Source organism: Varanus komodoensis, unplaced genomic scaffold (assembly GCF_004798865.1).
Source record: "Varanus komodoensis strain SLA01 unplaced genomic scaffold, ASM479886v1 scaffold9, whole genome shotgun sequence".
NCBI classification, from domain to species: Eukaryota; Metazoa; Chordata; class Lepidosauria; order Squamata; family Varanidae; genus Varanus; species Varanus komodoensis.
Window position 1 is genome coordinate 33604107 of NW_025336598.1, and position 144179 is coordinate 33748285.

Below are 144179 nucleotides of genomic sequence, written 5' to 3' on the forward strand. Positions count from 1 at the left end.
TGTCATACTATTTAACTGAAACTGAAAAGCAGCAACAATAAAATCGCATTCAACATTGGTGATAATGAGCCCCCTCGTATAAATTTGGGTGCAGATTCATTTAAAAACAACAGTATGTTTTCCAAAGTTTGTTGGTGTTCTCTCAAATGAAGGGTTATGTCTCCTCTCAAACTGAAGGTTGAGAATACATTATGGTACAAATTTGGAAGGCAGCAGCGCTCTGAAATAAGCAACTGTGTGTTATTGCAATGGGGGAGGGTGTCTTGTGCACATTACCGTCTGCTCAGATGGATTCATGCAATTCTGAAGAGGAGGGAGAAGGTGAGCATGGCTGGGGGGCTGCCAATTTCGAGGTTATCTAGTGAAGTTTCTCCAGTAGACTGTGAGAACCACCCCACCTTGGAAAGGAAGGAAGGCTTTTAAGGGCTGGAGTAGGAGAGGACACAGAAAGCTCCTTCATCAGGTCAGGAGACAACAGGTCAAGGAGCAAACTAGTTACGAAGTATTCAGCATCCACACCATCTGGCCCACATCCAGTAGCTGCCATTCTCAGGGCGGAGTCCGAAGCTGTACTGAAAGGAAGTTTCAGCTTTTACATGGGTAGAAACCTGTCCCACAATTCAAAGCGAATGCTACTCAGATTTATGCTATGCTGTAACCAGTTAAGTTTTAATAAAAGAATTGTGTTTCTAAGGAGTATTTTGAGTCTGCTGAAAGAATAAGAAAGAGGGTTGTGCCATGTTTGTAACAGTCGCAAAACATCTTGTATTATGGCGTATATTCATTCACCCCATAAAAGAAAAACTGTGTGTGGTGGATTTTTAGGAGCACCATATCAGGGGACATAAAGTTTTCTAGTTTGTAGAGAAAACTTCATGCATCATATTTGTAATGTCTGCAGTGTAATTAATTACAATATATCTGGTTCCATAGTATTTGTCTTGAATAGCACGTCTATCGACAAGGAAGATAGGACAGAAAATGTACAGACTTTGCATGCGAAGAGAGTTCCCCTGCTAGAACTTTTTTTAGTTTTGTCACGCAGAAGCATAATGTCCAAGAAGGATAGCAGCTTAGGCCTCATTTTTACTGGCTTACATACATGTGTCAACTCTGTATTACTTGAAAGGGTAGGCGGAAACTTACAAGTTCTTTATTTTTTAAAATAGAAAGGTACCATGTCAAGGTACTTTGTGGGGACAATTGCACTGAGCATAATTCAACCTTCAAAAAGGCCAACAGAAATCCTATGGCTAAGGAATACTATGTTTTATAGGATTTTTTTTCTTTTTAAACTTACATCAGGTTACATCTTCACTAAATTAAAATTAAAGCTCCTTTTGCCAATACAAAACATTTAAAAACTGCCTGAATTTTTCATTATTAGTTCTTTCTGTATGCTTTGGTTCCTGCCAGTAATGTTAATGGAATAAATCTAGTATTTCTGGTGTGTTTTCTTAAAATTCTGAATGACATCTTCATGCCAAAAATTGTGCTCCTATTGAAATGGCACTTAGGAATATCTCCATTCTAATGAATTGAAAGAAACTCTGTTTCAGATTTCCTAACTATGTTCTTGTTCCATGGTGTAGCGAGAAATAAAGACTCTTTTCACCCATGCTCCTTGCCTTGTTTGAATGGCACTATAACCAGGAAGGAGATACTGTCTTTTGTGTACATACAGAGATCTAAGAACAGTATGAATGGCATACTCCTTTTGTTTTTAAATGGAACTTTCTGGTAGCCATTCCAAAATGTCAATAATGAAATTGATTTGAAGAAGATCTTGTGCTGAACATCATGAGGTTGTCTGCAGCATTATGAAAGTCAGTGCTGAGTCGAAAGCTCTGGAACAGTTTTATCAGAACTGCACCAGTGTCCCCAAACCCTAGTATTAGTGAAGATTTGCTCCTTTAATTTTTTCCTACTTGAGAACTCAATATGCTGTAAGCGTAGGGAATGTGATGTCAAAATGTTGAAAGAATTCAAAAGGGAAAATTGTCTGGTTTTTGTTGCAACAGCCTGTGAGTCTTGTGGCACCTTAAAGGCTGACAGACTGGTTGTGCCATGAGCTTTCGGCAGCTGTAGACCACTTCATCAAATGCATGAAATTTTACCTGCCATTGGCAAGTGCTGAAAGGGTTGCACAAGCACCTTTTCTCATCTCCCTCAACTACAGAAGCAATATACCATACTGGATCCTATGGTGTTGGCAAACAAGCATATACATGACACGTCCTTCTGTTGTTGTTTGAGATGTTTGCTAGTGTTGGTGCCCACCAATTCTACTGAAAATGTTTCAATACAACATTGACTTTTTCCTGTTCTTAACATTTTTATTTTGATCTCATAAGATTTGAATGTCCTAGTATTTTCACACTTGATTTCTTTTAAGTTAGCCAATTAAAAAACAACAACAACCCTCTATCTTGAAGTGATGCTGACACAGGAAGATTTGTTTGTTTCATTCCATTTTCACTCATTGTTTGGCATGTGGTTCACAGTAAAGTTATAGTCCCATTTACCTGGGAGTAACCCCTTTGACCCTATAGAACTCAGTAGTCATGTACAGGATTGTGCTGCAAAAGTGAAATCTATAGGATTAAAAAAAAAGACTAAAACAGTACCCACTGAGAATGTCTACCTTGCAATGACTTGTGAGATTGTAACACTCATGCCCTGCTTTGGCATACTAGAGTGCCTTCTGTAGAGATTATCAATCATCAGATCTACCTTTTCGTACCATAGCAGAAAAATATCAGTGGGTTAAAATGCCTCCCCCTTCCCCAAATTCTGGAAAGCTGAAGACTGTTGCTGCCTCAGTTAGCTGGGACTGCAAGCTGGAGGAACTGAATGGAAAATAAATGCATTATGTCCAGTTTGCCTGAAAAATGGGGCCTAATAGGACATGTGGAGGACCACTGGATTTAATAATGATATATGCCTTGGAGGCAAGTGTCCTTCAGCCCTACTTACTATCACCAAAGAGTCTTAATTTGACAAGTAGACTTTCCCGTCGTCATGTAAAAGACAAGGAGCCGCAGAATCAGAGATGGGCTTCCTCTGAGCCTAGTTGTCCACTTCTGCAGTAAATTAGCACAATCCCTGCCCCCCCCCCTTTCTTCTAATGTTCCCTTTGGCAGTTAAACGGAAAACCAAAGTTAATATTCCTGAGGAGAAAAGACGAACATAATTAAACTGCTGTGTTAACAAATGGGAAGATTCTTGATCGATGACAGGGATAGACATATTTAAGAAATATAAAACTCACTTTGAATTCAAGTTTGCACTGCTTAATAGTGCCTGATTAAACACGATTTCAGTAAAGTTCCGCAACTTGCGAGCCGTATGTGAAAGCTTTCCTACAAGTACCAGAAGTGTTTGTTCTGCAGAGCATCAGGAGAGCGTCCATGTTAATCTTTTTTGGACGGAGGAGGAAAACACTTTTACTAGTTTTAATAGAGGAATAGACAGACCAGCACCATATTCAGCATTCAGCATTGCATGCTTTGCTGCTGCTTTTTGTACTGCAATTTGCCATGAATCTTTAAAAGGGAATGCAATAATAATTCATCTAAATTAAGACAAGTGATGCAAAGATTTTGCAACCACTTTCTTTATCACTTTCCAGTTTTACAAAGAGGGAAGGAGAAATGCATGCCCTGGCTCACTCAGGTAGGCAATAGCTTCAGTGCTCCCATTATACTGTAGTCTGTTAAGCAAATCTGTAGTAATCCCTGTTAATCTTTTTTTTTTTTTAATTGTCCAAGGGGCATGGCTATCTAGCTGACTTTATAGTCGAATGTATTCTTTGCTTTTCTATATAACAAGTAGCATTTAAACAGCAAAAATCTGTTAAAACTAATAATGGTTTTTGAAATATTATCACAGTTTTTTTAAAAAAGAAGACCATACATGACAACATCCACTTTAATGAAAACTTGACTTTGTAAATTATCTGCGAGCTGGAGAAATCCATCAAAAATTTACGTATCAGCAGAAACTACAAGGGCCAGGAATTTGCAGAAAATTAAATTGCTTCTGTATCATCAAATGAAAAAGGCACAAGCAGTTTTCCAGTACAAATAATCTGATGCCTATAGTATGGAAATGGCACTAGATATCTGCATCCTGTCCTTTAAGGTTCATACATGAATATATAAATTCTGCTGCAAGTATAATATTCCCAATGTCAGATATTTACCGTTTTGTGCACCTATTGCACCTATCATAGATATTAGAGATAATACAAGACACCAGTCCAGACCAAACAAATGAAAGCATTTTAACATACAATACTTTGAAAGAGAAAGCGAGGCTTTTAATGATAGTGATTGTAATTGCAGAGTTGAGCTCTGCATTCTAAACAGTCCTGGAGTACAATTATTCCAGCTTCATGCTTCATGTAGTTTTAAAAAGGAAGACAACAACACATATGATTAAACAATTAACCTTTCAGCATCACTACAATGTTCATTCTAACCAAAATTACCTTTGAATATTTATTATCCTTGTGATCAATGAATAAAAATAATGGCCACGCTATGTTTGGGAGAGAGAAGCCAGCTAATCAGGGAACTAATGTAGTCCTTTTATTCCTGTAATTTTACAAGCATCGCATTTCATGATATACAGATATCTACTTCATTCTGTGTATTTGTGCTGAATGGGTCGAAGTAAGAACTGATGCTGTCACAGCTAAAGCTACACAGTCTGCATTTTAAAGGGAGGCACCTCTTTAGTGGTGTACATGAACGCTGTTCCCATAGGAATGGAGACAAGCCACAGGACTTAATCCCTTTTGCCAAAGGATCTTCCATATTGTCAGCAGCCAGCATCCCCGGTCACATGTTTCTGAATGGCTGTAAGCTGTGACCCTTTGCAGAGCAAGAGAAAGCAGATGTCTCCTCATGCTGCCAAGCTGATGGCGTTTTTTCTCCCCCTTGCGTGTTAGGAACAGTTCCACACACAGAGACTTTTGGTAATTAGTTTCAGATGACAGTTAGCAGTCTTACACCGTGTACAACCTCCAATCACTACTTTTTCTGTTCAAGTGAATGCTTGGAGCTGACTCTTCGGTTTCTTAATAAATGGGAACTGTAGCTTTATGCTTATTAGGTATTTAATTGCTCCTGTGGAAGAATAGTTCTATGCATATGGAAAAACACTACCTTAAATCAACCATGCTTTGTTATGCTTAAGGAAAAACAATCAGTTTAACACTGTGTTACCTTCTTCCTTTTTATAGCAAAAGTCCTGGACAGTAGCAAATGACATTTTCTGTTGCTAAGCACCTAAAAGTGCAGCAGCTTCTGCTTTTTTACTGGACAGGATGTGCTACAGATTGCTGAGGCAAAAACTATAAAATGTGAATAATTTTGCAACATGAGGATCCTTGCATTTCCTCACTTTGGAGAACAAGCACATGTACTTCATGTGTCTTTCCTAAATGGATTGTCCAAGCTGGGAGGATCCAAGGTGCATTGTCTCGGACTTAGTTTAAACTTATATTTCAGAATAGGAGAGTAGGCTCAAATGAGCATTCATGGAGTGCCTCTTTCTGTTAGCTGGATCCAGAGAAAAGTGTGTATATCCCCCAGATCCCTGAAAGGTTCCCTGAAGGGTGGCAGGGCCCCACTCAGTGAGGAGGGCTATTCCACAGGGAGCTGAAGCCAAGGAAGAATCCACTTTGGAAGGGGCAAGTTCTTTATGTGTAACCAGGTTTTTTCCCAGTCTTCCATGATAGAATAAGCTGGCATGTGTGAACATGGTGGACATGTGTGTGTTAGAGCGGCTTAAAAAAGAGACAGACAAGAGAAATACATATGCACTCACATGCATGCATAAACAGAGTAATTAAAAATATACTTAGAGCTTATGCATCAGTGGCTGTAATATTAAATAGATACCAGGAATGCCTAGAAAATAAAAAGGAGAAAATAGAGATCTGGCCAGTATAAAGCTTATGAATTGTCCTCTAGATTAAGATCATATAGACTAAATTTGTAGCCTTTTCCTTTCTCTCAAGTATGTTGGTGACCTTAATTTGTTCAGTAGGAAGCAAATGGAAATCTGAGAGACTATGTGCAGAAGATTTAAAATGTCTTGCAATGGGCTAGTATTTTAAGAATCACAGTTCTGTGGTTACAGAATCTTGCTGCATTGGAGTTCTACCTATGTATATGTTAGCTAGAGCTGCTTTGAGAGGAAAGAAGGCAGATGGAGGAAAGAATAGAAAAATACAAATGCAGTATTTATGAACATGGTTGTTCCAAAGATTTAGTTGGAGCATGCAGAGTCCCCTTCTGTCTGTAGCTGCCCCCACCAGCTTCAGGGACACTTTTATGAGGAAATTAATTATGGTAATCATGAGTAGATTTACCTTCTACTTCCACACCAAAAACTTTGAATCCAAATCAATGAACCTGACACACTCAGAGCCCAAGGCTAACTGGCTAGGTAAAGCTTTGGAGACATGGCAGCACTGTAGCAAGTTTCTCCTGTCAACTTTCATGTGAGTCCACCTAACTGATTATAATTGGGACAATTGATTTTTAGAGTGAGGGAAAGCAGCATGCCCTTCTATTTTTTATTTCTGATGGCATCATGCAACAAATATGTTCCCTTTTATTTAGGTTTTTTTTTTCTCCTTTGAATGTAATTGTAGGAATAATAATAGCTTACTTTGTCAGAAGAAGGAAGAGCCTCATGCTGTGAATACTAGTAGGACTGAATAGATGTAATCATACATTTTAGCCACAGCCATTGCCCGAGAGGAGTTTCATCGATCTTCCAGTAAAGTTTGAGAGACTGCTGTTTGACTACTTCAGAATTAAAGGTTTGCTGCTTGCAGTCTAGATGGCTTTGCTGCTAGCACCACTTTATTTGGAGGCTTCAGATGCAGAGTGAGTCTAATGGATGCTAATCTGTGTTCCAAATGTTCAATCATTTTTCTAAAAACTATTTTTAATTGTTTTCTAGCAACAGGAACAGGACCCAACTAATTTATATATTTCCAATTTGCCACTTTCAATGGATGAACAAGAGCTTGAGAATATGCTGAAACCCTTTGGACAAGTTATCTCTACAAGAATACTTCGTGATTCCAATGGCACAAGTCGTGGGGTTGGCTTTGCAAGGTACTGTGGGTTGCATCCAGTGCTAATCTAATTCACTGCAGTGGGTCTCTTCCAAGTAGGACCTACTATTCCAGCAGCTGTTTTCTACATAACTTCAAAAATGGTGTGCCTCATGAATATTACCCACATCACATAGATATTCTCCCAGACCTTCCCATGAAAAAGAGCACAAAATTAAGATGTTAGAATTGCTTGTTTCACCAAAACATATTTGTTCAATTAACTAGTCATATACTGTTTGTATATATTCAGTATATGTTCATTAGGACTGGACTGGACAATTAGGCTAGCCATGAGTACTGTTGTTGACTATTTATTATTAATATTTTTGTTATCAACAGTAACAAGGGAAATATATGCCAAATCTAAGATACAAAAGTATGTTTCTGAATGGTAGCTGTGATTTTAGACTATGTTTACTCTAAATGAAGTGAATGCCGGGCCTTGGCTGCAGACATGTAGGGCTTTCTCATCTTCCTTTGCTATATTAAGGTGCAGTTTAAATTTCCTTACTGCCTTGCAGTTGAAAGATACGCCACTATTTACACAAAGGCAGTCTTGGAATACCCAAAACAACATTAGATCACTGTTAAACATCAGTTGGCTTCCAAACCTTACTTACTACCTTATTCTTTCACATTTTGAGCAGAATGTTATAGTTAAGGGTTCCTTTTACAAATGAAAACTCAGATAATTGCCTGTTACTGCCATATGCATACAAAGGTAATATACAAACTGAATTAGTAATTTTACACACAAGAATCCTGTACCTTGTCAGCCATGAATTTCCTTTTTCAGTTGATTGCAGCTTGTGATGAGACCATTGTATATGGAAATGGATGTTTATTTTTAGTCCATAAATTGCTCATAATAATTGAAGACTGACCATTTGGGGGGGAGACTGATTGAATGGGAAAAAATAGGAAATACTGATCAAATCCCAAGCTTAACTTTTTCAAAGACTACCTGCTTCTGAAAAAAAAAAAATGGACTTGAGCCCATGCTAGTTGTCAGAAAACTGTAGTTTGACCAGTTTGCATCTAATAGCAAACTCTTGTAAAGACAACGAGCCAGGAGGAAATGGAAAAGGAGGAAGAATCATGCAGGCCTTTGGCTTGTTCGCATAGTGCCAGACTCTGCTTTAACTTTATGGCTGAACAGAGCCAACGTCCTTCTTCATGTTGTCATTGTGGACACAAAATGCAGGATCCAAAGCATGGGCAGGTTATTAAAATGCAATTATATCTTTTATGCAGGATGGAGTCAACAGAAAAATGTGAAGCAGTGATTGCCCATTTTAATGGAAAGTTTATCAAAACACCATCCGGCGTTTCTGGTAGGTTTCCTGTTTTCTTTTAGAACTCTGCAGTGAATGAATTCTTGTAATTTGGTTGTACAAATAAGATCGGCTAAATTGTGTTGCTGTTGTGTCTCTGCACCCCCCCCCCCCCGAGGAGTGCTTTGTTTAGTGCTCCCACTCACCTGGCTCCCCAGGCCAGTGGAGTGACAGGAATAGAAGAGAAGGACTCAGTGGCACCTTTCTTTCCTGTCTGTCTTGAAGCCTTTCCCTCCTGTGCTGAATATCAGTAGAGCAATTCTGGTCCCACGGCCGATATACAGAGTAGCCCTTGAACATGCAAGCCCTGTTTTCATGTGAGCATTTTTGTGGACTGGGTAACTGTCACTCTGGCTGCCGGTACTTCTCTGATTGCAGTAACCCTTTCCCCATCCACTGAGTTCACATTTTGGGTGATTCCATACATGAGAAGCACTGAGAATACTGCAGCTCTGACATTTCTGTTTTTCAGCCCAAGTTTCCACATAGACATGCGCAGGGAGATTAAAGGTGCCATTATCTCAGCGATCAACTAGTCAACAGGCACCATCCTATTTACTGTAAACCAAGTGAGACCAGATAAAAGATCTGCATATAGGCTTCTTTTACTCTGAGTACAATAACATTCCAGTGCCTTAAAAGGAGTAAGTAACACCAGGTTACTGTTAGGCTTTGGGCAAAGATCCTTGTAACTGTAGTGAATAGTCCTGGATGAGATGTGTGCAGAGGGGTGGGGCAAATATTTGCCCAGAGCCTAACAGTCATCTGGTGTTACCTGCTCCTTTTCAAGCATTAGAATGTTATAAGGTTTCTCGGTTGACATAGTTAGTCTTTTTTTCTCTCAGTTTGTTAGCTTGTTCTGGAGCATACAGTGGAATCTTCATTAGAAAACTTGAGTCCCAAAAAAGAAGCAGATGCAACTGAACAATTTGAGATCTCTTTTCCTCGTACCCAAATTAACTTGTGTGTTACCAGTACAGAACTAGCTAATAAAAGCTGGCAAGACCTGCTTCTAATGCAAGTTCATTTTTCCATTTGCTGCTGTGAGAGTCCCAGCCCATCCTATGATAGACAGCTGTCAGCTAATGATAATTGACCATGTTGCTTACTAAGAGGGGCATTTAGATGCCAAGAGTTAACACCCTCTCATTATCAGCTTCTGCCAGGTACAAGCAGTATGTGGTTCCACAGGATTAAATTCATCCAACCAGTGAGCCAGAAATGAAGTACAGTGAAATACTGTGCCAAAAAAGGGTTTCTCTTCCATGTTCTGAAGGTAGAAAAAATGTAAACTATAGGGAGGAGGAGAGTAAGTAGCATACATTGCAGTATTTAGGCAAAAAAGAATTGGATGTAAAGTTAGTTCATGAATAGCTTTACCAGCTTTTATGTTCAAATTCCTCATGATTCTCCAAGTGCAAAATAGACATTTTAATTTTCCACATTCCTACAATCCCCAGCTGCTTTGCTAACTGAAGTTCTCTCAGGAGTCCGCCACGTTTGATGGGTTTGACTCTGACCAGCAGGATGTCCTGCTTGAGACTGAACAATAAAATGAGTATTTGTTGTATCATAGACTTTTACCATTCTTCAGAAACCAGTGGTTCTTGAGTTATGAGTGTTTGCCATTAGATGGCCACCGGAGAGGCATGATTGAACTAAAAGTATGGGCTGTGCTTGAGGGATTCATTCTGGGGCCTCCATGATTTAAGAATTCAAATCGGCACCCCCAGAAAATGTTTATGTTGATAAAGGGTGAAGCTACATACAGTCCAAGAAGACAAACTAAAAGGATTACAGTCAGCATCGCTGTTTTAAGGGACAAAACTGATCCTTCAAGCGGGGAAACCTGGGAGGCAGGGCAGGGGCTTTTTCAGACTGAAGTAGTGTCTGTTACTTAAACACTTCCCCTGCCATTTTTTCCTAAGGGGGAAAAAAAGTAAAGTGTGGCACTTGTGAATACTAACGTGGGTACTTCATTCCCTTGCCACTATGGGACTTGGTCTCCACAAACAAGTCCATACAGAAGGAGTACTATTAATAATTTCCAGTCTGTAGTAAGCACAGATACACACAGGTTTAATGCAGACAGGGAAGTCTAGATTTAAGATTGACTCTTAGAAGTTAATCTGGTGTTCTGTTTTATAAGGTTCAGACTCATTAACTAGATATAAAACTTCATGCTACAGAACAGGATGGGCAATTTGTAGTCCTCCAGATATTTTGCTCTGCATCTCTCAGCATCCCTAGCCAGCATGGGAGGAATCATGGGACCTGTAGGCAAGAAGGAACTGAAAGAGGGAAATTTGTATGGGCTTGGTCAATTTCATGCCCTCCTTTGATGAACAGAAGAAGGCTGAGTCATGGACTTTTTAAGGATTTCCTTCTGTGAGCTAGACTATGATATGCACATATCTAATACCTTATAAAATTTACACAAATATGCACTGAAAAAACACACGGTTCTAGCATGCAAAAGTTGCCAATTTGTGCAAAGCATAATTTGTGCAAAGTAGCTGGTTCCACAAATTATGCTAGAGTCACGCAGTTTTCAGATGTTTCTCTGTGCAGAATTCTTGGCAAATGTGCAGATCAAGATCCATTTAGAGATGTAAGTCTGAGAGCTTGATTCACACCACAGCAATGCAGTACCAGTGCAGGACTTAAAAAGAAAGTGGGGTGATTCATGAAAATTGGATTTTCATTTCCCCATCAGATTCTTCACATATCCTTCACTGCACATGTTGCCCACTTTTGCTCTATAGAAAGATTTAAAGGCATAAATGAGACTTAGCAGATGCTATCAGACAGACCTTCACAGGGTTTGGATTGTTGGTTATTTGTGGTTGACTTTGCCCTTGCAGATGATTCTGTGGATAAAAAAACCCTATGCATTCCTCTGACCAATGCATACTGCCTTCTGTCCAACCCTAGCTTCTCCTCAGTCCAGGGCACCAAATCATTCTCTGCTGTCAGAAATGCACTCCTGTATTTAGCATTCAACATCAGGTAGTTAACAAGAAAGATGCCAGTTTACAATAGCTCCACGAGGATCACCATAAAATGTAGAATGTACAATAAATAAAGATATAGGTACTTGATGTTCTGCCTTCATTCTGTCTCCTCTGAAATGCTTCCTTAGCATGCCCTAAAGACCTTACTCTGTATCCCTGCTGTTTTTGTCTTTCTTCCTTGTATGAAAAGGTTAAAATACTTTATTTTCTGTAATTCCTACTTTCCACTAGCAGAATAGATAGTCACTTATTCTCATGAAGCATTGCTGCTTTTCATGAGCTTCTCACCAATGACACTGTATTCCTTGCTGATACCACATGCGTGCGTACAAGTATCTTTGTTCCTTCATGTTCCTCTGCTGAAGACAATTGTTTATGTGGCTGCAGATGCCTGTGTCCTTTGATCTTAATACTGTTTCTTGGCTTTGTGAAAAGGGCCAGCTTGCTTGCATCCAAGTTCAGGAGTGGTAAGTTCTAGGCCAACTGTATTCTCCATTAGCAAAGCTTTCCTGGGTGAAAGCAGGTTATACATACAGTTAACATGCAAAATCATTCTGCAGTGCTGGAACCAAGAGACACAGGAGCTTGGGTAAATCAGTAAATATGAGCTGGATGGGAAGAGCACTGTAAGACTGAGAAGCCAGAAGATGGCGGTGAATAGGTGTGGGAGGAAGCACATCTGTTTTGAGAAAAGCATGTTGTCATAGTACAGCTTAGCTGAAATAACAGAGTTTGGCATGGAATACCAAATGGCTAAATAGGTTTATGGGAAAGGGAGCTGCACCTCCTGGATAGCATGAAGCAGATCAGGAAATGCTTGTACAAACAGTCCTTAGAAGACTAAACCAGCTGGATTTAAAAAACAAGATCTCTCTTTTTTTAAAGAAATTCTAGCAAACATGTATGTAAAAGCATTGCCTTAATATTAGGGGGGCACAAACTGAAATATTCAGAAGATTTATCTGCTCTGCTCTGACTAGCTCCAGCTACAGAATCAAACAAATGAAAGGCAAAGTACTTAGAGATGTTCAAGAAGTAGCAGTCAGTGGTAGGATAATCTGCTTGTGTCCCTAGAGCAAACTGGGCAACTTAGGCCCTCCAAATGGTTTGGTCTACAAATTCCTACAGGCATAACCAGCAGAGGCAATGGAAAGGAATCATGGGAGTTGTAGGCCAAAATGTCTAGAAGGTAGCAAGTTGCTTACTGCTGGTTTACAAACCAAGGAGATGCAACAATAGTCATAAAAGTATGAAAAACATGTTGGAGAATATTCCTTGCCAAAGGAGCTAGTCATGTAAGGAGAGATAAAATCAGTGGAAGCTATTAAGAAATAAAGACTACAAAAACAAAAAACCCTTTTGGCTATAGCCTCTTGTTTTCCTGGGAAACAAGGAAAAATACGGAACAGAAATGCCATCCTAGGAGGACTACGGCCCTTCTCTGGCATGCAGAATCACAAAATAATACCTCAAAAAGAGCAGCATTTACTGACCCCAACTGGACTGCCCTCTTCTTGGGAAGAGGGTCTGAAGAGGAGGAGCCTACTATAACCACATAGGCTCTGCCTGTGATTTAGGACCAGGGTTCTCCACACGCCTTCCCCCTTATAGCCACAGGGTCACTGGAAATCCTAATAATGTGGAGGAGACTGCCTGAACAGGGCAAGGGTACCACCCCAGAGGATTGTTTCAACATCAAAAGTAAGGCATTTTTACAAAATCTTCCACCTATATTTAAGGTTGGGGAAAGGGAGATGTGTCAGATGTGTTTCTCCTTTCATTCTTATTTAAAAGCCTAAGAGCTGGAGTACTTTAAAGCTACTTCTTGCTGAACCTGTTCTGAATAAACTCTAGGAGGAGAAATGGAGCATTTTCTTTATATTGTAATAGTTTTGTTCAGTGAAGCAAACCAGTTGCAACTTACTTGGGCTCAGAGTTCATGAAACCTTCATTGAACATACAGGAAGGATTTTGACGGCTGTTAAGAGGGGTGACACATGCATCCCCCCCCCACCCTTCATACCTAATACCCAGCATATTTCCTGGGAATAAGCTCATGCAATCACATCTGTGCCCTTTTTTGTTTAAATTAGTGGTAGGCAACTTGAGGCCCTCCAACTGTTTTGCAACAGAGGAACACTGGATTCTGCACAAAATGAGTCAGAACTGATTCTCACTATGCTTGCCATGAACTATGCTGGCTAGGCTGATGGATGTTTCAAGCCAAAACATCTGGAGGCCCCAGAGTTGTCCACCCTGGCTTGAAATGGTATTTGTTCTTTTTCTGTTGATCCTCTCATTCAGTCTTCATTGCTTTTTTTAATCCTTACTGTACATTCCCGTCTGTCTGTGTTTTGCAAACCTACTCTATTTTATTTGGAAAGCTGTATTAGACTGTGTGCCTTTATTGCAAAATCTAGCTAGAAATAATCACACCGAAACATCTCTGATTGTGCAAACCACATTCTGCAGTTTGTCCTTGGTGAAATGGCTAGAATGTTCTTCATGCATCTTTTGAAGCAAGGACTGCCTATTGCAGAGCTGCAGAACCTGTTGACCTCCAGATATTGTGGACTAACTTGAGAACCATAGATTGCATCCCTTGGCATGATAGCACACAGCTGGTCTGTTGGAAACATCAAAGTTTTGAAATAGAAATTTCTTGAGTTCTGTTCTTCTGCACCAATGGAAGTTTCTGTTTTGAGCTCTTTGCCACAGCCTTGCTAGAGAGAGAAAAAATTCCAGTCAAAGCTGTATCACGTTTATTCTTCTCAGTATGACATAAATATGACTTCTTTTGAGGATAAGAGGTGTAAACAGGTTTGAAGAAATGGAGATGGGGAGCAAGGTGTTCTAATAATGGGGTCAAAGCTGGGATAGGATCCGCTGACGCTTTTTCGCTACAGCAGGGGAGCTTTACAAGGTCATATATCTAGGCCTCTAATTCAGACTTTCATTATCTGTCTAGGATCGTGAAAGTTATAATCCAGCCCATCTGGAAGGTGCCATGTTGTGGAAGACTGGTCTAATAGGTTGAGACATGTCTCCTATAAATAGTGGCTGAGAAGGCAGCTGGAGTGTAACCATCTCCAGTCCCTATTTTTGTTTTTTAAAACAAACAGATCTGTGTGTGAGTTTAAAGAATAAACCATTGCTAAAACTAATAGATATGTAAAAATACAGATGCCAAGGGATGTGTTTGAAAAATTATTAGCATTTTTCACTATAGAAATCTGTAATAGAGGAATAGTTTTCCTCCAAAACATTCCTACTCATTAAAATCATATTTATTCCAAAACACCAAATGGAATGTGACTTAGGTTGTGATCCTATGCACACTGGGAGTTGTAGACCATTTTTTTCTGCCTATACATGTGTAGGATTTCACTGTTCTTGTAGCTGATGCAGCCCCTCCCCACCAATCCTGTAACAGGAGCAGAAGTGGCAGTTTACACTAGAACCTGCACGTTTATGTTCTGACAGTTTGATTCTCTGTCACCCATAATAATTTGGGATTTCACTTATCTTTTTGTTTCCAAAATGAATTCCTTATTTGGGAAAATAGCAAGTTTCTATAGCTAGCATAGTCTTTCTGGGATATTATCCAGCTGTCAGTTTAGCAGGAAATAGTTAGCAGGATGTGTGAGAAACCAAATTTACTACAATTGCATATGGGATTTGACCCAGCTATTAGGGAGAGCAAGGAAAAGTGGAGAAGGGCTATGCTGCAGTCAGATGCAGAAATTGTGATGTTTTTGTGTAATAGGATAGGGCTAAAGCAGACTTGGCCACTTCTGGGACTGCACTGAGCTTTAAAAGAAGTTGAGAATAAGAAGCAGGAGAAAGATAAGAACAATGACCCAGATCTCTCAACCATATTTTCCATTCTATAAAATGCAAATGATGCTTACAGGGCTTGCAGACGCTTTAGAAATATATTTAATAGATTTATAAACAGCTTTTCAAGCCAAAATATTTTCTCCAGTTGGCAAACGGAATCTAAAATTCAATTTAAAATACTTGCCAATATAAAAATAGTAAACATCTACCATAATGAACAAAGAAAGCCATTTATTTCAGTTAGCCATTTCGCCATAAAAAGTGGAACAACTAAAGAATAAATACAAACGTCTAACCTCTTCATTAAAGAAAGTCTGCAATAAAAGCATTCTTAAGGCTTTCCTAAAAGACTTCAAAGAGAGAGGTAATCATGTATCCCTAGGGAAAGGTTTCCATAGGTACAGAGCCGTTGCCTGTACCCACCAAATTACTGTCTTTCCTGGCCACATATTGACAGGGCTTCCATAGCTGATCTTTTAATATTCAAGACAAAGTGCTTGTCAGTAGTTCTTTTAAAGTACTCTGTTTAATAAATGTTATATTTTCATGTGCAGTATCATGTATAACACTTGCATAGAGGCCAACATGGATTTCTCAAAAAGTCTAACCAGACTATGCTTACTTAGTTTTTGTTTGGGCAACTTCCTTAGTTTATCCTGGAAATGTGGCGAACATAATACATTTCAAATTCAGCAAAACATTGGATGAAGTGCACCATAATATTCTAATTATTAAGCTAGTGAAGTGCAGCACTGCTAGATGATCCTGGCCCCTCAGCCAGCTTGGCACAACCACACTTTTTGCATCAGGTTTTTATTGCCATAGATCAGGATACAAGCCACCGATTCCAAAGACTGGTGAGGCAGCAAACAGCATTAAACCATTGGCTTCTTCAGAGCTAGATGGTCCCAGCTTGTTTCAGGAAAACAATCTGATGATAGAATGTGATTAGTGTCCTAATTCCCTGTAAGATATAAGTAGATTTGGACATGAGAGTGTTATAAGCGTGAACTCATAGAACTACCAAGAGGATCCAAACCTAGTAAATATCACAGCATAACATGGAAGCGAGTTCTCATCTTAATTTATATACAAGGGTTATAGGTATATAGGTTTGATCCTGGGCCTGGCAGTTGTTAACATTTTTTAATGATCTGGAGGGAAAGAATGTGCAATGTTTATTACTTGCAAATAGCAAAAAATGGATGGAATAGCTAATGCCTTAGAAACCGCATTCAGAATGATCTTGATGGGTTAGGAGACTGGGCAGAAGGGAACAGAATGAAACATAACAGAAAAGTGCAATCTTCATCATTTTGGAAAAGAAATAAAGTACACAAGGATAAAGGTAAAGGTTTCCCCTTGATTTGAAGTCCAGTCATGCTTTACTCTAGGGGGCAGTGCTCATCTCCGTTTCCTAGCCGAGGGAGCCAGTGTTTGTTCGCAGACAGTCTCTGTGGTCATGTGGCCGGCATGACTAAACACTGAAGTGTACGGAATGCTTTTACCTGCCCACTGAAGTGGTACCTTTTCATCTACTTGCATTTGCATGCTTTTGAACTGCAAGGTTGGCAGGAGCTGGGACGGAGCAACGGGAACTCACTCCATTGTGCAGATTCGAATCGGGGACCTTTCGATCAACCAGCCCAGCAGCACAGTGGTTTAAACCACTGCGCCACCTGCAGTCCCTCACAAGGATACCTGGTTTTAAAATACAGTGTATGCAAATGATCTTAGCATTTAGTTGTTCCCAAGTTGAGCAGGATGATGTGGGTGCACAAAAGAGAAATGTGACTCTGGTTTGCATCAGTAGAAGTTAATGGTTTCTAAATTCTAAATCTCTGTGGTATACTAACCTCAGCTTGAATACCATGTCCAATCCAGTTTAACTGAAATATGTTCAGAGAAGGGCAATGGGTCTCGATCCTAACTCATGCAAGGAAAGGTGGAAGAAATCTGGTATATTTATAGCCCTGAGAAGAAAAGATCTGCGAGGAGGTGAGGGAGATAATAGCACTTTTCAAGTGACTTTTCAAGTCATACAGAAGAAGGCTACAACCTGTTCTCTATAATTCAAGAATAAAGGACATGAAGTAATGGGCATAAGTTACAGGAAGACAGATCTTGGTTCAGTGTCAAGTAAACCTTTCTAGTGGTCAGAGCATTGTGATAATAGACCCAGCTGCCTAGAAAAGCGGTGCACTCTCTGTTGTTGGAGGTGTGGACGCAAAGGTTGGACAACCATCAGCCAGGCATGTTTTACTGTGGTTTCTGGGGGCAGGGCTATATTTGTTTACCTAAATGGCTCCTTCCAACTCTGTTAGAACTAAAAGAAAGCACTGAATATCAAATTTCCTCCTTGCATGGTTTAAAGAATCAAAAAGCATACATCTATAAAGGTCTTAGAAGCATATTTATGTTTCTCCTAACCCATCTGTTATGTAAGTGTCAGATCAATATACTGTTAGGCAATCTTGGACTACCAGAATAGTATGTAGGTGGGAGGTAGTTGAATACAGCTGAACCTCTTAAAGGCTGTTTTCACTTATGGGAAAAACCAGTTTTGGAAACCCCGCTTAAATGAATACAGGTGACTTCTGCTCATAACTTGCCATTTTTAGTTTGACTCTTCCAAGATACTGTTGGCTAATGAAAATATGAAATACCTGCCAGAACATATATTTGGCATACTAGTAATTAATACTAACCATGTTTACATTTGAGCTGTGTAATCCAAGTAGAGCACCTGTATAATTAATGCCCAGTATATACCTGTATCCCATTAGTTTCTTTTCTATATTGCATAAAACAGCACAATAAATATGTCACTTTCTCGGGCAACATCTTAAGCCTGTTCTTACTGGTAGCTAACTTGGCTGCCATCCTAAATCTTCCCACACAGAATTAAATTTCATTTGAGTGACTGGCATCTCAGTCCTAATGCTGTTTTCTCAGAAGTAAGTACCATTGATTTCAATAAAACTGTTCAGATAAGGATTGCTGCTGCATCCATCACTTAAGAAACTAGCATGGATGAATAAGACAAGGCAGGATTACCTCCACTGACACAACTCATCTCAAATGGGATGAGGTGCACCAACTGCTAATTGGTGGTCATTTAGGGTTGACTCAGTCCATCGTGGACCTCTAGTCAGAAACATATGCATGAGGAAGATGGCATAATATCCTTTTCAAGTCTTCCCTAACCTGAGAGCCAGTGTGGTGTAGTGGTTAAGAGCGTGGGACTGGGACTCAGATGATCTGGGTTCTAGTCCCCACTCGGCCATGGAGCCAACTGGGTGACTTTGGGCCAGTCACAGACTCTCAGCCCAACCTACCTCACAGGGTTGTTGTTGTGGGGATAAGATGGAGGAGGAGAATGATGTAAGCTGCCTTGAGCCCTTTGTAGGAAAAGGCAGGATATAAATAGAAAATAAAATAAAATAGAAATAGTTTTAGACATCAGCTTCCATAGTTTCTGACCATTGGTCTTGTTGACTGGAGCTTGTGAAGCAATAGTCCAAAACCTATGGAGGGGAAATAGGCCCTTTCCATGAACATCATTTTTCCAGCTTGCTCAGAACCATGCCTTTACAAGTTCAACACTGCAGATATAGCCCCCAGTCCAGAACTCTTTATATGCTCCAGTGCCTATAGGGAACACCTAGGAAATCACGTTTCCCATATCACTCCAATGGGTGTGTCAACTGTGCATTTATGTTCTTGTACAATTGTATAGTCCTTGTAGATGTGAATGTACTGAAGTTCCTATGCATCCAAAATATGCTGGGTACTATCAAGTGCATCTCCCCTTCATGGATCACTGGCTTGTCGTGGCAAAGGGGCTTATGTAGCTCAATGAAGCTATGAGCTATGCCATGCGGTTTCCAAGCAAAATAATTTGGGAAAACTTGTAAGAAAGTACTTTTTTTTTTTTTGCAATATCTATACAGTCTAATACTTTTTTTTAGCTCCTGCAGAACCTTTGTTGTGTAAGTTTGCAGATGGAGGACAAAAAAAGAGACAGAATCAGAACAAATATATACAGAATGGCAGAGCATGGCACAGAGAAGGCGAGGTGAGACTTGTAAGTCCTCATTTCAAATTTTGAGAGAGTGTGTGTGTGAATGTTTATTATTTTCTTAATAATACACATTATTATTGGAACGCTTGTGCATTATTATATAGTGTAACTAAGATTTTACAACTCTTCACCAGTTGATACATTGTTTAAATATATATTTAAAGATGATAAGTATATTTGCTGCTGAAGCAAGCACTTAAATATATAGTCAAGGACAATGATTATTTTATACTTTCAGGAATGTGTGCATATGTTTTGGTTTCCATAGTTCATTTTATTTAAAAATTATTGCACTTTTCACAACAAAACCCAAAAGAAAGAATAAACAAAGGTAGCTATCAGCAAGGACAGGGTAGGGGAAGTGAAATGGCTATAGTCAAATAAAAAACTATAACTAAAAGACAGCAATAAACTGCATCATAATAGAAGAGAAGGTGGTTCTTGGTGGTCTCTGTGCATCATGCATAAGGGCTCTGTGCCTGCAGGGAGCCTGTTGTCAGGAAGATTCCACAGGGAAGTGTTAGTTTGGGTAGAAGCCCCTCCTCTTCCTGTTTCCTGCATCCGTGGTGGGGGCTCCCACCCATTCCTTCAGTTCCTTTTCAACCACCTCCATGCCTAGATGGGGATGTGCTTGTCTCTTCAACTGGAGTTTCTTTTCAGTGTTTATTACCTTTTACTCTCTGCCATGGCTCCCTACCATCTCTCCATGAACTTTTCCTCTACCTTTCACTTGTAAAATCCAAAAAGAAATGTCCTACCTACTTTCCCTCTGATCTTTTGCTTCCTTCTACCAGTTGTCTCTCCATTCTCTGCCTTCCCCATCTACTGCAATGGCATCAAAGGCCCCCTTTAAAAAGTGTGTCCATTGTGAGAGTAAATTCCACCCACCATGGACAGATATTTTTAAAAAAACACACCATAACTAAAAGGCAGAAATAATCTATAACATGATAGAAGAACAGGTTCCCTGACCACAAAATCTTCCTTTAAGGTTCCTGATGTTAACTCATCATCTGAAGGTACAATGGCCTCCAGAACATTTGTGCTCACACAGAAAAGGCCCTGCTTCTCATAGTTGCCCCTTAAATATACAAGGTATAATTTGATGTTCTGGTACAGTTCTCTGTATGCTGGACCTTTAATATGTTGAGTCAGTATAACTCAGAAATTCTTCTTATGTATCAGTAGTTCCTCCAATGAAGTAAAATAAAGCAGACCAGTTCTGAGCTCAAGTATATATAGCTGCAGAATGGTCGATATGGTGACATACTGAAGGGGGCAGCCTCTAGATTGGGACTACAGTCTCTAATAAATAAGGAACCACCGAAACAGATGAGGGTGCCTATCATTAATGCCAGCAAAATTTCATAAAGTTATGATGCTGGTATTTTAACAGCATTGACTGTTTTAGACAGAAGGGCTGATGCGAAGGCATTGGTTTGCAGTGGTAGCGCGTCTTTTCAATGCTAACATGTTTTTCTTCTTCCCTGAAGGCTGGGATGACACTTACTTATGATCCAACTACAGCTGCTTTACAAAATGGGTATGTTTAATACATATGAGAGATTCTGTGGTACCTTTAAAAAAGTATTAATACAATGGTTTATATTTTTCTAGATTCTATCCTTCACCATACAGTATTGCAACAAACAGAATGATCACTCAGACGTCTATTACGCCATATATCGCTTCTCCAGTTTCTACGTACCAGGTCAGCATTTCTAATTTATCAGGATAAATGACAAAGTACTTAACCATTTATTTCTTGCTTGGGCTGTTTTATGTGTGTAGAATGACGGAAATTGTAAGAAATCACATTCCACAGGGCTTTAGTGTAAATTCCACACACATTCCTAACAAGAAGCCTGCTTCTGAAGCGTTCTTCATTTCACATGGCAGTTGATATGGCAGCTATGATACTTGTTACTAAGGTAGAGGTAATCTTGGGAATCTTCAGATACTTAAGCGAGGCAGAGAGTGATGGGGGACAAGCTTCCCTGAAAAGCAGCTTGGGCAGTGCTGCCACAGAACTCTCCCAGGGAGTTCTGTGGCAGGGAAAAGAAAGCACAAGAGTTACACATACACACTGCCAAGAACATTCCCTGGAGTTTTCCTGAAGCATTACTTCTGTAGAGAGAGCATTATATGGGCATACGATCTCAGCCAGTCAAGACTTGAAGTTGGATACTAGACAAGTGATCCATTCTTTGATTCTTTTCTGTGTAGTGCAAGACCCCACATAGGATTTGGAGCTGAAGGGGAAAAGCTTGTGTTCACCCTCTTAGGCTCCTGGGATGGCACAAAAGGAGGGCCAAAAGGGAAAGGGATCAAACTCGCCTGTGGCACCCTTCAGAGGCAATAGCTGCAGCCCTTCCCCAACCCTATCTTAGCGGCAGCCCCCAACTGTATCTTTTCTAAGGCAAGTGCAATTCACACACTTGCACATCCAATGAAGGATCTGAGGCCACAAAACCTCAACTCCAGACTTTCTAACATAGCAGCTATTTGAAAAAGAAACCAACATTTAAACATTTAGCATCTATTAGAATAAAAGAGGCTAAAAAGCAGCAGTTGTATATTTTGGAACCGCTTCCTTTCAGGTTTTTCTCCCCAAATGTCCAGCTGTTCTTTATAAGGCCCGAGGAACTGTTCCCCCTGCCAGGTCCTTGCATCTCTAGTTTTTACAACTGACTGTTCTTTCAAGCCAGAGTTCCCTTCCCAAATAAAAGCAGAATCACTGTCAAGCATATTTATGTGAATCTTCTAATGTTAACCTGCCATCAAAGTTGGGCATTCTACCAAGGGCTCAAACAGGGCTCTGATAATGTAAATCGTAGTCTGAAAAAAGGAAACAGATGTTACCACTTAGCAGAACCACTCCCTCTTCTTGCTCTGAGAAAAGCATTCAGAGAAGATCACATCCTGTACTCTTGCTGTCTCTGTGATGTCAGATTAGGATTGTTGGTATTCAGCTTGCTGCATGCTGAGTTTAAAAAGAAAAAGAAGAGTATCAAACTGATCGGCCTTTTCATTCCAGTTCTTCCTAAGAGTGAACTTGAAGAACAGAGGCAAACCCTCTGAGTTTTTCTTTTATAATAAGCATGTGTTATCTGTTTAAATAGTGAGAAAGTGGTTATTTGAAGCAACACTGTTAATGAGCATTAAAGGGAGGGGAGCTGCAATCCAGCAGATGGATCCCATGAATGATCTGGGGCTTACCCAGAGGAGGTTCACTGCCAGTCTGGGTGCTGAGGCGGAAGGCAGGTCAGCAGAGGTGGGGCTGAGGTCTGGCCGGGGAGAGCAGTCTTCGAATTCCCAGTAGTCGGCAAGTGATGCGACAGAGGAAGAAAACTGAGGCACCCGACAGGCAGAGCCGAAGGGGGGATTGCACAGCCACACAGACCATTCTTTTGTTCCAGCAAGCTCCCCCATTCCACAAGCAGCTCCAAAATGATGAATAGAAGGGGAGACTCCACAAAGCCATTATAGCAATGATAATTATTGTAATTAAAATAAGATGTGATATTCTCAGAACCACACACAAAAGCAGCCTCTGAAAGCATCCCCAAATCCATGCCTTTGTATACCCATCACAAGGAATCCACCAGCACGGGCCTACTGAGAAGGACCGCAGCGGAGTTTTCCAGAGTATTTATTTATTTACAAAATTTATTTATTTACAAAATTTGTATGCTGTCCAATTACTTGCATCTCTGGATGGCGTACAACATAAATAAATTGACCATCCACACTGGCTGCAAAATAAAATACAACAATAAAATTCAATATTAAAACATATTAAAATATTGATTAAATAAAAAGGTCTCGACTGGCACCATAAAACATATTATATCGGCGCCAGGCGGACCTCTCTGGGGAGTGCATTCCATAGTTGGGGCGCCACCACAGAGAATGCATGTTTTGTAATAACGGATTGCTCAGAAGACTCCCTTTGCCTGTAACAAATAAGATGATGAGTTAATTCACACAACCCACACCCTGATCATCATTATCACCAGATTTATTTATTGTAGCACTTCAATCCAAAGTGGTGCATATAAAATACAATAAAACAACCATTTAAAACACCATATAATTTAACAAAACAGTTATATCAAAACATCATTAACCTAACTTCATAAATAAATATAGTAAAGGATTTATCTAATGTACAACATATTCAATCTTACATTAAACCCAACACAGACCATCAGCATATTTTACGTGAAATATAACATCATGTGAAACATAACAATATTTGAAACAAACATCAGATTCCGCTGTTCAAACAATAAAGGTTTAATATGCTTCCAAATCCTGTTACTATAGGGAGGGATTCCTCAACTGAAGAACAATGTCCTGGAATGCACAGTAAACCAGCACCATGATCTGTAAGAAAGAAGGGTTCAGGAGAGCCTGACCCATGGATTGGGTGCCCAATCCAAAACATGGGGAAAGATAAGCTTAATAATAGGGCTGTGAAGCCTTAAAGGCCAAGACCAAAATCATGTAATGGGCTCTGACCTTTAATGGAAACCAAGGCTCCACAATGGCAGGTAATACAGGCAAATCAAGGAAGGTTGAAAGCAGTCCTAACAGCATTATTCTGAACCAGATTCAAAGTGAAAAAGGGGGGAAACCACAAACCAGAATACTGAGAATGAACATGATCACAATTAAAATAAGACAGATTATTACCAGAGACACACAGAAAAGCTGACTTGGGAACAAACATGCATATGCACTAACTGCAGACAATAATACAGACTCAAGGCCTGGCCATACACTCACTCATAGAAGCCCCAGATCGTGTGCCCAATGCATGCACACACACAAGACCAGACCCACACACAGAACCCCCTTCCACATCTGGAGCTGCTCTAAGCTCACTCCTGTGAACAAATGTAGGCTGTGCTTGCAAGGGCTCCTGAGCACCTCAGCATTACCCCAAAGACCCCCGTCCTTGCCAAGGGAAGAGGTTCACTCTGATTGGAAAGCTCAAGCTGATAGTCTGAGCCATTTTTCCCCTAATGCTTCCCCTCTGATAAGAGATGCTGTCCAGACAGACTCCAAAGCCTTTCTGCTCCACGGGGAGGTCCTGGAGTGGCAGGAATGCTCTGAGCACATGTCAGAGTTTACACATGCTTGGCTGTGTGACTGAAGCTGTTTTGCTGTCAGGAGTTCCTGTGGTAGTACAACAACCAGCTGCCATGGAGAAGCCAAGAAGATTTGTTTTTATTTGTTTTAAGGTAAGGAAGTGGGTAGCACCCAAAGTGTCCTCTGATTGGAATTGTCCCAGGACTCACCCATGGTCATGCTACAAAAAGACTGACACCCTGGAATTCTCTACTATATTTGTAACAAAGGAAGCCAGTTGAAGGATGGATTTAAGGCTACCTTTCCCATATATGGGCAACTAGTTGTTGGACTGCAAATTTTATCACCTGGCTTGAAAGGGTAGACATCTTGGTCCAATATCTGGGAATCCAAGGCTGGTTTGACACTTACTTTGCATTTTTGTATGATTGCTTTTTAAAAGCACAATTTTTATTATTTAGGTGCAGAGTCCTTCATGGATGCCCCCTCAACCATATATCATGCAGCATCCTGTAAGTGTTCGTCCTTTGTACTATTTCAGCTTGGAGGTTCTTTGGCGCCGGTGTTCTTTCTTGTTTGTCATTTTTGATAGCTCAGTCATTCATATTGGCTGTCTTAATTAATAAACTATTTAGTATGGCTTTATAGAGCCCAGCAGTAGCTGTGTAAAGCAGGCGGCCTGATATATGGGAGTTGTCCGATCTGAATGGTAATGTTACTATAGGTGGCTGATGGATTGCAGTGAAAACAAACTAACAGCTGGCAGAGAAATGGGAAAAGTTCAGAACGGTACAAGAGCATCTTTTAATGTAGAGATACAGTTAACAGTGTGGTCAAAGAGCCAAAGCAATTTGAATTTCTTTTTGAAGCTTACACACACTTCTATACAGAGCAGGTAATGATCTATGCATGTCTTTTACAGAGCCCTGGCAGAATCACTGTTGGTGATTAAAAGCACGTTAATAGCTAAGTGCTAGTATTCCAGCTAATAATAGACCTCAGAATTACATCAGCGAGCTTAATTTCTAGCCCTACTATCCAAAATTATTTTAACTGGAAAGGTTGTCCAGCCTTTTATTATTATTTTTTAAATTGCCTTTCATCTGGGGTTTTGTAGCCTCAGCTGGGGAAATGCCCAGGGCTTGCTTGGTCTCTCCACTTTGGTTTTTCTGGATAGCTATCAGAAGGCAAGCTGTCTGGAAAGACCAAAGGTGAGAGTGATCCGTAGCAGAGAAAAGGTTCAGGAGGATTTAAACCCGCTTTACAACAAGTTGCTCAAAAACAATTTCCCTTCCTTCACTACCCACAGCCATCTCTATTTTGCATTTATTCCTGAGTCTCTAGGCACACAGGATAGCGCAAATATGATAGCTTCAACAGCTGCTCTCAAACTTTGGGTGGCTTCCTGAGCCGGAAAGGGAACTTCAAAAAAAGTGGCAAACCAGTGACGGCCACGCCAGAGTGCCACATGGGTATTGGAGCGTCTGGCAGTGGCACAGCCAAGATGGCGAAGAAGGGCAAGGAGTTTTTTTGTGACACATGCCAATCGTTGCTAGCCTTTCCTGAATGGAATCGGTGTGTGAGTGTAGATGACAGGCATGTCCATCAGGCATGTAGGACAACTGCCAGGAGAACTATTCAGAACTGAGCCCAGTCAGTGGCTTAGATATGAAAAGATACAGAACACTGTACAGCTCTGACAATAAAAACACTAGGTCTGTGCTTACTGGGGCACCTTGTTCACACTGTTTAGATAGCACCTTGTTCGCATTATTGTACTGTGAATTGGTTTTAGATAAGATTGCAATCCATGGGGAGGAATCGTTTTTCAGCCTTTGTAGAATATGTTCAGTTTCCTAGTTCAATATTTTCTGCGATCCTAATGCACTTCATGCTCAGAAATAGTCTTACAGGCAGAGCATCAGACAAACCCTGATCGATGAGACCAAAGTTCTGTCTAGTTCAGTCAACAGCAGCCAACTAAAGACTTCCAGGAAAGCAGGCAAGCAGGACATGGAGGTCACACTCATGCAGATCTACTCCAGCCAAAGAAAGTCTAAGCCTCTGACCTCACATCTTCTTTTTCCATTTGGAGGGGAATTGGTTGGTGCGAAAAAGAGCAATTCATACAAACAGGTTGCCTTCATGTTTACCATAGTTACAGCAGTTGTTGTTTGGGTAACATTTTGCCTGGAAATTAAGTGCTTACAGAAAAACAATTTTAAGACATAGATATAATTATCACACATATTCTTGTTTGCCTACAGTATGTCACTAATTTTGTAATTGCCAAAAATTAAGGGAAATAGTTGGTTTGAAGTGATGTCCACTTATGTAACAATGAGTACAACCCATACAATTGTGAATCATGTGCTTAATTTAAAATACCCTTTAGAGAATTTTAGTTCTGGCGGGGAGTTACAGATCAGAGCACAATTTGCACCTTACAGCTACACGGGATTTCTTAGAAAGAAGCCAAATCAAATATTTGGTATGTGTACTGTGGGTATAATCTTCAGGGCACATCCATAGCCTCTTCTGACTGCAAGTGGACCTTACTGACTCTATCTTCGCCACACCGTCATGTTTTGCCACCCAATAAGAGTTCCAGTTGCCTGCATCTTTGCAAAATATAAAAGTAAAACAAAACCTCTTTGAAGTGTGACCCAAGAGAAAGCGTGTAACATTTTTCTTCCACTCTTACAGGGTGCTGTATTAACTCCTTCCATGGACCATACCATGTCATTGCAGCCGGCATCTATGATCAGTCCGCTGACACAGCAGATGAGTCACCTTTCATTGGGCAGCACTGGAACAGTACGTGGTGGTCCTAATGAGAAGCGATTACAGAGACAGCTTTTATCTTAGAAAGTCTCTTATCCAAGCATGCCATCTGACGTGCTGTGGTTCCACAGCCCTAGCGATTTGTGTTTTCATTAGAAAACAGATTTCTGTGCAACATACCCTTCTAGTACCTCTGTTTTTGAAGGGGACATTGCTGTTACTGACAAGTTCCAGGAGCTACAGATGAAGGTTGGGTCCACACAACCCAATGAGCAAGGGGTTATTCTTGCCTTTTTTGGTTTACCATGCTGTCCAGACACTGTCATGTATGACAGCAGGGTTTGTCTGGTTTTGAGAAACTACAAGCAAGCAACAACAACAACAAATCTCAGTACCGCAGTTGCTCATTGTGTTGTCCAAACTGGCAAAAACACAGCTTGTCATGGTACCAAGGCCAGAACCATAGAGCTCTTTGGCAAGAGTTGTCCGTTGCCCTTCTTGCCAAGCAGCTACTCGGAGAGCACCAATGACAGCTGCTGTTGAGTGCAGCTGCCAGAAGTGGGGAATGCCCCTTCTCCCACCATAAACATCTTTGGTGCAGGAGAAGGCCATCAGCCAGTGGGTGATCAGCCTGTCACCTCTCGAGCAGCGGGCTGGCAGCAATGAGGGGGAGTGGTGGTGCTCCCCCCTTTCTTGCTCTGGCTTGCCACCGAGGTGCCTGCAGCCTCAATGAGAAGGCAAGCCAGAATGAGAAGGGAGGTGGGATGCGGGTCTGCGTGCTGGTGCACCGTCACAGCTGAGCAAGGCTGCCACACAAGCGGAGCTGCATGGAAGAGCTTTGCTCGGGTGCACAGCAGCCACCTGATCCACTGCCCTCACCCTGCTCTTCTCACTCTGCTGCCCAAGTGCAAGGGTGGCATGGGGCTGGGGAGGGGGGGGGGTACACTGCTGCGTACTGCTCCCAACCAAGCAGGGCTGGCACCCAGCTGCTTCTCGTCCTCTGCTAGTATGTGGAAGGGACTTCATTCAGGTGCTAGTGGAGGGAGACATTGCTCCTCTCTACAGTGCTGCCTGGCCAGTTCCATCCCTCCCCTTTGGATCAGGCACCCCCCTCCAGCTCGACAGCCATGGCAAGCCAGATTGGTCTTGTGATTGCAGCTGTCAAACAAAGAGCCTCGTTCCTCCTCGCAGAGCTTTTGGGGATACCACTCAGATGACAGAGAGGGAAGAAAATGGTGGTTGGAAAGAGATACCAGCATCTGGCAGCACTGCCTTGCAAAAAAACCTCATGCAGAGGAAATTGCATAGTGTTGCTTGTCGTGGCATGTGAATCTAGCTGCTTTTCCTCCTGTGTTCCCTGCAGAAGAGATGGGGGTTAGATGAATTCTCCATCCCTCCAAAATATGGGATCTGTACTGTCAGAGCTGAAGGCACTCTGATGGATGTGCAAATTGTGGCCTGTGATATGCTTATTGCTATTCGGAGAGCAAGAACAGACATTGCTAGATGGGCCCTTTGTCTTAAAAGGAAAAAAGTAGAGGACATACCAGCGATGTTTTTCCTTGATAAAGGAGGATGACTTCAACAATAATTCAAGAAGACTCAGTTCTTTTCTCCATACATGCAAAACAGTGCCTTCAATTTGCTAGCTGCATTTGTGCTTTGAGTCCTCAGGATGAGATCCAAAGACCTCTGTCTTTCACTGTCAGCATTTCTCACACCATGTCAAACTATACTTTACATGAGCAAACCATGGCGAACTTGGGTCAGGACATTCTCCCCCTCCCCCTATCTGCATAGAAAGAAGATTTTGTAGGCTTTCTCTTCTACCTCACTTAACTGTAGTTGGTCATTTTGTCTGAAATGACAAACAAGCGTTTAACATTAACCATGTTTTCAAACTGACTTGCTGGATACAAATTGTGGTATTACTTAACCGTGGTTTGTTCGAAACTTGAAGTTATGGTTAATGTTACCCAAGAATAAAAGAAACTTTCCATTGGTCAGGGTGGGAGAGAGGGGAGCATTGAAACCCAAGACTTGTGCAGTCTGTTTTAATTCTCCAGCCCTCAAAGGGCTGCTTTACATTGCTTGCTAGCGCATGACTGGATGACTTGTGGCTCTCCAGTTGTTTTGGCCTATAATTCCCATCAGTACTAGCCTAAATAGCCAGGAGCCAGCCACCTGGAGGGATGTAGGTTGCCTGCTCCTATGCTGGAGCATTGCAGAGAAAAGTAGATCTGAATAATCTGCATGTCTTGAGCTTGCACACACTCTTCTCAAGGCCTGATGAGTGCTCTGGAACTTGTCTAGCTTGGCATGGTGTAATGTTTGTGAAACAGTGCTGGTAGCTCTTTACCTTTACCTCCTATAATGTTGACTCCAACTCCGTGTCACTTGTATGAGTTCCACTGAGCTAAATGCATCATTTCCCTTTCTTTGTAGTACATGCCTGCCACAACAGCTATGCAAGGAGCCTATATACCCCAGTACACACATGTTCAAACAGCAGCTGTTCCGGTTGAGGTGCGTAAATCATTAATAAAGGAGAATATCCTAATAAAATGCGTTATTTGATGGTTATGAAGAAGGTACCGTAGATTACAGATTACAGTACGCACAAAATAGTTCAGAGTGTTAGGGAATTCTGCATGTGAGTGCAGGAATTGTAAGGATTGGGTATTCAGTCAGCCCTGGTTTCACATGTAGCTTCTTTCTTCAGTTCTCCAATGGTTCCTTTGCTTTCAGTTTGTGATTTTTAATTAGACTTTGCCCCCAAAGGTGTATGCATTTGCATAATCTAATTATTTTTTGCAAGCAGTGTTTTTCCTGCATAATGAATCTTATATCTTTATTAATATATGTATTTTAATCTGTTTTCTATTTGGAGAACTGTATTGAGAAATGCCAGTTCTAAAAAATAACTATTTCGTTCCACATAGTGATTTGGAAAGTATGTATTTGATAAGTTTTTCTCAAAATGTGAACTGAATGAAATTCCCTGCCACACCTAAGGAAGGGTGGGATAAACACCATGACAATAGATACAGATCCTTCTATACAAGCAGCATAGAAGCAGGAACTCAACTTCTGGCTGATAATTTGCCACTATCTGGCGAATACAAGAATGTGTATTGTTGCATTTCCTTGTTAACTATGCTGTTAATGATTGTCATTGAATATATACATGACCGTTAGACATTTTGGGCTGCTCTGAAAACAGTAACATTCTATCCAGAGTTGGAAGGAATAGCTGGACTCCCTTCTCCTACTTATTCTCTTTTCATTCCAGGAGGCCAGTGGTCAACAGCAAGTTACCGTAGAGACATCCAGTGATCATTCTCCGTATACTTATCAGCAGAACAAGTAATTGTGAGGTAAAGTCATTGTTATATTTCTTTGAAAATAAATTCCTGTAGGGCATGGAAGTGGACGTTTTTCAACCTGAGGGTAGAATTCCATTTGGGGAAATTTCTCAGGGAGGGACATGCCAGTGATGGGTGTGGCAGGCCAAAGGCAAAAACTATGTGGCCAAAGTACCAGCATTTTTTTTAGCGTGAAACTCCAGACTTCCAGAAACTAAGTCTCAGGAGAGGCATTTCAGCATCTGAGAATGGAGAAAACACTGCACACACTTCTCATTTGGTGGTTGAGTAAATTGGAGGAAAAGGAACATGATCGCATGGGGAGTACCCGAGGACTGGATTAGGAGCATGCTGCTGAATTTCCCCATCCCTGATAGAGTGTTATAACCAAATAAGGACCATTATTTATAATTTTCCTGAAGCAAATTTGACTTTTTAAGTCTTCAGTAGTGCTGTAGCCATCTGGAGAATATATGCATGATCCTTGGGCACCCTACTTAGTCAGTTAAATGTCTTCTAAGTTTCTGCAAGTTGTTGACTGCAGAATATCAGGTTGTCAGAAAACAGAGGCTTCTGTTGAGCATATAGCAGGAGAACCTATAGATGTCTATAGACTTAACGACGTTGGCTTGTCTGGAGAACTTGTTTGGGGCGTGGTCTATAATTTTCGAGGGTCCATTGATCCATTCCACGAAGCTCTGAGGCAGCTGTTTTTAGATAGAACCAGCTTGTCGCATTTGGATTTAGACAGCAACCTAAAGGTTTTAAAATTGCTTTATGTTGAAGCATTTCTGAGCATAAGTTATTTGTTTCTCACATTTTGTAAGATAGGCTTTCCTGCTACTTGAAAATGGCACTAGGAAATGGAAGCCCAGTGCTGTGGAGAAATACTAAGAAATAGTAACTTCAGTCTCTCAGTTTTAAAAACACAAAATGTGGCATCTCATACCGCAAAGCTACTTACACACTCTAGCCAGAGTGAGGAATCTGTTTCTCACACACACCCCCCCTCCCTTCCATCCCTCTTTCCCTCTGTTACCCCTCACAGCAACTGAATATAATTAATGTACATTTCTACCTTTTGAGTTGATTTACAGCTCAGTAAAAGCCTACCAGTGTCCAATTAAATAGGCAGAATATTTAAAAAATGAGGCAAGTAGACCATCAGATGTTAATGAAATAAATAATAATTTAAACATAATTTATAACTTTTCCTCTTTCAGATGTGCGGCGTTGACCTTGCCTAGAGAAGGATGCAAAGGCTGAAACAATCATGGATTTTACTGATCAATTGTGCTTTAGAAATTATTGACAGTTTTGCACAGGTTCTTGAAAACGTTATTTATAATGAAATCAACTGAAACTATTTTTGCTATAAGTTCTATAAGGTGCATAAAGAAAAAGAAAAATCCTTAAATTCATCCTAATAGCTGTTCCTCTCCCCCACCTTGGACAGGTTTATTTTAGTAAAAAAAAAAGTTTTTATCAAGTGTTATGACGCAAAAAATAAAAATAAATAAAAATAAAAGAAAGAAAGAAAAGGTCTGGCCATGCACAGATCGCAGTGGAGACATGTTCACGTGCATGACAAAATCCGTCTCTTGGTTTATTTTTATTTTTATGTTTTTTAATGATATAAGAATTGTTTTTGGAAGTTTAAACTAGTAAAACATCCATGCTGATGTTCTGTGCTTGCTGTGTGAGTGCCGCCGTCGTGCAGTGTTGCAGTCGTAGCGTCTGTTTTCATAGCTTTTTGTTTTCTTTTAAGGTAGTGTGAAGTGTCTTATCTTTTTTCTATCAATTCCAATTTGCCTTAACTCTTTTAATGCTGTAGCTGTTTCAGTACGTAGTCCAAACTAATGGTGTAGAATGCTTTCGACCAAATGAGCTGGTCTATTATGCCTTGTAAAACAGCAGGATAGGGCTTTAAAGAGGTAGTCAATTAAAATTGCTGAAAAATCTGGCTTTTTAAAAAAATGTGTAGTAGGTGTTTTTAATGATTTTTTTTCCTCACATAATAACGTAAGGTTGTGAAATGCAAGACTTGGGGTAGGGAAATGTTTTGTGTGAAACACATTTTTCTGACTGGGGAAATTTTAATAGGATAAATTGTTTGTAAGGCCTTATGCCAATTAGTTTTCCTCTGCTAGTTAGGAACTCTGCTGTATGATGCAATGTAAAAAACAAAACAAAAAACGAAAAAAAAAACTTTTTGCCTTTTTCCAGAAGCTAATTGATGTTCTAGTTTTAGGGTGGGGAAGTTTGGGGGTGGGAAATCGCAGAATGTTTCTGTCCTTCCTTTCTAGTAATGATAGTGCTTTAGAATGATGCTGTACTGAGACCTGGCAGATAGAAGCATTTGCTTTTACAGCAAAGGCAAAAGCTACAAGACTTTTTTTTCAAAACATAAGCTGAGATGTAAGTAGAAAACATAATAGATTGGGTACTAGCTCTCCATATTAGGTAAATAAAGACTTGGCACTTTTTAAAGGTAACTTTACCAAAGAACAAAGAGCCAGTAACCAATAATTCTGATTTGTCTCAGCAGTTACGTCTTCTGTACTCTTTATTTTTTTTGCCGGACCAGTTTGCGGTTAGAAGAATGTGCCTTTTTTTGTACATTTGCATTTAGGTTTTATAATTTTTAATTGATGTATGGACACAAACAAAAAAGCATGAAGGAAGACTTGGATCCAAGCAGTGCCACGCTTTACATCATCACTACAAGTGTTAAGTGTAAAGAAAAAAAAAACCATTTTGAAACTATGAAATTCCTGATTTCACAAATACACTGTTATTTGTACTTTTTACGTATTAGATAAACTCACTGCTATTAAAGCTCTTTTTATTATGATCGCATGTGTATTGAATCAAATGGTAAATTAAGTTGTCTTCCAAAACTGTGTACTTGTCTGGTCAGCTGTGTTTGATCAGTTATCTACCTCAAGGCTTATTTCCTTTTGTAATGGGACAGGTTGCTGGCCCTCCCTGTTACCACAGACCAAATCATCCTAGCTCAGGAGCTAGGCCTAAGCAATTCTTTCTTTTCACTTTTTTTTTAGTTTTTAAATTTTATGTGAGTCTTCAAGTACAGATGTCAGTGACATTTCATAGTTTCAAAAGTCAATGCTGCTCTAAGAAGTGTAGATTCTAGTAAATTACATAGTCATAAGAAATGTGTTTTTGTTTCTTCTTATTTTTCTTTTATTTTTAAAGGAAAAAAAGTTGTGGTATTATTGGTTCTATGCTCCCTGGAATTTACTGCTTTGTCAAAGTTCAGACTTCCTGCAACTCATTCCCTGTGGCTGGGACAGTTTCAGACCTGGAGAAAGAGGGGTTCTTTGCTACTTGATCTTTCCTTTCAATTAGCTAAACTTTGGTTGAGAAAGAGGGAATAGACGCTGCTTGAAAAGTCTGAACTAAGTGCCATACTCATTATCTGGGTAAGATTTGCAAAATGTAACCTCTGTACATAAAGAAATAATCAGTTACTTAAACATCACATAGTAGACAGCCATTAAATTATAAAAAAATAATTTATGAAGAAAGACCTTTTGTACAGATTGAAAAAAAAAGATTTTCATAGAGATATCTATATGATCAAGAGAGTTAATTTTTTATTTTTGTTTTACTAGTGCCACAAACTTGCCAGTGGTAACTTATTTGTCCGGTTCAAGATAACTCTGTCATTTTGTTTCCTAGGACTTGTTGTTAAATGCCAAAAGACATTTTTGAACTGTAAATTTGATTAGATTGTTAGCTTTTTTCTGTTTTATTTCTTTTGAAAACTTTTGAATAAAAAAGATCAAAACTGACTCTTTTTGCTGTTTTCTTTTTTTAGCAGTGGGAGGAATGCAGCAGAGAGATTAGCATTCTCGTATTCCTTTTGATTTGAATGTGTCTGCTTCACTGAAATGAATATTAACTCTCACAAAATGGTGATGTGTTCTTTTCAATGGAAAAAGCTTAAATGTAACAGAAAGAAATGACCAGCCGGCATAAATGGAGCGAGCAGTGTCCAGACCTTCCATGCCCACGGCTCTCGTGACAATGAGCCAGTGGCGATCTGTGCAGGGATCCTCTGTAATCACTGCCCACTGTCTTGCTTCATTTTATGCTGGTCAAATCTCATTGCTGCCTGTTGACCGCATCAGAGGGGGCGGATGCTCTTACTCTTGGCCGCTGCAACCTCTGCTGCCTTGACTTGTCTTAGGGAGAGGTGGCCATGCTGCTTTGTCCTAAATGGGTTTTGCACAAGGCCTCTGAGCATGCCTGGCTCAGGCAGGCAGGCAGCCACCCAGAGCAGGAACAGGCCAGAAGATGAGTCAAGCACACTGAGGATATGAATGTTTCTGCAAAGCCAATGGTAGCACACATTCCAATGTGTTCTCCATCCAGTTTTGAGCCATGATGTGGACAGGAAGGGGATATCCAAGTTACAGAACAAGAGGGTGCATTTATGTTGTGAGCGGAGCCGGCTGGAGCCAGAGGTCAGACTAGATGGCCTGGGACGCCCCTTCTGACTCGCTCTGTTTCTGTGTTTCTATTTATTTCTTTTCTCACTAGCCCTGTGGAGTGCAGGTATGAATGGAAATCTGTACTCTCCACTGACCCTTTCCTGCTACAAGCTACCAGTCTATCCATTTTTCGCAAAAGCCATTTTAGTCTGTATCTGACATACAACTCAGAATTGTCAGCAGCAGAACTTCAGGGAGGAAATGTTCCGAGCCCTAACTGTACAAACAGGGAATTTAATGCAAGGCTTTCTTAAGGATCAGGTGCTGTCCCCTTAGTGACAGACCTTTCCACATACTTGTGCCTAATGCACAGCAAGCCTGTAGAAGAACAGTGTCATATCCACATGTAACGTACAGCACTTATAAGATCAGTCAGCATGTTCAGTCCAGCTTGCTGACTGGAATTGGTGAAGGCAATTCTCTGTCTGGTTCCCACAGCCAGCCCTGTGAATTACCTCTGTAGTCCCTACAGGAAGTGGCTTCATGTGACGATGTTTCTCTGCCAGAAGATAAACTGCACAGATAATCATACTTCTGTTATGATTTTAGGAGACTTGGATTCCCCAGGTCCCTCCTGGCCACAATGGGGCTTGCCCAAAAAAAGTTAACGATGGTGATCAGGCGTAGCGGGGGAGCGTACTGTATGAGGCTGGGGTTGGTCATATTTAGATCTTCAATTGTTGCAGACAGTAAAATGGTTGCACATAACACAGCTGTATATGTTGTAAACAAAGCATTTAGCAGGTTTGGGAACACCTTCCTAGAAGGAAGACATTGACAACTTTACATTTTAATGTATTAGGAAGTACAGCAGTTCTCAGTCCATCACTGAACAATTAAGTCCTACCTGATCTCCCAGGACAAGCATGAAAAATATCAAGAGAAAAAAGCATGTCTGAGTTGCCTTCTTAGGTTGCGATCTTTCAATATGTGTTTGGTTGGTTTTCAGAGTTAAGTTATGACTTTGCAAATACAAGATATTCCTTAAGATGCAGCTGCTTAACCATATAGAAGTTGTCCTCAGGCATAGCTGTGTTAAACACACCTGCACTGGAGAAGTGCGTGGCCAGTCTTAGACCAGACTTCACCAGTTGACTTAGCTGAGCAGCTGCCAAGTGTAGCTGATGCGGTTCTGCTCATCTGCTGGCAGGGGAAGAGGGGGGAAAGCACGTGATCCGTTCCTGTGGGGCACTCCTGTTTGGTCCTGGGAGTTTGTCCCAGAGACAGGGCATCCCGCCAGAGTTAATACAGCAGCATCACCCACCTGGCTGCCTTTCAGATGTTTTGACAGAACCTGCCTCCGCTGTAGCTAGCACAGCCAATGGCCAGAAATGTTGGGTGTTGTACTCTGCAACATCTGGAAGGCACCAGCTTGGGGAAGGCTGAATAGTGCGTTACAATACTGCTGGCAGTGGGTTCAATGACCACTGCGTACTCATCTCCATCTGCCCCCTAGTGATGGCTGAGCATGAGAGCTCCCTTTTTATCTTCAGGTGCTGCCAACCCCTCCCCAAATTGGGCCAGCCAAAAAGTAAATAGAATTGCAATGGTATAGGCAATGTTTTTCATTGCGTTGGAAGCACCATCAGCTTCCAGGACTTTTCTGAGATGTGTCTTAATGCCTTCAGAGCAACCTATTTTGATTACTGTGCAAATTGTTATCTCTCGGTGTCCCAAAGTGATCTGACGTATTTCTCCCACTAACAAATGTGAATTATTTTCTTTCTGCAGTGGGCAAGAATACTTCTTGTTCTCTGTGTGTCTCCTGGGAGCTGCCCATCATATGCAAAGTAGAAGCATTTGCCTGTACACGTATAGTGGCATGTATCAGGGACCATTTGCCAAGCCTAGCTCTTTGGCAAATGTTTATGGGCCCCGATTATTTTCTACCTACACGTGCATCTACCCCACATTATGGTGTTGATGGGAAGGCATGCCTTCCCCCGGAAGTGTGAGTTGTCCTTCACTGGTGAAAGAAACTCATTTTGGATGTGCTCAAGGATCTCCGATCATCTTCCGTTGTTCTGATAGTAGAATGTGTTGACATTAAAAATTCAGTCACAGAGGATTCCTTCTTCAGGCAATATTAGAACAGAGGAATGCTTTGGTGGGAGGATATTGCTTTAGCTTAAACGGGTGTGGAGGAAGAAGCTTCTGATCATTTCCAGTCAATTCCCTTTCTGAAAATAGTTTACTGATGAAATAATATGCCAGTTATCTCTGGGAAAACGGTTCAGGACAAAAAAGAACACACTACCGCCAGTATTTCAACCCGTGAATGTGAATCTCATTGATTCCAGATGGCGGTCACATGACCAGCACTAGTATGTACAGAGAGAGATCCTTTATGAAAGCTGCTGTGAGTTCCCAAACATAAATAGGATTCAAGGGAAGAGGGCAAGTTTTTTTTAAATGCTTTTCTCATAAGGCCTCTTTGCCTTTAGGGCTGCTTATTCCAGGAGCATCTTCATTTTAGTAGCAGTGCAGAATTTTCTAGTTAGATATTTTAGGAAGAGATGGTGGAGAGTGGGCGGGAATGGAAGACAAGGAACAAATGCATTTGTGTCATTCCCAGAAAGGAAATGTGTTCTGGGAGGCTTTACTCCTATTAACCGCTAGAGGGCACTTTCATTTTATTAATATGCAGCAGCTCATCTGGAAAATATATTAGGAGGCCTGTTATTAAATGGGGAAAACTTAATGTAAAATTCCTAGAAAGTAGGCAGGCTATCTTCCACCCTTTTCAGAACTGTCTGGTTCTTTTTTAAAAATAGTTAACAGAAACCCTTCACTACTTGATGGAAATAGGTTTGTAAATATGCAGAAATTCACACTCAGATTTGTTAAAATACACAAAATTCTGCTAACCTATTAATGCAGTATCTTGAATCAAGGACTATTAATCCTGCTGCTCCCTGAGTCTATTAAAATATTTCCTCAAAGCCTCTCAAAGGTTTAATTCATAAGGATCCCAATTTATGAATGCGCAAGAACAATACGTTCTTGGAAAAGGTTGCATCTGTTAATCAAGGCCTTGATTACAAGTAATGATACAATAGATGCTTAAATAAATTATTTATTCTGCAAGATTCCTAATAATTTCTGCAGTATCATTCCAAGATATTCTCAGGCTACCCAGATTTAGAATCTGAAAATAAAATTCACCCTTTAAGACAAAAGTGAAAGATATGTTAAACATTTGAGGCCTTTGCCATTCTCTCATCCCTCAACAGATTATTCTTGAAGCAACTTCCAAAACATCAAAAGAGCACTGAAAGTACCATGCAGAGAATCAATATTTGTCCAGCTCGGACTGTTCAGACAGAAGAGGCAGCGTGACATTGTGTTAGCGTGTTGGACTGGGGCTCAGTTCCCGACTCAGCTGTGAAGCTCACAGAGTGCCTTCGGGCTGCTCGTGCCCTCAGCCTAACCTACCTTGCAAGTGGAGACAAGGAGAACCCTACATGGCACCTTGCAGGTCACCATACAACAGAAATCATAAATAAGAAGAGAGAGAGTCTGGACTGAGTATTATTTCCTGATCCTCATGAGCATGCAAAGCTGCTCGGGTTGTTCGGTTAACATACCAAGTGGCCTTGTGTTCTACTTTACGGGGCACAGTCCTTCGCCTGAAGGGCTGTCAAGGCCATTCCAGGTGAAAGACAAGGAGCCATCAGAAGGAAGGGCCGGGGCCTTGACGTTGCCTCCCAAGTGCTGGAGAGCAGACTGAGCAGATCCCAGGGCACCTGGCCACTGGCAGGAGATCTTGTGGTTCTGTTTAAAGTATAGGAATTATTCCTGCACTTCTAACTATACTAAGTTAACCAATGCACAGTCTATGCAAATCTGGCTCCTCATTCAGCAGATGCGCATTCAGCTAGCTACCCTGTCTACAAACATGTTAACTCCTCGCTTGCAATGAATCCTTTACTGCCGGGGTCTCAAACTCAACTTACCTGGGGGCCACTGGAAGTAGAGTCTGGGTGAGGCTGGGCCGCATCAAGCGGTGGTGGTGGGCCGCTCATCATGCGTCGTTCCCGGAGGCCGCCGGCGCTTTGAAGGCCACAGGGCCCCTCCCCCGTGCCCCACCCATCCCGGCAAGAGGCCCGCGGGCCGCGAGTTTGAGACCCCTGATTTACTGATCACTGTGAAACGACCATGAGCCAGAAATCCGGCTGCTCAGGTCCACACAGGCTTGCTCTTTCCTGTTTAAGTTGTGCACTCTTGCAGTACATTGTGTGATCACATGCTTTGACCAGGCAGCCTTTTGTGCATGAGGTTCTTTTCTCCCAGTCACTTCTTACAAAGAATCAGTGTGGTTGCTGGGCCCCGTCCAGATCTCAACCACTCTAGCTCACAGGTACATTAAGTGGTGGCAGATTTCTCAGCAGCTCTCAACCGTAGCTGGTGCTGGGCACTGCAAGTTCCACAACTGCTATTCTCCATAACTAGTTTATGGATGCATTCTGTAGAGCTGCCAGGTTGCTGTCGGGGGCCGGTTGTAGTTCTCATATAATGCCAGTCCTCTATCAGCTACACTGGCTCCCAGTTGAAGTCCAGGCCCAATTCAAGGTGCTGGTTTTGACCTATAAAGCCCTAAACGGCTTAGGTCCAAAATACCTGAAGGATCGCCTCCTTCCCTATATGCCCTCATGCCCCTTAAGATGGGTGAGGGAGGCCTTGCTCCAGGAACTCTTTCTGAAGGAAGTACAGAAGGGATCTATCTGGAGGAGAGCCTTCTTCGCAGTGGTGACCAGACTATGGAATGTGCTCCCCAGAGAGGTCCGCCTGGTGCCCACGTTATACTCCTTCCGGCGCCAGGTAAAGACCTTTTTATTTAACCATCATTTTAACAATTAAGGGTTTTAGACATTTTAAGATTTTTTTGTTTCTTTTTGTTTTCACAATTGTACTTTCTATTTTATTTTTCCTTTTTTTAGTTTATAATGTTCAATTTTAGATGTTTTAATAATTGTAGTTTTAATACTGTATTTCACAGTTTTATATTATGTAAGCCATCCTGAGTGCTTGCATGGAAGGACAGGGTATAAATGCTTGTAATAAATAAATAAATACGCTTCCAATTGTCCCTCCACTCAGTGGCAATTACAGTAAAATGCGAACCACTGAAATACAATGAAAAGCAAGACAAAGATGCATCCATGATCAAGCATACAATGTAAGAGCATAGATGGAAAAACCACCAGCTGCCACCACGCACTGGCCATGACACCCAGGGCTGAATGCTTCGAAAAAGGTGAGTCTTCTTCCCAGTGTTCCCCTGGCAAGCTTGCAAACAGTGAGCCCAGTGTGAACTGAGCCTGCATGAGCATCAGGATCCAATTGCTTAGGATGCCTAACTATAGGTCCTTTGCTCTGCCAATCCAGCTTGAGCTGAAGGGACAGTTTTCACACATGTGTAGGGCCAGCAACATTGTATGGTTATGATTTGATGTTCTTTTTAAAATTCCAATTTTCAGGAATACTTTTAACTCTTGTTGATACCTTGCAAAGCAACAGCAGTTACTAGCAAATACCTGCATTTCATCATTCGTTGTCTGTCATTTTTGTTTTGGTTTTTTTAAGCTAGTGTCTGTAGATACAGCTGGAAATACTGATGGTGGGGAGTTTCTAATTATTGACCAGAATTGTAGCAAGAAAATTCACATTAGGCGAATTTGAACATCCAACACTCCCCAGACACACACAGACAGCAATCATTCCAGCTTCAGCTCATGGTGAGCATAAAATTAAAACCAGCCAGGGTTCTTTCTGCACAACTAAAGTTTCACATATGCTCCTCAGTTTGGTAAAAACTAGACACCATAATGGCCCACTAGTGGGTGTGATAAATAGGCGTTTGCAGCCTCCTCATGATTCTTAATGCTGCTTGATTTAGTTTTCCAGATCTTGCCTTATATCACTGGACTTAGCGATCGACTTGTACTACTTTTTGTTCTTTCCTGTCTACACTGGAACTTCTGCCTTGGCCAGTTTTGGAACCTTCTTTTCTGGTTCCTTTCTCCAAGTGAATGGCATCAGGTTCTGGACAGACAAGAACACCCAGAGTTCCTTCCCTCAGTTTCTATAGTGGTGTACAATGTCAGGTCAATTACACTTTGATTTTCTCATGCTAAACTGAATTCACAGGGCAATAGAGAGCTAAAAAAAACCCCTCAGTGCAGCACAGTGGGTTGAGTGTCGGGCTGTGGCTTAAGAGATCTGTGTTTCAGTCCCAACTCCTCCATGAAGCTTGCTGGGAGACTTTGGGCCAGTCATGGACTCTCAGGCTAACCTACCTCACAGGCCTGAAATGGAGAGGAGAAAGAGGAAATTGTAAACCACTTGAATTCCTCACTTTAAAAAAAAAGCAAGAGAAAATAGCATCAAATAAAAACTGGTAAGAAAACTTTTTGGTAGTGTGCATGGAAAGATAAGGCTATTTTTATTTTAGATCAACTGGTGGATGCCAATGACATTGCTTTCTCTCTTGCCTGCCAAATATAATATGGCTGGATGACAATACTGTGCAAATGCAGCACATCCAGGTTCAGCCAGGGCACTTTAACGACACCAGAGTCTCCATCGGTACCAGAAACACTTATTGACAATCGATCATGGCCAAGTGGGGACCAGAACCTGGATTTCCCAAGTCCTCCAGCCAGCACTTTAACTGCTACCCCAAACTGTCTATCAGCGTGTGTCCCATATTTTAGTCTCGGTCTTAGTCAGCAAAAACTATGTTCTGTGTCTGCTGGCACCACAACACTTCTTCAAGGGATTATGCTGGCAATGCAATACAGCTAATGCTTTTAAAAATACATCCGGTAGAAGCTTCTTTTTTAGAAGAAGGTTATTCTGTGCATAAATTTTATACTGGAGAAGTCGTCAATATTTACTGATGTACATGCTTTTTAAAGCATTAATCTGGTTCATGGAAAATAATAAAGGGGCAGCATACACAGGTTATCTGTGCCCCCTCGGCAGCTAAAAGACGGATATGAAAACATTGGAAGGGTAAGTGCTCACTTCCTCTAAGGCAGTGGATTGATGACCTTATAACATTTTCTGCTCTTGACTGGGTGATGTACAAATGCCACCTTCACATGGATGCTTGCTTGGAAATCTGGTCCACTTTTGTTGAAGGCTATGTATAAGTTGTACTTTCATGTGTGTATTTGTGTGTGCATTTCATATGTATTCTATATTGCTGTGGATATATAGAAATGCATCCACATATATTTTTTTAAAAACACCCCCAAAATTTAAAATGCTGGTGTCAGAACTGGAGGAGAACACAGTTTCCTCCTTAGCAAATGCCCGGGAGTAACCGCAATTGCTTTTGCTAAGACACATGCTCACTAACAGCAAATTATTCATCCTCTTCAAATACAAATTTAGGAAACAAGTGTCTCTTGCGCCTTTTGACATATCCTGTATGCTGATATGAAATATATAGCAAAAGGAGCATTTCTTATATATGTATGCATAGACACAATGCTGAGCCTTTCAGTAGCAGCCCCAAATTAGCCCCCTTGTCTAAAGCCACGGGCAACCCCTGACTACAGGACGCAGGCCAGGCGTCTCCCAGTCCTTCCTATACTAGCCACTGCCAGGAAAAGAAGAGAAAGGCTGGCAGGCACATTCGCAGCCTCAGAGGCGCATCCATTGAGTGCAGTGCTTGGAACAGAAACGCGCTGCCACGCAGTGCAGTTGGGTCTCTCATTCCCCCCTCCTGTGTCCGATTCTTCTTGCGGGATCCTGGACTACCGTGATGAGCATATGATATGGGCATGGGCTCTCTTAAGGGCTCGTCCACAGCGCAAAGTTGCTAGAGCAGGGCAGCCTGACTTAGAGACAGCCTTCAGCTATAGCACCTTGCGAGCAGACCTCCAAAAGTGCTTCCCTCTCCCACGAAAGACTTCCTCAGAGGCCATTGAGGAAGGCCATTTGCTTCTTAGCCCCACAGGTCACTTGATGGAGTGTTGCAGTCTTCCCTGGGAGGCCCCAAAGTGCTGGGAGCCAAGCTGCGAGCATTCAAAAGCCACAGATCATTCTCCTTGCAAAGCCTACTTGATTGACCCCAAAGCACAGATCGCCTAGAATGAGTCTCTGAGCATGCCCCGAGCAGTTTGTTGACCCCAGCCTAGAACTCCTTTCTAGAAACTCTCCTTATGCCTGGGTCCCATCCCTTTGGGAGGGGCCTTCTACAGGTGAGCACATCTCCCCTCTACACACCAGTCCCCTAATTGGGCCACCCTCCTCTGGTGACGCCACATCATGGGGCTAAGTGCCAGGCTGCCTGGCCTTCATCTGAGACACTCCCACACGCAGGGTCCCATCCTGCCTGCTATATATCTTGAATATTCCCATGGGCTGCCTCCCCACCTGAGCAGCCTGGCCTTGAAATAAGGACCTCCGCTTCTTCCAGCATCGTGTCTTGGAACGGCCCACCCACTCTAGCCCCCTCCTGTGCTTTTGCACATTCCAGTTTGGGTTCCTCTGAAGTCAAGCCAGCAGTTCTTGAAAACAAATGCCCAATGCAACCATCCTTCTCATCCCCAACACAAGGGCTGGATGAGCTTCATGAATGGCCATAGCTCCTACTGAAAAGTACACTGCAGGAAAAGAAAGATACGGGCAGTTTGCATCTGCTCATGTTCAAGGTCAAAACCATGTGAAGAGGATGCTCTACAGATTGTCAGACGTGCAAGGGTACATACGCAAGAAGACACTTCCTCCGGTATGCCATTCCATGAAGGTTTCCATCTGTCTGTGGGGAAACAGTAAGGACCCAAGAGGATACACAGAATGCTTGTCTGTGTAGTTCTGCAGTATTTGTACTAGGATCTGGGCCACATGAGGGGGAGTGTTAAGCCTTCCATCCACAGCCATGATCCCAACTCCCACTCGGCCCAGTCTAGCCCAAGCTCCCATTTCCCATGGGAAGGAAGCTGCCATGAACAGCTTCCTCCACAGGGTAATCAACTAACAGCAGGCAGTGGGTTGGTGAGAAGACATTACAGGACTCTGGTGTGGGAGGACGTGTGTCTGTTTCCATATAAATGACACCACTTTTTAAATGAACCAAGCAATTTATTCTGAGTGGAATCTCACACGCATTTTGTGTTCTGGAGCAGTGTTTCCTGGGACTGCAGGGCCCCACTTGGGAACACCTGGCAGAAGCAAAAGTCCTGTTTTGTTTTAAGGGTTGATGCTAGCCTGGCATTTTGAGGTGGACTTGAAAGACGGCTGAGGTCCTGAGGGAATGGGCTCTGGGCAGTAGTGCAGTTTGCCAATGCCTTAAGGACCTCATCAGAACACAGGCCATGGCAACTGGCCGGCATTCAGAACACTGAATAATGTTATATGAGCATGGATTCGGCAACTGCAGGCACCAAGGAGATTGCTAAGTGGCCAGTCCTTCTCCAAGTTGTCTTCTTTTTCCCTGAAACCTTAGGTTGAAAAGGCTTTTTTTCTTGGACCATCACAATTTTGCCCGTCTGTAATCAGTTAAATGTCACTACACACTAATCTCATCTTGTAAATCATTTATTTATTTATTTATTTATTTATTTATTTATTTATTTATTTATTTAGTATATTTGTATGCTGTTCTTTGCAAAAGCCTCAGGACGGCTTACACAAATATCTAACATAACATAAATTAATTAACGCCTTTGCTGCCTTGGCTGTTGTCTTCTTTAAGTCTGATTTACACATGCAAGGCCATTGCTTTCTCTTTCCTCACTGGATGACACCCAAGCAGAATAACTGAAATGGTGCACTTGATGGACAAGGGAGTGTATGTGAAAGCCACTGCAGTGTGATGGTTGCAGCACTGCACTGGGGACCTGGGAGATCTGGGTTCTAGTCTCCACTCGGTCACAGAGCTCACCAGATAACTGGCCAGTCACTCACGCTCAGCCCTCAGAAGACCAAAACAGAATTCTGTAAGTCACCTTGGGTTCCTCCTAGAGGAAAAGATCTGTGATATATAAATGCCATGTAATGCCAATAATATTTCAAATCCCTGGTCAGTTTCACATGTATTCAATCATGAATTCTTTCCCTCCGATATCAACATCAGTCTATTTTTTTTTAACTAGCACAAACTGTTTCCCCTAATATGCACATTTTTATATTCCACTTTCCCTAACATGTTCATCTTTGCACACAGCTATAGAGCCAAGAACTACATCACTCAATTCAGAGAAGTTTGAAGGTCTGCTACATCCCATTGTGCGTATTAGTCCAGGAAGGGCCAATTAGATCTGTTCACTTTAACATCAGTACCAAATGACATTCTCATCCATCCTATTGGAGGTAACTTGAAAGCTCAGCCGGCAAGGCTAGTTCTGCAATGGTTCAAGCCATCCTTTGGCGCTGCAGTCATCCAGTGGTTCAAAAAAACTTGTGACTGGCCCTTCAGCTTGCCAACCCCATGGGGCAGGGCTCTGCCAATGCTGTTTTTCTGCCTGACTATGAAAGAACAACAGTGGTGTAGCCTGGATCATGGGAATCAAACTGCTAGGGTACGGTGGAGGCCACAACTCAGTGGGACGGCTTAGCATACAGCAGCCCCACATTCAATCCCATAGGGTTGGGGGGGAAAGCTCCTATTCTGAAACCTTGGAGACCCCTGGCCAGTCATTTTTCACATGCCAGAGGGACCCCTGGTCTGGCTTTCTGGATCCCCAACTCTATTTCATACAATAGAAGAGCATTTACTAAAAGCTTTTGGAGCTGAACAATCAGCTACAAGCAAATGCATCACCCTGATGAGTCTGCATTTCTTCCATATCTCTTTAACCTGGGTTTTCAAAGAGCAGGCCATTAGTCATCATGGCTCAATGCAACAGATTTATCTGCAAATGGATGGAAACTCATCCACATGGAATTTCACCATCCATCGGGAAACAGAGCGCTCCTTCTTGACTTTCCCACAAAACATGAGCAATCTCCCTGACCAGTTCACTTCGCCAGTGACGCATTGCTGGAGCGAAGGGAAAAGAAGGCATCTCTGACAGGCATCTGCTGTGCCCACCCAGGCACCCTGTGTTTACTGTAAGTTTGAACATGCTCGAGCAAAACATAAATACGGCTCCTGCTCGCTTCCACTCCATCTCCTGCATAAGTAATACATTGGCATAGCTTTGCCATTTGTCAGCCAGCCGCCTCCGAACACACTTGCTCGTCAATCTAATTTTAACCTTTTCCCACACAAGCCCTTGTAAATCAACCCAGGCATTCTGTCGTTCTCTACTCCTTGGCCTTCACATTGTTGCCTTTATTTATATTTTTATATAAAATAGTGCTGCACAATGTGTTTTATAGAACATATTCCTTGTAGCTGGTGGAAAGAAAATTAAATAGAATCGCTATTGCTTTGAAACTAATACAAAAATAGTGGGAACCTACGCCAAAGATAAATGGTATGTCTGGCAAAAAAGATTGATAATGGATGCAGCTAATGCGTTTCGACACTTTCCAAAATGAAAGTCCTGCCCACATCGGAAGGTAAGTACTTTTATGTACTTTTAAAAATGCTAACTAACTCACAGCACAGATGCCTAGATACATGGTTGTCTTGTCACTGGAATTTTTCCATGGGGTCACTGGGATGAATCTATCACTGTATTTATGAATACTCCTGTCTTGGTTTCTTTTACTCTAGCCATAACTGAAGGGAAAGGAAAGTTGGGCCTATTATTTCAGTGGAGCCAAAGTCTCCACTGATAAGCTTCCCTCTCTTCTTCTCCATGTGGGGTATTGATGCCAATTCCCAAAAAACATTACACGGTGGCATGTCTTACTGAATGTATGTGGCTTCTGAAGATGGTTGCCTTGAGCTGCTTTTGCGCAGAATAGCAGTATAAGGTTTGGTCCCAAAGGCTTTCTAGGGTGTTCAGGACAGGCAAAGAAAGTGCTGGTATTTCAAATCTTTAATTCCACTTGCTTGTTTCTCAGTGTTCACAACATGAGAGAACTCTGTTTTTGTAAAGGAAGGTTCCGGGGACATTTGGACAAAAAACCACAAGTGCCCCTAAATCCAGTTGAAACTGTTGGGAGTCAAGACCATGGGGCATGGAGCACGCTGCTCCCGATCATTTCAGTGTGCCAAGCTTTCTTTGGACTGCCGTGTTCTTAAAGGCAAAGGGGTATTTTCAAACACTTCTGCCTTCTCTGCAGCTCCTGCCACATGTATACTTGGAAAACGTTTGCTGCTATAATCCATACATTCAGTTCCTTTCCTATCTTGTTTGTTTGCTTTTAACTGACAGCTGTGAAACACACTGGGGTAGTTTATTACTCATAAAATAAAACATTTAGAATGGCTGACTTGCATCCAACACATATTTTAAATCTGATTTCAAAACTATGGTGTCTTATAAATGCTGCTAAACATTTCATCTAGGCTTATAATAGGGATTTGCTGAAATGGCACTATTTTGGGCGTCTATTCTATTTTTACTCATGGACAGCAAAGGGATTCAGAAACTTCACCAAACCAAACTACCTTCTCTCTCTCCCTTGTATTGTGGCACAATCTAATGAGAAATACTCCAAATGTCAAACACATGTACATAGAGAGATAGTGTGGTGTAGTGGTTAAGAACACAGGGCAGGGACTCGGACAATCTGGGTTCTAGTCCCCGCTCAGCCTTGGAGATAACTAGGTAACTTGGGGTTAGTCGCTGCCTCTCAGCCCAACCTACCTCATGGGGTTCTTGCTGCAATGGTAAGATTGAGAAAAGGGGGGTAATGGTGTTAAGTTGCCTTGAGTTCTTTGAAAGACAAAATGGTGGCATAGAGATATAATTGATCGATTGTTTGTTTCATTAAGCCAGAGACAAAGAATTTGCATGCCTACAGGTTTGCTTAATATATTTATGTTTTCCTTAAAGGAAATAGTCTGATGCATACAGGTCATGCATCAAAATGGCCTGGAAGTCATTGTGTGTGATAAACAGGTGTGCGTCCCTTTCTTTTTTATTTGTTGCAAACACCACACTTGCTTTATCACGCGTGATTATTTACGTAAGATTTTCGCACATTAAAAAAGAGCCATAGAAGTGGTTTTCATGCAAGGAAATGGCATCTAAGGGGGTCCTCTGACTCCAGCAGGAAATTCTCACATAGAGCCAGAACAATAACAAAGTCTGCAAAGAGCTGTACATCCTACAGACCTTTCAGTCCTCTGCAAACTCTTTGACCTGCTTATGCTTCCAGAACAAGTGCTTCATTCCCACTTCCTGTTTCAATCCCCACCCCTGGCGCGCGCACACTGGATGTTTCCTCACAAAATTAATTTTGAGAATGATTAAAACAACGAAAGAACTGCTGTTGCAAGCCCTGAGTGGTGTATATATCTAAATAATCAAACATGAATCATCCGTTTCTCACCCTTTTTTCCCCTATGGAATATGTATGTGTTCAAGTCCTATAGGAGGGGTGGCCAGATTTAGGCTGGGGAGGTGCTTTGAGTTTATATACAGCTTGCCACTCACCACCTGCTGCTGCCACCTGCGGGTGCCCCCTTACTGCTGGCCCCCACTGCTTATGGGTGCCCATTTGTGGCTCTCAAGCCTCTGACATCATCCATATGTGGCTCTTCCATTGTGCAGTCTGGCCACCCCTGGCCTATAGGATCTATGATACTGTGCAGAGACAGAATTGGACAGCAGTCAGGCTAAAATACACTGTCAAGTTCAGCTGACATTATTGTGCTGGGCAATATGCATAGAGTTGTCTGTTTCTGAACTCACTTGGGGAACAAAATATTTTGGCTATGAGATTCCCCCCCCCCCACTCTCTCTCTCTAAACCAGAATTAAATTGTCTCTCATAAAAGACTGAGCAGAAAAGAGGAAATGGATCCTTGTATCTATTTCTCAGATTGATCAAAATTGCTTATTGTTCTGGCACATTTGTAGTTAATTTTCTCTTGTAATATTAATTGGATAACTCCCAATGTTAACCTTACTTAATGGAAGTGTATGCAGGACTGTATCAGAATGAGCTATTTTGTAGATAGACTAGAATATCAGGCTTCTGTTGTGGATCCTGCATTGGCTTCCTTGACTTCTCAGGGGCAGGATGGGGGTCTGTGTGCTACCTGGCCAGAGCTGAATGCAGTGGGTGCCTATGTGTGAAAAGAGCTCCCACCTACAGTCACCTGCTGAGGCGTCTCCCGCATTGGGCTGCCCAAGGCTTGCCTGGATGTTGGGTTTTTTTATGCAGGGAAAGCAGTGGAGTGGTCCATTAAATGCACCTATTCGTGCTACATTAAATGCACCTATTCGTATTTCACAGGATTCTTGTGTATACTTCCTTTCTCAGTTTGCTTTTAGGAGGCACCCCAGTAAAGCTGGCGCAAGCCCGGAATCATTCATTTGAAGTCCCAAATTGTTGAGAGACCACCTGCCTAGCTGCTTGCTGAAATAAAGGTACAGGAGCACAGATGGGCTCGGTGGCCCCTGATCCCCCTAGATCACCTGGCTTTTTGCCCACCTGTGCTTCACCTCCTGCTGCCCCCTCCTAGAAACTTTCTGCCTGGATTTCATTCTCCCCGAAATCAAAGCCCTTCTCTCTTGAACTTATATCCTTTCCCAAATTGGGGTGTCCTTGGAAGAGAGGGTCCTTTAAGGACATGTGCACCCCACAGAAAGAGGGAGGAAGGGACACTAGAGCATATGTAAATTAGCACGTGCACATTTGTATGCTTTTCCTATCCTGTCTTCCAGAGCCCTGCATTTTGTACCTAGCACTGCTGCTCAGTTTGCATTTGCACACTATCAACAGCACGTCTCTTCCCACAGTGGTCAGCAAGATGTTTTGGGAAGTTCAGAAGCACAGAAGCTGCCATAGGTCTATGTAGCCGAGCATGGTCTACACCCAGGGTAGGCAAAATGTTACCCTCCAGATGTTTAGGACTACGATTCCCATAGGCCCCAGTCAGCATGGTGTGGTCAAAGGAGCTGGGAGTTGTAGTACAAAATGCCTGGAAGACACAATGATAATTACCCCTGGCTTTAGCTAGAGGCTGTGTCCAGCGGTTCCTAGAAATGCCAAGAAGGGAATGTGGGACGTTTTGAATGCAAAGCATATGCGCGCTTGCTGAGCTGTGGACCTTCACAATGCAGAATCACACGGTGCTCACTGTGAAGTCAGTTCTGAGTTCATTGAATTTGCTTCCAAAGATTTTAGGAGTGGGTAGCACTGAAAATGAATGCTTGGATCAGTACTGATGCCCATGACTTACTCTTGGGTCACTTCCTGTGCAGTTTCTGTTTGCCTAAGATTTTTTTAAAATGCTGAGTTCCGTGCACATTTCTACTTCACAGAATCCTTTAGTTTGTGTCTCAAGATGCATATGAAGGAATCTTGCACCATGATCAAGGTGCTGAGATGCTGCATGGAGTACAATGAAGGGTGAGAGGTACATTGCACAGATAACAGAAAACAAGGATCTGTCACAAGTATTCAGCTTGGAGGAAAAAGCGTGCCTGAGACTAATGTAGTTGTATTAGTTACATTGATTGTTCTAGTTTTTCAAACCACATAGCCTGAGGACTATTAAAGTAAAGTAAACTATTTGGAAAAGACAAATAAATGGATTCTCAATGAACTTAATCATCCCTGAAGACAGTCATGAAAGCAATTATTTAATCTTAGTTTATTTTTGTTCTGAATATTCATGCCTGAATCAAAACCTGTTATGTTAAAGCCTGGCCAAGATGACAATTTTTGCTGAACGACACACAATTTGGAAAGCAAAGGTTGCCTGGCTGAGTTAAGACAACATGATAACACATACTTCAACAACTCACAGTCCTGGTCTCTGTGCATCACGCTTATGGGGCTTTAGTGACAGCAGAAGGGGGTTGGAAGAAACTTCTACAGCTCGGGGTCACAGAGTGGGTGGAGCTGCTGCCCCTTCCAGAGTCCAGTTATAGGGAGAGAAGGGGCCCCAGGCCCTCAGGCTCCTTTTGACCACACACCATTTAGGTTCGAATTCAGGCTTTGATCAAGGCCTGAATCCAAGCCGTGCTGGGGGCACAGGTGGTGTGGAGCTTGTTGGCAAGGGAGGTTGAAAGAACAAATTGGTCCTTTCCATGATGGAGTGAGAGCTATGGAGCAGATTTGCTGCTGTGCTAGCACTGGAGTGAATGCTTGGAATAGGACTTTACTAAACTTCACAGTAGAAGCCTGGGGTTTCCAGGGAGTTGTCTGTAGTGCCCTTAAGCCTGCAGGCACCTCTCTTGATGTCCACCATGCACCCCTCCCTTTCTGGGAGGGTTGTATAGTGGAATCCAAAACTATCTTTGGGCACAGAAAAGCAGTTTTGTGGTTTGGATTTCAGACCCCCAACTCTGTGGGTAAGTTATGTTTCCCATTTCAGCAGTTTCCCTTCTGGACAGTGAGTGTTTTGTGACTGTGTCCTACCATCATGGAAGCCATATGGCAAAAATGCTGGGAAATGTGCTCATTAACCCAAAAATAATGGGAATTGCTTGCATTCAGGGTGATCTATTACCAAGATTCTTCTGGTGGGTAGCTGAATCACAACATGGCCAAGCATCAACTGGTTCCTTAACCTGTTGGGAGAATCAACAAATCTCACAGCTGCACCAGACATCCAAATCAGGTTCCTTCACAATGATGTAGCACGGATTCTCTTACTACTTTTAAATTTAAAAAATGACAGGATCTGAAATGCCCGGAGGTCAAAAACTTAAATGCAGGGAGGTTGGATCAAAGAGAGGAGAGAAATAGGATCAAAGCCATTTTTTTCATACTTCACATGCTCCAGAACTAAGATATCACTTTAAAAGTGGCTCCTGGGGGTTAGCTGAAATGATACATTGCACCCAGATCAAATTGAGCACCCATGTTGCCTGAACAAGACCTACCAAGTGCCAAAATTACAGGATTTGCTGCCTTCTGTAATCCCATCATTGTGGAACCACTTCACATCTTTGCTTTGCCTGCCATTGCCATGTTCTGATTCTGTCAGGAACTGTAGAGGCTGACAACTCCTGCTGAAGCTGCATGTGGGAACATCCTTCTAATGCTTTATCAAGCACTGAACATCACTTAAGTCATGTTGACCTAGGCAAAAGCAGCAGAGTGCAACCTTGATGCTGTGTTTGGCCCAGAGTCCTGCTGAGCCAGAGAGAGAGTGCAAATATTGGTTTTCTGATGTGCCCATTACTACCCACACTGATGCCTGGCATCCACCACACTTTGACCCAATTTAGGCATTCACCATCAAAAGTAAGGCAAGGATGATTGTAGCCTGAGACTCTATGTTGTATTGTGAGTAAATGCAGGGACAACTGCAGGGTACTCTGCATATTTAAAAGGTTGTACAATTATGCAAAGTGGTAGTGGCAATGGTACAATCACCACTGTAGTAAAACCGCTTTTATTCTGTCAGCGGTCAGAGTACCACTTTAGGAGGAACATTTATATTTCTGGCCAAAGATATAGCCCTTTTTTCATTTTTGAATTTGTTTCTTCTTCTCTGATTCTTCTTTCTGTGAGAAATTGTCCCCAGGTCTTCTTCACAATTACCCTTTTCTTCTTTTGAACATGGGTTCTCCTCTCTGCTGAAGTTATCTTTTCTGGTTCTTGTGTTAACCATTGTCATATCCCCATCAATCAAAATTTAATGTCGCTAAGAGATGGCTCCAAAAAAGTGGGCTAGATACAAAGAGGCCTTTTTGTTCCTAGAAGCTTTCCACTTACAGAAGGCCTCCTCCTGAGAGCAGAATGGCATCTTTGGATCTAACCCAAAGCTTAGCGCTAGGATGTACCTGCGTAAGATGCAAGGTCCCTGTCATCCGTGAGAAGATTCTGATCCAAGGCAGGAGTCCTGTCGGCAGAAACAGGGTGGACTTGGCCCATGCCTGGTCCCTCTGCAATCCCTATGCCTCCCCCATGTCCCCCCGAGGACTGGAGACACTCTGGGACAGAGGTGGAAGTGGTGTAGAGGACCACAGAATGAGGAGAAGACCTTTTCAAGCCACCCTTTCCGCTGGCATGTGCCAGTAACATCAAAGCCACAAGTCCTTTTATTTTTATTTTATTTTTCAAGGATAAACTGTTTGACTTACACCAATGACCTTGCTAGAGTTATTATAAGGGTATTTAGGAAAGAAAGGGGGAGATGGAGAGAGAGAGAGAGAGAGAAGTCATAAAATACAGTGTGTGTGTGCGGGGGGGGGGGTTGTTTTTGAAATTTAATCTTCAGTATATCCAAGAGTGCATCTGTATCCTTTGCTCGCTCGCTCTCTCTCTCTCTCTCTCTCTCTCTCTCTCTCTCTCTCTCTCTCTCTCTCACACACACACACACACACACACACACACACACACACACACACACCCCACCACCACCACCACCACCACCACCACCACCACCACCACCTCCAGTCCTCTTAGCTTGGCACTCATCCGCACTGCCTTGCCGATCCCCTTTCCCCCAGCCTGAACTAGGACATGTGGAGACCAAGGGGCAGCCTACCAATGCTTACTGAGAGATAAGACTCACTGAACCCAGTAGGAAAAAGATGGCTCAGTAAAGTGGTTGGCCTGGCCTGCCTGTTTGCTGCTACGCACATTAAGTATGCCCTGCAGTTGGACTATGGAAATGGCTAACAGATCCTGGGGCCAGAGGATGAACATTATTAATAGACAACAGGAGTTTTCATTGATGCTGCATGTAAGCACACCTGTGAAAACAGAAGGGAAGAGACCCATAGAATCACAGTGTGCCCGGAGACATTGATGGAATAGCTTGAGCATAGCCAAAAAAATAAACATCTGGATAAACTACTAGTGTGTAACATCCAGCATTCAGAGGCTCATAGCTTCAGAATACTTACCAGATGCTCAAGCATTTTAACTGTGCAGTGTATCTTTATGTTCTTTGCACTAAATTTCCCCAACTGCATCCTACATCGATGGAGGAGAGGGCAGTTGAGAACAATGAGGAAGGAGCATTTCTTGCATTCGTCTTGCCTTTCTGTGCCTGCCTGCCTGCCTGCCTGCCTGCCTGTTCCAGACAACTTTAGCGTGTGGGACTCCACCATGGCAAGTGTTCTTTCGCATTCTCATTGCAGTTGCCGCAGCTCCTGCTATTTCTTGCTGCAGATGGACAACAATAGTACCAGACATCCATCTCTCTGTTCATGCTGCCTTTCGAGCCATTACATAACTGAAATGTCTACCAATATGAGTGCCATTATAAGCATTTCAGACTAGAAAAAGCCCTCTAACTCCCTGCATTCCTCAGCCAGCCATGGCATAAGTAGGTATAAAATTGCTCCTTGAAACAGAAGAGAGAGGGAGTGGTAGTACTAATCAAGTGCTGATCTGTTGTGAAATAGCCTAACGAGCATTGCTTCAAATCTTAGTCCATAATTAAAAGCACTGCCAAAAATGCCACATGAGAATTAATAGCAGTAAGAAAACAGCATAACCAAAACATGTAGTAGGTATTTGTCCAGGATTGTCCAGAGTGCTCTGAGAACTAGAACTGGAAAAGTCAGGCCACAGATGTGGGAAAAGCTCTTCCAGCTTGGCTCTCAATCAATTTCACTTAGGTGCTCACAGTCAAGTATAGATCAGCTTTGGTATCTTCTCTATCATGATGATGCGGGTGGCCAGGGAAGACTGTCTTCTCTAAGACCTCGTTCACACAACATGGTAAGCCAGAGTACAGGACAAGTATGAGTTGCCACTGAACTGCAGGTTGTAACTGAATATGTTGTGTCATGTGAACCCAGCTGTGTTCACAGTCTATGACAGATTAAATAGGATGACCCAGAATCCACAGTCCAACAACAGGACACAGTTTCTTAGTGCAACAGTACTCACACAACACAATGACCTATTGTGTTCAGCAACAATCTACATGCAAGCCATATTCTGGCTTGTTGCATGGACCAGCCAGACTGCCAATGTGCTCTAATGCCAGCACGCAGATGAAATGGGTTAACAGCCAAGCTACATGATTAGCAAATTCATAGGGGGAAATATTATCCTTTATCCAAATATTATCCTCATGTTTGCAGCAGGAAATTAGCCCTATTGTATCACTAGCAAGAAGCCCCTTTGTTTTCCCAAACACCTGAACAACGGAACACACCTTTTAAATGACAGTGAGCGTTCCCCTTGAAACAGTGACACTGATATATCAAAGCAGCTCACCTAGCAATTTAGAAGTATCAAATGGTAACAAAGTTTCCACCTCTCTCCACAGACAGAGACCTTTTCCTTTTCACCTTATTTAATCGATATTTTGAAGTAGCAAATTTCACTTTTGACAACTGATGTGAAACTGAGAGAGCTGCACAGCAAGTATCCCTCCAACACTCAGCTGTTGGTTTCGCAGGGATAGTTCATATATTACTTTGGAGAAATCATGCAAAGGAATGAAACTGAAATTTGGAGATATCATCATTACTATCATTATTAGTGTTATTCCTATACTGCCTAATAGCTTAAACTTTCTGACCAAATACAATAAAAATAAAATACTCTGCAGGATTGGATGAATAAGGTCTCCAAAACATGTTGGAGATGCTATTTCGGCCTTCCTCAGTTTGGTAGCCTCCACATGTTTTGGACTTCAACTCTCACCAGCCCAGGCTAGCAGCTGTATTCCAAAACATCTGGGGAAGCATGATGAGGAAGGCAGCATTAGGAGCATCATAGAAAGCCACAGTCCAACCCAGAGGCAAGCACAGCTAAACCCACTTATGCCCACCTAAATTGCACCATTTCCATGTACATGCACTATGAGACTTACCTGGAAGTCTTATATTCAGACTATTGAATAGTACTTTCAGTGGCTTAGTTTTAGGACCCTAACAAACAGTTATCTCTGGATCTCAAATATTAATAACAAATCTCTAGCCCACAAAGAATATTTTAAAAATATTAGTCATTCATTCAGAATATTAAACATGCTGTGACAGCCATTTATGTTTGTTCGTAATGATCTCATGTCTGAACCTTTTCTGTATGAATGAAAGTACAAAAAGTGTCTTTATCTTCCAAAGACTCAGATATCTAATAGTCATGCCTGAACATAAGTAAAAGGATCAGTCATCATGTTTATCTCTGTTCACTGTTCAGACATTTATTTCTTATTAATCAGGCTAAGCATTAACTCTGCTTGACTGCCTCTTTTTATATCAGACAGCATATTGTTAGCTATGGGTGATTCAACAGCTCTGTTGATCTATCAAATCTATCAGTCAAGGAAGCATCAATCACACTGCCTTCTCGTGTTGGTGGCATTCAAAATGCCTGGAACTCATCAGCCCATGAATCTGGCAAATTGTGCCAGATCACTGGAGTGGACAAGAAATGGAACTCAGTTGATGTGCAGTTAAAAGAGGGGAAAATACCCACCAACCTGATGACTATGGCTATTTCCAGGTTGGCTGGTTTTAGAGAATGGTAGCTCAGCATCTACAAGGCTTTATTTCCAGATCTGGTGGCAGCATGAGCTTTCTGTTGGGTTTTCTCACATTATGGGAATGAAGCAGAATTATTGGTGTGTGCTAGGTTGGAAATGCGATGCAGACATCACAATGCACACAGGGCACTACATCACCTATACATCACCAACCACTGAAAGCCCTCCACTGCTTGGTCACTGTGAAGGGCTGTGAGTGGTTGTCAAAATGGTAACTGTGGAAACTGGGGGTCAGGTAGGGCTTTGCAATCTCAGGAAAAAAGTTAAAAGGACAAAAAACCATGGTGAGCTAAAAGGACCCGTGATCATGGCAGTGGACACCCAGCCAGTGTTAACGATCACAAAGTACTATTTAAGCCACTTGTAGGGCAGCTGGCACTGGCCCAGAAAACCTGGCAACAGTGGCAAGGGCCATAGCTCTTGCCAAGAGGTGCATTAGCTGCTTACCAGTAACCACCACTGGTTACTGTGTTTAGACAGGATGACAACCCATCATGGATACACGAAGTCCCAGAAAAGCAGTGGGTTGTCAGAGTGGCTTGTTGCCCATGAACATGTCACCATGTGGGAAATGCTCCAGGTTTGCATGACAAGACAACTTAGCATGGCTTGTTGCCACACACAATGCTTTGCTGTGTCATGTAAACCCAAGCAGAGATATATACAAAGGAAGCACTTAAGCTATTGCTTAAAAGATAACAATGCTGGCACCAGGCAGGCCTTGTAAGAGAAATAATTCCAAGCCTATCTCGAAGGAGGCACCTAGAGGTGAGCTTTAGTTCACGAATGTTTTATATGGGTAGGTTCAAGCCACGAACGATATGGCATCATACTATTCTGTCCCAAGTCATGTAATGCTTTACAGGTCAAAACAAGCACTTTTAATCAGGCTTGGAAATATATAGGCAGCTAGTGGAAGTAAGTCAGAATAGGTGTCATATGTTCAAATCTTCTTGTTCTTATTATCAGTTTGGCTGCCCATCTTGCAGCTTCTGCATTGTCTTCAAAGGTAGCCCCATGTAGAGCATATTCCACTAACCTAACTTACGGGTTACCAGTGCATAGACAACTGCCTCCAAGTTATTGCTGTCCAGAAGGGGGCAGAGCTGAGCCACCAACGGGGTAGGCACACCATGGTACTGAGTGTGCTTGAGTCACAAGCGACAAAGATGGGTCGTGGGAACTCCCTAGCTACGAAGCTGCTCCTTCAAGAGGGGCTGCAACCGCATCTAGAAGAACCTCCTGGTAATAGTATCATGGTCTTGTCTGGACTGCATTTCAGATCATGAGCCCTCATCCAGGCACTGATTTAGCACATCCACAGCCTCACCTGATAGAGATGAAAAGCAGAAATACAGCGCTGTGCCATCAGCATAGTGACGGTCGTGCACTCCAAAGTTCCCCGTGCCCCCACACAGTGGATGCATCCATACCTTGAACAGCCTACACACCAAACCAACCCCTGCAGAACTCCATATTGGAGAATCCATGGGGCTGAGCAGTAATACCCAAGTTCCACCTTCTAGAGCCGACCATCCAAGTGGGAGCAGAACAACTACAGAGCAGGATCTCCTGCTCCCGACTCAGACAACCACCCCAGAAGGACTCCATGGTTGATGTAACTGAAAGCCACTGGGAGGTCAAAAGGGCTGCCTTGCTGTTCTTGCTCAGGCAGCCTTGCGCCACCCTTCTCACAAGGAGACACCGATCACTTCCCTGGCTCGGCCAGCTGTTCCGTCCCTGCCAGTTTTTGCAAGCCAAGAGGGGCAGGGATCCAACAAGAAAGTGTTTGCACAAACCTTTCCAAGAGCTTTGTCAATGTCCTTGAGCTGCACCGCTGAAATTCAGCCAAGAAAGCTGGGCAAGGATGTGCAGTGAATAGCTCACCTAATTTACCTGCTGCAGCACTGCGGTTTAAGTCCCAGCAGATGTAAGGGGTTTTGTCCTGGAAGGGTATTACAGCAGGCCTCAAAAGATTGTCAGTGTCCGCAGGGCAGCAAGTAATAGGCCACAGACGGTCCTGTAGCTCTCCTGCCCAGCACTCAGCCAATTCGGTGGTGGCAGCAAGAGGCTGTTCCTTGGCCACCCTCACTGCAGACTTTAAATGACAATGGAGTGCATTCTCCATGTCTTCATAATGCCCAGGAGTGTCCAGAGCTGTTGCTCAGAAAGCAAGCAGTTCGAGAGTGACTTCCCAAAGTGGATCTTGCTCCTCTCCCCTGGGGAATACTCATGGTGAAGGTGCTAGCAATAAAGAACTGGATTCTCCTGGCTGGAATGAGGAAGAATTGGCTCTCTGAATCAAGGTGGTGGAGAGGCAGGAGCGGCGGTGAGGAAAAATGCGGGGTAGGAAAAGCCGCAACGACTGCTAGAAAACTCTTCAGGAGGAAAGGGAAAAGCAGGGGCAAAAGGAGACATCAAGAATTGATATGTTTCTCAGAAGTTTGTGAATGTCTGAAGATCAGATTTTTAATGCAAACAAAAATCTCATTAAATTGCCCTGAGAGCTTTGGCTATTGGGCTCTATATAATGTAACAAATGAATGAATGTAATATGAGTGTCGTACTATTAAAGTGTGTGAGACCAATATGGCAACAATACCCCAGACTGCTGGATCAGATTATATGTGAGATGTTTAACTAAAAGCTATGAGTCAACAGACTGCCTTTATTCTCTGCCTTACAAAACATGGCACAGCTGTGTACTGGCTTTGGATTAATTTTCTGTGTAGTATCTGGTAATGATTAACTGGAAAGTGGCTAAAGTACATTCAGGAGAAAAGTTAAAAGACTGAATAATAACAAACTAGTTAAGGGGGAAAGTAGATCATGCCTTTACCCTGGTTGGTATATTTTTAAAAGATACCTGTGAAGATTACTTTGTTTCCCACTTATTTTAAGTTTCAGTGTCATTACCCCCATTATTCTAGTAAGACAGGTTATTAATGGATGTGTGATTGCAGTACTGGGATTCATAAAGGCAAGCTTTGTTAGGCCTAGTCACAAAAATCCAACCATATAAAATGTATCGGTCAGTATTGAAGCTGAATTAAGAGACTAAATTCTTTGCTCAAATTGCTATCTTAGAAGATTATTCAGCCCTTAGAAGCTTGAAGCCCACATTTTGTTTTGTTTTGTTTTTTGTTTAAAGAAGCAGCAGCAGCTTTAGCTTAACCTCTGTGGCCATCCAGAAGAAACAATCAGTCTTCAGTAAAGGTTCTATGATAAAATTCCAGATCCCTTTTTCATAGGAAACAGGTGGGAAAAGGCTCTAGCTTTTATGCCTTGCTGAGTCAGAGACTTGGGGAAGCAAGAGCCAGTCTGGGGTTTTGTTCCCGAGATAATATAGAAGTTGCAGCTGTTGAAGGACATAACTGTTCACCCACATGGTGGTTTGGGCTGAATGGTTTTCTGCTGAGTGCAGGCGGGAAGGGCCCTAATTGTAGCAGCTAGACATTTTCTGAGTTTCTCTTTCCTTCCTCTGGCCCTTGCCATGTTTTTTGCTTGTATCTATACATAACTTACATCAGCATTTCTCAGGATTAATTTTCTTATGAATGTTCCATTAATCCAGACTGAAATGTTAAAGATACTTGGCTTGAGTGAGAGCTTTTCATTTGAACAAGCAACCAAAAAAAAAAAAAAAAGCATAGCTTTGTTTTGTGAAAGTGTATACAGGTGTTTAAGTTATAGAGAAAGGTGGAAAAATGTAGCTAATTCTCGGTTACTGAGAAAGATTAAGATTATGTTAAAGGTAAATGCTAGTGTGGCATGTAATGGACACAAAGCAAGGTCAGCATTCCAGTCTGTGTTTTCTCCTGAAAAAATATGCATCACTAAAACCGAGGGGATCTGTCCAACTGCTTGTGCACTGATTTCTGTCCATAGAGCATGTTAAAGATCTTCACATCTAGCAAAGTGCCTACCTTTCCTAAAGGAACAGAGTAGATTCCACATACTGTAAGTAATCAACAAATTAAGAACAAGCAAACAAAAAATAGAAAGGAGGAGTTTAAAATTAAATAGTTAAATAATGTTTCAGTTCACACACACACACACACAGAGACAAGCACGAACATATAATTTAAAATGAGTTGTCTCAGAAGGTAGCAGTTTTTACCTTCCTACTATCTGTGAAATCCACTGGCTGCTTGGAAGTTTCTTTATGGTTCTTTGCAATAGATTATATTGAGTCTGTATTGAAATAAATGTTGATTTTAATAGATTCTATTGAAAAATATTGCTGCAGATCTCTGATTTTTAGATACAAAAATGATGCTGTGCTTTTTCACAGTCAGAGATGCTGACTTTAAGTTGATTCACCTGGTAAGCATGCAATCCTATGCCAGACAAAAGCCTGGCTGGGGAATGCTGAGAGCTGGATTGCTTTTGTCTAGCAAAACATGCATAGGATTGCACCTTCCATTAATCTCTGCCATGGCTCTTGGCCACAGCTCTTTTGATCCAGATTTCAGTGTTAGAAGTCCTGCAGTTTTTCAGCTCTGAGCTATTACCCTTGAGTTGCCATCAGCAGGAACATGATTAATTCTTTAGATGTCACTTTTGCATTTTGTTCATGAGATCGGTAAAAATGAAAGGTTTTTCTTCAGTGTATATAATACTTTCCTGCATAGTATATGGTGAAAATGCAGCCGCTTCCTTTGTCCCCCTGTGGCCAAGCAGCTGTGTAAGAGCTTTTCAGCACAGGGCATTTCTTAGAGTTAGCCACAGACTCATGACAAAGGAGTTTCACTCCCGTTCTTTCCGAACCCTTTCCCATTTTTCTTAGATGGGCAAGCATTTTCCACTGGCACAGAGCCCCTGTTGGATACAACTCAGTATAGATAGCTTTGGTCATCCACATTATCACTGCCACTGGCATGGAGCAGCTGTTAATTTGAATAGTGCTATCACTGCAGGTACAGATTCTGCCATGTCAGTCACATAAATACAGGAGTGGAGTTAAAGTGTCCACTTTGCAATAGAAACATGGCAAGAATCTTACTGGGTCACACTGTGCCTGCTGTTTGCCATGGTGGCCAACCAGATGTCTCTGGGAAGTCCAAAAGCCATGCGCAAATGCAATCTACTGATCCATTTGTTCTACAAATCTATGCAATCCATTTGTTTGCTTGCGTTTTGAAGCCATCTAACCCAGTACAACTTCCTGGTAGGAATTTCCCTACATTGACTGAGTCCATGCATGTGCTGCTCATTAATAAATCACAGTGATTTATTAACCACGCCCAGGCATGCTGTCCAATTTCCCTAATTACCCTCATTGAATGTTGCCTGTCATTATGTGAGAACCTGGTGAGGGTGCGTGGCCTGGGTAGTAAACAAATCAACCAGCAACCCTAAAACAGTTGTGGGAAACTGGGTGACATGCACCTGGCCCAGGCAGGGGTGGCGAAAAAGCTGCCATGGCTTATTATCCATGCTTGTGTCAGGTGAACCGGGCCATCAAGGAGAAACCATGGATGATCATGATGGAAATGAGCTTTCTTTCCTTCTGGCCTCCTCGTGCGGCTGTGTGGAACAGATGGTGTGCCTTCCATATCGGAAGTCCAGACAATGCTTCTGCAGCTGCTTCAGATTGCTTAAGATCAAGAAGTAGCATTGGATAATGGATAATGTTTTGCCAACAAATTTCATGCATAAACCTGGCTGATCAATGGAGGTTGTGACATGAACTGGGCACATGCTGGTCCTTCACCCTGCAGTTTCTGCTATGAGAGGAGCAAGGCTGCTAGGGATAGCTGCTAGATTTCTTGTTAAGTATTGGCAGCAAGGCAGCGGTTTGGGACATCCGCTATCTCTGCTGAGAAACAGTTCACTTAACAAAAATAAGCACATTGAGAATAGGTATTAAGCAGTCTTTTCCCAGTATTTGAAGATTTGGAAGAATTGGCTATGTGAGTGCTTCAGCTTATCTTTGAATCAACACTTTTAACCCTCCGTATCCATTGGTCATGTTTTCTACCCCACCAGTGGGCTTCTCATAGTTTCCAAACCACTCACCTTATTGCAAAATAAAAGTTAAAATGACAAAATAAAAGATCAGAGTAAATAATTAAGAGCTACTCTCTTCCTTGACCCATTGCTTTGGACACTGTGCAAAGCCAGTTATACAAATAGTATAGAGAACATGGTAGCTTAATAAAGTGACTGTGTGTGCATTGCAAAGGTGTGGGGTAGTTTGTGGTGTGAATATAACCATCCCGGATGTCAAAACCATATAGGAATACTCACCCTGCTGTACATTTCTAGATCATGTCTAAACATGCATAGGACTGCACCCTAAGTTAACAAGTAAATGCACTGTTTATTAGTGATAGTTTTTTTTATGTAAGATGTGCATTTTATTTTTGTAATGGTTAATTTGAAGTACGCATGGTATAGGGGTTTACAATAAAATGTGTTACAATTTTGTTACAATCATTGAACATGGTTATTCCAATTGGTTAGAAATTGGTTTGTATTCTTGTCTCCATCTTCAGTGAAAAGCCATCTCAGGGTTGTCAAACTTCCAACATGTGACAAAAATTGATTATGCAGAAAGCTTGAGCATTTCAATACTGTGCTGGTTATGTTTGTTAAATTCCTGAAGGACACATTTAATTATTCAAAGGACAGAGATAATTATTTTGTGCTTGCCAAGCATGCACTTCACCAGAAGATGGCAGCACTTTGTATAAATGCAAGCTCTACTCTTAAAACAACACAGCTGACTATGGTCTGGGGCCTTTCAGTGCAGCAGCCTCAAAAGCTCCAGGCGCACAGGCTGAAGGGCTGGGCTGCCCTGCCAAATGACAGAACGCAGGACTGGAAAAAGAAAATTAAATCATGGCTCTTCAGCGTCCAGGCCTTCGCCCTGAAATCCCACATTCAATAATGTTCTATAGGATGCTGACAATGATGTTCACATCCAATAATGTTCTATAGGAGAAACTGGAAGCGAAAAATAGGAGTACATTCTCCAGTCACTATGCCAGGACTGGGGAACTCGTGACCTTCCAGATGTTTCCTACAACTCCAATCAGTCATAGCCATACCTCAAGTTACCCACACCTGTGCCATACAGATATTGCAACAGGCACAAGAGATTGGGCCTTCCTACCACTTGGATAAATTACCCGTTCAGAAAACCACTTTAATTGTACACCCATGTGTGGCACATTCAGCAGCTCCTATATGAACATTCAAAATCTAATGCACTAGAGAGGGAATCCCAGAAAACCAAGAGTCTTGTGTGAACTTTTGCAATTTCATATCCACTGCATGGTAAATATTAGATATAATTTGCACTTATGATTGCAAAGCAGGGTATCAAACATTTTTTAATCCATAGAGAGTCTTTACTAGCTACATATCAACTTTATGAGTTAGGCTTTTGATGCCTTTTAACACTCCTTGGCTTGCACGATTGAATTTAACTGAGCATGCATTATGTAAGGACCTGACTGTACCTTTTGGAAACACTGTTTTCCTTTATCTTTTGACCCAACCATCATGGTGAACAAACAGGGACACTTTAACCCCAGAAAATAGTTGAACACTGAACTTCAGCACTTGGGTCATGATCTAAAAGTGGATTTCATTATGTTTTACAGTTGGTCACATTCATCCTACCATACTATTTGAATTCACTTCCAAGTAAGCATGCTTATGACTGCAGCCTTATTTGAATTTCAAGTATCTGGTTCAGTTGTAATTCTTTTTTTCAGGTTGTGGACCTTTCTAAATATATATAGAGATATCTTTTTATTTTTGCGTTATTATTGTTCTTAATAAACTATTAAGTTATAATTTATATGCGAAATGTCTGTTTCCTTCATGTAACTACAGGAATTGTGTGGGGAGCAGGGGAGGGCATCCTACTTGTTACACAGCAGACATCTATGAAAAGCTGGGTAGTTTGAATCATGCCTAAGCCTTTATCACCCTCCCCAGGCTGCCTTCTACTCTCTGGGGTTGTGGGATGGGATTCTAGTTCAGCCTTCCCAGAAAGTCTTGTGTGTCCCTTTTCAAAGCATAAGCAGTCTTCCTGTGAGCTAAAGAATGCGAGAACCACTCACCACACGCCATTTTAGAAGGCAGCATCAAAGGCATCATCCTCTGATGTCATCATATGCACCTCTTACATAAAACTGATGTAACTTAAAGACACTCATATACTTGCTCATTCCACACACACCCTTGTTTTTTCCTTCTCCTTCCCTTGTTTTTATGATTGCTCATTTTGTGTTTACCTAAGGTGAGAATATGACTTGTTAGTATTTTCTAAATATGGTAAAGAGCGTGTAGCTGTGTCTCCTTCAAAGCAAAATGAAGGGAAAACTCAAGAGACTTTATGAGTCACCAGCAGTTTCTTCCAGCAGTTTCCTTGGCTTCTGCACAGTGAACTGCCTTGTCTATCTGGCCACCAACCCTTGAAGAGCACCAGAGGAGCCCTGCTGGATCGGTCCTGCTCAGTAGGGTCAAAGGCCTACCCCGTCAGGCACTCATGGGAAGTCCCAGTTGGGCAGGACATGAGCGCCACTGCACCCTCCTGCTCATTCTCCCAGGAAATGGCATGCAAAACCCTTCCGGTACTGGGTGTAAAAGCTGGCTCTCACATTATTCATTGTATTTCTATGCTGCCTTTTTCAGGCCAACCAAGGCAGTTCACAAGAAAATCAAATATAAAAGACATGCTCCCCCAAAATAGTTAAATATTAAAAACTTTGTTTAAAAAATAACTATGGGCAGGGGGCCTCGGCAAGTGAGGGCGTCTTTGAAAGGGCTGCTCCCACTGATCTTGGTGAGGAAGCAGATTGGTATCAAAAGAGGTGGTTCTTCAGACAGCCAAGCCATACACTGAGCATGCTTCTAGGATTCTACATCCTTCAGGGCTGCAGTTGGCAGGCTGGGAGGAACAGAGGGGACAATCTTTGCCTCCCTAACCTCCGACCTCCTTTAGCTCCTCCTCTAGCTTTTTCCCTAGATAAGCTTTTTGGAGGGATAGGGAGGAAGTACAGACAAGGCTTGGGATGCCTCATATCCTGGCTTCTTGCTTCTTCTCCTCTCCTTCCGCTGGAATGCCCCCTATTCTCTCTTCCCAAGGTTAATTTTCTGACCTTATATTTCTCCTCACGCCACCTGCAAGGGTGTGGAATTGGAGATGGGCTCTCCAGCTCTCCCTTCTGACCTCAGTGTAGTGGCTGTGAGCTCAGCAGGCATTTTTCAAGGCATCCAGTGGTCCCTGGAATGCTTACCCAAGTACCATACAATTGCTCCATACTGTGGCAACATGAGCATGACACCACCCACCCCTTAACACTCCAGCTGCCACACTGTGCACCAGCTGAGCCTTCCAGACACCCTCCAAGGGCAGCCCCATAACCTAACCAAGCTGTGGATCACTGCTGCCAGATCAGGCTGACTCAGGAGCAGTCACAGCTGGCAAGGACAGCATAACAGCCAGGAACACTCCCAAGATGCAAATTGATCTTCGAGGGGAAGGTAAGCCTACCCAGTAGCCAAGCCAGCAGCCCTTGAGACCCCCCCTCCCCCTCCCCCTCTACAGGTTTGCTTACTCCCCTTTTAAAGCCCTCCAAGCTGGTGGTCAATATTACATCTTGTGGTAGCAAATGCAGCTGTCTTTTATCTGTTGTGCATTTTCTTTTATTTGTCTCAAAATCAATTGTGTTTGCACATGAACAGGCTTTCAGGATGAGGAGCTTGGAGCTGCCCAGAGGCTTGTGCTGGGTCCATGGACAAAGGTGTAGACCTTTCACAACTGTTCACAAAAGGCATACACCTTTAAAAATAGCTACAGCCACCAGATAATAACCACCTGAAGCCTGTTTGCTTTCCTGTCAACTGGACTTAAAAGCTGAACAACAAACTTAAATGGTCAGATTTTTCCTCCTGAATTTGTCAAACACAGCCGCATCTTGTTTACTTTCACCAGCAAGGGAAACCTATCCCATTCCGGTTCTCCTTCTCCCCTTCCATTCTGGCTTCCAGGCATCAAGATCACCTGCAGCTTCCTCAATAGAGGAACTGACGTGACCATGTGCTTTTATCAATGGGTCAAGCACTTGAGCTAGTGCTTTGGCTGGGCTTATATTGGAAATCCTAACCATTCTTACTAAGGAGTAAGGCAGCCCTCTTGAATTAGGTGGAACTTATTTCTGAATTAACACAAGCAGGGTAATGCAGAGAAGCAGCATCTCTGGGCCATGCAGTTTACAGCTGTTTCTCTGAGCTAGATAAATTTCTGATGCAGGAATCATCAGCAAACTCCAGCTGTGCCCATCAACAAGGAAAAGAGGGGAAGATGTGGCAATACAGGCTTTAATCTTTTCTTTAGAAAAACACCCAGATATTATTGATGGACCCCGTGAAGTTTCTAAGCTTGTGCAGCACCTGATATCTGCTTGCAGCAAACTTACTGGAATCGAGTGGATTCCTCCCAGGAGAGTATCTGTGGTGGTCTTGGGTGACAGGGATCCTTCCAGGGGTGGTAGTCAGGAAAGGCAAGGCACATGCCCACCCACCCTTCTTCTAGGCAAAAAGAGCAGTACAGGATGTCCTGCACTGCGCTCCTGCATCACACTGGGCTCTTTCACATTTATTGCCCGTACTTCTAGCTCTGGCTGAATGTTGATTTTATACCTCCAGTGATACATAAAAGCTTCTGTTCCTTCAGCTTTCACTCAGCAGCTTCCTAAGGAAGTTGTTCACTTCTTTGTTTGATTAATGGCACAAGTTACTGGAAACAAAACAGAAAATGAAGTGAAACAAGAGTCTGCCTTTGCAGTGATGTGTGCAAGCAGCCAGGGGGAAGTTTTGCCTTTGCATCTTCTGGGGTGGGTCGGGTGGACTGGGGTGAGAACCTCTGCCAGGGATTTTCACAGCGTGTAATGCCTGAGTCACCTGACTTTCTGGCACCATTTCTGGCATCACAGCCCAGATTTCTTCAGGCTGGCTATCTCACAATGTTTGTATAGGCTGTGTTTTTCACAAAGTATATATCCTTTGTTGTGGTACTCTTCTGGGAGTGAGAGAGGTGGCTTCTGGGGCAGGGGGCTGCAAGCTGTGAGGGGCTAGTGGTGGCAGTAAGAGTGGAAGTATCCCATTGGGCTTTCTGCTTTCTTTTTGGGAGCATTCACTAATGGGAATAGCATGAACTGGCCATGTGGCTTCCAGCACTGGGTAAGGAAGGCTGCTCTGGGCTCAGCCTGGACAGCCTCGGCAAAATGGCAGCAGCTCTTAGGAGGAGAGAAAGACAGTCGACCTTCAGTTGTTTCCCTGCCCTTCTCCCCATGTTCCCTGTGGCTTCCCTGCAGAGCCGCAGTGTTCAAACTGTGTCCCCCATGTTCCCAGGGTCCTCTGAGAATCATCCAAGGGTCTGACATGACACTTTACTCTTATCATGACCATGGAACTATAAGAGCAGGGATCTCAAACTCTCAAATTGGCCTGCGGGCCACTTGCCGGGACGGGTGGGGCACAGGGGAGGAGCCCTGCGGCCTTCAAAGCACCGGCAGCGCCTGGGCCGGCCTCCGGGAGTGAGGCAGGATGAGCGGCCCACCACCCCCACGGTGGTGGAATACTTGATGCGGCCCAGCCTCACCCAGCCTCTACTTCCAGCGGCCCCCAGGTCAGTTGAGTTTGAGACCCCTGTATAAGATCTTCATGGGGCAAAAGACAAGCACATCCAAGTCATTAAAATGAAATATATTTTTGTATTATTTGTTTGTGATAGTAAAATTTAGTACGTATTCAGCATTATTTAGTTACAAAGTAATCAATGGCTTCATTGATACATTGTTTCTCTTTATATTATAGGTATTGTTGCAATGTTAACTGTAACATTTTGTTCAAATAAAATGCATTACATGAAGCATATTCATGAATGGGTTCCACACTGATTGTTCACCTTGAGAAAAATTGCTTGCATATCTCAGGTCTGAACAGCACTGCACTACAAAATGGAGGAAAGAGGATGCTTAGAAAGCCACCATTTTTAAGTGTGAAAAATCGGAGCTGGCAAGACATTCCTTTGCTAGGATGCTACTCCTCTGTGTGAGCTGGACTACAAGATTGATTGAATCTATTTTGCAAACAGTATGCCACATCTCAGGAACGGCAAATGCTACACCCAAGTGATACTTATAATTAGTAATTTCACTGAAATGTCAGGAGGAATAATGTTTCATCAGCTTCAGAAAATTAATGGGATCTCCCAGTAAATGAGAGTTTCATTCCCAGAGTGTGAACCCAGAGAGTTCGTGCTGGCTGTAATCACCGGCCGCCACCAAATCCAAGGGGCTGTGGTGCGAATGGGCAGCACCCATGGGTGGAGCAGGGAAGAACAGGCAGCAAGATCTCCTTACAGCAGAAACCAGAGAGCAACCCTGAGCTCAAAAGGTTTCCACAGGCTCACCTGGAGGCGCACAGAACATTTCAAAAATCCACATGCATTTCTGAAACTGCTTTAAAATGTTAGCGTGTGTGGCTCTTGGTTTAGATACTATTCGAATGTGTGCTTCCAGATCCCCGCCCCCCCCCCCGTCAAAAAAACATACACCACTCTGAGCTATCTTAGAAGATGCTCAAAAGCTCGGATCCACTCCTATGCATGCAGCCAGTGCACCATCCCAAATTCACCATCCTCAGTTGTCCACACAGCCATAACCCATCCTAGCGGGACTCACAGGCATAAAGTTCTTTTAGAATAATATATTCATAATATACTATTATATTATAGGATATTAATAATATACTAATCTTTCAGAATAGTATCTTTAAAGCAGATAATCATATAACGAACAACTCCAGTCACATTTCTGACAGGCTGGCAATGCATTATATATGCACACACAGACACACACAGCACGGACTGTGGTAGACCTGGGTATGCTCATGCAAATATGCTGACACTGGGCCTATTTACTGCGTCTCCCATCACCTGATGCTCTCTGGACACTTATTTGCCCCTTCCCTTCCCTCACCACAAGGGCTGCAGGGCTCTGGACCTTGGTACTGAAGTCCAGACCACTGACTCAAGGCTTGCTCCATGATTCCCACTAAGGAAGTGGCTTGGCCAATAGTGGGAGGACTGGCTGAGTCAGCTGCTTGGCAGTCAGGCAAGCATTTGCATGTATCTAGAATTTCCTGGGGATAACTTCCTATAATTTAATCAATAGAGGACACAGAGATGTAATCAGGTACTAGCATCCTTCTGGAGTTTTTTCTTTCTCTCATCCCAAGCAGCCTTCAAGTTTCTTGCTGCTGCCTTGCTTCAAACAAATGTATCATTTAGCCATGTTGTTTGTGCTATGTCTGGAAACATCTTGGCTGTAACATGGCTCCAAGTGGAACATGAATCCAGACATTAAAGCCCAATAGACAACGCAGTGTAGGATGCCATAGTTTGTGTTAGGGTTCACTACAATACCCTGACCCAGTAGTGTTCATGCTCACTGGGATTTCCCCATTCACTCACAACTGGATTTATTTATTTATTACAAGCGTTTGTATCCCATCCTTCCGCACAAGCGCTCAGGATGGCTTACATAGTATAAAATTCCAAAACTACAATAATAAAACCACACTTATTAAAATATCTAAAATTGAACATTATAAACTAAAAAATAAGAAAGGAAAAATAAAATAGGAAGTGCAACTGTGAAAACAAAAAGAAAACAAAAAATCTTAAAACATCTAAAACCCTTAATTGTTAAAATGATGGTTAAATAAAAAGATCTTTACCTGGTGCCAGAAGGAGTATAACGGCACCAGGTGGACCTCTCTGGGGAGCGCATTCCATAGTCTGGAATTTAGATCAACTCCTGTTGATGGTGCTTGAGCAGGAGACAAATTATTGTGAATTAATCTAAATTCCACCTTCAGCTATCATTTGGAAAGCAATTAAGTGTTTCCTGTGCCTTGGGATGCTTGTCTGTATGCAAAGGACCTCAGGCAGTCAACATTTTGCCAAGCTCCCAAGCTCATGTAAATCTCTTCTCTTAGTTATCTTGCAACATGCATTACAACATGCTGGTATTTAGTTGAAAGTTCCAACAATTTTAGTCTTCAGCCCCCCACATGCGCAGTAGTCTGTTTTATGACTCTTATGCAAAATTCTACACATTCCACAAGTTTCTCCAATTTGGAGCTAGGTTTTCTGAAGGATCATTTCTTCCCGTATTTATTTGTCCTGTACCCAAAGGTCATCTTCAGAAGCCCTCCTTTGGGTTCTCCCCCAAATGAGGTCAAGTGGGTGGCCACTAAGGAAATGGCCTTTTCAGGGCTAGCACACCAGTTCTGGAATGCCCTGGCCAGAAAGGCTTCCCTGATCAGCTGAAGAACTTTGTATTATTCCAGAATCTTTAGCTCTTCCGTTATGTTTGTAAGCATATTCTTGTGTTTTCAGTTTTACATTGCTTTTGCTCTGGCTCTTACTCTGGTTTTATTTCGTCTTCAGCTAAAAGGATTAATATTATTTGCCATCGTGTTGCATTTTAGGGTTTCAATTTTTGTGAACAACCCAGAAGTCTTTGACTATTGGTCAGTATAGAAATATAATTAATAATTAATAAATGATATATCTATGTTTCTTATTACGTTTTCTCAGTAGTATGTATTTATTTTTCCCTTTTCAGAATTATTTTTAGAAGGTTCATACCCAGCAAGGACATTGGAAAGGATGGGATTTTTATGCCAATCCAGGTACCTAACTCAAATAATTAAATCATTCAACAAATATGCTGAGCAGATTGAGTTTACTTTTTAAATGAAGCTTTGGAGTCTATATGTACCTCGCTAAGCAGTGTAAAAGTGTAAAAGATCAGTGTAAAAGATCCAGCACTGTACCTGTGTGAATTCCTCACCTTCTGACTGTATACCTGCCTTCCTTATAAGGGAAACAAGGAAGTAAAATAAGAACATTCCATATCCATGCTGATTACCTTACGCACAGCTTGCCGTCCACCTACAAGTTCCTACCTACTCTGCTTTGTCTGTATCAGTACAGTGTTCAGGTAATCAGGAGGTTTCTTCTAAAACCTGAAGGCTTAAACAATACATAGGAAGACTTGATGACTTCTGAAAGGTTCTGCACTGATCTCATACTGGACGTACTTAATGCCTGATATCTTTTGTACATGCAGCTACAACTGAACGACGAATGGGAATGAAATTGCTTTACGTCTTTTTCCTGTTTCTGCAAAGAGATAAAGTACAAGGTAAGACTCACAGGTGATGAGTCAGATTTTGAAAATATGTTTCCCACTACCCTCTGCTCACTTTTTTACTTTAATAAAATGCTGCCAGGCATCTACAGTATCTTCCTACACAAAGGTGTATGCATTTTACTCCTGTGCCTGTATTTATAACTTGTAGCTGTGACTTAGATATATAACAGGCTGAACAAGACTTAGTTTAATTATTGTAATTTTAATTTTCGTAGGATTTGTGGTCACTTGTTTTGACTTTCTAAAGACTTTTGAACAGACAAGTAGAACTTGTTCTGGTCACAGGCTGACTTTTAAGAAGCTGGAAGGGACATTATCTGGAATATTTTGTACCTAGAATAACTAAACATACATTAACCTACTATAATTTCTTACTTTGAAATATAGGAGATTGTGATCCAGGGAGTGCAGTGAACTGTGAAGAATGTTTGCTTGTTGGACCACACTGCGGCTGGTGTTTTCAAGAGGTAACTCAAATATTTTAAAGTCGTGCATTCATTGGAGGCAATTATGTCAAGGGTTTGTTCATATTTTGGACTCTAATCCAGATCCTGGCTTGCCAAAACTAATCTAGAGGCTTGATCAAAAGGTCTACGGTAAAAAAGTGACTTTCCTCAATCCTTTCATCTAAACCACCTTACAGAGAGGCTGTTCAGATATTTCAAAAACAGATTGATACACGGCATGGTTGGGGGTGCTGTTTTAGAAATGCAATTGATGATGATGATGATGATGATGATGATGATGATGATGATGCATGTTTTCAGTGGTGACTCCACAAAGCTAGATATCTCTAAAAAGAGTTTTCCTGATGATTGGTCAATCGGTACATTTTTGAAGCAACAGATTTTTATGGACCAAAAGAAATATGGTGACAAAAATAAAGAGGTGCACCAAGGGCATGAAGCAGATACACTTAGAAATTAGAAACTTATGACCAGGCTTCAAGTGAAAGAGACAGAACTAGCCTATGAAAGCCACATGGTTGAAGAAAGTTGGCTTGATCCAGCAGGGTCAAGGTCACCTGAATGTCTTTGCTTAATGATCTTTATTGCTACATATAAGCCTCTGAGCATATGCAAAGTGGAATGCTGAACCCTACCTACCATTCATTTTCTGAAGCTCTCCTTATGAGCCCTTCTGTGTCTCAACCCCAGAGGAGGCACAGTTTGGAAATGGGCACACCTCCTCTCCTCTTGTGCCCCAATTGGGCTTCCCTCTGATATTGGCGGTGAGCCATCAGGTCGAGCTCCTCAAGAGGTAGGGCTTAGGTTTTTGTATTGGTGCATTTGATTTCTTTTTCGTAGGTGCAGAACTTGACATTTGCCCCATTAAGTTTCATTCTGTTCATTTCAGCCCAGCACTTCTAAATATCGTGATCAGTTTGAATTTTGCTTCTGTCTTCCAGGTGATTAACTATTTTTGTGTCATCTGCAAATCTAATAAGTGTTCCCTGCATTTCATATTCCTAATCATTAATAGAAATGTTGAAGAGCACTGGGTCCAGAACTGAACCCTGCAGTACCTCGCTTGTTATCGCTCCCCATTTGAGCAGGTACCATTGACGAGCACTCTTTGAGCCCAATTCTGTAGGTAGCTGCGGAATAATCCGATCATTGATCTACCCCACTTTTGGCCAGTTTGCTTAGCGGGATATCGTGGAGCACTTTGTCAAAAGCTTTGCTGGTCAAGATATATTATGTCTGCAGCATTCCCACAGTCCACCAGGGAGGTATCACTCAAGACATGAAATCAGATTAGTTTGGCAGGATTTGTTCTTGACAAATCCATTCCGGCTCCTAGTATCACTGCACTGTTTTCAATGTGTTTACAGATCAACTGATGTATAATCTGCTCCAGAATTTTCCCAGTGATTGATGTCACACTGATTGGTAGTTTCCAGATCCTTCCCCTTTTCTTTTATTGAAGATGGGAACAGCATTAGGCATTCTCCAATTCTCTGACACTTCTCCCATTCTTCATGATTTCTCAAAGTGTGGTTCTCAGAGTTCTTCTACCAGCTCCCTCTAGGAACAGGCCCTGGAAATTTGAACTCATTCAACCCAGTTAGATGTTCCTTGACCATATGCCTATCAGCCTTTCCAAATATTTTTATTTATTTTTTAAAAGTACAATAAAAAGAAAAACATGTATAGGAAAGAAGGTGCCAAGCAACTCCTCATTTAAGCACATTTATAATAAACAAAAGTCTCTTTCAACCATCTTCCCATCCAACCCATTCAATTCTCAATCAGAAATCTATCCACTCTGTCAAGTTAGTTATAAATCATAGCATAAATTTTAGTTTCTTTAACAATTATTTGAATTGCTCATAGTAAGCCTTGCATCTTTGAGTAAATTCTTTAACTGGTCTTCTGTTGACCTAATTAGTTAGCTTTGTCACTGTTGCATACACTGCAAGCTTGCTTTTCCATTCTTTGACAACTGGGCAATCTTCAGCTTTCCACTCTGAAGCAATGGTCACTCTTACTGCTGTTATCGTATATTTATATAAGTCTGTCATAACCTTTCAAATACTCTCTGAGACAATACTGAATAACATGTTCTTAGCATCCATTGGAAAGTCAGTTTTAAGTGTTTTCTGCATCTTTGCATGTATCTGCTTCCAAAATCTTTTAATTATATCACAGGTCCACCACATATGGTAAAATGTCCCATCTATCTCTTTGCATTTCCAACATTTTCCCACATTCGCCTATTAATCTTGAACTGCCATCCTGCTCCTTCAGCTTGTACTTCCCCTCTCTCAGGGAGATCATAGATCCTCTTTTGGGAGAAGACTGAGCCAAATGAGGGCACATGTCTTGGTCACCTGTTATCATTTAACCATCCACATTGAGTACCTGAACCACCATTTCTTTCCTCTGCCTTTTACTGTGGGCATATCAGAAGAGCACTTTTTTGTTGCTTCCTTTGTAGCCTTCCTTCCATTTCCTATACATGTTTTTTGTTTTCAGATCATCAGGTTTCCAGTTTTCAGGTTTATGGTGAAGCCACATGGACTTCTTCTGTTGTCTTCTACCATTTTTTATTGTTGGAATTGGTTATTAGAATTAGAATTTCTTTTAAAATTTTTCCACCCATCTTGGACTCCTTTTCTTATTAAAATCACTTGCCATGGGATGTTACTAATCATTGTTCTGAATTTATTAAAATCAGCTGTCCTAAAATCTAGAGGAAGTGTTTGGCTACACTTGGCATTTGCTTTCTCTAGAATCACGAATTCAGCTATGGCATGGTCTTTCCCCCCGGACTACAGTAACTGCCGCTTTGTCCACGCAGTCTTTTCTGTTGGATAGCATCAAATCAAGGATAGCCATTCCTCTAGTTCCTTCCTCTACTTTCTGTAGGAGGAAGTTAACAACACATGTTAGGAATTTCTTGGAGGGGCCATGTTTGGCAGAATTTCCCTCCCAACAGGTATTGGGAAAATTAAAGTCCCCCATACTAGATTATGCCTCGTGGGAAACCTGCTGTATATTTAGTTACCTGAAAGTTCAGCAGAGGTAAGCGTTAAAGAGCAGGTGTAGTTAAGAGGCAGTTGCTTGCACCTGACTCTATTAGAATCCATACTGAGAGCCTTTTAACAAAAGGTAAAAGGGTTTATTTGCTCATGAACAATCCAGGTGTGACTTGCATGAGGGAGAGATGTGACGTGTTCATGCAGGATATCTTGGCTTGTTTGCTGAGTAGCTTAGAAGAGGAGAAGGACCCCGTTTTCTCCAGGCAAGAAGCCTAGAGAAAGAAGAAAGGAGAAAGGGGAACAGTCTTGCCTTACGAGTCTCTATGACATTCTCCCTTTTCCTTCCACTCTGATTAATGGAAAAACCATGCAATGTTCATGCAGGAAATGTTACATGTACTTGACACCCCCTCTTAACATGCATACATTTATTATTAAAGTCTCAGTCTGTTGCACAGGCTAATGAAAATATCTCTGGCTAGTGATTTTGTCATAGTTTTTTCCATATGTTTGCCTTTTGCAACCACCTTGCCTTGTAGTGTTCGGTATTGCTGTCTGCATTTTGGTTTACTTTTGATTAACTTTTTGGCAAGTGCCAATTCAGTTAAGTCCAAGTTTTGTGGTTTTTTAGGACTCTGCTTCTTCCTGTGCAGCTTGCCTCCACCTGTTGCCCTCAGCATTAGGCACTGTTCAGCTTACTGCCAGGTTGAAGGTTCTTCTTATAACACTGATTTGGCAAGATAGGACAAGAGCAGTGCAGGAATTCCTTTGCTGGGTCTTGTGGGGCGTCTGAGACTTTGTTCTGGGCCTTTGGTGGCTTCTGTTACATTTATCTGGACCTCTCCCATAGTCCTTTCTCTTACTGGAATGTACTCAGCCTTTGGTGAATTTGGTGCATCACCTGGCTGGTCTGGATTCAGACAAGATTGGATCTGTGGAAACTCTGGACATATGAGGAATGGTCCTGGATCATCTGGTTTTTCTCCATTATCAGATTTGTTGCCCCTTCTCAATGCTGAGTGCCATGGAAGAATGAAACATGCCTTGAGTAAACATCAGCAGTCTTTGGATGCATCACAGTGTAGGCCTTGCTTCCAGGAGAGGAGCCAACAAAGACAGTGTCTTCTGTTTTCGGGCCTAGCCTTTGCTCCCCTCTCTCCTGGAATGAAGCTGCATGCCCGGCACCCAAACATTCCTAAATGCCGCCAGTTGGGTCTTCTACTGTGCCTTTCCTCGGATGGTGTTTGTGTTGTGCCTCCCCTTGTGGACAATCTGTTGGGCAAAATATTCAGTCTAAGCATCCCTAAAATACGGGCTTATGAGGTTATGCATCTTTTTGAAAAGTCAGCAAAAGCAGAATGTTTGCCTGAAACGATCAGACATTTCCCTCTCTCAAGATTTAATCACACTGGATGATACCCAGACACACAAACATACACAGGATCTGATCCTGCTGTGCAAGCTTGATTGCTAAATTAAGGGGGGAAAGCCAATATCCTGTTTTGGATAGATCCATTACCAAAGTTCAGTTTTAGTAGAAATGTTCATTATTGTAACATTATATTGTGGAGAAAGCTTTGCATGCTCTATGGTCTTAATAATATTATATTGCTAATATGGTGGTATGACTCAGTGCAGAAACTCTGGTACTGTTTCTAATTCAATGATATATCTTGTCTGTTGATATGAATAACCATTTTATTGGCTGCCCTAGTAAGACAGAGCATGCAGAATTGCATAAGCAGATCAAGGCAGGTGTGGGAGAAATTAGGAAAGAACACTCTCTCACTTTAAACCAAGAAGGTGAGCAACCAGCTCTCTACTTCACTGATTTGGAGGTCAGTAAAATAGTCCCTGTTTGTGGTGTGCTGCAAGATTTATTATCTTTCTGCACAGTGAGGAATCTGTTGTTAAAACAGCAGCACTCACTCACTGAACAAAGCCAGAACCAAGAATATATACTACGATGAATGTCATATAACAGGAGCACAAGGCAACAATCACAAATAGGTACATCCCAATGCATACGAAGGTGTAACTACATATTATAAACTAGGTGAAACTTATATTCTGCTTCTCAGCACATCCCAGTAAATGATCCCTGATACGGGGGCATCTTCTAAAGCTTTCTATGCCTTGCTAATGAGCTTCAAATGAACTTCTTTTTAAACCTTGCAGTTCTCTCACTAGCTTGCTGCTGTTCTCCCATGGAAGTCACTTTTTTCCCAAAGTTTGACAAAAATATAGCAGCCACCAAAACCTATCCAGGCCAGGGCTTTCAAATTAGCAAGTTCAAAGCCTCCATCCCTTTTAGTTGGAGGACAGATTTGATAATTTGGGAGCATGTTGTGGGTGCTCTCACAAACTAGCTACCTTGGAAGTGCTTCTTCATTCATAAAATGGCTGCCGAAGTGGGCACAAATATTCATTTCCCAGAAGGCAAACTTGCAAAGCAAAAAATAAAAAATAAAATTCAATACATGATTATGGTCCAGTGACCTTTGTTCTCTACTTTCTGTGTCTGGCAATCAGAGGCTAGCCATGTATGGAGAACAGGATGTTTCCAATCTGCACTCTGAGAAAAGATATAGAATCCTCCATGTCTTTGCTGTATAATATTTTTTAATTTCTACAATGCTGAGAATATTGGTGATGGATCTATGAAATCAAAAGGGTGTACATCTAGGAGATCAGTATTGTGCATGTAGGGTGTTGATTTTTCCATTCAGTGAGTATATATTCAACCCAGATCTTAAGCTCATCCACTGAGGTCCTTCTCCAGGAACCCCTTCTAAAGATGGCCAGAAGGAAGGTGGCCACTAGGAGAAGGGCCTTTTCAGTTGTGGCACCCTGACTGTGGAATCAGCTTCCCAGAAAGGTGAGCCTGGTGCTGACTCTTTATGCCTTTTAGTGCCAGGCTAAAATCTTTCTATTTTCCCCAGTACTTTAATTGTTAAGCATTTTATGTTAATTTATTCTGTATTTTATGTACACTGTTGTTGGATCACTGTGGATTGTTCATTTATTTATCTATCTACGCATTTGTATTTAATTGGATATGGGACTGGTATGTTGTGACTCATATCACACTTACATATATTATGTTGTATTGTTTAACATTTTGGTTTTTTAAAAAAACTTTTATTGTAAACTGTTCAGAGAGCCATTTGGCTAATGTGGTCAGTATATAAAAGTTTTAATAAAATAAATAAAATAAATATCCTCATTGCAGTAAGGTCCAGAAGAAAGTGACCAGTGCATGGAACAGAACAGTTATAAGTACATCATTCATACCCAGAGATGTGTTTGAAGTAATAATTCCATTTCATTCCATACCACCCAATAACTGGGCAGTTTAAAAAGATTAAAGTGTTCAATTGCAATCTTAGATGTAGTATAAATCATTTATATGTAAATGTGTGAACAAACACCACATGCATACATATCTTAGCAATCAGATGACCAATAAATACACTTCCCTCCCCAGAGGTATTTAAATTAATGTATCTTACAGTGTTTACATAAATGAATTGGATGGAAAATAGAAAAGTTGGAAATATTGTGTTTATATTTACATTGCCCTCCTACATACCCCCACTTAGCCTACATCTGTGCACTCCTTGTGATGCAACTCATGAAAAACTATTGTGCCATAACATATCATCTCTTCAGTCACTGCGATCTAACTAGGCTGCAGTCTTGGGCATATTTATTTATTTATTTATTCATTAAAACATTTCTATGCCGCCCCATTCGCCGAAGCCTCGGGGCAGCTCACAACATAAAATATAATACATAAAACAAATTAACAATATAAAATAAGTCACCCTTATTTAGCCAGAAATAAGTCCCTAAGCATGGCTGTCTGGGCAATGTCGGAAGATTTAGGCTTTATTTCTGTGTAAACATGCCAGAGATTGTGCCCCTTCCTTCACTCACTTTGTACTGTGCAGTAACACCTCCTGTTCTCCCAATCTTTCTTGACCATAGAATTTTACCGACCCATCTAAAGTTCATGTAAGGTGTGACACCCCTGAAAACCTGATTTCGAAAGGATGCCAGCTGGATTTAATTGAATTCCCCATTTCTAAAGTTGTAATCCACAAAAACAAGCTCTTGAGTGAAGGGCCACAGAAAAACAACTCAGATGTTACACAGATTTCTCCTCAGAAGCTAACTGTTGCACTGCGGCCAGGTGAGTTACGTACTTCAAGAAAATGTCTCTCTTCCTTGGTTCCTAGCTGTTGTTTGTTCATATTAAGCTTTAGATATGATATGGTAAGACTTCAGTCCCAAATGCATGTGTACATGTGTCCCTGTCGCCCAGCACCTGTTGTACACAGACAAGCTGCCTCTGATATTGGAGGCTGCATACAAGCGGTGTGATGAAAAGCCACCGATGGCCCTTATTCGCCGTGAATTGGTTGGCTGGCTTTAAAACGAAATAAGTTTGCATGTTGAAAGTCCAAGCTGGACTTAAAAAATAAGGCCAAAGTTTAATATAGTTGAAAATGAAATTGTTTTTGAAACATTAAAATGCATTACTCTATATGGTATATCTGGTATAAATCATTTGCATGCAAACGTGTGAATCAAGTATAAGAAACAACAAAAAGCTGCAGTGTTGAACTTGGTGCAGGAGGGGGTTTTCCATCACCCATTGTTCATTTTTGCAGTTGTTATTAGAAATGGCTGAAAGATCATTGTCACTGACATGGCCATACCCTGCTTCTGTGATTCGAAATGGGTCCCGTTGTTGTGAACTTACTTCCCAGACACTTAAAAATAAACATCTGATAGGTCATTTGTGGTTCTTTATTATCAGCACAGTAATTGTGGGGAAGGGGGAACATCTCATCCAGAAGTGGGCAATGACCAGGGTTCAGAGGTCAATTTCCTCCTCCCCAGATCCTGCCCCCTGGCCACTGTGCTGCCAAATTTTTGTCAGAGAAATTTGGTGGAATGGCAGCAGTGAAGGAGGAAAGAAAAAAGGAGATTTTGAAACAAGGAGTATGAAAAGAATGTGACTTGTTTTAAGCCAAAATCACAGCCCAGGGATGCTTTGGGGATTGTGAAATTGCTTTAAAATAAAGTAGGCACTCCACATGTGCCCTGTTTGGAAGCCAAATCTTTTCTTTCTTCTTTCTTTCTTTTGGCCCCTGCTGCCACTGCAGTAGCAAATTTGGTCTTGTTGGAAAGCTGCAGAATTGCCAGCAAGGCCGCCGGCATGCCACTCATTGCCCACCCCGTCTCTGGTTCTTCTCAAGCGAATCTGTAAACATCCTTCTCTATGTTAGCATTCCTACTCATGTCGACAGACAGACATAATCTTCAGTATGCCTGGCCCAGTGCTTTGTCTGGGTACAGCAATCATAGCCGACCTGCGTAGAAATGAAGGAAGATTGGCGGGCATGCAGCTTATCGTCAGCTTTGCCCGCCCCCAAATGCTCATTGTGCTCACGCACCCTGAGATGCAGCCACATGTCATCTCCTGCATGATTCTATCCTGAAGGCTTGGCAGCATGACTTGGAGTGGCAAAAGGTTCTCTTGGGGAGCACAACTCCGGCTCCTCCTTGCTATTATTGGCACAGGGGCTGCTGTCCTGACATTTTGTATTGCACACAAAAGCAAAGTGACCTTGTGGAGAACACATTCCTGGGGCAGGGGCTCTATGATTTGAGCTGGCTTAAATCTAACCGTGCGGTGCACACCCAGGTGTTGACTGTTCTTGGCATGGGGGCACCTCACTTGACAGTGTTTTGCACTCTTAGTCAGTCACTTCCTGTTTGGCTGGATCCGACCTTCTCAGAGCACCAATTAGGCGAGGCTTCTGAAACCCCCCACAGAAGAATGGCCTAGGGTCCCCCAAGCACTCTTCCTGTCTGCCCTGTTATAAAGCTAGTTTGGCAGCTGGGGAGGAAAAGCCCCAATTTATGACAAGTCAGATATTCCAACATTTACTATTCCAACATTTTTATATTCTGGTCTGGTGATTGTCAAAAGGAAATTAGTTTGCTATTACTTCCATGCTTTCCTGTACTTTCCACTATCTTCACTGGACTATCAGTTCAGCATCTTGAGAGGGCCAACAATGCATCTGAAGTCTTGACCTCAAAAACAAGGCAGTGCTGCTTCAAGAATAAACAGATTCAGCCAGGACTGCAGTTTTGCTTTTTGCCATCTAACCACAACTGTGTTTGTTTTCTATTCCCCGGTGGCTTCACAAGGAAATGAAGAAACAATTCAGGTCAGTGTTCGTCAGACTGAAGATTATCCAGTTGACCTCTACTACCTAATGGATCTTTCAGCTTCCATGATTGATGATCTGCGAACTATAAAGGAATTGGGTTCTACTTTGTCCAAGGAAATGTCTAAACTTACAAGTAACTTTCAGCTGGGGTTTGGGTCTTTTGTAGAAAAACCAGTTTCGCCGTTCATCTACACTACGACAGAAGAAATAAAGAACCCATGCTGGTTGGTAGCAAAGACTCCCAGTGAGGGTCAAAATTAATCTTCCATCTCTCTTGAAGTACTTCCATGTAATATAAGCAGAGTTTTACAGCTGGTCATAGTTTGGTAGATTGGTTTAAAGAGGAATGTGGGAATGTTTTCACCCCAAGGGCCACATTGACTTAGGGAAAGCACATTGGGGGCCACATGCCAAAACTGGTTAGCGCCCCCCCCCCCCGTTACACTACCAGAGCAGTTCCCTTTTCACCTCTGATGCAGAAACTGAGTAGAAGCTGCCTCTTCAAAGCATTTCTTGCTTCCTCCTATGGCAATTCCTGAGTGAGCCACCTTTGTAGGAAAGTTGTGGGGGGTGCAAATGGAGCCTTTGGGAAGCACTACTTCGGGGTTCTCCAGAGGCCTTGAGGTAACTCAGCCCTCTTCATTTGTGTCAGAGAAGGCCATGGATCCACAGGATTCCATATCCCGTCATTTTCCTGACACGGCCAAAACAAAGAATGACCACTACAGCAGCCATGGGGCTGGGTTAATTATTAGCCCACTGGTGTTGGAGAAGGGAAGTGAAGAACAGCCCTCAGCATGAACCTCTTGTTTGAGGGCCTTGAGATACGATTTATGTGTTGGCTTGGATGAGATGAGTTCAATGCTGCTTCAGCCAAGCAAACCAGAATAGTCTGGAGATCCTCCCGTACCTGCCCTAGACTGCCATGCTGAATTTTCCTTGCAGCACAATAACATTTAAAGTATATCAGTCACTTGGCTAGGTTGTTGCAGCAGAAACATCTCAAGACAACAAGGCTTCCTGGGGCCATGGACAGTCCTCTGCCAGTCTTTCAGCATTCAGAAATAAATATGCACAAGGAATAGTTAGGTGCCCTGGAGTATGTATCTTTCAGCCTGAACGCTTTTCATGTGATCTGCATCGTTTTTTACATGCATGCAATTTATTCTACAGGAGTACCAAAAGCAACTGCTCACCAACATTTGGATACAAGCACATTTTGTCACTGACAAATGATGCTGAAAGATTCAATGAAATTGTGAAAAAGCAGAACATTAGTGGGAATATAGACAATCCAGAAGGAGGATTTGATGCAATTATGCAGGCTGCTGTCTGTAAGGTAAGGAGATAATGTGTGCTTGATAGCCTATTGCCAACTTGCACAGGCTTATATCGAAGTGGTGGTTGAGCTAATTAGATTCTCCTGCCCAGCAGATATCTCAGAAAATAGCCGCTTCACATCTTTCATGTCCATCATGGTCACATTCATCAAATGATCTGGGATCGGGATGCACAGACTTGGTTAAATCCATTCTGCCTGCATGTTGGGAAATTTTAGGCACCTTTTGATCTATCATCCACTATTGGCAGAATCAGATTATACATAATTGCATTCATATGCATTTGAACAAATGCGTACTTATACAGATGCATAAATACTCACATTTTTGTTGGATTTTTCATTCTTTTTTATTTCTGCATGTTTTTATGACTAAATTTGCATAAAGGAAAAAAAGACCACAGGCCCATGGGATTTGTGGGATTCTGGAAAAGCTGCTCTGCACTTACTCCATCAGATTCATGCAACTCTGTATTCCTTTTTGAGTCTTGCGGATTTCTCCAACATGCCTAATCTAACTCAGATACAGATACTGCTGTTTAAGCCACAGTCATCCAATGTCTTCCTGATTTACTCTAAAACCATACTGCATGGCACAATACATAGTAACAATTTAGAATAGGGCATTACTATAATGAACAATTCCTATTCTGCATTTTCAAACAACATAATTAGGCCAGTTCAGGACAAGAAGAAAGCTTTTCTTCTGCCTCAAGGAGGGAGGTGAACAGATTCTCAGAATATGATGCATCTCTTCTGACTGCTTCAGATACAAATTAATTCCCACCTCAGAAGCAGTCAGTAGATGTAACATCCACCTCTTTATATAATGAACTGCTAACCAAAAAATTCTGACATCGTACATCCTGTTTACCTTTAATGCTCACGTTCATGGGTGCTGAAGGTGGTTCCACACATGGAATGATCCCCTCTGTCTCCAGAACACTTATTCTGTGAACAGAATATTTGAATCCAACCTATAAATGCCGACATACCCAATGCCCAGTTCATACACAAAAAATGAGAACAAGGCAGCTAAACAAATCATGGGCCTTCCTTGGTCAGTGTGCCATGTAACCAGGAGCTAAGAACACTGAAAAATTCTGTGTTATTGTCCATGTGAATCAGTTCACTATCAGCCCTCTGCTTGAACTCACATGGGCTAAAGGTATTTACACATAGGTGCAATCCTATGCATATTTTGACAGGAAAAATGTCCTGCAACTCATAGCATTTCCTAGCCAGCATTTGTCTAAACATTCACAGGCTTGTGCCTGACTTAATGAAACTAGATTATCTGTTTACACTTGGAAGCCTAGCAGGGATAGGTTTCCCAAGGGGCAGAAAAATGGTTTATGGCTCTGGGTTTTGGCCATGAAATGTCATTTAACGTTCAGTGCGATAAGCATGATGACACTTAGAATGATAAGAAGGCATGGAAAACATTATTAAAGATCTAACAAAATAACATGATTGATTTCAAATTCAAATTCCTTGGCAAAGGTTCATAGCTCAATGGTAGAAGACATCTTTGCCTTCTGAAGGGCCCAGGCATCAATTCCCAGCATCTCCAGCTAGGACTAGAGCAATCACTCACCAAAAGGCTTGCAGGCCTCTGAAACACACTGAGCTACGTAGCTGGACCAATAGCCTGACTTCTCCATGTTCCTATGTACTTGTATCCTTTAAACTGAACTTCAGCGGAATAAAAGATGGTATTGCTGTACTCATAGACACAAGACCAGCCATATATTCCTACACATGGCAAAGAATGTTATATGCATAGGTTTCTATCCTACCTTTATCATGATCTATTTATATTTCCATTCTAGGAAAGAATTGGTTGGAGAAATGATTCATTACATCTCTTAGTGTTTGTGAGTGATGCTGAATCCCATTTTGGAATGGATAGTAAACTAGCAGGAATTGTTATTCCAAATGACGGAGAATGCCACTTGGATGACAATAACGAATACTCCATGTCAACTGTGTTGGTATGATATGCTTCATGTTGTGCATAATTCCTTCCGTTATAATATTTTATAAGCATATAAGTATGGTTTATTGAATATAGCTCCAACATAGAATGCTAGGGATAATTTTTAGAAATTCCCATCTGCAAACTAAAATATCTCATTCTTATTTTCAAGAATGTAGAAGGCAACTTCTCTTTCCAACTAAGTCTCTTTCCAACACACAGGGATATCATATTCCTGTTTGAACAGGTAGAACAGCAGACATTTTATTTATTTTATTTTAAATATCTATTGACTGCCTTTCAGGGCAAAAACCTTTGCAATAGGCATTGGTCCCTGCAGCTCCACTCCTTGGATGTTAACTTCACTCTGCCAAAGGGATCTAAGGATTTAGGGATCTCACGTGTAACAAACACAGAGGTGTTCGCAACTATAGTTGGTACAAAATTAGAAGGCACAGGTTAATTGCAGTTCCAGAGAGCAATTATTTTATGCAAATTGTATGTAACCAAATCGTGTAACACAAATAACTGCTCCCCTCTGGTGGAGATGCCCCATCAGACTGTGAAGCAGCAGCTTTCCTTCTTCCATCTCAGTGTCTTGGGGCAAGTTTCCTTGGCCCATGGCTTACCTTCTACCCACCTAGGGCCCCTCACAGCCCAGCCCTTAAATTTACATGGAGTGCCTGCGGTACCCCAGTCCTGCAGGCCTTGCCGCTCTGTGTGGGTGGGTCAGGAGTGCCTGTCCCCGCCACACAGAGTGTCTCATTTCAGCCCAGAAATGTGCAATTCTGAGGCAACTTCTCTTGATGCCAGTACTTGCCTCAGGGTGCCCACTGAATGGTTAATATAGGAGTGGCTTTCCTGAAACCCCTGCAGTATCTGCCATGAAAGCAGGCCGGCCTCTGTGTAGTTGCAGCGCTACCCACGTTCTTCACCTGCCAAGCTGAAAGCCTGAGAGGGGAGGCCTCAGGGGACCGAGCCGCACCTTCACCTGTCCTGCTGCATCCCCTCCGCAACTGATGTGTTCTTCACAGCCAGCCCTCCCCAGCAAAACGCCATCCTCATCCAGCAGCAAGACTGGATGGAGGGCAATTGGCTACACTAGCAGGAGAAGCATCTTGACGCGTGGAGATCGGTGGTGGCGACGATGTCCTAAGATGTGTGCTGAGCAGGGCTGGCTGAAGACATTTTGCTGCGTGCAGCAAAGGACAAGAACAAGATGACTCCCCTCCTTCCAGTCCCATGAGCAGAAGGACGCTGATCAGACTAGTAGCTGAATCTTAGCTTGTCACTAGTGAATACGCACTGTCCTCCTGAGGGCAGCAGGCTAAAATATGGGAGACAGGGCAGGCCATCTTGTCCATCCAGCTCCCTCCTCCAACACCTCCTGCCCCTCCCAGCCCCCTTCCCCAGCTTCTGCTGTCTGCGGGGGTGACTTCCTTCCACTTGATGTGGAAGCCGACCTTTTTTGGGCCAGTGGGCACATTTGTCCAGTTGTGAAACCCTCCTGGGGCTGCATTACTGGTGAATGCATCAGTCTGCAGCTGCTCACAGTCCTCATTTCCTGAGAATGATCCTGAGCCCCACGAGGTCCAGGAGCACTCAAGATCTGCTCTGCAGCAACTGCAGTTGCCAGTTGTTACTCAAAATAGGAACAAATAAAGGGTAGGAAGGGTGCAGCACTTGGCAGGTGCCAGAAAGGATGGCTGCAAGTGGACACGTCACCCACCTCTGGTCTAGGGGGAGGGTCATGGGAGCTGAGATGGTGTGAACTGGCCAGGAAAGGAAGCCTGCAACTTTGCAGCAACCCAAGGATTAAAAAAGTCAATTAGTTGCCACAAATACAAATGCGAGAGTGCAAAGCTTCTGTTTCCAGACTTTTCTGTGTTGTACAGAATGACAGAAGAAATAGGTCAGAAGACACCATGCAGGTTTTTTTTTTAATTTAACACTTTTGTGCCCTGCTGAGAACTGATATATTTTTCTTTTTGTTTGTCTTCAGGAATATCCAAGCTTGGGTCAGTTAATAGAGAAGATTGTACAAAACAATGTCTTACTAATTTTTGCAGTAACGAAGGAACAGTTTCCTTTGTATGAGGTAAGAGCCATCAATCCTGTTTGCCTGAAATTCTTTCTTTTGAATGCTTATTGTGATGAGGTGCCAGTACGCAAAGCACTGTAGACAGGATGTGGCAAACTCCAAGAATTCTTGCCTCTTTAAAGTGGGATAGTCGGAGTCCATGCAGGCACTCAGTATAATTCAACACAGAAAATACAGGATGAAGAGTTTAGCAGAACAAGGGCATGCTCAATGAGACAGGAAAAAAATAGAGGTACTGTTTTTAGCAAGGGTGGAACAAAAATGCCCTAGAAAAGAGTTTTGTAATTATAAAACTTTGTATTATGTTCCTGGAGAACAAAGGAAGTCACCTGAGAGCTCTGATGCGAGGATAACGCTGACGAAGAGATACTGAAACATAATGCCTCATATAACAGCAGTAGCCTCCTCAGATAGTGAGGGATGCGGAACTCCAAAAGAAAATGTGATTTTTGTAGTCCTTGAGAGGTGAGTGTTTCAGGATGAAATGATACTCCCCACACTGAACCGAAGCCAGGAGTCCTTGCCCACTGAATATTTTTCTTTTCCATTTTTACCCATTTTACTTTGTGCTATTCTGTACCATTTTATTGATGCTCTACTGTGATGTATATATTATCACCTGTGATGTATATCACCTCATTTGTACACCACCCAGAGAATGTTGGTTATTGGAGAGTTTTTAAATGTAATTACCAAATGTCATCTGAACTGAGTAAATAATTACCTTGCTTACTTCTGGACAATCTTAGTACTCTTAGTAATTTCTGTTTGATATTCACTGGACTCACTAATAAGTGATTTGGTTTAGAAGGAGATTTTGCCCCTTATTTTTAGATACATACATTAGTAATGATATGTCTCTTGAAAAAAAAGTAAGGCCTTAAATTGAAATAATAAAATTTTGTTTAGGATAGTTCATAAGAGGCAGAGCCTGGAAATAGAGACTAAATGGTCTTGAGAAAGCTTTCAGAAATACAAACACAGGAGAAAAAAAGAGGTGGCCCCTCTAGCTGGCTCTTTCCCTGCATCTGACACGAATGAGTTCAGAGCTCCAGGGCAAGCCGAAATCAGGCCTCACTGTGGGAATCATGTGAGGCTCAGCTAAAAGAGGGAGGTCCAGTGAGGCATGGGGGCATGACGCCACCCTGACCAGTAACTGGGAAAGTTGAATGTTGCTGTGCACTCTGAGTCTACAGACATAAAATAATGTAGGGAAAGCATACAGAGCTATGGGAAATGAAGCAAATTCTAAATATAATTGTAAAATGTGTAAAATGAGCAAATAAAAATATCTACAGTCAAGCTGTAAAGTATACAAGAGAGCATGCAAATATAGCAGAGAGACAATGAATTTAGGGCAGGTACAGATTAAAAGACCTGGGGGTGGGCTGGAGTTCGTTGGATGCCAAAATATCAGAGTAGGCATGAGACAAGCATGGGGTAGTATTACACCCAAAGAAAGCCCTCCGATGAGATGACTGTAGGGCTACGCTTACGGAGACTCGTGATGCTTTAGGTACACTGGTCTCAAGACATGACAGACCTTAGGGCCGACAGTAGCTCTTTGTACTGAGGCTGGAAACACGCTGGGAGTCGGTGAAGGTGGCTAAGCCTTGGTGTGCTCTGCGCATGGCTCCCAGCGCCAGTTAGCAATTTTGCAGCTATGTTCTTAACCAGCTGAAATGTCTGGAGCCTCTTCAAAGGCAACGCCATGCAACTTTCCCTTATGCAGCTGGGCGCCATCTGAATATACCGGTAATCAGGTCTGTGTTTGCATTTGTGCTACTGGAGTTGAAAGCATGGCTCTCCAGGCTCTCATGGTCAGCAGAGCTCTGCAAAACAGCTCTGCGCGTTTATGCACACCATTCAGCCGTGGAGCTTCAGAGTCCTTCAGTCAAGAAGAAAAGGCACTAGTTATAAGAGCTACTAATCCCCGTCTCCCTTACCTATTTATCGTGCTTTGCTGTCACGACCATTGTTTGCCTGAGTGGCATGGTTTCAAGTGTGCACTTCCTTTCCTTCTCCTCTCTGTAGGCTGATCATTTTTCTTTTTCTTTCTGACATGTTACTTAGTTGCCTTTAGAAGTTGCCGTCTTTGTTTTGTGTTAATTGACATTTTAATTTTAGCCCCCGGTGACATTGCTACAGTTCTTCGCACCTTGTTCTCTGTTCATGGAGAGCCAGAAAGCACCAGGATGAGAGGATGTTTATTTGGATTAGATCGACCAAGGTGCAACGAGATGCTTCTCTAATCTAGTGTCCTCTGGAAGCTTTGAACTACAACTCCTATCATGGAGTTAATGGGATTTGTAGTCCAACACACATGCAAGGCACTATTTTGGGGAAGGCAGCTTTACAGAACAATCCTATGCATGTTTATTTAGAAAGAGTAAACATGTGTTCCTAGCATATATTACCTGATTTTTTTTTATAATAATTCCGTTTTCAGAAATATGCTGACCTTATACCTGGAGCTACTGTTGGGCAACTCTATAAGGACTCTGGAAATGTCCTTCAGCTGATTATTGATGCATATAAGGTACCTAATAAGACTAAGGATAAGAGTGTTGTGAATGCCTGTGTGAGCTTTGTGATATTCGTTTGCATATGAAACTTTTGTTGTGCACAGATGTCTAGCAGAGAAACCAAGCAGAGAAAAGTTCCAGAATGGAGGAGAAGTAATAGAAAAATGCCCAACTGAGTTCAACTGGAGTTATTCCCAAGCAAGAGTGTATAGGTTGCAGCCTTAGACAGTGTGAGATCTGCAAGCACAATTACCCAACAGTAGATAAACAGAATGGTGGGTACTTCTGCATAAACATACAGACAACTGTGCTGCACATATCCTTAGTAAAAATAATGATGGCATGAAATGAGGCTTTTGATAGTGTTTGTTTGGATCATTCCAGGAAAAGATCAGAAGACAAACCAAAACATAGAAACAGTGTTACCTTTCCAGAACCTTTGGTTGAACAATGCCGTTTTCTTCGCATTGTCTCTTAGGGTGAATAGCCGCAACAGAGCCTACAGTGCAGCTGCTTTCATGTCTGAGTTACTGTTGTGGCACTTTTTTTTTCCCTCACATCTTTTCACTCACATTTCCTTTCCCTCACATAACTGGTGCTCCACGGTCATTCCTAAAAAGAGCCGTGGGCAGCAGTCAACACTGTGTTGATTTTTGAATTCTTCTGAGTAAGTGTATGAGATAAAATGTTCTCATATTCCCTCACAACATGAGTCACAGTCTTCAGAAAGCTTGTCAGTGCGTGCCTCAAGAGGGTAAAAACTGTAAAAACTCTAAACGAATGTTTTCTGTCTTCAAAGCGCTCATTTTGGTCTAAGTCTATGTGAAAGCAAGGCTACTAGAATGCAGAGTTATTTATTTCATAAGGGCAAAATGAGATCTCTTCGAAAACACTTAAGGCCCTTCACCAGTTGACATGTTAAAACACATGGCTTTGCACATGGCTTCATCAAGAAACCATTTGACTCTAATATTTGCACAGAAATATTGTAAGCTTCACGATGCAAATACCTAGGAAACCAAATTAGCCCTAGCACATGAGGGAAAGTCAGTCCGCTAGAGTCAATCAAGAACCACTAATTTAAACGCAGTCTACATTTAATGTGGTGTGCTCCAGCTTTCCTCACCCTAAGGCCAATGAAGTTATCGGCAACTTTGCCATCACAAGCTTTAGCAGTATGTCAAAGGCAAAAAGGAAATCATGGTGTTGGATTCAGCATATAAAACTGGACTGGCAAAGCTGGACTTCCCCAACCCTTTCCTTTCCATGGGAACACCTTCAACCCCCAGAAAATAAAGAGCTGGGTGACCTTGCTGAATAGAGCGAGCTGGGAGACATTGAAGGATCCTCCAAAACTGATCAAAAGTACCTTTCATGAATAAAGACTTCCACCAATGGAAGAAAACTCCTGCTCCAATCCTTTTATAAAGACAAAGGCAAAACAAAAAATTATGAGATCACCATGCACTTAATAGCACCTATATTTCAGATACTGAAAAAGTATATTACTGCCAGTGTTTATTATTTAGTTATTTATTATTGAATGTCGGTGCCACTACATTATCCCATGCTTGGGTTCTCTGGGTGGCTTACAAGCAATGAAAAGACATAACATTTTAAAAATCTGTAATACTAGAACATTAACAAAATGTCCAAAAACATAAAGAAACATATTCCACAAATTAAAATCCTTACATATACACTTTTAAATAAATGATTCAAAATTAAAATTAAACTGTAAGCCAAGAATAGGGGCAGGTTCAAATCAAAATTTCCACAAAAATCAGCTATTAAAATAGCCAGAGAAAAGATGCCAAATGACCTGGTGCCAAAATGATAGCAATGATGGCACCAGGTGCACCTCGCTGGGAAGCCCATTCCAGAGGTGGGGTGCAAGCACCAAGAAGGCCCTTTCTCAAAGGAAAAATTCCAATGCTGACCTCAAGCCTTCCTCAAAATAACTTGGCAGAATTTCACACTTGCACTAATGTACTTTAGCCCAAATGCACATTTTAAGCGGAATTCTCATACATCCCTTGAAAAACCTCCATCAATGGAGCAAAGATGCCTGACAATCCATGAAATACAGACAGAATGGATTTCACAAAATTCCTACATCTATAATTCTGAGCTCACTGTCAGCTTCTTTGTTATTCCTTTGTGTATTTCAGAACTAAACTGTGACAATGCAGAAGAATAAAGAGCCTCATAGTGAAGTGTTGCTTCAAAGCAAGCCACTATCGCAATTCTAAAGACCCCAAAATATATAAAATAAAAGCTGTGTTCTTCTCCAATCTTCACATTCTATTACAGAATAAATAGTTAAGAGGGTAGCTCTTTTGTCATTAAGATGTATTTTATTTCAAAATGAAGTTAACTCAATAAAGGCAACAATAACCAAGAACATCATGTCTTGTAATAAATTGTGATCTCTATGGAAACAAGGGAATTCACTAATTATACTACTTAGTCTTAAGGAACATCTGCAGTAAAACAGCTTAAGTAGGAGCTCTGTCTAATCAGAAAATAACCATACAATTTATATACATATAAAAGGAATATTTGAGAGTGGGTGTTAATGTCTGTGTATTTATGTATAATCAGAAATATATAAGCAACTATACTTGCTTAGAATTTGATCAATGCTTAAAGTTTTACACGGGAAATAAATGGAAATGATAATGCCATCATATCTTCAGTAGAACTGGGCTTCTTTGCTTGCTACATCTGGTGAATGAGTTTAGATGAAGTCATAGTCTCTCAGGTTTTGTCAATTCTCCAGTCTTATTTGGTCGTGTTATAGTTTGCCCTATTGCAAAGTTCTCAGGGCAGCTGGCAACAAGAAATAAATTCAATAAAAACAACGAAAGTATAATATGGTATATATCAAAAGCTACAAAGTGTAAAAACTCCTTAAAGCTGACAAATGTAAAAGGCCTGGGAAATGTAAAAGGTCGCTGCTTGGTGTTGAAGGGCAATCGAAGTAGGTGCCCAGCACCTTCTCTGGGGCGAATGTTCCACTGCCAGGGCACCACCACTGAAAAAGCGCTGTGCCCACAGCTGCCCACCACACCTGGGGCACTCAGGGGAAGGCCTCCCAAGCACATCTCTGGGTAAGTTCACAACTGCAGGGTGCTGGTCACCCAAGGACATTGTGGCAAGAACGTTGTTCATCAGCTGGAGGAGCACAGAGATGGGATGGGGCTTTGGTACTCATGCCCTGCCTGCGGGGCTCCTCCAGGCAGCTCCTGGGTGATCAGAGTGCTGGACTGGACAGACCCTCTCGCCGATCCAGCAGGGTTCCTCTTATGTTCTTATGCTACCAATTTTGTATTCAAGGCACTCCGGTCTGAAATCGAGCTAGAGGTGTTTGGAGACACAGATGGACTGAACCTGGCTTTCACTGCCATCTGCAACAACAGGACCGTCCTTCCACACCAGAAGAAATGCTCTCACATTAAAGTGGGAGAAACTGTAAGTAGATTATGAATTCATGAATGCTATCTCTTGTTGTGAAACTAATGCAGCCTGATCCTATGAATCTATAACCTACAAAGCTGCATAGGTAGCTGAAGAGGAGCTGCGGGAATAATGAGCAGTGAGTAGTTTGAGGTACTTTGCCCTGTTTAAGGCTGCAGTTCCAAGAGGGTTGCGTGCAGGTACACTGTGGCCGGTGTCCCCCTCACCCCCACAAGCACACGCATGTATGCATACATAACCACTAAAAATTCTCTCTGCACTGATTCAGACTCTCTGTCACTCACAAATATAGAGTGACTCTCTGTCACTCACAAATATAGAGTGACTCTCTGTCACTCACAAATCACCTGCTCACTCACACATGTGCACACACACACACACTCAAACAAACATACATTGCTCAGCTGATCAGTTCTTCATTCCCACAATATGATGCAAGTGCTCAATCATGGTCCATCGATTATTATTCATATGTATTTGATTGCTAGAATGCCTTTTCACCTAAAAAAAATGGCACGCGAGGAGGCGAACAATGGTAGGAACATTCAAAATAAAACTTGGTTAAAACCCTAATAAAGTAAATACATTAACAACACATGTAAAAGGTACCACAGTAATGGCTTAACATGCTAAAGGCCTGCATTTAAAAAAAAACAAAACTTTTTTCTGCTGGTGAAAAACAACAAAGATGAAACCAGCCTAGCCTTGCTCAGCAGGCAAGACAGGTCTAAGTACCGACATGAGGCAGCACTTTGAGGGGCAGATTGAGTCTGAGTTATGCAGCAAGACTTTTTAAAGCATTGCCCCAAAGTCGTGAGGAGGCACCTTTTGGGCACTGCCCAGGGCTACAAAGTGTCTTGGATCAGGAGAAGGACCTCTTTGAGCTTCAGGGCCATGGACCAATATTGTTTGCACAGCTGAGCGGAGCAGGCTGGAGCCAGGGGTCAGACTAGATGGCCCAGAAGGCCCCTTCTGACTTGCTTTGTTTCTATGTTTTAGCAGAGGAAAAATGAAAGTGAAAGAAAGCATGATTTCCTTTTGTGCATCTGTGCTCTTCTGCTATACCACAGTGAAGTGGAAAAGCAGAACAGAAAACTCTCCTCGTCTCAAACTCAGTTCTCAGTTTGCGATGAAACCAAGAGTAGCCTTCTAACAGCCTTATGCAAGGAAGTTCAAACTCTTCTGGACACCCCCTTTCCCCATATATGGCAACATAAAAGTCTTGCCTCAAAGTATCCCATAGGTCAGGAGTGGGGTACAGGACCAAAAGATGCTGAATGGCCAGGGAGCAGGGTGGGAGACACTCTTTCCCTCTCTGTGCTCTTCAGTTCCAAATCACGCCTTATGCTATTTTTCCTTCAGCAAGACAAGTTTATCCTCACCCAAAGAAAAATATCAAAACAGAACAAAACAGCAGTGCCAAGGGGAAAGCCCAGGCAGGAGAAGGATTGCCATCTCCCTCCCAAGCATGCTTTAAATCTTCTCCTGAACTGTATAGATCTAACACATATTGGATAGGACTTTTCCATGTCAAATCTGTTTTTCAGCTAACAGTAGTCCAGCCAGAAAAAAAGAAAGCCTATTTGCACAGAAAGGTAATGATCACAGGATATACAACCGCATGCATACAAAATATATCAGCCTATTACCAAAAAGTATGCTAAACAAAATGGTAGAGACATGAAACCACAGCCCGATGGACACGGAATCTCACTCTGTCGTGAATGAAACATCTCTGTTTAATATAGGCTAGTCCTTTAAACTAAGTATATGCAACATGAATCAGGAAGATGCCGTTCATTCTGTATTTTTAAAATTAAGTCATAATTTTGCATTTTATACACTGAAGCGATAAATGCTATCTTCTTCCCCTCCCTAGGTCACTTTCAATGTGACTTTAAGCCTTTCTACTTGTGACAAGGGTGGAAGGAGGGTCCTCATTAAGCCCGTGGGCTTGAATGAAGCTCTGGAAATTGATGTCCAGCCCAAATGTAGCTGCAATTGCCAGAAGGACGCAGAGGCGAACAGCTCCAGGTGCAACAACGGCAACGGCTCCTTCGAGTGTGGCGTGTGCACTTGCAGCCCTGGCTACTTGGGCCCTCACTGTGAATGCAGCGAAAAAGACTCGCTGAGTGCGGATTCCTGCAAGGCTCACCCAGAATCAGCCTCTTGCAGTGGGAGAGGGGACTGCTACTGTGGGCAGTGCGTTTGCCACCTGTCAGCGTATGGGAATATTTATGGGCCCAACTGTGAATGTGACGATTTCTCCTGTGTCAGGTTTAAAGGACTGTTGTGTGGAGGTAAGTCCACCTTGACCGGTAATTTCGTTAAAAAAACAGTGATGGAAAAATAAAGTGGGAATGGTAGATCAGAGAATGATACGCAAGAGATGCCATTTAAAATGTAATTAAGAGTGCAGTCGTCTATGTGCTTGGACGGAAAAAAGTCCACATGCTGACTGGGGAATTCTGGGAGTTGCGGGACTTTTTCTGTTGGAATATTCATAGGATTGCATTCTAAGTCTGCATAAAATTGTAATGTAAAGGGGAGGTGGATGGGGAGCAGGAAGAAACTATTTCATTCTAATCTTTCCACCATTTTGAGGCTGATAGACACTCAGAAGGATGTCTATCCATAATATCAAATTTTCCTCATCTTTCCCAGAAACATTTCTTTTCAAAAAATAATATCCATTCTGGGAGTTCTGGGAGTCCACAAAACCTGTTCATTGCTTTGTGATTTTAGCTGGTCCTAAAAAGAACAGTGATTGACTACCTGTCTGGATTTCTAGAAATACTATAACTTCTTGAATAAATGAATAAAATTTCATATTTCAGCACTGAGGCATTCTAGGGCTTAGGATGGAAAGGTAATGATAGATGAGTTTGAGGATGAGTGGAAGTTTTAGACTCCTGAATCTTGGGATGGTATCAGATGGCAATCCAAGGAGCAACTGTGTTCTATCATCTTCCTCAGGCAATGGAGACTGTGACTGCAGCCACTGTATCTGCCACGCCGGCTGGACTGGCGAATATTGTAGCTGCAGCACTGAGACAGAGAGCTGCATTTCGGGAGATGGCACCATCTGCAGCGGGAGAGGAGAATGCGTTTGTGGCAAATGCGTGTGCACAGATCCTGGGGTTTCCGGTAGCACTTGTGAAAAATACCCTACCTATAACGACCCGTGCAGTTCTAAACGGTGAGTTGTTGTTCTTTTGTATGCTCATCAATGTCTGTGTCTGACACACGTCTAAAAACACGGTCATATTTCAGAGGTGCTGAATGTTGTTTACTGTACCTGCTGGGTTTTATGTATTTCTGATGCAGTTAAATCCTAATACATGCTTGTTCCTTCCATTTGCTACTTAAATCATCGCTGTACATCCTGTACCACTTCTTTATCTGAGCACTTCCTGGTGAGGTTGAGGTTAACAGAGGCTGTTCCCCTCTGCAGAGGTGGGGAATCGATGAGGCTGCTACACCCCTGAGAAGCTAATTGGATCTTAGGAAGTCCTGTCAGGTTGGTCAGTGTTATTACCTCATATCACAGACGGCGTGCTGAGGCTGAGAATGAGTTGATACCCAAAAGCAGGGGCAAGTGGAACATCGATTAGGGCTGACTGGTAAATCTCTCGGTGGTTTGCAGTACATCTCAAAGACTTTAAGCTGAGCTAGAAGATGCCGAGAAATCAGCTGCAGCAGCAGCAGCAACAAGTCTCTGCCTTAGTGTGGACAAGTGTCCTACCTGAGGGGATAGTCCTCTAGTTGAAGGGCTGTCAGAAGAGAATCCTTTACTTCATACCAATCTAGGTTGGCATAAAGGCAAGGTAAAGAGAGCCTTAAGGTTGTGCATCAAAGGTTAACACATGGAGAGCAGTTTGAGCAAGCACACTGGACACCTGGCCACTCCTTGCTGAGGTGAGGTGTACTTTGTTGACCGGCTCAAAGCCACCCAGGGCCAAGCAGGGACTGAGTCCAATGCTCTAACCACTGCACCACTTTGGCACTTGGCTGTGTTACCTCTCATTATGTTTTCCTCACTATAAAATAGGGATACCAGTGGCTCACTTTTTGTCAAAACATTTTAAAGTCAAATGTTGCTTCATTTGCCAAATATATTTGCAGCTGTTTCAGCTCTGGACGAAAGAACTGATAACTGTCCAGAAGAAAAGGCAGTTGTACATACAACAGACAGCAAACAAATAAATCAAATTCATGGTTTTGCACATCCAAAAAGGACACAGTCTATGGGTTGGGCTTTTATGAGGTAGAAGCTGCAAACTCACAGGGCAACAGAGACAATTTGTACCTTTTCTTCATCTGTGTCCTACTTTTTTCTCTAGATATGCCTCTGAGTCTTTCCGGGGATGGTTTCTTGGTAGTAGCAGGACTGGGGCTGGCCAAGCCATAAGATTCTGCTCTCCTCTCTCACTTCCCCACAAACAAGCACACTCCCTTTCTGAGCTGTCGGAAGCCATTTTTATGACCTTGGAAGCAGTGGTCATTTTTGCATCCAAGTGCAGTTGTTTCTGTGGCTACTGCAAGGTGGAAGAGGATGCAGGAGACGGGATACTGAAGTCCCCTTTTCGAGGTTATAGTGTTCTACATCACAGCCTTGGCAAGAATCCTCTGACCCTGGAAATAGTTTGCAGGGAGCAAGGGATTGCCCTCTCCGTTGCTTAAAACCAGGCACTACTGCTGCAATGCTATTGTCTGGCTTGCAACATCAAGGCCATTTCACAGTTCGTGATGCTTTCCAGATGAGGCAGTTCCTTGTGCCCCAAATGAAATATACAGTTGCTGGCAGAATTGCTCATAGGTCAAGCTGCACTCCTTGAACTCTACTTAATGTTACTGTCTGCCATTTTTTTCCTACTATGTTGCATGGAATTAACTTTTCCTTAATGTCATTAATTATTTTCCTCAGCCAGGAAGTTCAAACCTGGATCTAGTCCCAGATGAATTATTCAGTAACCTTTTGACTAACTTGTGCGGGATTGATTCAGAGTATTATCGTCATTATTATTAGTGCTTAAAGATTTTAGCAACTGTACAAGTGAATTAATTTAAGTTACTTCAAATCACATAGACAGCACTGCTATGAGTTGTATCCACAGTGCTCACAAATTCGGAGGCTTACAAGCATCCCATGCCGAGCAGGTGAAGGTGAACTATTGCTCCCAGCCCACTCCTCTCACCCTGCATCTTACCCAGATGGTCAGTTTTGACCATCTAATGGGGCATATCTGAAGGGAAGGGAAAGAGGCTGCAAAGGACACAGGACATGTTGCATCCTGGCTTGGGAAGTCTCCTCCCCTCCCTACCCCCAAGAATGCCCCCTTTCACCCTCTATGAGGTCTATTTTCCAACCTCAGAGATGCTGGCATGATTCTTTTTGCGCTAGCTGGGAGACAGGGAGCAAGGACCAATGCACAGCTTCCTAGCTTCCTGCGCCAAAGTCAGAGCTCTGCCCCTGACCTTGGCTCTGGGAATCCAAAGTACCCTATCGCCCTTACAAGATGATGAACAGAACCCCTGGAATCACTCCCTTAATCAACAAACCCATTTTATTTTAATTAATACATAGATGTCTATTTCTTAAGATAGATGAGTATTATCCTGGCAATTTTCATTCAGAAACCAAACAAGGTTTATTTTTCCATTAAAAACTGAAAAAGTTTTCCTTCAGGGCAACAACTTGTAGGTATCCAGTACGACAGCCAGAGGTAAAAGAGGACAGGACTCCTCTGCCTTAATAGTTGAGTAGAGTCAGGGTGGGCAGAAGGTACATTAGAACCTACTCCTGAGCCTTCTCTGGCCTGGTGCCTTTCAGATGTTTTGGACTGCAGGTGGCTAGCATCTAAATGACTGGCCTTGTAAACTAGGACAGATGAGAGCTGGATCCAAAACATCTGAAGGGTGCCAGGCTGCAGAGATCTGTACTAATAGCTCTCTGCTTGATTTGTGGGTGATTTTTATACCTTGCATTTGCTGATCTAACAATGGAAACAACCAAACAATTTTTTTTCTCCTGATGTAGATCCCTGAAAAAGAATGACTGAGGGAAAACCAAAGCTGGATTTTTTTTTTTTCTGTATTAATCATCGGTTTCTGGGCTGGGCACATGCGCAGAGACATCCATTCCCTTAAATCTCCATGTATATCCATCCACAGAGCCTCTGCAGGTGTCTCCCTCCAGCTCTAACTGAATCTCATGGTTTTATTGTTAAAGCATCTATCCTAACATATCCTACAGGTCTGAAGTCTATCCTTGTTGTAGAAGAAGGAATCTGCACTTATAGACAATTATTCACAGTGAATCCCAGGCTTCTTTTGCATCTGGCCAGTTTCAATGCTGAATATAGGCTAAAGTCATAGGCCGTCTCCCAATACAAAGTCAGGTGTACCTGAACCCCTTTGTTTTAATTGGGCTTAAGTTAGCATAACTGGGCACTAGATTATAGCTTCAACCTATAACTATATATAAAAAATATCCTGCTTTTTTCTGAAAGTCACTGGTTACATTTTAATATTGTACATGGTCTGGATCTGATTTACATAGGCAATATAAAATATTTTAAAATAAATAGATTTTTAAAAAATTATATGCTGGAACAGTTGTAAGACTTTTTTTCTGTCTAAACATGCATAGGATCGCACCCTTCGGGAGGCCTAGTCTAAAACAATCTTCTGTTCTATAACAGGCTGTATAAATATGGTAATAATGCAGAATCATAATGGCATAATCATGCATGTGCTTGTGTGTTAACTGGTGCCACATATGTAGAACCACATGCAAGAATAATGTCCTGTTTTTTTTCTATCTAATGAAAGCTTGAAGGGAAAGACAGATGATTGAGTACTTTATCTATGAGACATTTATTCTATTTTTTAAATACAATAAATATAAAATTACTGGGAACTTCTAATAGAACCCTCCTTACAGACATTTTTTCTAAGATACTTTCTCAGTTGAAGACTGGATATTTTTCTTTTTCTTCCTGATACCTTGTTAACAATAGTGGTTGAGGTGTTGTGAATCATTTTTCTCAGGAGCTGTGCAGAATGTTATTTAGCGTCTAATGAACAGTCACCAGAAGACTGTGTGGAAACCTGTAAACTGGTTGATGCAACTGTCAGCACTGAAGAAGGTCTGTACATTTCCTTGTTTAATTCATTATTGTAGCATTATTAGTTGTGGCAGTAGGGTTGATTACATGCTGTCACTCTTTGTCTTATCCTGCCCACCCAACCTGGTGCTTTCTAGATGTGTTGAGTACAACTCCCATCAACTCTACCAAGTATGCTTGAGGATGACAGGAATTGTAGGTACCACATCTGGAAATACCTTGGTTGAGGGAAGCTGTTTTATTGAGCTTTATGTTTTTAACTGAATCTAATTGGGTTTTAGGCTGCAGTATTAACGAGATATAAACTAGATATAACACTTAATGAGGTGGAAAGCACCCTGTGATTTACTCAGCTGTGCTTATTTCTGAGTAAACATGCATAGCACTGCACTGTTGTTCTAGTGTGTCCTGCTTCGAGTGCTAATTTTGGTCTGGATTAATCATCTCATAAATCTTATAAATAGGTAACAGAAATGTAATTGTTTGCACATTAAATACATTGGTCATGCAAGTGGTGTTCTAGCTAACTCCTTTATCAGACAATCTATTTAAATTTAGATGCCATTTACCTCAGGTACCATTTACCTTACTTCCAAGCAGTTATAGGATGGCAGCCATAGTGAGTGAAGCACAATTCCTCAACCATTTATCTCATTGGACAGTAACCCGATCCGACATAAAGGATGAGGAGATGAATGTTTCAGGGCTTTCTTTAAAAATAATAAACGTCAGAATATAGGCACATCTTGATGCTGTCACAGCCTCACATCCATCTTAAGAGGTTTTTTTCCCCAAATGTTAAACATAAAATGATTTTTACAGGAGCAAAAGATCAAACAATGCTTTGCTGAATACAAAGTCATATGAATGAGAAAGGAGAGAAGAAGAGGAAGAAAAACAAGTTTTCATTCCTCTTGTCATCATGATATTTATTTATTAACCATATTTCTGTTCTGTCCAATACCTCAAACCATCTGGTTGGTCCACAAATTATTTATTTTCTTAGACTGCAATCATTTGCTAGTTTAGACAGAAAAAGTCCCATGCGAAGAATTTAGGATTTTTTTTCTGCCTAAACAGGCATAGGATTACATCCTTCTTTACTTCTTTATTGTACTTTAAAACTGCCCTAAAACCAAAGTTTCCTGGTCAGTGCACAATACATTAGAAACATTAAATGCGAACCTTAAAGAATTAAAGTAGCACATAATAACACAGAAAATAGAGGTAAGAACTGTAAAATGCAAGAGCATAACAATACTGGATAATGTAAAATCTAAAACAAATTAAAATAGCCACAAAGTAAAATCAAAGTAAAACCAACAGCAGAGGTCAACAGCATGCAATACAGGGTTGATTTTCTTTCCTATTTTTTTAACAAAGGACTAAAAAGCCTGGAAGAATAAATCCATCTGGTGCCAAAAAGATTATAGTTTGGGTGCCACAATGGTGGTGCCCCATGTGCCACTGTGGGGAGAGCATCCACGGTGCAGAAAGGATTCCACTGGACAGCCCCTCTTCCTAATTCCAGGCAGTCCCTGGGAACACCTTAGAGGGTTACACAGAGAGGGGCCTGGAAAGATCTTGGGGCCTGGACACACCATCCTCTTCCACACGCACGGCCTTCCTTAATTTCTCTTGGACTCCAGGCTCTTCCAGTTATAGTGCCCAAACTACAAATCCCTTTCCCTTTAATGTAACAAAGCACTGCACTTCCTGGAGCAGGGCTTGGGGGAAATCCTCGCACAAGTTCTGCTAAAGATTAGCTTCATTGAGGTTGCTCTTTGCTGTCCTCTTAGAAGCTGCTGCTGTCTATTTGCATTGTGCTAGTAATCACTGTCTATATCGAGAAACGTTCAATAGGAGCCTTCCAGATCAGACATCTCTCCATTACCACCCATTGAGAAGTAATCTGTAATAACTCCCAAAGCATTTCATGTTCTATAGATGAAGTTCTTCCCTCCAGAAGCTTATGTAGTAATCCTATTGAAGTCTGTAAGTGCTACCACAGAGAAAAGGGGCTTTAAATGGCTGACCAAGAAACGCACCTTCTCTAAATGGAAAGAGGGGTTTTCCTTTTTATCTGCTATACAAAGCCATTTGTTAACAACTCGATTCCCAATGGAAACAGAGATGAATTCCAGACATAACTATAGTTCTTTAAATCAAGCACAACCATCAAGGTTGCTATCAACACTCCACAGACATGACCTCATTTCTAGATCAGACAGATATAATAATTAGGTCAAACACCCAAATTAGGTATTTTCAGTTCATTTACATCTTGAAGTTGGTTTCTCCAAATTGCTAAGAGCATATCAAAGGCTCCACAAATGAAAACAATCCAGGGATGCTTACATTCTGTTCCAACAACAAGAAAAATCATAAATAAAAAGTGACGTGAGCTTGAGAACACATGGCTGAAAAGCAACCATCCCAATTGTAAAACGATCCTTGTATGTGAGGATATCCACATGTAGGGGATTTCCTTTGCATACTTATTTTAAAATCTAATATTTTTATAGGCTGATGCAATTAACTTAGTTTCTATTTCATTAATACAAAGAACATGTGAGGATGTGGATACAGAGGGAGAAGAGAACATGTGGGCAAAGGCACCTCCTCTCTTTTCCCAGAGATTTCTGCAGGAATGAATGAGGGCAGCCCCAAGTCATACTTTTTCTGCCCAAAGGCTGTTCAACTACAAAAACGGTCTCAGGGGCTGCATTCTAGTCATGGGTAGATAGGACAGAGCCCATAATTATAATTACACCCTGTTACAGGATCTTCCCTCCGTCCCTCCCTCCATTCTGTGCTCCACATTCAAAATATGCAGCTTCATTATATGTACCTTCTTTACATAGAAGTGAATTCCTTAAAGTGAAATGGGAATTACTAGCAAATAAGTATATATAAGGGGAGTTGTTGAGTAACACGTGTGTCTTTCAATGAGCGTGTAAATCTGGCTTAGCCCTTTTCCCAAAGAAATGTCATTTTCAAGAACCCGTCTACCAACCCCTCCAAAAATGCAGTGGTGCAGTTTCATTTAAACTTTGAGAAATTATAGTATGAATAACTTTGGTGAAATCTTGTCGGGTCAAAATATACAGTACTGCAAATGGGAGCACTAACCTAATAATAGATAGATAATAATTCTTGAAGGCGAGGTATTTGTATAATAGTACAATTCATAAACACTTGACTTGGAATTACCCTAGTGAGGTACTTTTTCTAGGGTGGCTCTAGATTCCAGAAGTGCTTCAGTAAGAGCTACTATTACTACTTTTAAAAGCAGTTTATCAATTGTAGACAAGTCATTATGCTTTGGTTTTGTTGGCATTAGAGCCTGCAGTTTCAGATTCCATTCTTCTTTCTGTTTGTAGTCTGTCACATTTCCCTCACACATACGGCACCCCTTCTAGGGCCTCTTGAAAGAACATCAAAGGTTTTTCGCATCTGAGAAAATTAAAGTGGAAACACTGTTCGCAGAACTAAGATCTTAGGTTCACCTTAGGGTTCTTTTTTATCTGCATTTCACTGAAAAGCCTTAAAATTATGCAACAGCTTTCATTTCTTGGTTATGATTTCCATTTAATTATTCTGACAATGCATGTCACGCTAATTTTTATAACAGCATTCTGGAAGCAATAAATGCCATCCCTCTTTGAAAAGGATCAGTATCCTTTTGATATGGGAATATGCTAACATTGAAACTCAGTCTAGGCATAATACCAGTAGCAAAAAGACAAGGAGAACATATTGTTTACTTTGTCCTATAATCAGGGCTATTATATTCCCTTAGATAGCTATGGAAACTCTCTTGGACATTATTTCCAATTCACTGAATTTCAAATTACAGCAGACTTGATGGGTGCTCTTGATGGTCAATGTAGATTGACAACACCTGGACCTTCTCATCTGAAACCTAAGCACAAAGTATAACAAAAACGACACGGATGAAAACCTTTTAGTGGTAGAAGTATTGTGTTAAAATCTTTTAGAAATTTTAGCTTCCTTCCTTCCTCCTTTAGTGCCTGTTGAAAATGGCCTGACATTATAAATCCTTCAATCCTCATAGAAACTGCTTGATGAATTGGTCTTGACTTGAAAAATGGGTTTCCCCCTCCTTCACAGATATCATGGAAGATAAATTTGTTCCTTGTTTGTTACGAGGGGAAAATGAATGCGTAATCACATATCTCATGGCAACTGATGAACAGGGAAAAACAACCCTTCACAGCATAAAGCAAAAAGGTAGGGCACAAGCTTGGAAAATTGCTGAAATACACTGCTGTTGTGTGTGCCTTTTTCAAGAAGGCTGCTTGGAGACACAGGCTTAAAACCAGAGCAGTAGAAGGACCAGGGCGTGTGCCAAGGCTGGCGTGGGTGGCCGCCTGCAAGGACCTGCACCTCAGCAGCTCCTGCCTGGTTCACCTACCTCTTGCTCTGACTCAGACAAGGGCAATGACAAGGAGGAGGAGGAGGAGGAGGAGGAGGAGGAGGAGGAAGAGTTGCCCATGTCCTCTTACTCACAGGGCCTCTGCCTGTCAAGAAAGGAAGTGGTACCACTGATGGAGAAGAGCATCAGGGGCAAGAGCTATCGGTGGCCATGGTGGTGAGAAGGTAGATTCACTGAGGGAACAGGCCCATCGAGGCTGCCCAGAGGCCCTCCAAAACCTGGAGCTCCAGCCAGGAGTAACCCTTACAGAAGGAAGCATTTCCATCCCCTCCTTGCCCCCGCAGTCCTTTGCAACCCCTGAAAATCATCTCCAGAGGGTTAACAAATGACATGGGTGTGGTGGGAAGCTGGAATTTGCCATAATTGAGTGGGACCACTGTGTGCAAGCAGCAGCACCTCCAATTCGGGGTGATTCTCCTTTCCCCCCCACCCCCAAGCCACGCTGTTGTGGAGGAGATTTTCAAGGCGACCAAATGCTGCAAAGGACATACCAGGAAAGTGGTCTTCTGCAGACTTCCTTCTGCTTTTAGTTCTAAGACCAAAGCATTTCAAAGGCAAACCTACCATGAGTTAGGAAAGCATTTACTCCTTGTGGACGTTCATAGAAAGCAATACAGAAAAGAGGAGTGGAAGGATTACAAACCCAGTAGATGATTCTGAATTAATTTTCCAATGCTGCCATTGGATTCTAGTGATTCACTATAGATGCCCGCCACTACCACCAAAGCTGGCCTATTTATTTCAATATGGACCATAGTTATGTATTTGCATTCCTTTATGCATACAAATTTTCCATCACCACTGAAGAGAATAAGGCAGCCATTGTGCATAGCAGCTCTAGGTGGACACATGGGGATTCGGGTGCTTACATTTACAAGAAACACATACAGACATGAACATCCTACAGCTTCTTTCAAACATCAACAGAACCTACTTTTACGGGTGTTTTTTGCTTTCTACAGACTGCCCACAACCTCCGAATGTTACAATGATTGTGATGGGTGTTTCTATTGCGATCATCGTCACTGGGGTTTTCTTGATTTGCATGTGGAAATTGTTCATTTCATTTCATGACCGGAAAGAAGTTGCGAAATTCGAAGCAGAGCGATCAAAAGCCAAATGGCAAACAGTAAGTAAAAGTTCACAGTAGTTCTTTCTTTATCTTCTTGCAAGATGGCAACTGTTGCAATGAATACAGAAAAGAGTTTTGCTCAGTAATCCAATATCAAGGTTCTTGGGTTTCCCAAAGCAACGTATGAGGCTACCTCAGCCAGCTCCATAGGGAAGGCCATTGGCTAGAAGGGTGGGTGTACACCAGTAACATTCCCAAGCTGTCTCTTTCCACCATCACAGGGCAGTCTCCTGGTGAGCAGGATGACTCCTCTCCATTCCTTTCCAGCCTTTTAGCCTGGCCTGCCGCTGTACTGAGTACCCAGGTAGGCAAAGCCGGGGCAGATCTACACCCCCCAGCTCAATGACATATGCCAAGTTGGCTCTCTTGTCCATAAGCAGTTCATAGACGAACTAAGCCTAACTGGACAGCAACCTGGTATTTACCAGCACTGCAACCATGATGGAGAGTCCTATAGCCAGGCCACCAGGAACCAGCAGTATGGAACAGGGATCTGAAAAGGTTCCACACAATCTTCTAGGTCTTCTGCCACTCAGAGATCCTCATTCCATCCTCCCATTCTGTCTCCCAGCATCCTCCTTCTCTGGCACAAACACATCCCATCTTACAAATACTCAACCTTAAACAGTGCAACCGTGCTCTGCTATCATGCAGACGGTATTGATTCAAAGAGGTGGTTGCTGCAAATCAGGCTGGCTACATAAAGTAAAGGCCAAACTGGCAGATTAGGGGAATAAAATTGAAATGGGTTCAATAATAAAGACAAGAACACCCCATCCTCTCCTAATTAACTATACTGAAATCACACACCCTGACTCCTAGCCAGGGAGAGGCCATTCACCAGAGCTTACCCACAGCTCTCAACCTTAGTCTGCCTCTCACACAAGCCTGGTCACCATTAACTTCCCAAATATGCCCCCATAATTCCATTGGTGACTCCACCAGTTCTTATAAGGCTCCTTTTGGAGATGTTCCAGTCGCAGATGAGGCTCCAGTTTATTCCCTACCACAGCTATTGGCTCTCAGCTGCAGCCAGTCAGTACTCATAGCCGAAACAAAAAGAGAGAACCAAGGAAAAGTCAAAGCGGGCTTACTGGCAGAACAGAGAAGGGGGTAAATATTGGTCTTTCAAGCTGCTTTTCTGTTCTGTTTCTTCACTGTCTTTGCCTGGCTGGTGCCAAAATGATCTGTATCCTGTGATGCATGAGAGAGGTTATCTTTAGTGACACTAGAAGAAGGCTTCTTTTTAGTTCAAAGAAATAATGCACACACAGAACATACCAAAGTGCATGTCAAAACTAGTTCCATCAGGAAGAAACATATTAGTATTCATCTCACATTAAATTGTCATTTACAGGCAGAACATGTAATTAGTTTATTTTTGAAGTTCTAGGAAACACCAATTAGGTGCAGGAGGAATGAGCCCCTTGACACCTGCCAAAGATAAAGTCACATGTGTTTACAGAGGGGCAAATTTGGTTGCAGGTTATTCTTAATACAGACCAACCAATACAGTCTACTATTAACTCTGACTGAAATGGATCAATGTTTCAATTCTCCACTGGGAGAACAGAACTTTCCTAATCCTATACAAAATACCTGCCTAAGCAAAATGTTTATTTTCACACATCCTTATTCAAGCAGCTTAAAATAAATGATCCCATCTGTAGCTTAAAGCACGAGCCACCGAGAATGAAACACCATTAACACACACATATACACATCACCCATTGCGAAGGTCATTGATACAAATGGCTCCAAACAGCGCAGGCTGTGCTATAGGACCAGGATATAAGAACATCAGGGTCAAGAGAGCTGCTTTTTTCAGGCTTCATTCATCAGTGTGGTTCATCTGAAAACAGGCTTCGGGGTTTAAAATGTGATCCAGGTAACTATGGAATAGTAAAGAAGGTATGCAATTCCCAATGAGGTTTCTCCGCTTCCACTGATTCCATTGCACTCACAGGACCTACCACTTGCATTTGCATTACCTACCAAAACAAAACTCAGAAAAAAACACTCATTTCTGGGTTGTACAAAGTAAGCAGAGCTCTGTTCTGCAAACTCAGCTGACCTGTCCCATTGCGCTCATTTCAGATTATTTCAGAAATGCAAAAGCCCTGCTGCATAAGCAGTGACCCCATGAGAACATGGGCACAGCAGGATATTGTCCCATGTGGTTTTCAACAAGCCATCCCCTCACTTCAAACGGTAACCTATAGTAGCACCACTGGACTAGTTATACTTCTGCAGAGTAATTAACATATGTAAGATAAATTTTCATGGGTCTTCTTCACATGCTTCTTCCCCAGACACAAGAACACTTTAGCCCTTCAGATTGTAAGACTCAAGCTGGGAAAGATTCACTCAGTAGATGTGTATCATCCAATGTTAGTTGCAGATCCCCATAGCTGAAATCAGATCAGTCATGTCTACCAGTAACCTCTTCACCTCCATGGGTCAGCCTTGTGAAGCCGAGGAAGAAGCAGAAGCTGGCTGGCATTCCTAGTTCTCTGGCAACTGAACTCAGCTCTCTGTTTCATATCTGGCAAAATGTCTGGCCAGGCCTAGGCTGGTACCTGGAACTAATGTGCATGGGTATGGGCGTGCATGCGTGCGCATGGCTGCTAAATTTGCTCAGGCTCTTCCTCCTGACAGTATCCAGTGAGCATGGCATCATAGTATCATGTTGCAGCTATGTTCATGTTATAGTTATATTTCACAAAAATACGGATTCTTCTCTTTTTTTGAGATTTGTCTTGAAGACTGTGAAAGGCTTCTTTATATGTTATAGTTTGCAGACAGATGTGCTCGTTTCCTGATGCCATTTTTGATGGTGTTCATATTTTTCTATAATCTTTCTCATTTGGAGACATTTATTTAACATTTGTTCAGGTCATTAAGAATGGATTACATCACAAAAGCAATAATAGTTACGAAAGGTAGTACCATAGTATTAATACTGTGTTGAGTACACCTTCTTATGCCACATAGAAAATCTATTTAATACTCCCTCCTTCTTTTCCAGGGAACAAACCCATTGTACAAAGGCTCAACGACAACATTCAAAAATGTAACATACAAACAAAAAGAAAGGCAGCCAGGATCCCCTGCAGATATTTATTAGGACTCCGAATATTATGGGACAGACAATAGTTTTGGAAATACTAGGAAAGAACATTCGCTGCATTTGTTCTAAATTTGTTTGCACTGCAATTGTTAACATACTGTAGTAAAGAGGTTGAGAACCTCTTTCAGTCAGAGGCCAAATTCAGTTTTGGAAAAGTGCTTGGGGACTGCCATCCAGTGATGGGTGAGGCCAAAGATAATGGGGCAGAACCAATAATGCAAAAAATGGTAGCTTGTTTCTACTGCCAGCAACTAACTTTCAGACGAAGCATTTCAACCTTTGACATGGGCTGAAAATCCATGCCCAAAGCAGTCATCCACCAAATGCTTGGTGACTGGGTGAAAGGGGTGGAGTCAGAAGGGGGAATCTCTGCAAGACCAGTTGGGACCCTCCTTCTCAGCTTTGCAGTCCCAGCTATAATGGTAGAATAGTTTGAGTGGAGAGAATGCATGATTTTCATGATTGGAGGTCTTCTAGAATAATGGCTTAATTTGCTAGGCCTGGAGCATTAGATGTCAAGCGCTGATATTGGAAAACATGCAAGCCTTACAGAGAGGGTCAGCGGCAGCATTTGGAAAGGTCAGGCAGCTGTCAGCAGCACCACAGGGGCAGGGGGCTCAGCATGCAGGGGAATCAGAGACAGCCTGGCCTCCTGCCAGAGGCTCCAGCAGGTCAGGAAGAGAGATGGAATCCTTGAAAGCAGAACAGCAGGGGATGAGGGCTGAGCCGAAACCTCTGCCTGCATCCTGGAGGTTTGCCACTCCTGCTTGGAATGTTAAAAAAAAGTAGCTTTTTGGTTAGGGGTGTGTGCACGGACGCGCGTGTGTGTGTGTGTGTGTGTGTGTGTGTGTGTGTGTGTGTGTTATCATACTATGGTATTTTGGTGAGCAGGGTTCTCCAAAGCAAACTTTCTCTGCAAATTACTCATACTATGAATCCATTGCACATTTGACAAAGACACTGGAAATGTAGTTAGTTATCTTCAGAGCAATAGTTCTCATCCAAGGCTGGACCTTAAATGAGGTTATAACATTATCCATAAACATTATTACTCAGTGGAGTCCCTTGGGCATTTTGTTGTGGGTTTTTTAATGGTTAGATTCATGTGTGAATGCATGCATTAAATAAACAAATACTCTGAATTTTCAGTACTTTTCTTTTATTGAAAACATGTTGATGTCAGCTTTCTACCATGCAAATCGCCCTTAAGTGCACTGAGTATCACAGAAATTATACACACACACAAACTTGGCTGAAAATAATAACAATACCTTATTCTGGTCCCAAGCCATATGGGTTTTTATACTTCATAACCAGCAGCTTGAATTGCGGCCAGACTCAATCCCTGTAACCAGCCCCATCCACAGTCTGGCTGAAGCATTCCAGGTTAACTGAGGTTTCCAAACAGTTTTCAAAGGCAGCTGCACATGAAACACCTCCAGTGGTCCAAGTGGGATGCCAGTAACACCTGAGTGGTGGTGTGCCCATCAGACATCTTCAGGAATGAACACAGTTGGCCTGGCTCCATCAGCTCGTTCCTTGTCACCACCACAATGGGCGTTTATGTTCAAGGCCAAGACCAGGAGTACACCCAAACTATGAGTCTTCAGGGGGAGTGTAACCCCATCCAGCACATGCTAGACCCCATTATCTGCCCTTTAGCTAACCCAGATAAGCTCTGTCCCAGTTGGAGTGTGCTTGAATCTGTTCACCAGTCCATTTCTGACATCAGGCACTGATTTAGAACTAGATGGAAAGGAGAAATAGACTTGGGTGTCATCAGTGTACCAGTGACACAGAACCTCAGGACTCCTGACTTATCCCAGCCATTTTATGTATACATTGCCCAGCATGGGGAATAAGATGGAGCACTGAGGAACACTGTGAGCCAATAGTCATGATATCAAACAGGTATCTTCCAGAGTCACCTTCTAAGGACACCTCTCAAAGAACCACCACATAACAATGCTTCCATTCTTAAACAGATGCCTCAGAAGGATACCATGATGATATTGATAATGACAATTGTTAATGATGTTGAAAGTTGTTGAGAAAAATATTGGTGTATAAACAAAAATTGCATATGCATCCTTTCACAAAAATTTTCAAATGTTATTGCTGCAGAGCTCAAGAAAAACATTCAAGGGTCATCAAGTTAAATATCCTGAAATTTGTTGTTCTGACCTATACGAGTCACTCACAGCCTTTGCCACCAGAATATCTTCTTTTCTCTTCTCTTGTACATAACCTTGGGGTCACCCTTCTGAAGGCTTACCTTACAGCCAGTACACATCACATTTACTCCAGGGATACTCCTCCAAATACTGTGTTGTAATTTGAGCTGTCTTGGACATCACATACACAATTACTTTGTGGCTTGAGTTGCTCTCAACCATCATTTGTATCCACATCCATGCCTGCAGTTTCCAGCAACATGCTGCAGGAGCAGGGAGACTCAGAACTTAAGCCCTAAAGGGTATAAGTTATGGAATTTTCTGCAATAAGATGTGTGGTTGACTACTAGCTTAAATGGTTCTAAAAGAGGATTAGACAAATTCATGGAGGAAGAGGGCAGTTCTAGCAATAGCTACTCATCATTATAGCTTCATGCTGCTTGCATGATCAGAGGAGATAGGCCACCAACTAGAAGTTCCTATGGGACACTTGTGGAAAGAAAGCTTCCATGCCCCAGTTTTAGGATTTCTGGGCCCTTCCAGGCTGGCCTCCCCAGAACAGGATGCTGGACTAGATGGTAAGGGATCCAGAGAGGCTTTTTATGTTCTTCTGTTTGATTCCATGATAAGATAGTAACGTGTACTTTGTCTTCTACTCTTTTGAAGCTAAGCTTTTGACATACATCTGGTTCACACATTTCCTCTTCATAATCCCTTCCATGTTTGGAACTTCATGGAGAAAATTTCCAAGTAAACAGGGCTGTGCAGCAAACAGAGCCTGCAGCAACACTTTCCACAGACTGCAGCAGCTGAGGAACATGATGTTGCAATATCATGCGCGTCATTGTTGACTACTGCAGGCTATGCAATTCACGCAGAAGGCTTCTCTGTGCAATACTGCAGACAGGAAGATTCACATGGGCAGAATGAGATGCTGAACTGCTTCACCTCATTTCAGATATTTCAGGGTGCCAGCAGTCTGTGTGGAACAAAAGGCCATGCTGACCATGAGGAAGAGTGAGGTAACTTGCCTCAAATGACGGATCTGAGGTTCCATGAAAGGGCAATAAATTGCCAATTTATTTAATTCATTATTTTATAACTATGAGTCATGTTATCTCTTTTTGTTCCTGTTTTGACTCATAGATCAAGAGCTAAGCTGGAAAAACTGTTCTTACAGAAGCAGACTGTTCTCACGGAAGCAGCCGCTTCTTCTGTCTCTCTGTGTATCTGAAAATGATACACAGGGAGGCAGTAGACCCTGGCAAATGGGCTGCCCTGGGTTGTGTGGATGCAGGATTGTTGTTCAGGTGAAGGAGGATCCCTTGGAAATCAGGTGGAAGTTCCTCATGGAAGAAGATAGATCCTGATCCAATCAGATATGCTCTCTTTTACTAAAGCAGGAGTGGTCAAAGGAGCAGGCAAAGCCAAGCAACTGAGTGTGCTACATACCCTAGAAGCAGAGATAAGCGAGGTCAGCAGCATGGGACATCAGTCACAGGATAAGGTCTGGCAGACGAGGGAGAAGACACTGGAGCTGAAAGAATGGTGGTGTTTCCAGCCCTGGCTAACAGACCCTGGCGACTTTCATTGCCAGAGCCTGCTGAGCACCTCCAAAGGCCTCACCACCACACACCAGAGCAGGATCCCTACTCATGAGGAGCCCCTTCCCCTGTGGAATCAATCCTCCCTGCAAGTGAGCACTCCCTGTTACTGGCCTGCTGGGGCACCCAGCCTCTGCATCTGAGCCAGAGCCCACTGCTCTGACAGGGATCTTCCGCACAGCCTCCCCGGTCTGACGATAGCGTGTGTCCCATGGCACTTTCACATTCTGGGAACTCCAGGCCTCCAAGGAGGGTTTCTCCAGTGGGTTTCTCCATAACCGATACCGTCCTCTGCCTTTCCTTACCAGGAGGCAGGGAACATTTCATGTATAATGAAATGTGTGCTCTTTTTTCCACGACTGAACTTTTCTACAGGTATCGGATGCTGTCGCAGGAATACTGCTAATGGCATTGCACTAGCCTTGCAATATCATTAGGACCTGCTAAGCAAAGGGAAAAAGTGATGATTTGCCAATATATTTTGGCAGTGTGGTTTGACAACAAATTTCCGTGGAAAATTAACGCTGTTTCCCTTTGCCTAACAAGTGCTAATGATGCTGAGCCAGTGCCGTTAGGGCCAGCAGCGTTAAGAGTACCGAATACTACCCACTGACCATGTTGGCAGTCCTCCAATTTCTTTAAAGAGTTTCCTTATTCCCAGCAATGACTGACGGCTCTAATGTCAGTGAAATAATATATCTATCACTAGTTCCAAAGTGAATATTAGAGCAGTTATCCATGGTGCTGAACCTGATCAGTGGGGTTTAGTACCATGGATGGCTCCTTACAAGGTCAGACTAAAACACCAAGTGAGCACCCCACCTCACTAACATTGGAGGATCAGCTTCCACTGCTTTGCTACAACAATTTCTTTCCTTTTCTTACTTCATCCTACCCATTTTGGGCAACGTCAAAAGTAACACTGTTGTACAAGACCTAAACACAAAATCTGGGGCTGAGGCAAGTCCCAAATTTCCCAGAAGTGACAGAAGGTCTATGCCAAAGGCCACACGGAAAGACAAAAGGATGGAAAAGGCCAAGGTAATATAATGAAGAAGGGGATGGTGGATTAATTTATGGTTTAAGCTAGCCCCAAAGCACAAAAGACATTGTCATAAGGGGTGTGGCTGGGAGTCGAGCCTGCAGCTCATTTTTATCACTTTATGAAGGAATTTCAGATAAATGTAGGCTTTTGTAATGGACTTGATTTTCTGAGCTATTACACAATGGATTCTAATTAACTTTTCAACACTTTTGCTAAATATTGGAGGAGTTATGGACAGTTTTCCCCAATCTGTGTTGGTTCTCATTTTTCTTCTTTAGTATAAATTCATATGTTATCTTTCTTGCTAATATCTCACTGTGATGAGAAGTACATTCCTTCTCTGCCTTTGACAGGGGCTATATTGCCACTCGATCATACTTCTCAAACACACCATGAGAACGTCTGTGTATATTTCACAGTGGGATGTGAAAGCTGAAATCGATTTGGCTCTATGGTGAGCATCTGTGGTGCGTAATTTATAGCAGATCCTCTCTGCATTCAACCTTTCTGTAAATCTTCATTTCCTACATTGCCAGAAAGTGGTCCATACTTCGGAAACTTTTCACTGTCTCTACATTTTGCCACCAGTGGATAAAAGGTAGATAGAGATCAACAAAAGAACTATGATTATACATGTCAAGGATGATGAAAAAGCATAGGCTTTCCAAAGACTTGCACAAATTTGGAACTTCTCAGCTATGAAGCATTCTCTGATATAATTTTTTGTCTGCAAGAATGAAATATAACCCACATAGATATGGATTTTCCCTTTCTTCAAAGTAGAGCCAGAGTTAGAGAAAGATCTTTTCTTTCCCTGGCTCTCTTCTAATAGTCTCACAGCCAACAGAATCTCACTTCACCACTAAAGGTAGTAGATCATTGGAGAAAGGACACATAACATACAGATGTGTAAGCTTAAAATATGAACAACAGCCTTAGGAAGCTGTGATTTTGAATGAATGAGTGGCAGGAGAGTAGAGCCACTCTTAATCCTTTCTTGACTAACTTTTTTGCTGGTGTTTAAAATCACACATAACCAGTCATTTTCTCCCTTAAAAGGTCAGGCTACACAAAATCTATAGCTTTAATTACAATGTGCATGGTCAAAAATGTGAATAACATAGATGAAACATGAGCATGAGAGCCAAACAGGAGTAATTCCAATCATAGGCAGATGCTTAACGTAATCTATCAGGCAAAACAAACTGGTGGTCATGTGAAGACATTGGCAATGTATACTCGTTGGCTAGGGACTGCCTTCAGACACCTTCTTTTATAAATGACAATGGCTGTGGGGGTGTTGCCCCTTTCTGGGGCAAGCATTAAGGTAAATGGCCAGCCCTGTCATGTCCACTTCCAGGAGAACAGCTTGCTGATCCCACTGCTTTTTGTTCAGCTGACTGAAACTCTGCCGTAAGGATGGGTGGGGGGAGACATATCCCACTCTTCCTTTTTGACAATATGCAGGCTATGGAAGATGGCAGACTAGAACACAAACTAAGCATCTAATACCAGATACATGTCTCCACAAAGTCATCGGCAGGCGTCTTGGAAAGCCCGGACATCAGACTGAGGACTTGATGTATTTTTTCTCAAGTGCTGTTGTAAGTAATAGCAAGTGCCAATAGGTTAGTGTCTATTTTTATTTTAGCATTTATGTTGAAAGTGCTATGCCCTTTTGTAAATTCAGTTTATTAATATTTTACTAGGAATAAGGATCCCCAGTTCCAGGATGCAGAACCTCTTTTATTGTAACAACTGAATTCCAGTTTGCATCCTTTGGGGGCTGCATTTCAGTGGTAGGAGAGGCTGAAAGCAACATGGGACAGGGCTAGGGAGGAACGTGCAGGAGCTTTCCAGCGTATGCTGGTTCAGCAAGCACCAACAGATCTGAGTTCTTGCTGCTAGTAGCTAAGCTTTCAGGAAAGCACCTCAACCTTTGAGAAAGGAGGGGGCAACTGTACAATCCAGGGAACCAACAAATGATTGGTGCTGGGGAACGGGGAATGAGAAATGGAAGGGGCATAACCATTGGAAGAATCCCAGAGGACCATCATGGGCCTCTGGACCTGAGATTCTGCACCCCTGAAATAATCAAAGAATATTACATGAAAGGCCCTTTAGAGCATCTGTTCATGCAATACTTTCCATAGAATTGCCAGTAGTTTATACATATATTGGGGGTGCCAAAAATGTATACACATTTTAAGAGGGGTTATCTATGAACCAGCATTATTTCCACACACGGCTTACAAGGACCTCTGGTCAGTTAATGCCACTGGCAGGAGTATGGCCAGTTTCTTTTCTAACAACCAAATGCTACTCTTCTCTTAGCTGTAAGGGTTACTGGAAGTGGAAGGGCCTGCTTTATGAACCAAATGAAATCTATCTCAGCACAACCGGCCAAAGTAAGGAATGCAGCTTTAACTGACGTGGCAGAACTGCAGTTCGAACTGCCTGGCTGTGATTGTAACCATACCAACAAGGAAAGCGAATGCTTCTTTTATCATTTCTATTTTCAACTATTTGGTTTTCGTACTTCTCAAATATCTCCTGGAAGAAAGGCAGGAGCAGTTTCTTTTTCTGGAATGTTGCAAGCTCCTTGGACCTTCCGCTTATAATCGGCTGCCCAGTCCCCTCCAAGTCAAGGAGCCTTATTTCCCATGCAGCTGGGCATACTAATTAGCCATCAGCTCACCAGTGATGAGAGCACCCGTCCTGAACTCTTGCACATTCTTAATGTCAAGAGTTTTAGAGTCTGAGGATGAGCTGAATGCCCAGCTGTGCTGAAAGTTCAGGCCTGCCCAGCTTAAGCATCCACCATCTGGGTGTCTTCCTTTCCAGACTTGTTCATTCATGGACTGGCTCATCTATAGGTATACAGAACCTGCCTAAACTCACATGATGGCATGCTTGCTTTCTGGCTGCAATCTCTATTTTCATGGAAGGGAAATCATGGAAGACAGAGCAGACTCTGAATTGAGGCAGCCAGGTTCTCCTGACCAAGTTGGTGTCATGTGTGCTCAACCTCCTGCACATTAGAGAACCAGTGGTGAGCTCAGTCTTGTATGCATGTGGGGGTGGGGTGGGGGAATATCATACAGTCTTCCTCCATCTGCCCCTTCCACCTCCTGTTGTTCCCTCTGTAGAAACTTTTAGATAGAAAGCTTCTTGGGGCAAAGACCTGTCTTTTTGAACTTCATAATGCTCCATGCACACTGCTGGTGCTATACTGTGAACTATTATTCCAGTAATATATAATAAATAGCAATAAAATATACCATGAATACATGCAATCCTGCAGAAAAGGTCTCAAGGAGATGTTGAACAAGTGTCCATTATCTGGGAACTCCCTGATAAAAATCCTGCCGACCTTGCAGTTCGAAAGCATGCAAACGCAAGTAGATAAAAAGGTACCATTTCGGTGGGCAGGTAACAGCGTTCCGTACACTTCAGTGTTTAGTCATGCCGGCCACATGACCATGGAGACTGTCTGCGGACAAACTCTGGCTCCCTCGGCCAGGAAATGGAGATGAGCACCGCCCCGGGTACGATACTGAATCTGCCTTGGTCGCCCTGTACAATGACCTGTGCAGGGAGAAGGACAGGGGGAGTGCGTCCCTGTTGGTTCTCCTGGACCTCTCAGAGGCTTTCGATACCATCAACCATGGTATCCTTCTGGATAGGCTTGCGGGATTGGGGGTCGGAGGCACTGCTTTGCAGTGGTTCTGCTCCTATCTCAATGGCCGGTTCCAGAAGGTGGTGCTGGGGGACTATGGCTCTGCGCCATGGCAGCTATGCCATGGAGTACCACAGGGGTCCATTTTGTCCCCTTTGCTGTTTAACATCTACATGAAACCACTGGGAGAGGTCATCAGGAGGTGTGGGCTGCGGAATCATCAGTACGCTGATGATACCCAGCTCTACCTCTCGTTTTCCACCAATCCAGGTGAGGCAGTGGCTGTACTGAACCGGTGCCTGGCCGAGGTAATGGGCTGGATGAGGGCCAATAAACTGAAGCTCAATCCAGACAAGACGGAGCTCCTGTTGGTTGGCGGATCGGGCTTCGGAGAGGGTGAATTGAACCTAGTCCTGAATGGGGTTGCACTCCCTCTTAGGGACAAGGTCCACAGCCTGGGAGTGCTCCTCGACCCGGAGCTTTCATTGGAAGCTCAGGTGACAGCAGTGGCGAGGAGCACTTTCCTTCAGCTTCAGCTGATTTATCAGCTGCGCCCCTACCTGGAGTACGACTGCCTGGTGACAGTGACACACGCGCTGGTGACTTCCCACCTTGACTTCTGTAACGCGCTCTACATGGGGCTACCCTTGAAGACGGTCGGGATACTTCAATTGGTTCAAAATAGAGCTGCCAGGCTGCTGACGGGGACTGGGCGTTATGTTCACATGACTCCAGTCCTCCGTCAGCTTCACTGGCTTCCCATTGAAGTCCGGGCCCAATTCAAGGTGTTGGTGATGACCTATAAAGCCCTAAACAGCTTGGGTCCTGGTTACCTGAAGGAGCGCTTACATCCATATACGCCCACCCGCCCCTTGAGATCTGCGGGAAAGGCCCTTCTCCGGGAACCCTCCGTGAAGGAAATTAGGAGGGTGAGTACTCGGAGGAGGGCTTTCTCTGTGGTGGCGCCCAATCTATGGAATGCACTCCCCAGAGAGGTCCGCCTGGCGCCGTCGTTATTTGTTTTTTGGCGCCAGGCAAAGACCTTTTTATTTAAGCGTCATTTTCATTGTTAATATTAGTTGCTTATTTTATCTGGCCAGGGCGACTTATTATTGTTATTTTTTGTATTTTAATTTTATGCTGTGAGCCGCCCCGAGGCTTCGGCGAATGGGGCAGCATAGAAATGTTTTAATAAATAAATAAATAAATAAATAAATAAATAAATACCTTTACTGCCTATAATACCTTGCTTGTGTGTAATATTTTGCAGTTGTGTGTCTCCCTGCACCTTATCATCAATTATTATGTCATTTCTATACCTCTCGATAGCCAAAGTTCTCTGAGCAGCTCATGGGAAATCATAAAACACAAAATGCAGATACAGTAATAAAATATGGCTTAAAGTGCACAAGCAATAAATTATAGAATAATATTTCAATAAATAAGATTCAGAACAATTTAAATAGCTAAAATGATTTCAATGAAAAGAAAAACTAGACCTGTGAGAACAGCTGATATGTCTTATGATTTACCATTGAATGCCTGACAGTAGAACTATCCACACCACAAAGATGACAATATTGTTGCCAGGCAGACCTCAGTGAGAAAATCATTCCTTCCTCAAGTGGCCACCACTGAAAAGGCTATGCCCTTGTTGCCATCCTCTAAGCCTCCCTTGGATGTAGATCATAATGTCCAAGTAAATTTAGATCAGCAGAGGTGTTCCATAAGGTACTGTGGTCCCAAGTCATGTCGGCTTCGTAGGTTAAATCCAGCACCTTGAGTTGGCACCTTGACCTGACAAAGACGGCTACAAGAGGCTCCACGAGCTATGAACCTGCTTCTTTGGAAAGAGTAGGGCTACCTCCAGAGAAGGTTGAGCACCGTCTGGTGAGAAGAATCAACGACTGACAGCATCCTAGTTTTGCCAGGATTTGGCTTCACTTTATTAGACTCATCCAATCCATTGTCTCAGCCAGACACCAGTTAAGCACATCCACATCCTTAGCTGCTGAAATGAAATGAAAAGGATTAAGGGAGCTACAGTACATGCCCTCAGCGTGCTAACAATGCACTCCAAAACTCCAGATGACCATCCCCAGCGGTCTCACGTGGATGTTATCTAGCATGGGAGAATAACATTAACCCCTGAGGAACACCATGTTGGGGAATATTGCTTGGCCCTGTCGGTTCTCCAAGTTCAACCCTCTGAAGACAGCCAGCCAAGCACAAACAGAACCACTGCAATGCAGCACCTCCGGCTCCCAGCTCAGACAATTGCCTCCGGCAGATTACCTGGCTGATGATATGGAAAGTCATCATCCCCGTTTCCTTCCCAATATAGGTCATCTTATAGGATGACCAAATCTGTTTCCCTGCCAAGCCTGGCCTGAATCCTGACTGAAATTAATCCAGATAATCAGTCTCATCCTAGAGTGCCTGGAATCGTTGCTGACCTCACCCAGGGAAAAAAACATTTCCTACCAGTCAAAAACAAAGCCTTTCCAAGGTAATGGGAATTTCTTCAGGAGTGGTCTCACCACCACCCCTTTTGGAGAGCATGAGACAACTCCTTCCTTCAAGACCATTAATCACTTCTTTGGCCCATTTAGTTGTTCCCTCCCTGCAAGCTTTTATAAACTAAGAAGGGCAAACTTCCAGTAGGGAATTCTTGCATAAACCTGTACAACACCTGTCAGTGAAATAACAAAGAGACTGCTGACTATTTTTAGACATGAGACTGAAAATACTACAGATAATATAGCCCTGTGTACATCATCCACTTCTTGCATGACACTCTGTAATCTATTTTAACAAGGGCAGAATACAATTCAAAGAGAAAACAGATTTTAGAAAGTATGGAATGTATCCCCTGCCTTGCAAGGCAACAGCCACCCATAGTTAAAACAACATTTAGCTGGTCTGTATATACAATCAGGATTCAGTTTGGAAAAGCAAATTGCTTGTTTACACTTGCTTATCTGAAGTTATTAAAGTGGGTGGTCTTCATCAGTAGAAATGTGCCATTAGATAGCATAAACATGTTGTGAACTTATAGCAGATTTGGCTTGCTCCTGCAGAATTGCAGAATTGGGATTTCTTCTCTGAGCCATCTCTGCCTTCTTAAAGACTGTGGACAGTTGCCTCCAACTACTAGAAATACCTTGTCAGTTAGCACCATCACAGATCAGTGCTTTTATCGTACTGCCAGGAGCAAGTTAACAAAAATTACTTGCAGAAACACTTGAAAAAATCACATGGGCAGAGACCAGCATATGACTCTGGTTTTCCTCTGGCTTCTCACTAAAACTCAAGCTATCATGAAGTGGTGTAAGATGTTTTTATTCAAACTGGGGATTGATAAGCGAAGGGTTGGAATCAGCCACTTTTGCTCAAACTCTGCAAATGGCATTTTCTTAGTACATCCGTTTTCACTGTTTTTATACAGCTTTGTGCGTTTGACGAAGACAGTCCGTTAACTTAAGCACCATTCAATTCAATGGGCCCACCCTTGACAGAGAAGGAATCCAACCTTTAGTTATCTATTTGCTCTTGCTTAAGTATGCACAGCCATTCGGATCGGAGCCTTGGTACCCAAGGAGAAGATTTAACTCCGCGCCTGCTCACTCATGCAGTTTGCCTCCCGAAAACTGCCCCCCAAAAACAAAAGGGGGGGGAGCCCGCTCTGGATGCAAACACTCCCCAGCCCCGAAGCTATCGCTAAAAACAAAGGCTGTGGGGCGCGGGCTCCTTTTCTGGAGCATGGCGCCCTGATCGAAAGCGGGTCGGGCCCGCTCGCAGTCGAGTAAAGATCATCCTCAGCTCGGCTTTCGCTTAACGTGCCGGCGGGAAACCCGCTGCCGAATGCAGGCGGCGCACGGAGCACAGCAAGGCAGAGTTGCGCGGCCCCTCGGCGGGCTTGTTTCTGGGGAGGACCGTGCTCGGTCCCGCCACTGCCTTTTATGACGACACCCTCTGCATGCTGCCGAGCAAGCCCGGGCGGGCCCCGGCAAACACGGGTGTGCGAGCCCCCCTGGAGGCTTAAGCGACGCCGGCTGCGGGGTGGGAGCGGCCCGGCGCCTCGCTCAGCCGCGCAACGGGCTGGAGCGCGCACAGCGTTGGCATCTCGAGAGGACGGGCGGCCGACCACAGCCTCGTCTCGCCACTCGATCCGGCGCCTGGCCAGCCAATCCCGACCTATGTTGTAAAGTGAAGCAGGAATTTTGAATATGCGTGCGCGTCTGGGCGCGCTTTTGTGTATATTATTAATACTTCTCTCAAAATGTGTTTAATGCCTCCCTGATCACTACTGTGTGACTATGTATTCCCCCCCCTTTTTTTTCTTTTTCTGTATACTTGTTTTGCATTTTTGCAAAAAATAAAAAAAGGGTCTTTCAGCAGCTGCTCCGAGTCGTGAGCGGGACATGAAGGGGCGAAACCTCTTGCGCCTTCGATGAAGCCTGCGCGAAATCACATCGCTGCTTAGGTACACGTTTTAAGTCCGTGGCCGGTTTGCCCCGAAACAGCGCGGGGCAGAGGGCTACGCAGGGAGGCGATGGCGACCACCCTTCTCCGTCTATGCAAGCCCGGCAGAACGGGAGCAAACAGGGCTCGGCGCGCCCTCCTTCGCCGGCCCCAGCTACCTGCGCAACGTCGGCGCAAAGGGCGCTTCTTCCCCGCGGGCTTCCCGCTCGCCCCCTCCCAACACCAGGGTGGGATTGCTCAATTCCCGCCTATCCCCCCACCTCGGGCGGAGGGTGGGAAACGCCCCGCTCGCTCCCGGGACGGCAGCAGGACAGGGGCGCCCGTCCGCCTTCTCAAGCCGGTTTCCTTCTCCTGCGATCCCTCAGAAGCAGCCGCGGCCTTTGGCCCTCGCTTTGCCGCCCGCCCGCGCGCCGAGGATCGCCCATCCTCTCCCAGATGGCGCCCGCTCTTCTCCTCTTGCCGACTCTCCGAGACGGCTTTCTCGTCCGGATCCCTGCGGAAATGCCTCGGGTGAAGTTCCTCCAGCTCCTCGCTTGCTCCGTGCTGGTAGTTTGCTCCAGCTTGGCGAAAGGGGAGCCCGCAGCCTTGGCGAGGGAGCAAGTGCACTACCTTTTGAGTAAGTCGGTCCGCAGGGCGGAGCAACGCCTTGGCTTTCCGCAGAGCGCAGCTGCTCGGCCGGTGGAAGGTCGCGTCTCTCTGTTCTCCCCTCTCATCTCGCGCTCGGCGCTGCCCTGGTTTCCTTTGTAGTTCAAGCCGTGCCTGCTAGTATCGGATTATATAGTTAACCAGCCGCGGAGCTCCCCGTTGGGGGTGGATGTAATAATCACCAGAATGGCGCCCGCTTCTGAAACGACTTAGGCCGCAGTACTAAGCAGAGTTCGGGCGCGATCCTATGCGCGATTAAGAAGAAAAGAGACCAGCAGCTCCCAGCATGCCCCAAACAGCCCTCTCAGCGGCTGGAAGTTGTAGGACGTCTTTCTAAGCAGGCAGAGGATCGCATAAGGAACAATCTTAGGGAGCAATCCTATGCATTTTCCAGACAAAAGGGTGTGTGTACCCATACTGGGGGCTGTGAGCAGTTTTTTCTGGGTAAACATGCACATTTAGCCAGAAAAAAATGCTTGTACCTCCCAATATGCTATTAATTGTAGGACTTATTTCCTATCTAAACATCCTTGGGGTGACACTTTTACAGCCCAAAACTATGCATATCCACTGCTTGTAATGGCAGTAGGCACAGATAAGGTGATTCCCCCAAATGCTGCCACACAAAACCTCTGCATTTAAAATACAATTATATAATGATTTTTGAGACTAACTGCTCTCTGCCTGGCTGCATGTTTGTTTGCCTCATAGCACTTTAAACTGGCAAACTTAACATGCCTGAACTCTTTCCCTGTCATAAATCCTTGCCATTTCCTAAAAGAATGTGCTGGTATTGGGCTATGGAATCCTAACAGCCTTTGGTCCCAAGTCCTTCACAACCTTATTTCTGTTCTGTAAGGTGTGTGTACATTCTCTGGAGTCTGGTGCTGTCTGTTGCATGTTTGGACAAACAGCGAAAAGCAAGCCGTCTGTCCCACCAGTGCAATTATTTCCCATCTGCACATAGCCGCCCTCACCTCAGTTCCATGGGAAGTGGGTACTGGGCTGTAAGAAATGAAAGTGTGTGTTTTTGTGCTGTCTGGAAAAGCCAGAAGAAAAGAAATCTCAAATTTTATCTTTGTGCTTAGGTGATAGAAACTCCCTTTACTTGTACAAAATCCATTCAGGGCTGAAATAGAGCTGCAGGACTCCCGGCAAGCAGCTGGTGGTTATGACATCTCCTCAAAGATGCTTGCCTGGGACCTGCATTGCAGTCTTTTCTGTGCCCGGCCTTTCCTTTCTTCTTCCAGACAGTTTAGTCCTTGTGTTTTGTTATTTTTAAACACAAGTGTTACTGTACTTTTGAATGATTACACCTCTTCTGGTTTTTGCTTTGATCTTATGTTGCAGCTTTAAACTTTTAAAAGTTCTTATTTATTGATTAGATTGATACCCCCCTCCTTCCAACAAACTCAAAGTAGCTTACATCATTCTCCTCCTGCTGCGCTCAGACTTATCCCCACAACATCCTGTGAGATGGGTCAGGCTGAGAGGCCGTGACTGGCCCAAAGCCACTCAGGTGGCTCCATGGCTAAGCTGGGAGTAGAACTCAGATCGCCTGGGTCCCAGTCCTGTGCCCTTAACCAGGACCCCACAGAGGCTCGCATTGTTGTTCTTGTCGTGTTTTATTATTTTTAATTTTCTGGCTGCTTAGACAGATTTGGCTATTGGGTAGAATACAAATATCACAAATGGATAAATTATTGCTCTGTCCCTTGGCAATCACTCTAGGAGGTGCTGCAGGGCTCTGTTCATCTCCTTTGCTGTTAAACGGCTATTACAGGAAACCATTAGTAGAGCTCATCCTGAGATAAGGATTTTGATGTCACCAGAATGCAAGTCATATTCAACTTTGTCTCACCTTTTCATTTAATCCAGGTGAGGCAGTTCATGGGCAATGAGTAATACTCCGCATGAGGACTGATGAACATAGATTTATTTATTTATTTATTGGTTGGTCGGTTGGTTTGTTTTGTTTTTTATATACTGTCCCATTCCCAAAGGCTCTGGGCAGTTTACAAGAGCAATAATTAAAATTCTGATTAAAAACAACTATACATCTAATCTGGGAAGGCCTGACAAAAGACAGGCTTAAATCATTCATGCACTAAGGGCATAATCGTCACTGTGGCATGCTGGGAGTTGCAGGCCTTTTTCTGCCTAAGGCTTGTCCTTTAAATGAAGTATCCAATATTAGCCATGTGTAGAATGAATCCATTGAATGAGTGGAAATGAATGTACTTAGTTAGTTTTGACTAAGTACATTCATTTCAGTAGATCTTCCCTATACAGGGCTAATGCTACTTCCTGCCCTATATATCCTATGGAAATAGGCTGCTAAATTACACACCACATTAAATGACATATAGTTGATCCTAACTTTTAAAAAACTTTCTTGTAACTGTGCAGGGGCTCTGGATCGAGACTAGCATGCATGCGGGTGGGGGGAAGTTACACCTTCCTACCTGGCTGCTTCTCCTTAAACTTGCCTCCCCACACAGAGGCACCAGTCAAAAGTGCATTGGTGCCAGTGCAGGTTTTCATTTCCCACTGTGTGGTTATGGGGCAAATGTAGCTATTCTGTGGCTTGGATGGGAAGGTTTACCCACATACGCACCTGACCCCTCTTAAGCTAAAATAAAAGAATTGGCATCAGGTACAGTGATTGTGTTTAATATAGTTTATCCCTGTGCTAACAATCCCATAACGGTAATGAATTGAATATCAGCATCTTTTGTCCTAGAAAAGGGGATCTTTATTATCCAAAGTGACAACCACAATGCATGCATTAAAGCTGACACATCCCAGCTCATCCTTGAAGACTGCAGTCAAACTTCCAAATACATGCAGTGGAAATGGGGTTCTAAGCAACAGCTTTTCAACATAGGAGTAAGTGCTTGCCTAGCACTGAACATCAAGAACCAGGAGCAGCCATTAACCATGGCTGAGTGCGATTCGGTTCAACATTCACTGTGGTGGAGCTGCCATGGAATGGAGTTGATTGGTGAATCACAATACAAAGTAGCTGTTGAAAGTGGAAAGTTTGTTGTGGCAAAAAGAAATTCCAGCGATGGATGGATACAGTTCATGTCACATGGTGGAGATCTTTGTGAACAAGCATTTCAAGGTAAAATAAATACTCATTTCCTGTCTGTTATTCCATCAGTATTGTGTGTGTGCACACGTTCCTTCGGCATTATTTAGCAAATATTTAAACAGCTGCCTTTTGGTACTGTAGATGATTGCATGGTTTGATAAGGGTGCATATTTTGATCATCACAGGTCTAAGGTTGTTACAGTGAGGAATTAAATTTTATTTCCTTTAGAAGCAATCTCAGTTTGTAAATAGATTCCCTTATTTATAGCCATCTGAGCAAAAATTATTAACCAAAAAGCCACCATATTTGCAAGGGAAACTTTTCAAACATGGTTAAAGAATGGTGACTCTTCGGTTGAAATTGGTATTGCTTTTCTCACTCCTGGTTAACCATAGGAACTTAACCATTATTTTAATATCTTATTAGTATCAACATGTACAGTCAAATCCATAAATGCTCTGCACCGATAGCATGGCTGTCTGGCCATGCACATCAGCACAGGCATCCAGGGCCTAGAGTAGCTTGTACAAACCTATAGTGCCATATTATTATTATTATTATTATTATTATTATTATTATTATTACAGCATTTCTATGCCGCCACTTGCCGAAGCCTCGGGGCGGCTTACAACACAATAAAATACATTGAAGTACAGTAGAATGTAATAAATTACCTCCAATTACATAAATACAAAGAATATGCTGGGATACCCACATAATCATATAAAGTTAAAATTAACAGTATAAAATAAGTGAATAAAGAATATAGGAGGAGAATAGAGAAGGAAGAAGAAGTTTCCCTGGCCAGATTATATATTTTAATCTACAGATTAATCTACAGATAGACTATCCATACCTGAGAGACACTGGCCATGTTCACATGTACCTGCAACCGGGAAGAAGCCCATGCAAGGTCTTGGGCTCAGACACTTCTTTCGTGATCCTACTCTTCCCTCTTCTCCTGTGTGAGCAGGAGGAGCAACAAACCAGAATTCAGTTTGAGGTTCCAGTCCTGTCATTAAGTGCATTGCAAACCAGGTGTTTTGTGTTTGAAAAGAAATTCCGGCTGGTTGCTGTACAAGACAAGAAGAACCCCTGCTAGAATTTTTCAGTCACAATTCCTGGTGGGCACACAATGGCAAGCGAGACCAAAGGTTGGCATATTCCAGGTCTCGTGGAAGAATATGAGAGAAGGGGAACATGTGCATCCAGCAGTTCACATAACATGCTTTCTGTTTTTGATATAAAGTAGCATTACATTTGACTACGTCTGTTGAGTCTGGCCAGGACGGCTTCATAATTTCCTAACTGTGTGACTCAACCCCCCACTCAAGGGTTTCTTCAAAATGGAATTTGTCCGTCCAACTGAAGCAGGTTCAGTATCCTGATGGAAAATATGGTGCAGAGATAAGAGTATGCAAGCACACCTGATCGTCAGCTGCTGGGAAGCCGGAAATGGCTAGAAGGCCCCGATATGTGACTTTTCATTCAATCGGCTGGAGGCACTGCACCGCCTGGGCTGTTAGTCTTGGTATTTTGGCCATTCCCTCATTGCCACCCACTTGTGGCATCAGCCCTGTTTCTCTGTAGAATGCAGCCCTTGGGAGTATTTGCATCTGGATGCAAGTCAAAATTCCAGATGACTCAGCACACTAATCGCTGGCTTGCAAGGAAGCATGTCTACATTTTTTCTGTAATGTTCTGAAATTTACATGCAGGAAGATTTAAGTTGCTACTGTCATGACATAAATCATGCTAAAAGTTTGGTCAGAGGAGATGAATGGGTAGAAGAATAAAGTTGATGTGGGAACAATGCAAAGAATATAAAAGTTAAAATAAATGGATTGAATTAGAGTAAACTTACAAAAGTGGGTATGTGACATCCTGGCACAAGAGTAAAGGGAGAGGAGTTTTTTTTTTTAATCTTTAACAATTCTGTTGGATGATATATTGAAAACATACAGATGGAATTACTGTACTTATATTTGGTAATGTTTCTGTTCGGAACAGATACGACATAAATGCTTATGTTGGAACTGGAATGATGTCAACAGTTAAAATGATAAATGGTTGATAAATGGATAAAGTTTTTAAACAGCAATGTTTATAACTGAATATTTTATTATATAGTTGTATTTATAATATAATAATCTGAAACCAAAAATAACTGTAATAACGAATAGTCTGAATATGGAAAAAATGTTCATTGATGACATTACATCACAATCCTGAAACATTTACTTGATGTAAGTTGCACTGATTTCAAAGGAATATCCTTCTGTGTTAGCGCTTACTGCTTAGTACTGGAAATCATAGAATTGTAGTAATATCAGATCAAGAATACATATTTGAGGGTTATATATCGTCCTCTATTTTCTTTCCAAGTGACTTATTTGCAGTGTTTTACTTCCTTCAGAAACATATACTCTGTTGGGAAATTCTCATGGTTTGCCTTGTGTTTTTCCGTTTAAATTCAACAACAAATGGCACTATGACTGTATCAGAGATTCCAGAGAAGATGGCTATCCCTGGTGTGCCACAACAAGCCAGTACGAGCGAGATGAAAAATGGGGACTTTGTCCAAGCTCTGGTATGTGGCGGTGGTCTTTAGGAACTGAGAAGCTTTTAGCCAAGATGAGCAAGTCTTGCATCCTGTGAACTTCAGCTTTACCCTTTCCTTTCCTTAAATTGCCATTAGTTTGTTGACCATTTTACAATAAGAATGTCCTACTGTAAAGGGAAGAATGAGATCCAGTCTGGAACAGAGTCAAAGTTTACATATTCTACAATTGTATCTTAAGAAACATGTAAAATGATGCTAGAAGTCCATCTCCCTTGTTGTGCTAATGTTGTTAAACTACTGTAATCCGTAGAAATGAACACACAAGCCAGCTGTTGCAAATCCTGTTCACTGGGGAACACATGCACTTAGTTTTCTGCTGCTGAGGTCAATGGATTCTGCAAATCTGAGCTTTGGCTGGACTGCGTGCAATTGTTTTTTTTTATATGTGTAATCTGGTATGGTCACTTTGAAAGTCTCCTACTAAAGAGAGAGAAGCAGAGGACACTGGCAAAATTTGTTTTTTTTTAAATTGTCCCTGCAATCCACAATTAGGACAAACTTTATTAGCAGCTTAATGTCAAATATTTTACACCCTGACATTCAAATTAGGGCTATCTAAATCCAGACCTAGTCTGTTGCAACTTGAGATCAGGATCTGAGACCCAGTGAATGTTTATCTTCTAGTGAATGTTGTTAGGTTGGTGGGTATCAGAGAAAGAGTGTTTTCTATGCTAACTACTAAATGTTAGCATAGAAAACATTTCTATGTATTTCCCTTTCCAGGGAAATACATCCAACTTCTTCTTTGTTGGCCTTTATGAAAGTCATAAATACTTTCTTTTTCCAGTCCATATTTGAGTGTTTTAGGGTGCTGTGCTTTAATAATTAAGTTCTGCTGCTCATTTTAACGTTATTCAGTCGTTAGTTTTCCTAGCTTAATAGTGCATTCTTATTGATTACTGATAATATTTAAAATAGTAAGAGAAATTAGACTTTTGAAAGGGAATTCCCAATTCTCCTTTAAAATGAATCTAATTACAATAATGTGTTTTTGTAATAAGTAAAATAGCAGAAATCCTACCTGAAAATCATTTTCAGGTTTTTTTTTTTTTGGAAAATCTTGAAATTTCTTGGGGAAACTGCCATCCTCTTTCAGGATCCTCTTTCATCCTGGTTCCTTGCCATTTTGGCAGTTTTCTCAAATTGTCAGATTTCTGAAATTGTCACTATTACTTGCTAATCTCAGGGTCTACAATGATCATCGCTGTAGTTGTCACAGTGCATAAAAACTTAGGAAACAATTTTGTTAATATGCATCGTTATTTGCTGTACTCACTTGTCTGCTGATCTGTAGATATCAGACTAATAATTAGACAAATTGAGAAGAGAAGGGGGGGAAAGTATATATCTGTACCCAGTTCATTGCTTCAGAACACTTTGTTCTTTCTATTAAACTTGTGTTACTTATTGCATGATCAACGCATGAGCACTTGTTGTTTTTCAGAGTACGTTCCATTTCCTAATACAAAATGCTGAAGGTTAATTTGTAATGCTATCATCATAGTATTTCCTTTTCTTCATTTGGTGTTAATTAGGCTATATGTTAGACTGTTATCCTCCTTAATTGCTTCATAATTTCATGCTGCTTTTCACCATTGTTTCCCACACAGAGACTGGCTGTGACATATTTTGGAAGATGAACACAGACACTCAGACTTGTTACCAGTTCAGTCTTCTTTCTGTTCTCTCTTGGAACGAGGCACGTGCGGCATGTCAGGGACAAGGAGCAGACCTGCTCAGCATCACAGATGTGTCAGAACAGAAGTTTATTGTTGGTCTAAGTGGTACGTCTGGAGCCTCGTGGTTAAGTCGAACCTCCAGTATTCGTTTGTTTTAGGATGCATTAATTGCAGCATCACTCCGGTTATTCTCATTCAGTCAGTTTGTGCAAGACTTGGGGTCCAGTTTGCACAAAGGGGTCAACCATACTTTAGCACTCCCACCTTCCTGCCTGTCCTCTCGTTCGCCATAGCCATAAACAGGAGAGTAGAGGCATCCATTTATTCTTTTCAAGTGACTGGATTTTGCCTCTCTCTGGATGCAGAACTCTGGTTTAGTTTGATCCAGATTAATCCTAGCTTGTTTCGACAAACTATGATTTAAACCAGGGATCCTCAGACTTTTTAAACAAGGGACCAGTTCACTGTCCCTCAGACTGGTGTGGGGCCGGACTCTAGTATGAAAAAAATATGAATGAATTCCGACGCACACTGCACATATCTTGTTTGTAGTGCAAAAAAACAGGAAAAAACAAAACAAGATTTAAAATGAAGAACAAGTTTAATCAACATAAACTTATTAGTATTTCAATGGGAAGTACGGGCCTGCTTTTGGCTAATGAGGTGGCCAATGTCTGGTTCCATATTTGTCACTGCCAGTCGTAACAAGTGATGCAGGTGTGCTTCAGTTAGTCTGGATCTGGTTGGAGATTTCAGATGTTTCATTTGGGAAAAAGTCTGTTCACGGACATAGGTGCTTCTGAAGATGGTTGCCATTTAGATGCATGGTTCCTGAGATTACGATATGTCTCAGAGGGGAGAGATGCATAGACATTAGTAAGGCTGCTTGACTTGAATGCATCTTTCAGAGAGTCACGATTCTGCAGTTCGGCCAGTTCCATTTGGTAAATCAGATCAAAAATTTCAATGTCAACAGAAAATGGGTTCCAGAAAAGCTGTATGTCCTGTTCATGGAAATGAAGTTCTTTAAATCTAATTTGAAACTCCTTTTGCAACATTTCCAGTGAACCTACACATGTTTTGTTTGGGAATGCAACTGCTGGTTTTTCCGCCAACAGGTTTTGAGTTGTGGGCAGAAGTTTTCCTCCTTCACTTGTTTAATGAGGAGGTCTAATTTTACTTCAGATGCTTTCACATGTAAATGCATATCACTGAGGAGCTTTCCCTTTCCTTGAAGTTGCACACTGAAACTGTTGAGTAGCTCTATTACATCTGTCAGAAAGGCAAGGTGCCATTTCCATTCTGCATCTTTGAGCTCTGGTACTTCTTTGTTTTTTGAAAGCAGAAAAGCAGAAATGGAAGTAAGTCATAAAAACGTTTCAAAACCCTCCCTCGACTCAGCCAATGGACTTCTGTGTGGTACAGAATTATCTTCATAGGCAACATTTAGCTCAGACAGAAATTCCTGAAACTGTCTGTGGTTTAGTGCATGAGCTCTAATGAAGTTAACTCAAGATTTCATGACAGAGTCCCACTTCAGTGATTTACAACACAGCGCTTGTTGGTGGATGAGGCAGTGTATGGCTACTGGACGCAAATGGTTCCTGTCACTGCCATGTTGTACGTATCTCAGGACTGCCAGAGTGCAGATAGTTATGACAGAACACAGGGAACCTCCACACATGCACTCTGCTCTCTCAGCTGACGTAATCACACAGAGAATTACCATCAGTGACCTGTGAGGGGCTGCACTCTGCTCCTTATGCTGAAATACCACAGTTAGTTATATTTAGGAAATAAAATAAATCTGACACAGAAATATTAATAAGTATTGTGTGTATATATATATACACATATCTTCTATCTTTTCTTAATGTCTCTCTCTCTCTCTCTCTTCCCACCACCCTCCTCCCTTCTGTGTTCCTGCTCCTGTATTCCTGCTCCTCTCTTCTGTATTATCACTCCTCTCTTCTGTATTCAGAGCCAACACATGCATGCAATAGGAGGAAAAGCCGCCGTGTGCGCAATTCACGCTGGCAAGACCAGCACAGCAGCAGGGGCTAGCCAGAGCCAGCAGAGAGAGCCAGCACACGCGCAGTTGAAGGGAGCTATCACAGTTTGGCACATATGCTGGCTCTCTGCTAGTCTCCAAAACTGAAAGAGTTCAAAGTACGCCTGTACCAGCTCAGAGCTTTTCAGACTCATTCGGAGATCATTTTCTCTGAATGAGTCCAAAAGCTCTGAGGTGGGCTGGGTAAATGACCTTGGTGGGTCGTATCTGGCCTGCAGGCCGTAGTTTGAGGACCCCTGATTTAAACTAACCATGATTTGCCCTTTTGTACTTATTGACAAACCACAGTTAATTTGAAACAAGAAGCAGATGCTACCAATCTCTTCTGTAGGCTCTGCTGGAAGAGAGATGAGTGAGGAATATGCGATCCAAAGGATTGCTCCTGTTCTGTCGCATAGTACTAAACTGTGGTTTAGTGTTATACATAAATGGGACGGCTGAACCCTAGTTTATAATAGATGCACCACAAACCAATGTATTTACTTTTCTTAGACTTTTTCAACCAGTATTTCTACTTCCCTGCTTATCCTTCCTTTGAGACCTCATTCCAACCTAGCACCAGTGTTGGGTTGCAATTCAGTACAATGACTCCTTTTTCCAGCTCTCTCTTCTCTACAGAAGCTGTCTGTGGCTACCCTGAAATTTGCTGGGGAAGGAGGGTCTAGCTCTCCAGAGCAAATTTAGAGGGCCTGCAGGAGAAAGCGAAATTACCAATCCCATTGGTAATTACCAAGTGAAATTACCAATCCTAAACAAGCTGCTGTCATCTGTAGAATGACAGTACTGGATTAAAACCCAGATTAAGGGGGGCTGAATTTGTAAAAAGTTTATGCACAGCTATATGCAGGGTATCCATCCATGTTCAGGAAGACATGGAGTTTGTGATGAAAGAAAAGTAATAATTTTGTTGTGTGTTACCTTGAATCTCCTTTGAAAAAAGAAATCTAAGAAATCCTGCAAGTAAAAGTAATAATTACTATTAGTATTTCAGCCCAAATTAGAGTTCTGATTCTGTAGCCACTGGTGGTTCTTTTCTATTACTCTGTTCCATATCCAGCACAGTAGGAAGAGGAGCGATGCCGGAGCCTTCTGGCAGTCCCAGATTGCAGGTGCTTCCACCTGCTGGAGATTTAGCAAGGTAGTCTTTAACTACCGCCCCCTGCAGAGGCTCATCCTTCCTTCAGAAGTGGGCAGAATGCCATTTGAGAACCAAACCCTTTTATTGAAGGGGTTGCTTTGAACTGGTTCTCGAATGTCAAAGGTGAATGTCTGCAACATTTATATTGCAGAGCAGCTGAACACAAACCGGGCCCTTCTATGGACAGGCCTCAACCAGTTGGACGAATCTGCTGGCTGGCAGTGGTCGGATGGAGCACCGTTGGCATTGGTGAACTGGAGAGCAGGTGCCACACCTTTCCCTTGCATGTGTTACGGCACTGCAGTCCTATCACTTTCACACCTAAAATTAAAACATGAGCAGGCTGGACATAAAGCTAGCAATATTAGACCGCGGGAAGACTTGATCCTGAGTCTTCTGTTCTCTGGATCTGAGTTTCTGCAGGTGCCGCTGTACATTCTCTATGCTTTCATGAGACCGTGTGTGTGTGTGTGTGACACAGAGAAGAGGGGAAGAAGGTAATCTACTTTCAGATTAGATAGGCATGTTTCCAAGATATTTTCAAAGGGGGTGACTTTACATAAGATATTTCAGGGTGTTCCTCAAAAAGGTGGAGCTTTCAAGAGCCCACCATTTTCAAGGTGCCCTCCAGATGAGTCAGACTAAACTCCCATCATCCCCAGCCAGTGTGGTCAACAGCATAGTTGTCCAACAAATCGTTAATACACTTGGTCTGGAAAGGCTGGCTGCTTTCCCTGGGACAGAAAGCTCATGGGACTGGTGCCACTAATTTGCCATGTTATCCTAAATGGAACTCATATCTGAAAGCTTTCTGCCGTGAATGGAAATCCTTATATTACACGAAATGGTATATCAGCATATCTTATCTCATGCTAAAGAGGAGCCTTCTCGCTAGCCCTGAAAGCATCCAGACCAGCTCATTGCTGTCTGTATTTCACACAGTGGCATGTTATGAATCATTCAGAGTTGCCGAATAGCTAAGTCAGCATGTGGTGTTTGTGCTGAACTCTCAGAAATATACATGCATTGTGAGAGGGTCAAAAAGGCAGACTTTGACATTGCTGGATTTCCTTGAGGTGCACAATTCCAATTTTAATGCTGAAATATCATTTATCATTGTATGGGTGAAGTCGAACCATTTGCCTGCCTTGCTGCCCACTGCAGCGCTCTGCACACCCACAAAACCTACGGGTTGGGGAAGTTTTGCAGACGGGATCTGTAGTGCAGGAGAGGAAGGGGCACGGAAATGCTCTGGTGCACAAGGGAAGTCTGTGTAGGTGATGTGACTCCCTGTACCCTAATAAGAATAGTATTTTTTCCAGTACGGTTGACTGGAAACAATTGGCATTTGTAGATAGCATCGATAAAGCTTAGGAGCCTCATGTGCTTTGCCTGCAGAAGGTTCCTGGTTTGTTTCTCACCATCTCCAGGTAGGGCAGGAAAATCTCCTGCCTAAATGGCTGGAAAGCTGTGGCCAGCCCGAGTGGATACTGCTGGACTGAATGGGCCAAGAGACCAACTCAGCTGGTGGGACAGAAGGGTAGGAACTGGAGTTTAGCTAGAGAGATAAAAGAGATTGCCTAGCAATTCTTTGGGAATTCATGTGTGGCTTCCCGAACCCCTTTGCAGATCCGGCTGACCATTCTCTTGGCCAACATCACTGTAAAGCATTTAACCCAGAAGTGCAGCATGACTGGCAAAGTTACTCATGTGAATCTAGATTACCGTATGTGTGCAAGAAGTATTTAAATGCTACTCGTCATGAAGCATTGGGTGAGTCTCTACCCAGCAGGGTAATTGGATCTGTGGGGATTTCCATTTTGAAAGGGGGGGAGATATGTATGTTGCATCCTTATGTACCTTGGGTCGAATATTGGGATTTCCAGGCCATGTGGAAGTTGCTAACTGGATGTGGGAGAAGGGTAGTTATAAGTACAGGGCTTAGTTCAGACTCAGTTTGTTCTTATTAGTGCTCCCAGATGAGGCTGTTATTGTGCCATTGCCCTGCTCCATGCGTGGAAATCCATGGGTGGCCCAGCTGACACTGGCTTGGATCCAGATTTAGTCATCCTTGGAGAAGACCCATTGAAACCAATGGGAATTAGCTTTTTGTTGTTGTTAGTCTCGGAAGTCGTGTCCAACTGACCCATCGCGACCCCATGGACAACATTCCTCCAGGCCTTCCTGTCCTCCACCATCCCCCAGAGTCCACTTAAACTCATATCAACTGCTTCACTGACTCCATCTAGCCACCTCATCCTCTGCCGTCCCCTTCTTCTTTTGCCATCTATTGTTCCCAGCATTAGGCTCTTCTCCAGGGAGTCCTTCCTTCTCATTAGGTGGCCAAAGTATTTGAGTTTCATCTTCACTATCTGGCCTTCTAAAGAGCAGTCAGAGTTGATCTTCTTTAAGATTGACTGGTTTGATCACCTTGCGGTCCAAGGGACTCGCAGGAGTCTCCTCCAGCACCACAATTCAAAGGTCTTAATTCTTCGGTGCTCAGCCTTCCTTATGGTCCAGCTTTCACAGCCATACATTGCAACTGGGAAAATCATAGCCTTGACTATATGCACTTTTGTTGGCAGGGTAATATCTCTGCTTTTCAGTATGCTGTCTAGATTTGCCATAGCTTTCCTCCCCAGGGGCAAGCGTCTTTTAATTTCTTGGCTGCAGTTCCCATCTGCAGTGATCTTGGAGCCCAGGAAAATAAAATCTGTCACTACCTCCATTTCTTCTCCATCTATTTGCCAGGAAGTGAGAGGACAGGATGCCATTATCTTAGTTTTCTTAATGTTGAGTTTCAAGCCAAATTTTGCACTCTCTACCTTCTACCACATCAACAGGCTCTTTAGTTCCTCTTTACTTTCTGCCATGAGAGTGGTATCATCTGCATATCTGAGGTTGTTGATATTTCTCCCAGCAATCTTAATTCCAACTGGTGATTCATCTACTCCCGCCTTTCTCATGATGTGCTCTGCATATAAGTTAAATAAGCAGGGCGACAGTATACAGCCTTACCGAATTCCTTTCTCAATTTTGAACCAATCAGTGGTTCCGTGTCCAGTTCTCACAGTTGCTTCTTGACCCGCATTCAGGTTTCTCAAGAGACAAATAAGATGGTCTGGTACTCCCATCTCTTTAAGAACTTGCCGCAATTTGTTGCGATCCACACAATCAAAGGCTTTAGCATAGTCAATGAAGCAGAAGTAGATGTTTTTCTGGAATTCCCTAGCTTTCTTCCTGATCCAGCATATGTTGGCAATTTGATCTCTAGTTCCTCTCCCTCTTCGAAATCCTGCTCGTACTTCTGGTAGTTCTCAATCCACATACTGCTGGAGCCTAGTTTGTAGGATTTTGAGCATCACTTTGCTAGCATGTGAAATGAGTGCAATGGTGCGGTAGTTTGAACATTCTTTGGCATTGCTGTTCTTTGGGATCAGAATGTAAACTGACCTTTTCCAATCCTGTGGCCACTATTGAGTTTTCCAAATTTGCTGGCATATTGAGCGTAGCACTTTTACTGCATCGTCTTTTAAGATTTTGACTAGCTCAGCTGGAATACTGTCACCTCCACTAGCTTTGTTGTTGCTCAGACTTCCTAAGACCCATTTGGCTTCACATTCCAGGATGTCTGGCTTGAGTTCAGTGACCACCCCATCGTGGTTATCAGGGACATTAAGCTCTTTCTTGTATGGTTCTTCTGTGTAATCTCACCACCTCTTCTTAATCTCTTCTGCCTCTGTTAGGTCCCTGCCGTTTTGGTCCTTTATCATGCCTATCTTTGCATGAAACATTCCCTTCATATCTCCAATTTTCTTGAAGAGATCTCTGGTCCTCCCTATTCTATTGTTTTCTTCTAGTTCCTTGCACTGTTCATTTAAGAAGGCATTCTTATCTCTTCTAGCTATTCTCTGGAATTCTGCATTCAATTGGGTGTATCTTTCTCCCTTGCCTTTCTCTTCCCTTCTTTCCTCAGCTATTTGTAAAGCTTCCTCAGACAGCCAGTTTGCTTTCTTGCATTTCTTTTTCTTTGGGATGGTTTTAGTTGCTGCCTCTTGTACAATGTTGTAAACCTCCATCCATAGTTCTTCAGACATTCTGTCTATCAGATCTAATTCCTTAAATCTATTTGTCACTTCTACTGTATATTATTCACGACTAACTTGATGTTCCATTGATTTCAGTGGGTCTACTCAAAGTGTGATTAAATCTGGATACAAACCAATGTGTTTTACTCATACCCTTTTGTGATTTCTACTACTTTTTCTCTACTGCAGAAAACCCATTAAGGGTGCTATCCTTTTGAGGGAAGTTGGAGTCTCTGAACTCAGAGGCTCCCTGCATCTCCCATCTGCATTTTTGCTAGCTGGTCATCTTCTCTCAAGGGAAGCGGGGAAAGTAGGAACAGTTTTAGGTTGGCTTCTAGCTTGGCTACCTAGTCTCCTCCCTGCCTGCCCCTCAAAATGCTCCCCTTCTTCCTGTTCAGGGTCATATTCCCAACCGCTGGTGTGGTTCTTCTGGTGGGGCAGAGATAGATGGAATTTTTCTCTGATTCTCAGCTCTGGGGTCAGTGCACTGTCTTTGACCTTTGAGCTGAGAAGCTGGACTATCCCAGAACTCCACAGGGACTGTCTAAGGGCCACAGGATCATTCTCAGTGACAAGATGGATCATCTGCCTCTTCTTTTGCAGTGCTAGGAGCCCTCTTTTGAAGATGCTCTGCCTGGAAGCTTTGCAGGCAATGCAACACCTCCTTTGCTACTTTTGAGGGCAAACAGCACGATCTTTTCTTTTTTAAGATGAGAAATTAGTTTGATTTTTTTGCATCATATCATTATAGTCTATGGCCAGAATTTTAAACAGGCTTCTATATATTTTCAAACTCCTGTGAAATCCACCAGTTTTCTTCAATGTAAGAGAAACATTTCAACCCTCTGCTGTGATTAGTGGAGACCAGCAGACTTGTCTGTTGTCTTTTCTTTTATATTTGACTCAACTAAGTGGAACTCGAATCATTGCTTGCCCGGAGCTCTTGCTTAGTTAAGTCTGAGTCTTCCTCCCTCCTCCCTCTCTGCATCGACACATGTCTATTGCAGGGCTAGTGTTCAATACAGAAAAAAACCAGGACTTAGACCCCACAGGACAGAAATAAGTATACGCAAGTGTACACTAGTGCTTCGATGCATACACTTTAAAGTCGGCGTGTGTGCCTTCTTAATAGACCTTTGGTCCTAAGGACAGCCCTATTTGTAAAAGTGGGTGTATGAACAAGGGAAAGGAGGGCATATAATGTCAGGAACAAACTGTAGGCACAAAGATGCTGGGGGAAGGGGAAGCAGCAGGAAGGAAAAACACGTCTGGGCAAAATCCGGGGGATCAGATGGAACACATACAATCAGAGCCCCGTATCTCTTTTTCAGCAAGTATTTGTGGATAATGGGGGAGGGGACAGGTAGCCTCTGAAAAAAATTGAATGGAGCAGTCCAGGTTCCAGCCCTAGTAATTAAAGGGTCTGTTTATGGCTTTCCCTGTACAATTTTTCTTGATCGATGTATTCTTCACCTTTGTTTAAAGAAGTAGAAAAAATGAAAAGAGCTAATAATGATTAGGTTCAGTTGCATGACAAGCTAAGCATTTAATTTACCCAGTATTTTAAAGCTTAAATAATTTTAATCTGGTTTTATTAATAATATCCTCAGTCATATTTTATCTTGTTATTACAGTTGTGGACTGTTGTGTTTATTGTTTATTTATATTAAATTGTAAACTGTCCTGAGACAACTGCTGTATAGGATGGGATAAAAATATCCTAAATAAATAAGCCACCCGGTGGGAAAGCTACACAGCATGGATTGTTTGCAGAGCAGCCCATGGTGTGCCGAAAGATGGTCAAGCTCACCATGGCTTGTTCTCCCCCACCTTGCCCTTGAACTTCCTGCCAGTTTCCCAGTGTCCTTTGCAGAAGAATCTGCCTTGTCTTCTTCTTCCCACTCTGATCATTACCACTTTTCAGTTGAAAATGTAAAAAAAATAAGTCATAGCCTCAAAAACATTTAATAGGCATTGTTGGGGGAGGGGTTGCCACAGAAAATTGTGCAAATATGTTCGTATCTGGCTTCAGATGACATGATACCCTATCATGGGTCAAACAGGCCTAGAACCGACCATAGGTGGTCAGGGGGCATGTTGATGAAAAATAAGCAACCTTGTAGGAATCATTCTGGCTGGGGATGATGCATCAGCTCTCCATCACTAGTTTCTCACAATGGCCTTCCAGTGATTGTACGTGTGGGGCATGGGGGGAATATGTGTATGCATGCAGGCATGGGACATGAATAAATCTGCTTGATAGGACATTATTGATATTACTAATGCACCCTTGTTAATTTTCGTTTTAACTGAAAAGACCCCTGGAAATTTTATCCCACTGACTGTGATCCTGGTTGGTATCCACATAATCGCTACTGCTACAAACTACATAAAGAGGAGAAGAACTGGAATGAATCTTCACTCAGCTGCCAGGATGATAATAGCATGCTCATTAGCATAACCTCTTTGGCTGATACAGAGATGCTAATTAACCTCCTTAAACATGGTGAGTTCTCACAATTAGTTAATAAAGAGCCGTGCCTTGAGGAAGAGGCTATGTGTATTTCGGAGCAGCCACTGTGGATAACCTTATGGCAAGGCCAAGAATGTCATTCTCTCTAGAACTTGGGAGCTGCCCCAGCCTCACAGGCGATGTGCCACCAGGCTGTACAGAGATGGAAGGAAGACCCGGGGAGAGTGGGGGGCACTGGCTGAGGCCAGGATATGAAGGGCCAGGGCTTTTTTTGTCATAGAATGCACCAGAACGGCATTCCAGCACCTTTTTTGGACGGATTTTTTCAAGTGATTGTGAATTGCCCTGTTGGGAGTAGCAGATCAGCAGCAAAAATCATTAACATAGTGCCTGCGGGCTGCTTGTGTGTCAGCGCTGATTGTTGACGCTGATTGTGAGGGTGCTGCTTGGCTCGGGGCGCTGCTCGGCTTGGGATCGGTCATGTGGTCATGCGCTGAGTGCTTACTGCCAGCAGCGACCATTGTGTAAAAGTGTGACCGCAAGACGTGAGTTCCGGCACCTTTTTTTTTTTTTTTTACAAAAAAAGCACTGTGAAGGGCCATTAGGCAAGACAAGGCAGCTGCCATTTTGGCTAAGTTGGTGTGGAAAGAAATCCACATACCATCCAGAGGTCATGTAAGATCTTGCCATTAAAAAGAGGAATGTAATGAGCAGAGCAGAGAAGAAATGGCACACCCCTAATTATGTTTCTCCCTAGGATGCAAAGGAATTGCCAAGGCTGAATTAAAAGGAGGACTTCCAAAACAGCTTGCTTTTAGTCAAAAATGTCCTGGTTTGTCCAAATTACCTGAAAATGCATTTAATTATATACTACAGAAAATGTGACAGAAACTTGGATCGGACTGAGCAGTCATAAGACCCCACTTGAATTTTCATGGTCTGATGGGTCTCCAGTAACCGTCACTTACTGGCATAAACAAGAGCCAAATGTCCATCCGAGAAAAAGCCAGCTTTGTGTTTCAGCTCAGCAGAGTGTATGTCCTCTTTCTTTATCTTCTAACAGATATTTTGTGACTGTTTCTGCCTAGGATCAGTCTGTGGGTTTTTTGGCATGTGTGTGTGTGCTGTTGCATTACTTGCAACGCCTCAGAAGCAGAACATTCTATGGGCTCTATTTACGTGGTGCCACTTAAGAAACATACATGGCATGTGCAAAAATTTAAAATGGAGCACTACTCCTCCATGGTAATCTTTCCCGTCCAGTCCAGGCCTATTAATAGCACATAACTCACCAGTTCTGCAGGGCCATCGGTTTCTCATTTCCTTGCTCCTGCAACCCCACCATTTCTCAGGTCTTCATAAGCTCCACTTAGCTTTTCTGCAGGAGCATCATTTCTGCCTTTGACAGAGCTCCTGTCCTTCAGGCAGAAAATGGGTCTGGGAGTCAGAAATGCAGGCTGTCTTCTTCTCACCCATCTCATTCTTTCCTGTCGTTTGGCCATAAGTGACAAGCCCCAGCCCCCCTGCTCAGACTCTGAGCAAAAATGCAGCTAGACTAGTTAAAATGTCGGTAAATGCTCTGTGACGTCACAGCAGAGGCAAAAGGCAATGTAGGATCAAATATACCATGACTTCAGAATCACATCCCCACGTTTAAGTTGGTAATAACGGAACTTCAATTTAATGCATATAAAAATACAGCCTCAGGTCATATCTAAAGAGAATTTAGTTAATGAAGTAGAGGTTACACGTGCACTAAACAATGGAAGATTCTGTAGAGTGTCTAAAAATCTGTGCTAATCTGAAAAGCAAGCCGTTTCCTTTACATGGTCATATGGGCTCTTCTGAAATGATGAGATCTTTAGGCTAATTGTTTTTGTTTGTTTTCAACCAGGAGGGTCGCTGGAAAGTTAAAAGTTGCTCAGACAGATATTTTTATATTTGTAAAAGAGAAGGAATTGTTGGGAATCTAACTTCTGAAGTGGCATCAGGCTGTCCGGAGGTAAATCTTAAATAAACAATCATGCTTTATTTTAAATATATCTGGATAGAGTTCAAGCATATTAATAATGTTGCACCTTTCCCATATTCACAGCCTAATCCTATGGGTGTTCACTCAAATTTAAACCCCACTAAGATAATGGTATTTAATCACAGGTGATGGTTGGATCCAATGAGTGACCTTCCACCAGTGGAATTTTATTTGATCCAATAAAGGATCCATTAATGGACTGGGAAGGGAGACAATTTTGGGGGAGTCACCCTCCCTCCTGCTGCTTAACCCTAACCTTCTCACATTGTTGCAGAGGGGATCCCCAGTCCTCTGAAGCAGATCTTGGAAAGTGGAAAGCACTGGGCAGAAGCAATCACTGAAAACTGGCTCCTTCCCCTTTCCAGTGACATAGGCCTCCCCTGAATCAATGACCCTCCTGCCAGCAAAGAGATTCCCGTTGCACATGACCATAAGCGTGCCATGTGCCAGTGTGCCATAAGTGCTGCTGCTGGAACCTGCTCAGCCGCTCGTTCCTGAAACAAGTTTTGCTGCTATAGATGTCTGCATGTTCCACAACCAGGGGTTTGTTACAAAATTAATGTTGTTTATTATTCATTGCCAACACATTTATCTCTCATCCATTTTTCTCTTGCAAGGAACCCAAGGCAGCTTATATAGGCATGGTGGCTTGTGCATAGGCAAAACCCAGCTCCGTGGTTTTTCACCATGCACAAGCAACTCTGGCTGAGTTCAGACAACATGACAAGCCACCCCTATAAGCCACCATAGCTTATTGTGTTGTGTGAACCCAGCCATTGCCTTCAAAAGCATGGTGAGGTACATTAGACTGAGACTCTGTGACTGACCTGAGGTCACCCTGAAACCTTCAGAGCCACAAGAGGACTAGAACCTGGATTTCTCCTTTATAGATCATGAATTCATTTTAACAGAAAGGGCGCCTCTGCATCTTTATAGAAGGGGATTCAGAAAGACCCTCGTGTGGAAACTCTGTGAACATGTTGGGACACTTGAGAAGCTGTGGATTTAGTCGGTAAATCTTTTCCTAGAACTCCTGCTTGTTTTGCCAGCAGGTTTGATTGAAGTCCCTATATCTTTCTACATCAAAAGACAGAGCACTTTCATAAACCATCTGTACAAATAGCAACTGTTACACAGTGCTTGATTTTGCCCCTGGCTTTTATATATATTTAAATGTCATGGTAGAACACATGCTGAATCTAAATTCTTTGTACACTTACACTAACATTCCATTCATGGTTGAAGAGTAACAATAATTAACTGCTGACTTGTTTGCTTGCTTCCTTCTTGATTTGGAAAAAAAATAGCAGTATTGTTCAAAGGCCAAGCCTAAACATTCATGGGATTTAATGAGATAAGGCCTCTTAAAATTAATGAGAATCGATGCTTTAAAAGTGCTTGGCAGGACAGAAGTAGCCCGCCAAAGGATTATTGCTGAATAAAATAGTAGACTGGGACCTGATGTTTCTCACCTGTATATTAGTATTGCTGGTCCTGGGGGTCTAAACTGTGTGATCTGTCAAATAAGTAGTGTTTTTACTCACTATTATTACATTTCTTACAAATACATACTTGAGCCCCTAGACCAGACTGGAGCCAGCCTTTGTGAGTTCAGGACATTTAAACCTGCCCCGTTGTTTGATTTCTTAAATTTGCCCACCCCACCTTCCTTGCAGGGACTGGAGAAGGGAAAAAGAGGCCTCCATGGACTTTCCCCCTTTTTAGCCTCTGCAAGGGGAGGGCAAATTTAAGGAAGCAGCAGCAAGGAAGAAAACTTTAGACCTCCCTACTCATGCATGGATCAGGCTCCATATACTGGCAAGAAAAAAAGGGAGGGAGGCTAAGCTGCATTGTATGTATTTATTATAAGACGTAGTTGAGTTCAGAACACCAGCCAGAGGGCTTTCTGCCTTGGTGCACTAAGGGGGCAGCTGCATCTGTACAATGATGATGCAGACCTTACCTTGATGTTCTACTGCATGGAAAAGCCATTTACAGTATACGAGGGAACCTCAGAGTTTCTGGAGTGATGTTGCCTTATTGAAAATGCCTCTTATACTGCAGTTTATCGCGTTCAGGTGGATGCTGCCACACCAGCCTGTGAGTTCTTCTGGTGCCTGAATGCACAGATAGCTTGGGGTTTCGCTTAATGTTTGGTTTCAGAGCCATATTCGAGTTTCTCTCCCTTTTGTTTTCATTGGTGGCAATGAGAGGCTTGCTGCTCTCTTCACTTATAGCACCTGGGTGTCTTCATGCCTTCTTGGCTTCAGGAAAAGCTCTCCCACCTTACTAATCTGTATATTTAAATCCTTCTGATTTCTGACAAAATGATGATTCCATATCTTTCTCAGACATTGCAGCAAAGCACATATTGCTCCGTTGGCCATGTGTCCTATGATTTTATTACTAATTCAACAACC

The 144179-nt window shown here is 42.5% G+C and overlaps 3 protein-coding genes across 11 annotated transcripts in view; all 3 read left to right on the forward strand.

Moving 5' to 3' along the window:
* Positions 1-34474, forward strand: part of RBMS1 (RNA binding motif single stranded interacting protein 1) — a 154106-nt gene extending 119632 nt beyond the window's left edge. For 3 of the 5 annotated variants that reach the window (XM_044417740.1, XM_044417738.1, XM_044417742.1), the window contains 10 exons: positions 6982-7139; positions 8396-8475; positions 19301-19416; positions 20907-20956; positions 21031-21124; positions 24972-25022; positions 27217-27327; positions 29740-29820; positions 30587-30671; positions 31883-34474. In XM_044417740.1, the coding sequence (XP_044273675.1) occupies positions 6982-7139; positions 8396-8475; positions 19301-19416; positions 20907-20956; positions 21031-21124; positions 24972-25022; positions 27217-27327; positions 29740-29820; positions 30587-30664 (819 nt within the window). In that variant the 3' untranslated portion in view covers positions 30665-30671; positions 31883-34474. The remainder of the gene's footprint in view (positions 1-6981; positions 7140-8395; positions 8476-19300; positions 19417-20906; positions 20957-21030; positions 21125-24971; positions 25023-27216; positions 27328-29739; positions 29821-30586; positions 30672-31882) is intronic. The other 2 variants (XM_044417741.1, XM_044417739.1) reach the window with 1 other exon arrangement.
* An 11498-nt stretch (positions 34475-45972) lies between these two features.
* On the forward strand, positions 45973-110073 carry ITGB6 (integrin subunit beta 6). 5 transcript variants are annotated; one of them, XM_044417859.1, is made up of 17 exons: positions 45973-46696; positions 71326-71392; positions 71833-71907; positions 72304-72383; positions 79391-79595; positions 81629-81875; positions 82825-82990; positions 84823-84984; positions 86971-87066; positions 89519-89608; positions 92934-93068; positions 94954-95374; positions 96051-96273; positions 100128-100225; positions 104339-104458; positions 105626-105792; positions 108824-110073. In XM_044417859.1, the coding sequence occupies exons 3-17, from the start codon at positions 71850-71852 to the stop codon at positions 108920-108922; spliced, it is 2367 nt and encodes a 788-aa protein (XP_044273794.1). In that variant the 5' UTR covers positions 45973-46696; positions 71326-71392; positions 71833-71849; the 3' UTR covers positions 108923-110073. The 5 variants fall into 5 exon arrangements, 3 of the variants coding, with proteins under 3 accessions (XP_044273794.1, XP_044273796.1, XP_044273795.1); XR_006413514.1 differs by lacking the exon at positions 108824-110073 and having other exon boundaries at positions 104236-104458; positions 105626-105654; XR_006413515.1 differs by lacking the exon at positions 108824-110073 and having other exon boundaries at positions 104283-104458; positions 105626-105654.
* Positions 110074-122413: 12340 nt separating this feature from the next.
* PLA2R1 (phospholipase A2 receptor 1) overlaps positions 122414-144179 on the forward strand; it is a 66510-nt gene continuing 44744 nt past the window's right edge. Inside the window, exons 1-9 of the mRNA XM_044418172.1 lie at positions 122414-122528; positions 125301-125684; positions 128072-128245; positions 129889-130062; positions 133318-133431; positions 134796-134939; positions 139572-139760; positions 140604-140761; positions 141622-141729. Coding sequence (XP_044274107.1) covers positions 122414-122528; positions 125301-125684; positions 128072-128245; positions 129889-130062; positions 133318-133431; positions 134796-134939; positions 139572-139760; positions 140604-140761; positions 141622-141729 — 1560 coding nt within the window. The remainder of the gene's footprint in view (positions 122529-125300; positions 125685-128071; positions 128246-129888; positions 130063-133317; positions 133432-134795; positions 134940-139571; positions 139761-140603; positions 140762-141621; positions 141730-144179) is intronic.

Coding starts and splice junctions, on each gene's coding strand:
- ITGB6 (XM_044417859.1), top strand. CDS start 71,850: ATGGGAATGAAATTGCTTTACGTCTTTTTCCTGTTTCTGCAAAGAGAT. Junction 95,375..96,050: donor TAAAGGACTGTTGTGTGGAG/GTAAGTCCACCT, acceptor CATCTTCCTCAG/GCAATGGAGACTGTGACTGC. Junction 100,226..104,338: donor AACTGTCAGCACTGAAGAAG/GTCTGTACATTT, acceptor CCTCCTTCACAG/ATATCATGGAAGATAAATTT.